The 144,179-nt window shown below is 43.8% G+C and overlaps 1 protein-coding gene across 4 annotated transcripts; it reads left to right on the top strand.

Annotated features, from left to right (window-relative positions):
• Positions 1 to 49,241: 49,241 nt before the first annotated feature.
• CBFA2T2 (CBFA2/RUNX1 partner transcriptional co-repressor 2) lies at positions 49,242 to 98,889 on the top strand. Of its 4 annotated transcripts, none has more exons than XM_088480653.1 (11): positions 49,242 to 49,452; positions 81,695 to 81,838; positions 87,266 to 87,507; positions 88,294 to 88,383; positions 88,473 to 88,651; positions 88,999 to 89,258; positions 89,379 to 89,476; positions 90,190 to 90,382; positions 93,469 to 93,582; positions 94,145 to 94,335; positions 97,022 to 98,889. In XM_088480653.1, the coding sequence occupies exons 1-11, from the start codon at positions 49,425 to 49,427 to the stop codon at positions 97,295 to 97,297; spliced, it is 1,815 nt and encodes a 604-aa protein (XP_088336779.1). In that variant the 5' UTR covers positions 49,242 to 49,424; the 3' UTR covers positions 97,298 to 98,889. The 4 variants fall into 4 exon arrangements, with proteins under 4 accessions (XP_088336779.1, XP_088336781.1, XP_088336780.1 ...); XM_088480655.1 differs by having other exon boundaries at positions 49,243 to 49,452; positions 93,469 to 93,537; XM_088480654.1 differs by lacking the exon at positions 49,242 to 49,452 and adding an exon at positions 72,729 to 73,349.
• The last annotated feature ends 45,290 nt before the right edge of the window (positions 98,890 to 144,179 follow it).

The raw sequence follows: 144,179 nt of genomic DNA, 5'->3' as shown, positions 1-144,179 counted from the left end.
GATCAGTACAACACCAAACACGGTCTGCTTACCATGTAGTAAACCTTAGATATCAAATTACATTTATTTCACAACATTAATAATACTGAATAAACCTTGAATATTACACTTTAATGCTAGGGAAACTTTTATGTAAGTGTGCAGTGTGTAAGTATTGGAGTTTTGGGAAAAGACGCTAGTTAGCGTTGTGCGACTACGTGTTTTGCAGGGTTGATCATTTTATATGCTTTTAGTGACTGTATTTATATGATGAGGACTCTTAACTTCTTTCTATTGCGTGGGATTCTCACGATGCTAAATAATAGCATCGCCGTATGTACTTATAATGGGTGAGATTCACTAAAATGGCGCTGGGTAGCCAGTCGCAAAATGGCGTCTCATTGCCATTCGCAAAATGGCGTTGTGCAGATTTAATTTTAAACCAATCCTGTCTCAGCCAATTATCCGGCTTCGACATAATTCAGAGATCTCAGTTGCATATATTTGCAATGATATGGCTAAGCCTCCAGAGAAGCCGTGACGTGGCCTGGAGGCTTAGCCGTATCTTTGCAAATATATGCAACTGAGATCTCTGAATGATCTACCACCATGTAGTTTATCAAATCTTAAGGCGGATTTCATTCTGGATGCTGGGGGATACCCTTTGCTGTTTCTTGTATAGACTAACTCCTCCATTTCATGCACCTGAATGATATTACTAAAGTGATAAAGTGATTATACTGCTCTGTAGTGTTCTGTGTAAGCTTTGTTCTCTGCTTTCTGATATAGCATAACTGCCTTTCATGTTTCGTTATACTGTAATACAAAAACATATCAGTTATTATTAGTTAGTATTATATTTCCGAGTACATCAGTGAATTGGCATTCCAATATGTCTCTAAATGGGTTAATTCACATAGCCCCGTGACATAAAACACCAGAACTGAGAAAGTCTACACCCAGTTGCTGCACAAGGCATTTGAAAACACTGAGCATTTTTTGGCACAGAGATAATAATGGTCCATTTCTCTCAATTATGGTATTTCTAATCTAAACCAAGAGGGTCATTAGCAGTGAGAAATTACTGAGCAGTTAGTGGTTTGTAAGCAGTGGGAAAAGCTTTTAGCTCCAAGTGGAATCACTGCTCCAAATAATTTACTTCTGTCTGTCTCTGCGCTTGTGCCGTTTTTTCCCCAACATTCTTTTTTGGAAAAAACTTCTCTTATTATGCAACGGTCTCATTCCTTACCCTTATATTCTCTGGAGCTCTCTAATTAATGTTGTAGTATGCAATGTAACAAGTCATTCAAGCTAAAAGGGCCCTGAGTGGTGTTTGGATGTCATATTTTTATGTTAAACTCTACAAATCGCCAAATAGTAACGGTTATATTACCCACCTTTATTCACGGGGACCAAATTGGCTTCATATGGGGTAGACATTCAGGGTCTTATGCAGATTTGAACACAATCTGATGTACACTGCATCCCACAAAAAACAAGCATTTTGCTACCTATGCAATGCTGGCCACAAGCATGAGATGAGAGCAGCTATGCATAAGTAGCTAGATGAGTTTTTATCAAGATTCATTTTACGTCTGTGATTAGTCACAAGTTGCATCTTTTTTAAGGTTGTAGCATACAGGGAAACACACACTGCTTACAGACTGAGAAATACTCCTTTCTACTGCGTGCGCACAGTACAAAATAACAAACAAATGCATTTTTTACATCCAGCTCTTCTTGAGGCACCCAGTCAGCAATACCTGTACATTTATTTCTGTTATGCAGCACCTGTAATCATCTGGGGACCTGGACCCTAAGGAACTTAGAAAGTCACTGTAAGTTGAAAAAGCCTTCAACATGGTAATTTGAGACCATTTTTGAGTCACTTACTTAGTTTGGGTTCTGAGATGTCTTTGTCAGGCTTTTGCAAACATTATATACTAACTTCCATGCTCAGTTTTTATTTTGAATGGCCACACAGCTGACCTATTCGTAATTTGAAGGTTAACAAGGCATGGATGTCCCTTATCCCCACTATTGTTTGTATTGGCCCTGGAACCATTGCTGGTGGTTTTGAGAAACTTTTATGGACTATAATTGTATACTTTTAGGCCATGAGAAATGTGAGCTTAACTTATTTTCAAAACAAGAAAAAAGCCAATGGCGCTGCAAAAAGGACACGTGCAATCACAGTTAAATTTAAATAAAAATAAAAACTGGTGTGTCACGCTGCTGTTAGGGTTGCCAACCGTATACATAATAAAACAAGAAGAAATAACAGCGCTGTGAGACACCTGTAACCAATGAATAAAATGTAACCAGCTATGTCAAAAAGATAATTTAATGTACTCATAAATTAAAATAAATACATCATTGGCCAATGAGACACATACACAATATACAATAATTTTAAACCGATCCTGTCCGACAATATGATGAACACTTTGAGATGTTCATATGAGGTCCGACAATTTGATATGTAAATATCGTATATGATGAATTAGTATTAATAATTATAAAATGCCTTACAGAAAAGTTTAAAACACTTGAGTCTAGAGTTGTATTCTTCTTATTTAATTTATTAATTAAATAATGCAATAGAATCCAGATAAGCCTTGCTATATAATAATTTCTAGATATATGAAAAATTTTAGAATCTTATTTTTATTTTTATATTGCATATATTCATATATGTGTATGGATAAATTAGTTTTATATGTGGGTTTGTTGTTGTATATGTGCATTCAGTGTATATTATTAAGTTAATGTTTAACACTCAATACACATGCAGTGGTTATACAATCGGAGCACTATATGTAGGAACAAATAATTAAACCAATATGCATGATATAAAACTGTTTTTAATTGTTTTACAGAGAGGTTTTACATCCCATTGCAATAATTATAGCTATGTCAACATTACCATTTAGTTGATTGATTAAACTATATGCAGGTGTCTGCAATTTGAACTCGGTATTTAAAGAGTGAACAGAGATCACTCTAGACACACCCCCTCTGAGGAAATCCCGATGGGAAGAAACGCGTCAGGGCATTACATCAGCGGCCATCATCACCACTAAATGTGAGAGACTTGCCATCTACCAACCCCAAATACTGGGATACATAGACAATCTTTGAGCCTGAGGCAGCTGCACGCCAGTGATTTCTTTCTATCAGCGGCTGGTGTCGGCTGTGGCAACAACCTCCGACACCACACTGAAGGGAAGCGATTGCCGCGCACACACAGACTGAGGCAGGGTCTGGAGAGTACACGCGGCTACAAGGTAGACGGAGTCCGGAATCCGCCACCGATCATCTGCAATATATGCGAGGTACCTTTCAGCTCATTGTGGTGTCTATTTATATCCCCGCAATACGGGCTCACATGAGCCGGGAAGAGTGAGAGGCTCATGCTGTAAAGCTATTGGAATTCGGCATCCCTGCATGATACGGAACATTATGATACCAATTTCTTGCTCAGGACTTTTGAGTCTATAAAACAAGATAATAGATTTGTAGTCTTGTGCATACGAAGAACTTAATCTCTCTCACATACGTAAAGTGAATGATTAATGAGCCACTTGAAGTTAACATCACTGCTTTCTAAATATTAGCAGATTGTTGCTAATTGATACATTTAGATATGGTGTTTCTATAAGTTGTGACTGTTCATCACAGTGTTACACATTTTTATTTTTTATTGTGTATGTGTCTCATTGGCCAATGATGTATTTATTTTAATTTATGAGTACATTAAATTATCTTTTTGACATAGCTGGTTACATTTTATTCATTGGTTACAGGTGTCTCACAGCGCTGTTATTTCTTCTTGTTTCAACTTATTTTCAGATTACATGCTGCTGCTGATCTCCAACAAGACATCCTTTATACCCATAATCCTCCCCCTCGCTGGGTTGCATCCAGATGTTTTTGGAAACATCTCAAATCCAGGTGATTTCGCAGAAACTTAAGTACTTTGGTATCTTCCTTCCGTCCACATTATCAGACTTAAATAGGCTTATAATTAACTTCTATAAGTAAGACAGTATCCATTCTAGACAATTGGAAGCAGAGGAAATGTATCATTACTGGGTAGAAATTAGGTAATTAAAACTGTGGTTTACTCCATAATGACTTATGCTGTGCAAATGCTCCTGCTCCGTCTAACACTGTGTAATTAAATGTACAGCATTGTTTTTTGAATTTCTATATCTCAGGGCAAAAACTAAAAAGCCAAGGATATATCACTCCAAATTGAAGAGAGACAAATATAGTAGAGGGATAGGGTTCCCTAATATAATGGCCTTTGTTCATTCCATTTTCAGTTATATCTCCAGATGGCTTATAGACCTAGATTATCATATCAATTTGGAATTAGAATTGGAACTTTTTCATCCACACCATCCAGCCACCCTACTACATTTGTCTGGGACTGCCTTCACCAGACTGTGTAAGCAAAATATTATTTTTACAGATATTTACACTCTGGTATCCGAATGGAAGCTCCACAATGTAAAGATTGAATGTCAATAGGTCGACACCAAATAGTCGACATGCAATAGGTCAAAAGGTCGACAAGGTTGACATGTTCAAATGGTCGCAATAAACAGTCAACACAATTTTTTGTGGTTACTCAACATTTTTAAGGTTAGGGTTAGGTTCAAGCACTTGGGGGAGGGTTAGGGTTAGGCTGCTGGAAAAGACTTTTAGGATTAGGGTTAGCCTAGGGTTAGGTTTAGGCACCAGGGGAATGGTTAGGTTTAGGCACCAGGGGAAGGGTGAGGGTTAGCCACTAGGGGGAGGGTTAGATTACAAAAAAAAGTGCCAACATTATTTTTGTGCCGACCATTTGTACTTAATCAACCCTGTCAACCTTCTGCACTGTCAACCATTTGTCAGTCGATCTTTTGTCCTTGTCGACCTTTGACCATGTCAACATATTGTATGTTGACCATCTGATGTTAATCTTAACATTGGCAATCTATTATGCCACACTCTTACAATCCATGCATCACTGTTAATAAAAATTTGAAGAGAACCAGGAATGAATATTTATATCAGACTTTAGGGTAAACCCGCTTATGCTTTAGGACTTGATAGTTTGAAAATCTTATGCTGGGTACACATTAAACGATGTTTACCAAACATTATCTCATTAGGGACCAGACCAGCGAGGGTCCTGGCATCAGCAAGTGCATATACACTTGCTGATGTCGGGAGCGACATCGCGACGACGGAGGTCATTCGGCAGCATGGCCCCCGCTAACGATGTCGCCAATCTGACCTGCATGCAGGTCCGACAGGCAATATCGCTGATGATGCATGGGAGGGCGCATTGTCAGTGACATTGAGTGTTCACACTGGACGATGTTGCTGCCAAAAGAATAATGGAATGGAGAGATGAAGGTATTGCCTTCATCAGGAACCTTATGAACCCAGTGTGCTCCATTTATTATTTTTCAACAACTTCAGGATACATTTTCTCTATTGCCTTCTCACATTTTTATGGATTAGCAAACCTATCATTACGTTTACATAAAATAATGTGACCCTGCCAGTCCTCAGTGTACACTTCCATTCATGTACATACACCCAGGCAAAACACTTATGCTGCATGGATGCAATGTGTCCCCTCTATTGACTATTGAGTTTTAAATATTTACACTCCGCCAACAGGGAGTGCATATACAAGTTATCAATAGAGCATATATTTCCCAATCACAAAGAAAATACTTTGCTGATGATGAAACCGGATGAAATAATGCAAAAAAGGTGTCTTGAAAAAGTGACCAATCGGAGATGAAACACATTGGTGCACCGCAACCTACCTGTCATTATTACTCCTAAGTGATTTGAGCTGTTGGAGATTGTGTATTGCTGTCACTGGGTGTCAACCACTGGATTACTATTCAAACACAGTTTGTCACCTGACTGCTCCAGTCCCCCTTAATTTATGGAGTTCTGAACCTACTGTACAACCCTTTCATCTGCAGTTGGTGACTATACCTGATTATACATTACTGATTGAGATTTGCTTTATTATCTCTCACAGCCCATTCACCATTATATTGATATATTGGCAGTGTAACTTTCCTTATAAGTAACATTTTATTTAACTTGTTTCTTATTTATATTTTCGTTCATTTATATTGGTACAAATAATAAATGTTATATTTTCAGCTGAGAATCTTCATGTGTTGATTCTGAATGCAGATATATTGTACTTTACAAAAATGAGTTACCATTAAGCATAGTGGATTGCTTCTTTCTGTTTTTCTGTTTAGTATTTGGTACATGCTTTTTCCACTAGCAGCACAGTTGGGATGCAATCGGGAAACCGGCTGACGTGATACTGACAGCCGGCTTCCCGATTGCTTTATCCCAGCGTGAGTTACATGACAGGCATCTATATCTAGATGCCTGTCATTTTCCCAATGCCAGGAGACAGGCGCCCGGCATCCCGATCGAAGGGATGCCGGGCGCAGCCAGCCAACAGCCGTGGGGGGGCGAGGTTAGGTTTAGGGCTCCCGGGGGGGGACGTAGGGATAGGCACCCTCCCGGGAGGGTTAGGGTCAGGCTAGGGGGAGGGAGGGTTAGGGTTAGGCACTTAGAGGGGGGATTAGGTTTAGGCACTTGGAGGGGAGGTTAGGGTTGGGCATCCCTAAGGAGGGTTAGGGTTAGGGGGTTAGGTTAGTTTTTACTTCGGGATTTCCAGCGCTGTCGGGCTTCCGCTGCCGGGAACTATGCTTCTGTCAGCCTTCCACTGCCAGGATGCAAACTGCCGGCCAGAGGGCCGGCAGTATTTCATACCGATCCCGCACAGTTAGGTCAGGTACACATTAGACAATATATTGGATGATTTGCCATTTTGAGGTGAATTGGAATGGCATATTGTTCATATCATCTCACGTGCATGCACAATTGCGCTTTCACGTGCGTCTTTCATTGCATCTTATTATCTTAAGTGCTGCACATCAGATGATCAGTGTGTATGCCCAACCGGCAGACCACAAGATATATTGGTCCAATCATTCCTCTAAGATATCACCTGACCTACCAGTGATCTAAACGATGATTGCATTGTGTACACAGGAGAAAAGCTTTGATTGAATACAATACTCCGACATGATAGATCGTGCTGTTGTTTGGAAGATTGCATTGTGTGTACGCTCTCTATCGTGTGTTCTGGGATTGAAGAGAAAACGGAATGACCATCTCATCTTTTGCACGTCATACTGATGTGTACCCAGCCATAGTGTATTGTGATATGATCGGGGTCCCTCTCCTGGGGTAGATGGACAGTCCATTTACCCCAGTCCAGGGTTTTTGTGCAAGCTGGTTGGAACCTGTTTTTATTGTGCAATATAAACGAAACATAAAAATAAATCCTGTATGTGCACTAACTAAACAAATTACTCCCTCTCTCAAAGTGGCAGGGCCTACTGCCTTGCCACAAAATGTAGGCACAAACACAGCACTTCCAAGTATATCACAGTCAGTGTGTCTGAACAAACCTCACTGTCTGTTCTCCCCAGGTGTATGAGACAATGAGCCATACCTTGACACAGCTTAAATGAGCCACTTCCAGGTGCAATTATTAATCAGCCTGCTCTCAGGCTGAAAGGCCCAACACCTGGTATGGCCTGTGGATGGAGCCCTCCCTTCTCTTCTCACATCCACACCCCCAGGACCTATTATCCGGCTCTTACCAAAAGCCAACACTCTAATCTGTTTGGCAGAACAAACTTTTCCTGGGGGTTTAAAACACATATGATGAGAATCTGGGACACACATATATGCCATCCATAACTTTTCCAGTGCTTATATCACAGTATTTACTGTATATCCCTGAGTGCTAGGGCTAACAGAAGGATCAATCCACTATGTATCTTATTTTCTTCTATACATGCAAAAGCAGCCAGTAGTTACCCTGCATGCAAAAAATAAATATACTTGCACCCCTTGCATTGCAACATGGTTTGTTCCAGATACAAAGTTACTTGCTTCTTTTGCTTTGTTCCCAACAGAATCGGTCCCATTCTTAGCAATTTAAGATTTAACCTATCAAACTGCTAAATAATAAATCCAATGGCTTGGGGGCAATGTCGCCATCAATGTATGCCAATGTGCAAAAATGTTCGCCAATGTGTGATGATGCGCAACCCATTCAAAATAGGCCACTTGATACACTTACATGTTCATGTTTTGTGGGTCAATAGATTTTTAGAATATTGACTAGTAAATCCGTGGTTTTGTTGCTGATGAAGACATAAGTGAGTAGATGGCTAGACAATATGCGTCCCAACTAGGTCCTACTAAAGTAGGCAGGATGGGAAGATAATTACTAGTAATTGCAAATTTGTATGGAGGGGGCAGGGAGAAAAAAATACACGAATCATGGAAATTTAACCCCACCCCCTCCACACGGACCCGCAAATCATGGGGCGTGGCCTACTGATGTGAGTGCCCCACCCCAAGAGTGGTCAGCTACATCTCCTGTCCGGGCTTCTCCTCTCCCAGAGAGGAGCACTTAGCAAGTATGATTGATTTAGACTTTAGGAAGTTATGTAAGGTGGAATAGTATTATATGAATTTTGATGGGGTCATACAGTGTATGCAGTTGTATTGTTTTGATCAAGTTAATTACATTCAATGTTCACTTATTTTGTAGGTTACATGCCTTTAGCATGTAATTTTTTGTTATTTTTATCCATGAATTTTTGTTGTTGTCCTTTTCAAACAGCTGTCTCTACTACTAATATTGTATTGAGCTGACAATTGGGAAATAATCTTTCTAAACTGATTCAGGCAAGAATGTAACTCATGTGGTACAAGGAGGGAGTTGGTTTGGTCTTCTAGGTTTTCTGTTACTTTGGATTTTCCTGTTTTTTTACTTGCTATGCTGATAATATTCCCTCTAATTGTTACCATATGGGTAAAATGTGGGGGCGGGGGGAATATCTGATCCTGGGTTAGGGACTCAGGATTGAAAAAAATCTGAATCCTGGGATTGTGTTGATCAATGAAAATACTATTATTCTGTACCCCTCCCCCCACAGGAAAAAAGTACAACTTTCATGGCCCCCACCCCAGGCCCCACCCCACAGGATTCAGGAATAAAATAACATACATCGTGGGCTGGCCAAGCACTCCAGAAATATTATATAACTTTCATGCTCCCCACAGGAATAAAATAACTTTCATCTCATGCCCCCGCCAGCCAGCCCAGCACCATTCTCACTTGTAGCTTTCTCTTCTTTGATCATCTGCATCTCCTGGTCACCCCTATCTCCTCTGTGGCTGACTCCTACTCAATGTGGCCACCTCCCCAAGCACCGTCCGTCACATCATCCTTTATTTTACGCACACATTTTAAAATGCTGTCATACCCGGCACTCAGACCCACTCAGGGGTGTATATATAATGGGTGCAGGGTGTGCGGTGCACATGAGCCCCTGGGTCCAGGGGGGCCTGCACACCTTGCACCCATACTTTGTAATACTTACCTCTTTGAAGTACTGTGTTGGGTCTCCCAGCGTTGTTCAAACACCGGAAAATGGCCATTGTGTCCATTTTGGCATCGATTTGCACATGCGCTGTGAGGAGATCTCCCCGGTGATCTGCGCATGCGCAATAGACCCTGGGCACACTCTAGTGCCCAGAGTCTATTGACTCTGTGGTGGCCGGCCAGCCGCGTCAGTCGGCTGCCGACCACCGGAGTGAGAGGAGGGGGCCCATGATGGGTGATGCACATGGGCCTCCTCCTCCCTAATGACGCCCCTGGATCTGCTGCTGATATTTACTGCATATACACTACAAGTAGCACTCTTTCTATACCTTCAGCTGGTGATCTACAGTGCCGGCTCCAGGCCTGTGCACGGCTGTTCTGATGGACAAATCCTGCTGCAGGTGCAGCTTCACAAGCATTCTTCTACATCTAGAGCTGGTGAGCTATACTGCATAATTATTGTGTATCATCACTGGCATTAACCCGGGGATGGGGGGTTAGGTTTAAGGACCCCCGAGGGGGAAATTAGGGTTAGGCACCCTCAGGGGAGTGTTAGGGTTAGGCTGCGGTGAGGGGTGTGTTAGGGTTAGGCACCCCCTGGGAGAGTTAGGTTTAGGGTGCGGGAAGGGGGGGTACTAGGGTTAGGCACCACTGGGGGGAGGTTAGGGTTAGGCACACCCAGGGAGGTTAGGGTTAGGCACCACTAAGGGAGGGTTAGGGGGGGAGAGGGGAGGAATAGGGTACTTATGTGCCCCTGTCGGAATGTTTACTCATCGAGCTTCCGGTGTCGGCAGCTTCACCAGGGCTCTCCTACATCTAAAGCTGGTGAGCTATTGCATAATTATTGTGTATCATCACTGGCATGTAGTTAATATGCATCTGCTAGAACAATCTCCTGAAAGTATTGTGTCACCGTACATACGCTTGTCAAATTGAACAGAAAACAGAATTTCACTCAAAATCGAATATAGGCAAAACATCAATGTTTTCCCATAGTCAAATATGACTCTCTTCATTTACTAACATTTGATTTGCAAATCGAACGTAAATCGAACTTAAAATCGAACTTCAAATTCCCAAATGAATAGAATAGTGAGAGACAGACGATTTGAGCTTCTCAACGCCATTCTTTTGGCTGGAAATTGATTGTGATGCCAACAGTTCCCAAAAGCATGTGGGGCAGTCTGGCTGTAGGAATAATGGCTGCTCAAAGCTATGCTATGCTGTGCAACTACCTGCGGTATCAGGGGCATAACTAGCTTCTTGGGGGCTATTATATTTATGAAGAAATTATAATTCACTTTCACTTTTCTAGAGTGTTTCCAATTTTCCCCCCTGTTAATTAGTGTGCATGTGATACATTTGGCCCAATAGGAAGTAATGAGAAAGTTGAGTTTGATATTAATGGTGATTTGAGGTTCGATTTTGGAAGGGATTTCATAAACTGAATACAAATTCGATTTGAAAATCTAATGCAAAAGCGAATATTAGTAAATGAGGGATCTGTTAAGGGATTTTGCAGCTCGATTTAAAGTCGATTTCAGTCTATTTTATAGATTCATAAAATCAAATACCAAATCGAACTTTAGTAAATTTACCCCCTGGACACAGATTCAATACCCAATATATGCCTCCACACCTGTCCAATGCTGCTGCAGATCTTAAGATCTGCATCTCCTCGGACAATCTCATGAAAATTTTTTGTCACTGCACACACTCTTCCAATCTGTGGCAGACCAGTTTCCTCCCACAAACAAAAGCGTAGCTACAGAAGGTGCAGATAATGGGGCTGCTATGAGTCCCAGGCCACCTTTGGGGCCCAGCCTTCTACATGCACCAAGTTACACAGCCATCTCCTGAGCCCTGGCTTTTCTATTCTGACCAGAGTGCTGCTACAGGGCATCTGGGCCCAGAGCTTATCTAAGCTACAGCCATCTCTAGCTGCTGCCTGCATGCATTGTGATGTCACAATGCAGGTCACAGCCCTATATAAAGGATTCCCAGTTACTGGCAGCCATTTTGTGGTGACATTTTGTCCTACATTGATACTCTCTGAGTAGTTCCTGCCTTATTTAAGTGACTTTGGATAACAACTGCTGATATGGATCTTGGATTACATCTTCCCATAAGGTCCTGCTCAGTAACATCTTCAGAAAAAGAATCTGAATAACAACTTCAGGTAAGGACTATAACAAATTTGGCCTGTCACCCTTACCCCTTTAGACAATTCCCTCCATTTCATCTGCAGTTTTTAATTGTTAAACAATGGATAAAGCAAATTATTTATCCGATATGACACTGCATGAGTTAAGATGGATACACACTTGTCCAATCCTCTAGGGATCCAACTCCAGTCTAGACTGCTGACACAATCCTACTGAAGACCTGGACACAGATTCAACACCTAGTATAAGCCTACACACCTGTCCAATTCTACAGCAGATCTTAAATCTTCATCTCCTAAAACAATCTACTGAAAGGATTGTGTCACCGCACACACTCTTCCAATCTGTTGCAGACCAGCTGCCGCTCACAGGCAATAGCGTAGCTACAGTAGGTGCAGAGAATGGGGTTGCTAACGGGCAGAGAATGGGGTTGCTACATTTTGTCCTACATTGATACTTTCTAACAGGATCGTAACTACGGTGGTGTGACATATTCCATGGCACAGGGCACTGGAGGACAGGGGCGCTGTTCGGCCATGCTTGTCAATTTTCTGTTTATAAGTATTCTCACTTGTAGTTTCCTCTTCTTTGATCCTTGGGATCTCCTGGCCACCCCTATCTCCTCTGTGGCTGACTCCTCGTCAATGTGACCACCCCCCCAAGCACCTTCAGTCACATCATCCTTTATTTAACACACACATTTTAAAATACTGTCATACCCAGGACTCGGACCCGCTGCTGATATTTGCTGCATATACACTATAAGCAACACTCTTTCTATACCTTCAGCCGGTGATCTACACTTCTGGCTCCAGGCTTGTGCACAGCTGTTCTAATAGACAAATCCTGTTGCAGGTGCAGCTTCACCAGCGCATAATTATTGTTGATCATCACTGCAGCCATTGGATTCACACTGTGGGCCTCATTTACTAACGAGTTTTATCACCAGAACAAGTGATACATTTCACGGTGTATGATTAATGGTGCTCCAGCCAATCAGCAACCAACTGTCAACTGTTAGAAAAATGACAGTTGGGAGCCGATTGGCTGGAACACCATTTATCATACACAGTGAAATGTATCACTCGTTTTGGTGATAAAACTCGTTAATAAAATTAGGCCCGAGGGGCCTTATTTATCAACAAGTTTCATCATTCACAACGAGGGATAAAATTTGTTGCGTATCATAATGGTGCTCCAGCCACTCAGCTCCCAACTGTCATCTGATTCAAAAATTATAGTTGGAAGCTGATTGGCTGAGGCACCATTTATCATACGCAACGAGTTTTATCACTCGTTGTGAATGATAAAAGTCGTTGATAAATAAGGCCCCTAATCATACACAATAAGAGCACAATAGAGAAAATCTGTCGTTTCCAATGTCCATTGGAAATAACCACAGTTCAAATTTAACAAAGAGGTGACTAAGGCTAGTGTCCGATCATGATGAGAGGGATGAGGAACATAGCAGTAAGGCTGTTTTTACTATGGGAAAGGAAATGCAGGCATGGGGGTGTAGGGATTTTACAGTAGGAATTCAGGGCCTGATTCAGAGCCGGACGCTATTTGCGGACGGCCGTTCGAAAAAAGGGGCCGGCTATTTAAATTGAGCGCTCACTCTTTGCGGTTTGTTGACGCCTCTATGTCTGAGCGAGTGAACAAAAAATGTGCTCGCTATTTTGTAAAGACGCCCCTTTGCCGTTCGCATCACACGTCATCTCCGGTATTTATTAGATTAATCGGGTACATCGAAAGGCATCTGAACTGCTCGCAGTGCTTGTGGTAGGTTTTTCTTCCCGCTATCACTGCGAGCAGTTCAGGCTAAAAGACAACCAAGTGACGTGGTCGATGACGCTCCTTTACTAATTAATTATGCACTCCCTATAAACACCCTTTTTACCGTTTGGCACGCCTGCGTTCGGATCTCCACTCCCCCGTTTTCAAGCACCTTCCCCTGTTACCACCCACAAACGGTACATTCTGTCACTCAAATTAGCAGCCCCTCGCTGTTTTGCGAGCGCACAATTTCCGACCGCAATAACTGGTTTGCGCATGCGCATTACGACCCATACGCATGTGCAGTTGTGCGAACATCGCTCAGATCGAACGAGCGGCCGCTTACGAGCGGCTCTGAATCAGGTCCTCAGATCCCTGCTTGGCTGGTTTTTGTTGGCTTTGTTCTGGGATTTTTAGCACACAGTGGGCATGATTCAGTGAATATTTGGAGCTGGCAGAGGAAGTCAGTTTATACTTGTATTTGTGTTATCCCAGGTTTCTGGTGACATCTTGCCAGTCTCACCTTTTTTGTAATGTGACCGGATTAATTATTGAATAGCAATATATACAGTAGATTTCCAGATATTACCAGTTATGGTCTCAAAGCCATGACTTTCTTTTATATAGTAGAATTACATCAGGAGTACATCTAAGCAGGGCCATACCTAGGGTAGTGCGACCTGTGCCATGGCACAGGGCACCGCAGGGCAGGGGGCGCTGTTTGGGCCTGTCAATTTTTTGTTTATTATCATTCTCACTTGTAGCTTCCTCTTATTTTATCCCCAGCATCTCCTGTCCTCCCCTATCTCTTCCCTGGCCCTTACCCATGAGGCCATGGCCCTTTTTTGGGTGCATTATGTCCCCATTTGAAAAATAGGGGGGGTGCCAATGCTCTTTTTAGCACAGGGCACCAAAAAGTCTAGTTATGGCTCTACGTTTAAGGGATTTGTTCTAATGCTGCTCAAGGTCTGAGCAAAAGGGGATCTCTAGCTCTGACGAACCTTGGTAGAGGCATAGCTGATTTTTCTTCACTTCCAGCGTATCATTTGTAATGCACACTGCAGTGAGTATGGACTTAGTAGCTCATTCAGACCCACTCGCTAGATGCATTCGCTCGCACCCTGCGTATGCAAATCCAGCGCACACCCAGAAAGGCAGGCGATCGCACGCAAGGCATTAGCACGCCCACTATGTCCGTGCGATCAATTAGTGTCTCTAGATGCCCATCAGCCATTCATAAGATGCCCACTTGTGCACATCATCTCCTGGAAGTGCATGAAACCATTGGTACATCGAGCACCATCGGATGCGATCACAGCGCTTGAGGTTGACTATACGCTGCCGCAAGCACTGCGATCACTTCAGTGTGATTTTCAACCAAGTGACGTGTACTATGATGCTGCCTTTTAATTATGCACGCCTCTGAAATGGCATTGAAGCACTCAGGCATGCCTGCATTCGCACCGCCACTCCCCCGTTTCTGGTGGCCTGCCCGTGTTAACACCCACAAATAGCCTCTCCTGTCACTCACTCTGCTGGGCTGTCTATGCACAGCGAGCGATTGCTTCCCGAGCATTCGCACACGAGCATTGCGATGCATGCGCAGATTGCAACTATCGGCCAGCTACGAGCGATCGCATCCTAGTGGTCTGAATCAGCTCCTTAATACATTCCACTTCTTTATACAATTATTGTTGAAATGTCTGATTTATGTCATAAAAAAAGAGTGCAAAAATCAACTTTTTTTTGCCCCTGGATCCAGTTCCTCCTCTGCCAATGTCATGGACTTGGAGAGCCTCTTGGGCTCAATGGTGGTGGCTGTATAGTAAGGACCATTTTTTCTTTCTGGGCATTTTTTGTGCTCTTGTGGTTTTTTTTTTTTTTAGATATTTACAATTCTACTATACATAGGTGTTGGAATGGGGGATGGGGGCAGGGCGTTGGTTCGCTCCCCCCCCAAAAAAAACATATGAAAGGTGTGGCGGCCACGGAAGGTCAGGGGCTGTTAATTAAAGCAATAGGCTTCACAACCCCTGCACTGTATGGAGGAGGACGTGTAATGTGCATTCTTTAAGTAAAAATACAGCACATACCACCTCCTTCTCCATGCTGTGCAGCCTATTGCTATAAAGCACAGCTCCTGACAGTCAGCGGCCACCGCTCCTGTCCCTGCGTGCATCAACTGGTAAGAGGGGGAGGTGGGGGTGCAGGGGCGTCAGAATGATTTTATTTTGCCCCCCCAACATAAAGTCGCTCAGACACCCCTGTAACTGTAGCAATGGTATCTATTCTTTACTACTATTTGTGCTTTGTACAGGAACTAAATCATAGTCACAGATATATTTGGCTTGTCTTACTTTCTTAGAAGGAGATGTGTCAAACCTCTTAAAGCAGACAAGTGGAGAAGTTGGCCATAGCAATCAATAAGTTTTTAGCTATCATTTATCAAGCCCATTCTATAAGATGTTAGCTAGAAGCTAATTGGTTGCTATGGGCAACTTCTCCACCTGTCCTCTTCAGAAAGTTTGATACATCTATAATATAAATTCTAAAGTTACAGTACTGTCACACTCGTGTGGTTTGTTTGTGGACCTGAGCTCTGGTAGATGAAGGTTTAGGAGTACAGACAGGGAAGCTGGAAGGTTTGATATAATTCCGACTCATGGAATGTATACTGATTGTCAAAACCGGATAATTGGCGAAGACAGAATCTGTTTGCAATTGGAATCTGCGCAATGCTGTCTTGTAAAGGGGCAAGACTCCATCTTAGAAATAAAATCTCACAGCACTATTTTGTAAACAAAAGGTACATAGTCAGCCTTCCTCAAACACAGGCAGACTAGACAGGGAGGCTCCGACAGCACAGCTGGAAGCCACCTTCATGTATGAGAATTAAATTAACTGTATAAACACATTTTTGCAATTGCAGTTTAAAAACATCAGAAAAATACATGTGTGCTTGTATATATATATATATATATATATATATATATATATATGTGTGTGTGTATATGTGGCCCATTTATAATATCACACAGACTTATATTTGAAAAGTAGCAAAATTCCCTGCAACTCATACACACAATGTTAAACAGAATACAGTCAGTTTTTTAGTGATCCTTCCCAAAATCATACTGGCATGGCCACACACACACATAGATGCCCTTCCAGCTTAGTGCTGCTCGCTGAGTGCCCCACCGACCCTCAGACGCACAACGCAATTCAGTGGTGTTTTCCCCGCATACATACATTTAAAAGCAATGGTCCCGTAACGCAAAAAGGATAATTAAGAAATTAATGTTTCTGTAACTATGGCTTAGTAAATGACAATTGAACTGTGTGTGGAACCGTACTGACCTACTCTGTTTCCGCAGCATTCCGGTGACATCAATATGAAGATCAGAACATGCGGGTATGAAATATGAATGTTAGAGAGAATATCTATTTGAAATGTTGTTTTCCATAGCAGCTTAGATTTGCGTGTTGGGGGATACAAAAGGAGGTTGGAGACCTTTTGTATCCATTTGGAATTGTCCAATAAATGCCCTGTAACAGATTTCTTCAAAGGACTGGTTATTCCAGTCTAATCAATAGAGCTAGCTAGCTGAGAGTAGAAACAGTAGTCTCAGGTAACCAAAAAGGATACTCCCTTTCTGATGACCTCACAGGTAAAAGGGGGCGGGAACATAGCATGCACATCCTGAGAAAACACAGTTTAGCAGACACACTTGCAGATTTTAGAAGGAAGAGAGAGGTACACTCCCTGACCAGACAACGGAAGAATGGGTCTCAGTTCCTCTGGGTTGTTATAGCTGAGTATAAAATGTGCAATATTTAGCCTATTTGGGTGTCTGTAGCTATGTGGTGTTAATCTGTTATTAGCTTAGCATGGTGTGTGGTTTGTAGTTTTCTAAGGATATTCATGGGTCTGTGTTGGCATGCAGTGGATGATGTGTTGTCTGGTCTGTGCTTTTCATCTGCACTGTAGGATACAGTGGTCTGTTGTCAGCATGCAGGAAAGGGATTGATTGTGGAGTTGTCGTGATATTTGTGGATGATTGATGCTGGTTGATTGAGATCCTCTGATGTGTTCTGTGTTGGGGCCTGCCATGTGTTCTGTGTTGGGCCCTGCCATGTGTTCTGTGTTGGGGCCCTGCCATGTGTTCTGTGTTTGCCTTCCCATTTGTGAATGATTGATGCTGGTTGGAGAGATGAGCTTTGTGTGTGCTGTATACTCATGAATGTGATCATAGGGTGGTGTCAGTGTTGTATCGTGGAGGTTGAATTGATGGCAGCTTTGAATGGTCGTGGGTGGTTGCCGTGTGGTGTTGTGTGAGTCAGATGGGTATGTTGTCTGCGGTTTGTTGGAGATGGCTTGCCTCCATGTGGGGTGAACAAGGGAAATGGTGATTCTGCCCAGTTGTGGTGTTGTGTGGGTCAGATAGGTATATTGTCTTTGTTGTGGTTGTGGTCATTGATGGATGATTTGCGGAGTTGCAGCTTGGTGCAGGATGGAGTTTGCCTAGGGATCATGAGGCTTGCAAACAAAGGAAAAACATGTGCTTCGGCCCAACCCCCCCCTCACACACAAACACACACACACACACTCCATCACCAGCCATCTTGAACATGTGCTCTCAGCAGACATTGATATATCTCTCATTGTATTTTAATATGTCTCTTTCTCTCTCTCTCTCTCTCTCTCTCTCTCTTTCTCATATTGCTCATTGTATTTTGATCTTTAATAACCGTTTCATGTATTTTAACTGTACCTTATGACCTAATGTTTGTACAATTTATTTGCGCTCATTATTAGATCATAGTGTTGTAACATCTGTACTTTTACCTGAATAATAATCTTTAGCGCTTCGGACCGCTATTCAACTGTCTTGGTATTTCATTAATGGTATATTCAAAATAGCGACATCTTGTGGTTTTAGAAGGTACAGGCAGGTTTTGTCTTAGAGGTTCTAGGCAGGTGAATCTTAGAGGTTTATAGGCAGGTTTTGTCTTAGAGGTTCTAGGCAGGTGAATCTTAGAGGTTTATAGGCAGGAATGTATTAAAAGGTATTTACAAATTTAACAGATTAATGGAGATTGACCAGTATTAGAGAAGTTGGCTGAGACCCAAGTCAGAGGTGTGGAGTCTAACACGCCGGAGGTTTTCACCAGTGACCCCCACTAGGGGATTTGGGTTTAGCTGCGCCCGATGTGCAGATTGCGATACCTTGCTTGTGTTTCCCTGTGCTGGCAGCTGGTAACACAATGAGGAACACTGTATAGGGATGACAGATCCGGAATAGGATGCACCGGGATGGGACTGTACAGGATTCACTGGAATAGGACCAGATAGGATTCACCAGAATAGGACCGGATAGGATTTACTGGAATGGGACTGGTAGGATACTCCGGAATGGGACCGGACATGATTCACCGGGATGGAACCAGACAGCAATGGGAGCCAGCGGTGCAGTGAGATGGGAAACTACACTGAGGTAAACAGAAGATACTGCAGGAGCTCAAATGATATCTGACAGCTAGGCTGAAGACAACATTGCACTGGCAAATTTCTCAGTGTTGGGGACTTCCTTAAATACCCCTGGCTAGCCAGGGATTGGGTACTGGAGTCATATCTATGGCAAATAGGGAATCCATTGGCTGTGAGTTAGTCATCTGATTAGAGACAACATGGCCATACCCAGCAAATTAAAGCCTGTGGGAATGAACATATGTGGGATTCTGATGAGACTGTGACATGGCAGCCCGTAGAGAGTCACTGGGAGAGCAGTAAACAGCGCAATGTCCTGCTACCACACTCGCTGGTGACCGCTATTGAGTCAGATCATCGGAACCCGCTGTGGCTGCAGATGAATGAGGACTGGAGATCCCCCAGCATGTCAGTACATCCTCCTGACAGGCAAGTGGCAGGGTCTGATACTGGCTCTACCAGGTTGTGACAAGTACCCAGTTCATATACATTATAGTATTATAGAATGAAGAAGTGGAGAAGCAGAGAAGTAACCATAGCAACCAGTCAGCTTATAACTATCATTTTAAAGAATGTACTTGGTAAATGCTAGCTAGAAGCTGATTGGTTGCTATAGGCAACTTCTCCACTTGTTCTCTTCTGCACTCCTTAGAAAGTTTTCCAGATGCCCTCCACCATGGTAGCTTGATTTCACTAGGGCTTCGACCACAACGTATAGAATAAGGGACATGCACAGTGGCAACAGCTTCTCCTGAATCTGAACGTTCATTCAGAGCACCAGACCAGAGAGCAGCTGCCAGTAAGAAGAGATAGGCATCTTAACATGAGATGAGAGAATGTGTGCTTAGAAACTAAAGGTGAAGATTTATCAAAACTTGGACAAAGATAAAGTGGAAAGACATAAAGTACCAACCAATCTGCTTCTGTCATTTTTCAAACACATACTGTAAAATAGCAACTAGAAGCTGGTTGGTTAGTTCTTTATTTCTCTCCAAGTTTTGATAAATAAGTTCTGTTCCTAATGGTATATTATATATGTATTTTTAATTATAGGATGTTTATCAATTTCCTAGCCAATTATGTTATTTATATGAGCTCAATATGTTTGGTATAGAAAGTCTCCCTTATACTATAGACCAGTGTTTTCCAACTTTGGTCTTCAGGGCATCATAAGAGTTGGTACACATCAGACTATATGTCATCCGATCCTGCGCATTGGAGGGACATATCGTATACATCGTCTCATGTGGATGCACTAGTGCGCGCTCCAGCCCGCTGACATCGGGGTCATCCCATCTGCTGTGGTGCACGACACATGGGACGACCCGGTGGCTGACAGCATACAGCTGAATGTGGCCATGATCAATATAGCGCGTGATAGTGCGCTACATAATTCACTATGTATGGCCGACATCTCATCCTGTTAGTTATGCCGTCAGCCAAGATACACATCGTTCTGATGTGTACCCAGCCTAGCAGTGCAGGTGTTACAGATCTCCTCAGTATCACAATTGAAATAATTAGCACCACCTGGGAATATTTTAAAATATGTCAGCCAGTAATGAATACACCAGTGCACCAACTAGAAAGGTCTACCTTCAGCGCCAAAAATTGGCCGATGTGTTTATAAAAGAAATCTTCAGGCTACATGGTGTTCCCAAGAATATTGTTTCAGACCGTGGGGTGCAATTTACCTCTAAGTTCTGGAGGTCATTATGTAAGTGCTTTGGGATCAACCTAAGTTTCTCATCTGCTTACCACCCTCAGAGTAATGGTCAGACGAAATGCGTAAACCAAGATCTATTGAAGTTTATTCGGATGCATGTCTCAGCAAATCAAGATGACTTGATCTCCCAGTTGCCATGGGCCGAATTTGCCCACAATAATTTGTACCATGAGGCATCGGGGTACTCTCCTTTCTTCATTCAGTATGGACTACATCCTGTGATACCAGAGTTGCCAGCCCTTCAGTCGGTATCACTTCCAGCTGTCCATGGTATAGTGAGTTGATTCCTCAAGATCTGGAGGAAGGTAAAACATAATCTGTGTAAAGTCTCTACTAGGTATAAACTGGTGGCAGACAGAAAGATGAGGAAGGGTCCTGTACCGAACCCTGGTGACAAAGTTTGGTTGTCCACTAAGCACTTGAAATTAAAAGTTCCCACCATGAAGTTTGCTCCCAGACTCATTGGTCCCTTTCAGATCCTCCAGTTAATTAATCCGGTGGTGGTTCGCCTGAATATTCCTGGTACTCTGAGGATTCCCAACATATTTTATATCTCTCTCATTTAACCCTTGGTGCTCAATCGATATTCACACATTACAATCTTCCCTTTGCGATGCCAGTGGACAATCAAGAGTAGTATGAAGTGAAACAGCTTCTGGACTCCAGAATGTCCCAAGGTACAGTTCAGTTCTTGGAGAATTGGAAAGGATATGGTCCAGAAGAACGCTGTTGGGTGAAGGCCTCGGAAATTCATGCACCTCAACTCCTCCGAAAATTTAATCAGAAGTTCCCTGGCAAGCCCACCCCTAGAGGTAATGTCACTTCACAGCCGAACCTGATGTCACTTACCGGATCCGGCAGCCTTGGGGTCCCGGCTGGCAAAGCACAGCAGGCAGGAAGTCCCTGGCACCCACTGTCAGCGTCTCTCCCTCCTCTCCTCCGGTGGCTACTGCATACAGGTGGCCGTGGCTCCCATAGGGGTGCACGCTGCTCTGTTTAAGATTTGAAGGGCCAAGCGCTGTAATAGGGGAATGCGATTGGTGCCACAACTGAACTTTGACCTATATAAGAAAGTTCCTGGGAGCATTCCAGTATAGTATAGGCTCATACCTAGCACCAGCGTACATTGACCATATGCTGTTGTCAGTCCTGGCGACAGGGAGGTGCGGAGGGAACACTTGTACTGGGCCCCGAGATTCTGAGGGGCCCCAAATCCTCAGGATTTAACGGAGCCCAGTTCACGTGTCCCCCTTGCCTCTGCCACCTGCTTTGTAAGCAGGGCACCCGGCACAACAATTTTGGCTAGATCCTCCAGAGTCCCGGCAGTGACAGGGAGGCTGGGCTGGTGCAGTGCGCATGATGTCATGACATTGCGCCGCCTGCCAGGGAAGACTGAGGAACTCAGACAGTGCAGCAGGTAAGTGTTGGCTGGGGACAGGCTGGGCTAGAGAGTCACAGGGCGAGTGGTGGGTAACTGCAGATGAATAGGGTGGCAGACACGGGCTGGGGAAGAAGGGGAGGTGTGACAGACACAAGGGTTAGGGAAGAGAGGGAGAGTGTGACAGGCACAGGGGCTGGGGTAGAGGGGTGTGTGACAGACACAGGGGCTGGGGTAGAGGGGTGTGTGACAGACATGGGCTAGGAAGATAGGTGTGTGACAGACACAGGGACCAGGGAAGAGGGGTGTGTGACAGACACAGGGGCCGGGGAAGAGGGGTGTGTGACAGACACAGGGGCTGGGGAAGAGGGGTGTGTGACAGACATGGGCTGGGGAAGAGAGGTGTGTGACAGACACTGGGGCTGGAGGAGAGTGTGACAGACACAGGGGCTTGGGAAGAGGAGTGTGCGACAGACAGGCTGGGGAAGAGGGGGAGGTGTGATAGACACAGGGGCTGGGAAAGAGGGGTGTGTGATAGACACAGGGGCTGGGGTAAAAGGGTGTGTGACAGGGGGGCTGGAGAAGAGGGGGTGACAGACACAGGGGCTGGGGAAGAGGGATTTTGTGACAGACATGGAGGCTGGGAAAGAGGGGGTTTTGTGACAGACACAGGGGCAGGGAAAGAGAGTTGTGTGACAGACACAGGGGCTGGGGAAGAGGAGTGTGTGACAGACATGGGCTGGCAAAGAGGGGTGTATGTGACAAACACAGGGCTAGGGGAAGAGAGGTGTGTGACAGACACAGGGACTGGGGAAGAGGAGTGTGTGACAGACATGGGCTGGCAAAGAGGGGTGTATGTGACAGACACAGGGCTAGGGGAAGAGAGGTGTGTGACAGACACGGGCTGGTGAAGAGGAGTGTGTGAAAGACACGGGCTGGCAAAGAGGGGTGTATGACAAAAATGGGCTTGGGAAGAGGGATGTGTGACAGACACGGGCTGGGGAAAAGGGGGAGAGTGTGACAGACACAGGGACTGGAGAAGAGGGGTGTGTGACAGACACGGGCTGGCAAAGCGGGGTGTATGACAAAAATGGGCTTGGGAAGAGGGGTGTATGACAAAAACGGGCTTGGGAAGAGGGGTGTGTGAGAGACACAGGGGTAGGGGAAGAGAGGTGTGTGACAGACACAGGGACTGGAGAAGAGGAGTGTGTGAAAGACACGGGCTGGCAAAGAGGGGTGTATGACAAAAATGGGCTTGGGAAGAGAGGGTGTGTGACGGACACAGGGATGGGGAAAAGGGGGAGAGTGTGACAGGCACAGGGGCTGGGGAAGAGGGGTGTGTGATCAGGAGCTGGCTGGCAACTTTTAGCCTGGGGGTAAATGCATGCAGGCGGCCCTGGCAGAGTAGTAGCGTGTAGCCAGGGTGCCTGAAGAACGTGCATGCTATGGCACCCCTCCCCCCCTCAAGTGTTCCAGGGAGGAGGTTGGTCCATATGGGATTAATGTAAAGTAAAAATAGAGATTAGGGGCAGTCCCCTGTCGTAGTGCCAATATGCAGTGCCCCCCTGTGCCCCAGGAGAGAACCCCCTTATGCAGGTCTCCTGTAATGCCCCCCATAGTGATTCCCCCTATGCAGTGCCCCTTATACAGTGCCCCCAGTAGTGGTCCCCCCTGTGCAGAGCCCCTTATATAGTGCCCCCAGTAGCAGCCCACCCCCCCATGCAGTGCCCCCAATAGTGGTAACCCTTATGCAGTGCCCCTTAAATAGTGGCCCCAGTTGTAGTCTCCCCCCTATGCAGTAGCCCCAGTATTGCTCTTTATAAAGTGCCCCAAGCAGTGGTCCCTCGATGCAGTGCCCCTAGTGGTAGCCCCCTCCCCCCTATGCAGTGCCCCTAGTATCCCTTCCCCCTAGGCAGTGCCCCTAGTAGTAGTCCTCTCCCCCCTATGCAGTGCCCCTAGTAGTAGTCCCCTCCCCTTGTAGTCCCCCTAGTAGTAGTCCCCTCCCCTTGTAGTGCCCCCAGTGGTAATAGTCCCCCCCTTGTAGTGCCCCCAGTAGTAGTAGCCCCCACTTGTAGTGCTCCCAGTAGTAGTAGTCCCCAGTAGTAGTAGTCTCCCCCCTTGTAGTGTCCCCAGTAGTAGTAGTCCCCCCCTTTTAGTGCCCCCAGTAGTAGTCTCCCCCTTGTAGTGCCCCCAGTAGTAGTAGCCCCCCTTGTAGTGCCCCCAGTAGTGGTCTCCCCCTTGTAGTGCCAGCCCCCCCCCCTAGCACCAGCGTACATTGACCATATGCTGTTGTCAGTCCTGGCGACAGGGAGGTGCGGAGGGAACACTTGTACTGGGCCCCGAGATTCTGAGGGGCCCCAAATCTTCAGGATTTAACGGAGCCCAGTTCACGTGTCCCCCTTGCCTCTGCCACCTGCTTTGTAAGCAGGGCACCCGGCACAACAATTTTGGCTAGATCCTCCAGAGTCCCGGCAGTGACAGGGAGGCTGGGCTGGTGCAGTGCGCATGATGTCATGACATTGCGCCGCCTGCCAGGGAAGACTGAGGAACACAGACAGTGCAGCAGGTAAGTGTTGGCTGGGGACAGGCTGGGCTAGAGAGTCACAGGGCGAGTGGTGGGTAACTGCAGATGAAGAGGGTGGCAGACACGGGCTGGGGAAGAAGGGGAGGTGTGACAGACACAAGGGTTAGGGAAGAGAGGGAGAGTGTGACAGGCACAGGGGCTGGGGTAGAGGGGTGTGTGACAGACACAGGGGCTGGGGTAGAGGGGTGTGTGACAGACATGGGCTAGGAAGATAGGTGTGTGACAGACACAGGGGCCGGGGAAGAGGGGTGTGTGACAGACACAGGGGCTGGGGAAGAGGGGTGTGTGACAGACATGGGCTGGGGAAGAGAGGTGTGTGACAGACACTGGGGCTGGAGGAGAGTGTGACAGACACAGGGACTTGGGAAGAGGAGTGTGCGACAGACAGGCTGGGGAAGAGGGGTGTGTGAAAGACACGGGCTGGCAAAGAGGGGTGTATGACAAAAATGGGCTTGGGGCTGGGGAAGAGGGGTGTGTGACAGACACAGGGGCTGGACTTGGCAAAGAGGGGTGTATGACAAAAATGGGCTTGGGGCTGGGGAAGAGGGGTGTGTGACAGACACAGGGGCTGGACTTGGGAAGAGGAGTGTGCGACAGACAGGCTGGGGAAGAGGGGTGTGTGAAAGACACGGGCTGGCAAAGAGGGGTGTATGACAAAAATGGGCTTGGGGCTGGGGAAGAGGGGTGTGTGACAGACACAGGGGCTGGGGGAGACGGGTGTGTGACAGACACAGGGGCTGGGGGAGACGGGTGTGTGACAGACACAGGGGCTGGGGGAGACGGGTGTGTGACAGACACAGGGGCTGGGGGAGATGGGTGTGTGTGATAGACAGTGGCTAGGGAAGAGGGGGGGGTGACGGGCTAGGTTAAGGGCTAGGAGAGGAGATAGGAGCCCCAAAAACATGAGTGTACCAGGCCCCAAGATTTCTGTTGCCGGCCCTGGCTATTGTCTACCTGTTCCTGACCTTGTCTACTCCTTGTGACCCGTTCCCGTCTGTTTCCACGTTACTGCGTTTGGTGATTCCTGGTTTGACTTCTGCTTCCGTGTGACCTGATTGTGCCTTCTCCCTGGTACTTTGCTGTCCATTTGTCAGCGCCTCTTCCTCCTCTCCACTGGCGGCTACTGCATACAGGTGGCTCCTATAGGGGCGCATGCGCCGCTCTGCTTAAGATTTAAAGGGCCAGGCACTGTAATAAGGGAATCTGATTGGCACCAGAACTGAACTTTGACCTATATAAGGAAGTTCCTGGGAGCATTTCAGTACCAGAATATAGGCTCATACCTTGCTCCAGTTTACCTGACCTTGTGCTATTGTCTACCTGTTCCTGACCTTGGAGCCGTTCCTGTCTGATTCCCTGGTACTGCATTTGGTGATTCCTGGTTTGACTTCGACTTCCGTGTGACCTGATTCTGCCTTCTCTCTTGTACTTCGCTGTCTGTTTGGTTCTGATCTGGCTGTTGACTACGCCTCATATGCCGGATTGCATACTTCTAGCTCCACTTCTGAGCATGCCAGCACCTATACAAGGGAACCTGGGCAGAAGTGCAGCAAAGTCTATATCTCCTTGTGAAGGTCTCTGGTGAATACCACCCGCAGGTTAGACTCCGCGCCTCTGCTCTGGGTCTTTGCCAATCCCGAGTATGGGCCAACATCCATTACCCATCCGTGAGTTGTGACACAAAAATTGTGGATTGATTATTCGGTCTGCCACAGTCTGAATAGTTTGAGTGCCTAGCTGCTCATGAGCCTGCGAGAGTGTGACAGTGTGTGTATGAAGCCAGCCCTACAGCCCAAAGAACCTGTGTAATTTAAGAGTGTCCCGGTTTTATAGGATTGTGTGACAGTGTGTGGCCCTGACGAAGTTCATACCTAGACAAGAACATAATCCTGGTCAAACTACCCCACCATGCCAAATTTGGTGGAGCTAGGTACAAAACTTTGGCCGTGCATAAAGGACAAATAAACACACACACTTTTTCACTTATTATATACAAGTAGATGTATCATGTGTGACTTGTGTGGTGATTTGTGTTGTCACTATGAGACCTATTTACTAAGCCTTGGATGGAGATTAAGTGAATGGAGATAAAGTACCAGCCAATCAGCTCCTGACTGCCATGTCACAGGCTGTGTTTGAAAAATAACAGTTAGGAGCTGGTTGGCTAGTACTTTATCTCCATCCACTTTATCGCCATCCGAGGCTTAGTAAATAGCTCCCTAGTTCTCTCTCACCTCAGTTGAACTTTTTCCCCTTGGATACAAATCTACAAATTTTACGCTTCTTCTGGCGCCTATCTGATAATATGTATTACATTTTTCAGTACAATAATGAGTCACTTTATAGCCACATAGGTCTGTTTCATTGAAAGGCGACATGGGTCATGCTGGGAAATGTGATTTAACAACAGCCGATAAGGAAAAGGCCCTCATTCCCTAACTCAGTATTCAATTACAAATGTTGATATGTCCTCTCATGAATATCTATTTATGAACGGTCTCCAATTCATTCCCACCTACATACGCTCTCTGTCATTTTCCATTTTCCTCTCTGACAGTCCGTGGTTGTCTTTTTCCAGTCACTCTCTCTCCGCCCTCATCCTCTCGCTCTCGCTTCCAGCCAGCTGCTTTCATTTACCCTGCGCAGCACCCTCCTATGCCATTCACTGCTAATTTATTATTTTCTCCTAATCACTGTAATTAGTTTATTATGCTGATATTAATGGAGCTTGTGGAGTGCGCGGGAGCTAATTGAAATGTTTGTGATTCCTGATGGCTGTTGATTTGTGTGGAGAAGAAATTTCTTTTTATTTTGTGTGTTGTAGGGGAAAATGTAAAATAATGTACTGTGAGGGCTTTGAGAAGTAACAGGCTGCAAGTTAGAGCACCGCAGAGTATGCAGCAGGCCCCCTTACAGCTTAGCTAATCAGTCATAATCCCCTTTCTTCCCACCCCAGTATCCAATTTCTTCTGCACCCCCTCTCACCCATTCTCTGTTGTACTAGTATTTGTCTTCCCCCACTCTGTGCATATTTGGAAACATTTTTAAATATTTTCCAGGGACACTTAACAGCTGAGCTGATGCGTTCAGGTAGGTTACCCGCAATACTGTCTTGGTGTAATTTGATGATATTGAACTTTTTTGCTTTATATACATATATATGTTCATTTTCAATAAATATGAACCCATACTTACCAACTCTCCCTGATTGTCAGGGAGACTCCCTGAAATAGTAGCAATCTCCCTGACTCCCTGATTAGTCTAGCAATCTCCCTGATTGCACCTTGCCCCCATTATGAAACTGTTATATATAAAAAAACAGAGATATATACATTTAAATGGGATCATTAGTATCATTGGTTATAAGGCACAATGATCCCTACGGCTACATGCATTTTCTGAAAAGTATCAGTATGTTTTCATCAACAAGTAGATCTTACTAACTGCTTTGGGGCTCATTTACATTTGGTTGTAAGTCAGTTTTATGATACACCTCCCAGATGTATCAGTACACGTGCAGTTTACCACCGCACTAATCGGTGTTTCTTTCACAATCTCCCTGAAATGCTATTTCAAAAGTAGGCAAGTATGTATTAACCTCTAAAGTCTACGTAATAAGAATTGCTACTTACAATCAGAACAGGGGAATTTTATTCTGCAGGTGGTCAATACTAAAATAAAGGGACCTGTTTATGGTCACAACTTGTAAACTTGGGCCTCTCCTTACAAATACTGCTGAATTTATAAGTTATGGAATAAAAACCCCACAGTAAACTAAATTGACAAAAGACCATGTATCTTTGCAGTGAGCACAGGCAGTTTTCATAATATAAATATCTATTATATATAAATATCTATTATTGGTGTTATCTTTAAATCACTTGTCATTTATAGGTCTAAAAATACAAAAAGTAAAACAAGTATGCTAACCAGCTGTCACTTTTCATTTTGCATTATTAAATATGTTAAATAGCTATACAGAATGGCCTCAGGCTGACTAAAGCCCTATCTTCCTCCACCCTGGCTGTTCAGCAGTCAGATGGTAAATATCCCGTGCTTAGAGACAATAGGTCACTCTGCTGCTTGTCCCATTGTACTACCTGCCACGTGCCCCCAACGCTCTCACAAGGCCAGCTGCTGGTACAATCCTATTATACAGAGGATTCAGGCGGGACATACCCAGGACTGTGACCATCTGTTCCTCCATCATTCTCAGTCTGGACTACAACGGTCATCTGTTTCAAAGCTGTTAAGGCCTGGGGGAAAGGGACTGCACCCTTTCAGCACCAAATAAGTACTGAGTTCAGTTTGCTTTTATATAAGAGAAGGAGGTATAACAACACATGGCATATGCAGTAATAATAGGCTTTGTATATAACAGATAAATAAAATAATAATTATCTTCTTACATCTTAAACATAGCTCAGTATAACTAAATAACCCAAACTGTCAGAAAATATGTAAAAATACTCTATGTAATGCTAGCTGAAAGAGTGACTTACTAAAGTAACCAGGGATGTATTTATAATGGGTGCACACTGCACACGGACCCCTGGGCTCAGGGGCGGAGGCACCCATATGCCCTGCACCCATAGTTTTTTTCATACTTACCTCTCTGATGTCCCACGGAGTAGCGTTTCAGAAAACACCTGTAAAATGGCTGCTGTGGCAATTTTCCCGGTGTTTTGCACATGTGCAGTAGGAAATCACCGGGAAAATGGCTGCCGCGCCATTTTCCCGGTGAACTGCGCATGCGCAGTAGACTCCGGGCACACTGTAGTGTCTGGTGTCTACTGCTGCTGTCAATTTGCTTACGGCAGCCAGGGAGAGTGGAGGGGGCCCCGGACGTGGAGTGAACACGGCCCCCTCCTCTCTTAATACGCCCCTGAAAGTAACATATGATTTTTTTTTCTCAAAGTTTATTTTTATTTTCTTCTATTAATTTGATGTATGATTTCTGTTGTAGTTGGACAGTTTGGAAACATAAGCTGGCTACACATGAGCCAATACTGCCACATGGAGCTAGCACCTAATGACGGTATCAATGTCAAAACTGGTGGAGTTCCAGACAAAATGACGGATCTCTTCCAGCATGCAATTCTCTTGCATTTACTAACATACACCGTAATGATTCAATCATTTTGATTAGTTTATTATTGGCATCACACTTTTTTTTTCAAGAAGCTACACATCCTACTATAAAGGTCAATATCACTGGGGCTAATATTATTTCATAGGACACCAGTCTACAGTTTACAGTACAGAGGACTCTGTTCTGAGGGCCTGATTCAGAGCCGGACGCTCTGACCAGAGCGCTCGCTCTAAATCTTCTACAATTCCTATTCTACTATATTATGTATCACATTTTCCCTAAATCTCCTAGAGTGCCAGCTCACTGGGGCAGCACCATCTTTAGTAGCTTCATGCTATTGTACTTAATTTTCACCATGATCCTCAATACAAAGTGCTGCCTAATATGTTGGTTCTTTATAATAATAAAGGATAATAATGATAGCACCTATTTTTTATGTTATTTGTTGTCTTATGGTGCATACACATGGTCAGATTTTCCTTCAGATTTGTACAATAACGATTTTAAAAATCGTTCAATCATTCATATCTGAAAGAAAATCTGACATGTGTGCCTGCAACGATGAACGGTGCGCGTTCCCGTTTGTCACATAACAGTATCTGACATCTGATGTGTTTGCAGTCAGATTTGGTCGATTTTCATTAATTTTAATACTGTCAAAAATCGTTCGTAGTTCATAGTTCATGAAATCGTTGGTAACATTTTTCAAATCATTCATTGTTTATCATTCGTAGTTCATCGTTCATCTTTTGTCTGACAGATTTGACTGTGGACCTCATTCAGAGCCACTTGCTCTGAATGAGGGCGGACGCTTTTTTTTTTTTAACCGGCCTCCTGGCCGCTCGCTAAGCTGACCACCCAAGCTTTTGCGAGCGGCCAGGTGATGGTTGCGATGGTCGCCACCATCGGGCTTGCGACGAGACCCTTGTGGTAGGGTCTCGTCTGCCGCAAGCCCCAGTGTGCTTCCTGCTCTAATAGAGCAGGAAGCTCACTACTGACATCACGAGTGATGTCAGTAGGGCCGCCCACAAACGACAGGCAGCCACCCCCCCCCTCCCCGCCTACAAAACGGGGCGAGCTGTCGATCAACATCTACAGCCGCCCCGCTGGTAGCGAGCCCCGGAGCGCGTGAATTTCTCTCTCGCTCCGGGGCTTGCGCAACATCGACCCGGGTGCGCTTGCGACCGAGTCTGAATGAGACCCTGAGTTCCCAGGGACCCCTAAAAGCTCCATGTTTTCCAGATCTGCTAGCTGGTGCACAGGTGCAGTCAGTGCTAACTAACAAATTTAAAAAGATCCACAAGTGGTTTATGCGCAGTGCCCCACCATCAACCCGCTTGCGAGCACATAGCGCTTGCGAACGGGTCTGAATGAGGGCCTGTGTGTATGCACCATTACACTTAAAGGTTTAACTCGCAGGGAAAGGCATGTCCTATAATACTGGGAATACTACAAGCCATACCTCCCAACATTTGGGAGTTTGGCATCAGGACAGGGAAGGTGCTATGTGATGGTGACAAATGAAAAACATTTTGTTGCCACATGTGTATCCAGTACCTGCGGCAGGGTAATACCTACCGCCCACCACAAATATTACATTACATTACACTTGGTACTTGCTCTCTTTACGGTTTTAATAAGTGTCTCCTTACAGAATATTTGCAGAATTATTTGCAGGATTGTATGGAAAATTGGAATTCACATGCTGGCAGAAGTTAAAATATCTCTTAATGGTCCTGCTTACCATCAGTTTTGGGGGTTGGGTACCAGATGCCTTCACACTCTGGATCCTGGCATTCAGAATCCCGACGCCTGCACCTTGACAGGGTTAGGATACCGACACCTGTCGGCAGAGGCGTAACTAAGGTATTCTGCGCCCATGGCAACATAAAAAATGTCTTGCCCGCCAACTGTGCGTGTGTGCCTACTGGAAATTGGGGGCATGTCAACGTGACACACCACCGTTTCTCGTCACTCTTGGGAACATACCTTTAATTCCAGGTTTGACTGTATTTTAGATTATGGAGAATGTAAAGTAGCTTGATATAGTTTGAATTCACAGGCTTTCACTGTATTACAGATGGCTCCATTGGTAAGGTGACTGACTGCAAAGCATGAGGTGCTAAATTCGTAATCTTTCAGTAGATATGACTGTGTTTTAGATTAATAAGAATCTGAAGTAGCTTGATATAGTTAGAATTTACAGTCTTCCCTTCTAATAACAGATCGCTCATTGGTAAAATAAAAAATAAGGGAGCGCACATAGAATAAAACTAATTTTGTTTAATATAACATGAAAAAAAATCACTATTAACTAATAAAACAATAAAAGAAATAGAAACAATGTCTATAGACAATAAATGCCACTGATTGGTCTCAAGTTTCCAGTATAGAATTGACACTTAGATAGTGAGATGTTCCAATTAGTATTATATTGTGTCAAAAATGCCAAATAGTTCACGTGCTCACTCTCCAAGAACTTGATCTCACCACCAATGTTGATGCCCAGCAATGTTTATCACAAAAATGCTGCGGTGGGAGAATGGCCTCTGTGTATTACACTCCCCGGCTAAATACAATGTAGCAGCGGTCCTGGAAGAAACACATCCACGGCCTAATGTAATGTGGAGGGAGACTCAGCTCATGCTGTGAGCAGACATGCACAGTTCAGCGTCCAAGGTATCTCACCAATGACAGGTTTAATGTCCAAAACAGATCTTAATGCATTTCTCCATTATGTATATCCAACGATTTCATCAGACGGTGTATACATAACATAACGGAGAAATGCATTAAGATCTGGTTAATTAACCATATTTTAATTGTGTTCACTTCGCGCCTGATATATACATAGGTTACCTTGTATTTGTTTTTTAGCTCATTGGTAAGCTGTCTGACTGCAAAGCATCAAGTGACAGGTTTGAGTCCCAACTATGACTGTATTTTGAAATGTGAATATGATTGAAGGGGAGGAGATGTGATCAGACACAGAGAGGAGATGCCGAGACTCACAGATTGGGAAGCTACATTGCCGATGGACATTTCTTCTATAACTCCTGGATACGCTGACCTGGCCGTTGGCGCCCCCTTCTGCTGGGCTTGCCACGGTGCCCAGGGCATGTGCCCTGCTCAACCCCCCTAGTTACGCCACTGCCTGTTGATAAGTATTCTAACCCTACCCCTAACCCTCCCTCCCTGCAGCCTAAACCTAACCTACCCCCTGTAGCCTAAATCTAACCACCCCCCCTAGTGCCTAACCCTTATCATCTAACCCTCCCCCTAACCAAACTAATTATCATCAGGATGCTGGCACCGGAATTCTGACTATGTAGGGATTCTGGCACCGGCATCCTGAGCGCCAGCATCCCGACAGCCAGGATTAAAACTACATCCCCACTTTTGGATCACTCCCTTAATTAACTGCATGATGAATTTTTATTTCTATCTTAAATAAGTCATAACAGTAATAGCAATATTGCATCCTTCATATGTAACATATTTTCACATCAAATGTGAAAGGTTTCTTCTTACCAGGATAGTTCTCCCAATAGGACGCTTTCCCAGTAAAGCACTTTCCCCACTATGAAGTCATTCAGCAAAGGATTCACCTCCTAGATGGCCACAGGTAGAGGAAAGGTCACATCTGTGATATCTCTTATGTTCAATATTTGTTACATTTGCTAGTTACTTAATGCATGTGTAGGGAAGAAATTGGTGAAATGTGAATGAGAATAGATGGTAGAACGTACACAAGCCTCTGTATTTTGTACCAGCCTTTACCCCATTTTGGATCACCCGCAAACTGGAAATTCCCAAGGACTGACAGAACTGTATTTGAGATGTTCTATTTTCCCTTTATATAGTACTATTATTTTGGAACCATCACTTGCTTTGTCACTAGCTATTATTCCTGGTGTTACAGTTTTCTTTGTTCACTTTCTCTTCCCCCACTTTCTCATCTTCCTCCCCATCTCTCTCTCTCTTCCCGCCTCCCTTTTTTCCTCATATCTTTCTTTCTCCTCCTCTTCCTCCCGTCTTCCCCTCTCTCTCCCTCTTTATCATCTCTCTGCCCCTCTTCCTCCCATCTCTCACTCTCCCCTCTTCCATCTCTCTCACTATCACTTGATCCCATTTCTTCTCTCTCCCCCTCTTCATCCATCTCTCTCTTCCTCACATCTCTCCTTTCTCTCTCCCATCTCCCTGTATGCCTCCCTTATCTCTTACTCCATATTCACTCTCCCACCTCCCTAATCTCTCTCCCTCTGCCCTCTCCCTAGGGTCTCTCTCTCTCGTTGGGGACCGTTTATTCCTCTTTCCTGGTTCAGGTCCATACTTCTGATGGGAAATGCGGTCAGCCCATTATTTCTACTTTTCTGTAACATTTAATGCATAATAAAAAAAAATCACTGCAAGCAAATTAATGGGATTCAGTAGAGTGTCCTCCTTTGACTCCCGACTGCAAGTGCTGGTTACCAATGGGATTGTGCTTGACATGCGGTGTCTCTGGCATTTTTCTACAAGATATTAGAGTTTGCTGTAAACAAGAAAAAAAATCAGGCTTTAAAATTCTGACTCAACAGTTTGAAGCTGTGAGATATCTAGTCTAGAATTCCATAGGTAGTTATGGTAGTTGTGAGTCTAGAACCTGTTGCCAACCTCTGATATCTCCCTTCCCCTTGTGATAATAAACAGACTTGTCCTTTAGCCAAGTTTTACAATACCTGGCACTTGAGTGAAGCTGATTCTGTGCTGGGAGCAAAGCAAAGCAATAAATAAGTACATTTGCACCTGAACAAACCAATTTGTGATGCAAGGGGAGCAAATATTTTAATTTTTTTTGCATGCGGGGTAAATACTAGCTGCTTTTGTATGTAGCCCACAAAAATCCTGGACAGCTTTATTATTACCCTGCAATTAATAATTCAATTAGGACATCCCTCTCTCAAATCTAAATCTGCACATTTTAAATCTGCCCCACCTGCAGTGCAGCATGGCTTCTTCTGCTTCCTTCCCAGCTCGGAAATATACCAATAGGGCCTGATTCAGAGATGGACGCAAACCCAATATTTCCACAGTTGTCTGATGTTTTAATTACTGTGTATGTGTCCCAATGCAGTGAGGATTCATTTGCAGATTGATGGACAGACAAGGACCATTTGAGGGTGGTAGCAGGGAGCTGGCGACCCAAAAGCAGGCGTGTCTAGACCGTTTTTAGGGCGTGTCCCATTCTGCTACTGCAATCCCATACGCCATAGCAAAGGCTCTGGCGTCTGATTTCCAAGTGCCAATCTGAGTAAACATAGGATTACTCAGAAGTTCCATAATGGACCCGCACCACACACCCAGCACCCATCCTTTCTTTTTTTTCATACTTACCTTTCCGAAATCCCACAGAGTAGCATTACACAAAACGCTGAAAATGTCCGCCGCAGCCATTTTCCTGGCGTTTTGCGCATACATAGTAGGAAATCACCGGGAAAATGCCTGCTGCACCATTTTCTCGGTGACCCACAGACTAGTGCCCGAAGTCTACTGCTGCTCTCAGTTCGCTGACTGTAGCCAGGGAGAGAGGAGGGGGCCCTGGACAGGGAATGAAAACGGGCCCCCTCCTCTCTTTATATGCCCCTGGATAGTATGTCTTTGTGGGTGTCTCAATACAAATCTAGGCGGCTGATAAAGACACCTGTCATTTAACCCACGCCGGGATAAAGCAGTCTGGAAGCCGGCTGTCGGGATCACGTCAGCCGGTTTCCCGATTGCATCCCATTAGGACATTATGAAATAACTTGGACCATGGAAGCTGTAAGTTATTTTTATGACGTGGTGTATTTATTAAGATTCCTTTGAAAAAAAATATATTCTATCGCTATTCATAACAGCGATGAAAATATTAGTTGCCACAATATATTTACTTAAAAAAAGTCACTGGGGCAGTTGAGCGATACAACTCCCCAACAATACTGGCAATAAGTGGCAAGAATAGTCTTATCGCCTGACAGTCCAATTATGTTTCAAGGAGCACAATCGTGAGCCAGCTTATTGCTCCTCGCTCACTCGTCCAGAAAATAGGGGTGGATATTCAAATGAACCGTTTGCTGTTTGCGGTCTGTTCACGCCTCTAGGTCTGAACGAGCGAACAAAACTTGTGGTCGTTTTTTGGGAAACTACGCCCCCTGACCGCTCGCATCCTACGTCATGTCCGCTATTTATTAGATTAATAGAGTACTTCGACCAGGGTATGAGCTGCTCGCTATTCTTGTGGTTGGTTTTTGCTATCACAATTTTGCGAGCAGTTCTGGCTATAAAATAACCCAGTGACGTGGTCAATGACGCTGCTGTTTAAATTATGCACACCCATAAAACGCCCGTTTTGACCTTTAAGCACGCCTGCGATCGGACCTCCACTCCCCGTTTTCAAGCACCTTCCCCTGTTACCACCCACATACGCCTTTCTGTCACTCAAATTATCAGGCATTCGCTATTTTGCGAGCACATGAATTTCGGCCGCACTGACTGGTTCGCGCATGCGTATAACGATCCGTACGCATGCGCAGTTGGGCAAACATCGCTCGGAACAAACGAGCGGCCGCTTACGAGTGGCTCTGAATCAGGCCCTTAGTCCAGAGTCGACAAAAACAGCATTAGCTATTGGATGACTGCTGTGGTACTTATACTAAATAGGCTTTACATGGGGAAACATGCTTGCAATAACAGACAATAGCCCCCCCTTTGATACAGAGTCAAAAGTTATAAACCTTGTAAATAATTTCCACTTTTGCAGGTATTTAGGATTTAAGAGCAGGCCAAACTTAAGCCCTCATTCAGAGGCGCTCTCAAGAAGCAAGCGCTCGTTCTGAATGAGGGCGGTCGCTTCTGTTTTTAAGTACGGCCACCTGGTCGCTAGCTAAGCTGTGGGTTACCACCCACAGCTTTAGCGACCGACCAGGTTGATGGTCGTGATGGTCAAGACCATCGCGACCATTGGGGCTTGCGACGAGACCCTAAGGTTGGGTCTCGGCAACCACAAGCCCCAGGGAGCTTCCTGCCCTGATCGAGCAGGAAGCTCCCCACTGACATCACTGCTGATGTCAGTGCGGCCGCCCACAAAACGGCAGGCGTTCTGTTAGGAACGCCTCCGTTTGTGTAGCCACCCCCCTGCCCCGCCTACAAAACGGGGCGAGCTGTTGAACAACATCGACAGCCGCCCCTTTTGTAGTGAGCTCCCGAGCGAGAGAATTTCTCTCTCGCTCCGGGGCTTGCGCAACATCGACCCGGTTGCGCTTGCGACCGAGTCTGAATGAGACCCTGAGTTCTCAGGGACCCCTAACAGCTCCATGTTTTCCAAATCTGCTAGCTGGTGCACAGGTGCAGTCAGTGCTAACTAACAAATTTAAAAAGATCCACAAGTGGTTTAGAAAATACGAACTGTGGGCCTGATTCAGAGCCGGACGCTATTTGCGCTCGTTCGTTCAGAAAAAGGGGCCGGCTATTTAAATTGAGCGCTCACTCTTTGAGGTCTGTTGACACCTCTATGTCTGAGCGAGCAAACGAAACATGCGCTCGCTATTTTGTAAAGACGCCCCCTGGCTGCTCGCATCCTACGTCATCTCCGCTATTTATTTGATTAATTGAGTACATCGAAAAGCATCTGAACTGCTCGCAGTGCTTGTGGTAGGTTTATCCTACCGCAATCATGCGAACAGTTCAGGCTAAGAAACAACCAAGTGACGTGGTCGATGACGCTGCTTTGTTAATTATGCACACCCTTAAAACGCCCATTTTGACCATTTGGCACGCCTGCGTTCGGATCACCACTCCCCTTTTACCACCCACAAACGCCTCATCCTGTCACTCAAATTAGCAGGCACTCGCTATTTTGCGAGCGCTCCATTTCCGACCGCACTGACTGGTTGGCGCATGCGCATTACGACGCATGCGCAGATGTGCGAACATCGCTCGGAGTGAACGAGCGGCCGCTTACGAGCGGCTCTGAATCAGGCTCTGTGAGGGGTCCCTGAAGGTTCAGCCTCCACCACCTTAGTGTGTCACCTAGTATGTCACCTTCTATCAGGCAAACATAAGCCAGTTAAAGCCTACCTCCCAACATGACCCATTCCAGGAGGAACAAAATGCTCTGTCCCTGGACTTCCCTCTTAATTTATACCTTTCTTATGAATTATTAGTTCAACACAGGTAATGGCAATTAAGAGAGAAGTCCAGGAACAGAACATTTTGTCCCACCTGGAATGGGTCATGTTGGGAGGTATGGTTGAAGCCATAAACACAAGTGCAAGCACAGACAAAATGGACACAGAGCAATGTATTTCCTTGCTGTTTTTTCTCTACATATGTATTGTTTTGTGTGATAAATTTTGACAATCTTTCAAATGCTGCATTTAATCCAAAAGCAATTTAAACTATAATTTTTGCATACCACCAAATAAGCCTAATACTAGCACAAGAGGTGTTGGTGTATATAGACATGGCTTTGCAAACATGTATGTGGGGTTTGTCAGAAAGCATTTGGTCAGATCAAATGTGTGGGCGTGATCAGTGTCGGACTGGTGCATGAGGGGCCCACCGGGATAATTAGTGGTAAGGGCCCATGCTTAAGGGGAGTGGTCATTCACCAGAGGGGGTGTGGCCTGCCACCACAGACAGTTGGCTAACCATTAGGCAAATCTTGGTGTAGATTCTATAGAAGTGAACCAAGCCCCCTTGTTAATCAGTGGTCCTGCTCCACCAGGTAACTGACTGTCTAATAGTGTAACAATTTATAATTTGGGGTCTGAAACCTTACACCTAGAGGGGGTGGGCCCACAGGCAGTGGAGCCCACCGGGAATTCCCCCTATACCCCTGTGGGCCAGTCCAACCCTGGGCGTGATATATTTTCCTAATATTGCTTTTTGATATGATGGGAGGTATGTGATTAGGCTGTCATTTTGTCTGAATGTGTTGACCCTATAGCACCCCTGCTATTATGATAGTTATGTTTTTGCCCCTTGCCTTCCCTTCTACTACACTTGTTATTCTAAAAAATGTGTTGTTTATAACCTAGTTTGAGCACCAGAATAGTGGAAACCATCCCTTTTACACACTGGGAAAGAATATGCTGAATTATTTAGTTTTACTCTATTACAATTCATATTTAACAGCAATCAATATTTTATGAACATACTGTATAAAGATCCAAGTGATATGTTGAATTGCCCAAGGGATACATATATTTAGTTACAATCTCTTCCATTGTTATTATTCTTTTATGTTTTGACATAAACTAAGACTAAAAAATCTGATGGTTGTTATAACCTACACAATACATTTGTGCTTTGTAGTATTATTTGCTAATGCATTGTCTCATAGATAAATTCTGCAAGTTTACATTTCATATATTGCTGTCACCTAGCATGCCGACTTTTTAACAAATCGCATTATTTGATATTACAGAAATATGTAACTGTGTAATGGAGGTGGCTACTCGCTCTATATCTCTGGTAGCTCTTTTTTGTTGTATTAGGGATGCCGGTCTGGAGCTGCCATGCCGGCTATCCCAAAGCCATGAAAGGGGACAGCACCATCCTCAGGTGAGATGCTCTTATGATGTCACTGATTAGTGGGAATGGGAGCTGTGAGCGGGGGGCCATCTTCAGCCTACTGATACCCACTCCTTCCTATAGGTAGGTGATCCAGATTGCAAAAAGGGCTTCATCCAGATCCCTCTGACTCCTGCCGACCTCACATTGTGAATGTGTGACCCAAAATAACACTGCCGGAATAGAACCCAGAACTGTGAACTTTTGCCCCTTCTAATAGCACTGAAATTGTTAATGTTAGGGATTGCTGGGCAAATGCTTTTCAGAGCAGCTGTCCTGACACCGGAGCAATACTGAATTCCACTGGTAGATTTGGATTTGCCATCGGCAATTGTGTCAAATCAGATGCTTCATTGGTGCCTTCTGGATTATTAATGAATAGGACCCTGCTGTAAAATATGTGTAACTATAATAATAATGATTGGTATAATGACAAAAATAATATACATAAGAATAATCACATGATCTGTCAGACACGTCATGATAGACGATTACTAGGAAGCGACTCATTCTACCATGCCTGTAGAGCTTTGTCGGGGCATTTATAAAAACTAGTGCAATCAAAAGTTGTGTTGCCTATAACAACCAATCACCTTTAATTTCTAACCGAATACATACAATTATTGCTCTTACAGCGCTGTGGATGATGATCTCTTCTTCTCTCGTAATGCAAAGAAAACGTAGATAATCATCCCCAACACTGTAAAAGGAATATTTGTATGCATTCAATTACTCATTATGGTGTCTCTATTGTAGTAGTGATATTATCTCATTCTTCATATAGTTTAGTTTTTAACTGTCTAGCATGTTTTAGAAAAATCATTTACACTACATTTTTTTCCCTTTGTACCAGTTTTCAGAATTGGTCCTGTAGTGCTTGGTTATATTTTACTTGGATGCTGTATGTGGTGCCATGTTTTTTTAATCTTTTATGAAAATATTTTAGTAGTGGAAACCATTGTTGCAAATATAATTTTGGCTCATATTCAATGCCAGATATCTGAGACACAACAAAAGGGACAGCATGAACAAACCCAAAGGGTATACCTTCATTTGGACACAGTGTACTGTCATGTAAATCAGCTGCTTGTTAATAAAAGACACACTCCTCTTACAAACAGTAAAGTGGCCTTCAGCCTGCCACCTGCCATTCTGACACCAGATAATGATAAACATGCAATGTGACAGCCAGCAAAGAGCATTTCTCCGGCAAGTAAAACCCACGTGTGCAAACACAGACTTGGAATGGATGTTTACACTGCAGAGAAAACATCACTGTCATTGGACAGTCATGCCCTACATTGCAGATGTTACTTAGGGGCCCATTTATCAATAATCGCATACTCGATGCGATCTGCGGGTGATATTGGCACCCAAAATCACATTACAGTATGTGCTAAAACTTCCAGAATGTATTAAATAGCACATGCAGGGACATGGGCTCCAAAAGGAGCCCAACATTGCGATGTGCTCGGAGTGAAGTGACCGCTACAGCGATCTCTTCACCCCTCTACCCGGACTGTTGCGCATGAGTGATCTACTGATAACGCATGTGCGGCGGCCATTGCTGAGGAACCCTCTCCTGGTAAATTTTGCAAAGTGTATCCTGAAGCCTATCTCCAGATGGCGTTAGCTGTGGGGGCTAAAGTCTGTAATGCGAAGGTAAACCTGACAGTTTCACAACCCCCATAAAAACCGAAGGGGGTCGCGGCTGCTGTCGGAAATTGAGGGACTGCAATAGATACATCTGGAGGATAATGAATATTTGCTGGTATACCTTGAAAACTTTTTTTTTCCTTCTTTTTGGGTAGTGGTGGTGGTGGGGGGGATGTGCCACAAATGTTTCATGATAAGTAGGCCCCTTAGCGCTTGGAATTGTCAATGGAAAATAGAATAATAACACTTGTTATATCTCTTATAAGGGGTGAACCAAGGGGCACTTTAATGAAAGGGCAAAGGGAGGCATTTGCTCTGTGTCCACATTTATAGAGAGCCCAACATCACAGGTAATATAATTAAGAGTGCCCCTAACATAGGCCTGATTCAGAGATGGAAGCAATGCCAATGTTTAAGCAGTTTGAGCGATTATCCATAATCTGCACAAGCGCCTGAGTCGCACTTTGCATGCATCAAGTTTCATTATCAGAGTCGCTCGCAGTGAGGATTTATTCACAAGGTGATTGACAGGCAGGGACCGATTATGGGCGGCAGCGGGGAGATGGCAACTCAAATGATGGCATGTCTCTACCTGCGACTGAGATCCCATACGCAGCCAAAATGGCTCTGGTGTCTCAGTTCTGGCTACCATTCTGCGCTACCATACTGTCACTCAGAAGTTCGATTGTCACCGATGCTGCGTCTTTGTACGCAGTCACTTGGATTTGCAAAGTCGCCAGTGGGCGTATCAATACAAATCCTGGTGGCTGCGACATTTGCATATTTTCACACAGCGCTGTGTACAAATTTGCAGCTGCGAGGGCAATAGCGTACAGCTCTGAATCAGGCCCATATTTTCTTTCTCAGCCCCCAGACAACAAGCCCCTTATTTTGAAGAGCAGTAACAACTCTTTCAAATGAGTTTCTGTTTATTGCAATATTGGGGTTTATGTATCAAGCAGTGAAGAGCATGGGGAAGTGGCCCATTTCATTTATTGTATTAAAAGGTACTGTGTCCTGTTAATGTCAAATATTAGACTCTGCACTTATGCTAATTGTTTTGGGGCAATGGACAATTTTTTGCCGACCCACTTCAGTGGCCAGCACCATACGACTCTTGCTAGGATGCGATTTGCAGTGATAGAACTTTCTGGATGCCTGGCATTCTGCGCATTGGTCCGATGAGCAGGAGCTGGCAGGTGCAGCAGAGAGGACAGTTGAACTGCCACAGACTCCCTAACTGTAGTGCTGACTGAGGAGAGAGTGAGGAGAGTGGTGAGACGCAGCACACTTACCTGAGACAGAGCGGTGTTCCCGGTGACTGAAGATCATCGGGGTGAGACTGAGGCTGTTAGAGTGACCAGAGATCGGCAGAGCAGCTCTCAGACAGCAGCAGTGTTCGGCAAGCAGCTTCTTCACTCCCAGTTGAGGTGGGCAGAGAGGTACTCCCTTCTTCAGTACAGCCGCTGGTGAGCACTGAGCAATACCTAGCAAGGGCACATTTTACCATATAATCAGCTCCGAGAGGGAGGAACAATTGGGCAGGTCCTGCCAGCTTAAGGGGCAAAGCAAACACCTTCATGGAGGTTAGTAAGATCCAGTTAACTGACTACACCTTCCTGCATCATTAACAGTGAGAGCCCCAGCGATTACTGTGTAACCCAACAGACTGCGCTACAGACGTCTGAGTGCAAGTGCCTAACCCCAACCTCCCCCCAGGGGCGCCTAACCCTAATCCCCCCTTACCGATCCCTAAACCTAACCCTCCTGGGGGGGGTACCTAACCCTAACCTCTCCCTGGGGGTTCCTAACACTAACCCCGCTAGCTATCCTAGACCTAACCCTCCCCCCCCTCGCGGCTAACAGGACTTATGCCCCGGACTTACCTCACATCGTCCTGGATTCCTGCGTCGGGATTGTGCTAGGCATCGGCATTTACGCCTATCATAAATCCCTAGGCGGCATTCTGCTGTCGGGATTGTCACATAACTACATCCCCTTTCATTGCCCTTGTGAAGGTATAAGAGGTGTATGAGAGGCCAAATACCATTACTGTCCACTTATATAGATGACCTTTCCATCCAAACCTTCGTAGCCTTCTGTGGTTTGGAAGGATTGATATAGAAAGTAAAGCACCTTTTTGATCATTTCTCACACAATAACCATTCTGCTGAAGTAGAAATGGTACTTGTTGCAAGCCTTCCATGTGGAACCTTTTGGGTTTCAGGAACCGATTTAAAGCTTTTACATTTAACGAAGGACCCATCTTGTTTCCTTATGGGAAAAATGTGACTGGTCCAATCTTTCTGCAAGGGGCTTGAGCATTGTAGTTTGCCTCCTGTCAGGGCTATGTATAAAGTGTTGTCTAACTTGCAACTTCAATATCTGAGTGGTACGCATTTTTGGTAAGGAAATCATTTTAATGGTAAACTGAGGCCAAATTGTACAGTTAAGAGCTGATAGGTTGGTACTTTGGTCCTGATTCAGACCCTCTCGCTAGAGGCGCTCGCTCGCATGCAAAAAGGGGCCAGCCAGGTAAAATCCCTGATCGCAATGCAAGGCTCAAGGACGCCCTTTTTGTATTTGCGAGCGGCGACGAAGCGATCGCAAACTAGCTTAATACCGCCCCCTCTACTCTCGCAGAACACGTCAACTCCAGGAAGTGTATAAGACCATCGATAACATTGAGAGCCATTGGAAGCCCTCGCAAGGCTTAAGGTAGCCCTAGGCGCCCACAAGTTCTGCGAGTACTTCAGTCAAAAATCAAGCTAGGTGACGTGTACAATGACGCGTCTTTGTAATTATGGACGCCCATTAAATGCCGTTTTGACACACCTGTGTCCACACCACCACTCCCCCGTTTACAAACACCTTCCCTGTTACCACCCACAAACGGCACATTCTGTCAATCAAATTTCAGAAGTCACTTCCTGCTCGAGGTCCATTCAAGCAATCGAAAAGTGATTGCAAAGATACGGCCGCATATGCGCATAACGGACCGGATGCATGCGCGGTAGCAAAACATCGACATTATACGAGTGAACGGATGCTTACGTCCGGGTCTGAATCAGGCCATTTATCTTTTTCCACGTAATCTTTCTCCAAGCTTTAATAAATCTTCCCTTAACCACTTAATTGGCTAATATTTTTTCGAAAAAAGGCTCAGAAATTGTCGTTTATGTTAGGATTGAATTCGGTTAAGAAGATCTATTTAAACGTATCCAACACGATTTTATAAAAAAAATATTTAAACAGTATGCCATAAAAATAGAAAATTTGTGGTTTACTGTATTGATGGCCATTGATGGCTATACATTAGATGGCCAATGGTTTTGAACCATCATTAGAAAAGCATTAAAGACTGCAGTCATCTATGGTTGGGCTTTGCACATGTGCAGAGCGTGACCATCGGGTTTGCACCACCAATGTTTTGTTAACATCAGGTGCTGCCACTGATGGGTTGGCATCAGTGCTTGCCATCAGGCATAGGCAATCAATGGTTGTCATCAAAGGGTCCATCAGTGATTACTATCGATGGCACAAAAATCATCTATGGTGAACCATTGATGGTTTGCTCCCCTCAGTGGCCATCGCTGCTGGTGGCATGACGGGCTGCAAGCCATCAAAAATGGGGGCGGGGCTTAGTGGGCGCCGGTGGTTGGGTGGTGCTAAGCTCTGTCCCGTAAAGGAAAAAAAAATAGACATCGGCTCCCACTCGTCAATTGATGGTGGAGAACCATTGGCTCTCTGCCATCAATGGTAAAACCATCAACCATCGTCAGTTAACCATTGATGATTGCTAACTATCGATGGTCAATGGCCATCCCTAGTATACTGTGATTCCAGAGAAATGGGTAGGGATGGCCATTGGTGGTTTTCTATCAGTGGGCACCATCGATGGTGCCATCAGTGTTAACCATCTATAGTGTAACATCGATGGCTTGTACCACTCGATGGTCACCATGGCCGGGTGCATGGCGGGCCGTGGCCCAATAAAACCAGGGGCGGAGCTTAGTGGTCCGGGAACAGTAAAAACAAACAAACATTGGGTTCCACTTTTCCATTGATGGTAAAACCATTGGCAAAACCATTGCAAAATAAACTTTAGTTAACCTGCGGCTCTCCATTGACTGCAATGGAGGGAGCCGTTCATTGGCTGAGAGAGGCGGGGGCTGACCTCTCATAGCCAATGAATGCTCAGATACGGCTCTACAATGGGTAGAGCCACGTCTGAGCTCTTTATGCGGGAGATAACAACCACTGTGGTTGTTATCTGTTGCGTGGCTCGGTTTTATTCGTTTTTTTATTTTAAGAAGACCATGGATCCCTACTTTGGACTGAAGAGGGTCGAGCCACTCATAGGAGAAGGTGAGTGTTTTTTTTTTCCACAGGTACCCTATGGATAATTTACTGGTCAAGGGGACCAATGCTACAGGGATACATAGGTGAGTATGAGTACATGTGAGTGTACATGTGTAAGTGCATGTATGATTAAGAAACTTATACTGTGTACGGTGTGTGTGTCCTGTGTTTTTTTAATATTGCTTTTGCAGTGGAACTACAGCTACCTCGAATAATGGTACTCGAATGCTGGTCCAAGTACCAGCATGCGGGGGAAGCTTGCCGGGACCTGCAGTTCTACTGTAAAGACAATGGGCAAAATTTACTAAGCGGCGGGTTCTAATCCCCGGCGGTTTGATGGCGGTTTGGCGGCAGTTTTGCTATCCGCAGATTTAAAAAGGCCAAAACCCCTGCAAAACCATTGTCAAAACAAATTTTAGAATAGAATAGAACAGGGCTGTCATTTAGAAACCGCTGCCAAACCCCGGGGTTTAGAACTGGCCGTCAAACCGCCACCAAACCGCCGAGGTTTAGAACCCGACAATTTTTCCCAATGTTTTTAATCTGCTTTTTTATACACTACACCTACACTATCAACCCACCACCGACCGCCCAGGGGTGGCGGGGATAGCCCCAGGCTATCAGCCTAGGCTAGGGGTGTCCTGGAGAGGGGGACCCCTTTATTTAAGGATGACTAGCTGACATGGCTGATGCTGCGGCTGGAGGGCCCGGTGATAGGGCTCCCCTGGCTGTGGAATCAGCCCCCCGCTAGGAAGGGTCCAGTGCTGGTTCTGGAGATTACAGGGGGACCCTACGCAATTTTTTTCCCTTGTAATTCCAGAACCAGGACTGGGTCAGAGCCCAGTGCTGGTTGTGCTAAGTACAGGGGAACCCTCACAATTTTCCCCCTGTACTTAGACAACCAGGACTGGCTATGAAAAGTCCGGGGCTGGTTCTGTTTTAGGGGGGGACCCCACGTAATTTTTTCTAAAAAGTTAACTGTTTCTAATCCCGTTACAGTCAGATACATGCATGCATCTCACTGATGTGTGCATGTATCTGTGTGAAAACGAATTGCTCATGCTGAAAGTGAAAGCATGAAGCAGTTCTGTTCAGTCGAGGACTTGCAGTTCATTTTGAAGTGGGATTTGCGTTCGATTTGTACATGAACATGCCAAATCGAACAGCAAATCACTGTTCAAAACCAAACTAAATCAAATTCGATTTAAAAAATGCTTCTAAAATCGAATGTTAGTAAATGAGGGTTTTGAAGAGGGATTTGAACTTTCGATTTGATTCGGTTTTAGGTGAGCTAAATCGCACATCAAAATGAAAGTAAAATCGAATTTTGATAAATATACCCCTAGATATACTTTCTGCCTCCAGTCAACACGATCAGGGGATATGTAGAACACTGTGCTGGCTGGAGTCTCTGACCCTCGCTCTGGCTGGCTGTTTGTGCGCCAGGTCTATCACTCCGCCTCCGGTCACCAAGAGTGGGGAGGTGTGTGTAGCATGCTGTGCTAGCTGGAGTCTCTGGTTGGTTACCTTTGCACCAGATCCGTCTCCATAAAGATTGTAAAGGAGCACAATACAATTGGGAGCTTCCGTATCTGATCTGTTGTTCTGTATACAGCAAGAGGATGATGGACAATATTCCTGATCAACACGTTTCGCTCTTGTCCATGAGTTTTTTCAAGATAGAGGATATCCCTTCCTGGTCTTCTTTTAAAGCCATACCATCATTCATTAATTAATGTCCCACAGTTGTTTATAGAAACTTTCCTACAACTAAAGGAAGCCTTTTAGATGAATCATATAAAACATTTAATAAATCAGTTTGAACACTTATATATAACTTTACAAGAACTAGTACGGATCTGGATTTTCTGGGAGTGTGTGCTAATCTAGTGTGGATCAGGCTTCTCTGAGTGTGTGCTAATTTAGTGTGGATCCGGCTTTTCTCTGTGTGTTTGCCAAGTGTGGATGCTGCTTTTCTGGGTGTGTGTGCTAATTTAGTGTGGATCAGGCTTCTCTGGGAGTGTGTGCTAATTTAGTGTGGATCCGGCTTTTCTGGGTGTGTGCGCTAATTTAGTGTGAATGCAGCTTTTCTGGGTGTGTGTCATACATGCCTACCCTCCCAGTTTTCGCGGGAGGCTCCCGATTTTTCGGGTAACCCCCCGCACCCCCGGAAGGGTAGGCATTTCTCCCGCATTCTGCCCACTTCCTGGTGAAGTGGGCAGAATGAGGAGAATACCCGTGGCGATCGTGGGTCTCCGTGTAGGGGGCAGGGCTTAAAACATGATTCTACATGAATCATGTCAGTTGGCCCTGCCCCTATGCAAATTCTAGCCTATCGCGGCAGTTTTACCGCGAGGGGGCGGGGCTTAATGACGCGAATCATCAGGCCCCGCCCCCATCACCCCCCTCCTGCTTCTCTTACCCAGGTTTCTCCCGGGAAGAGATCTGAAAAGGTAGGCAACTCTGGTGTGTGTTCAACCCTCCAACATGACCCCTTCCATTAGGTACCAAACACTCTACTCCTGGACTTCCCACCTAATTTATGAATGCAGTCACCTGTGTTGAGCTAGGTAATTGATGAGATGGGTATTTCCCCACAGGTGGCTGCAATCATACATTAAGGGAAGTCCAGGAGCAGTTCATTTTGTACCTAATGGAACGGGTCATGTTGGAGAGTCTGGTGTGTGCTAATTTATACCGCTTTTACACCAGAGTCCCGGGTCTGACCTGGGATTTGGAACACGTCTCCAACCCGGATCAGACCCGGGACAGCCCCCCTTTTACATTGTGGCACGCCGTGTCGGCACTGTTCACACCGGACCCGAGTCAGCACTGACCTGGCTCTCCGGCGCAGGTAAGTGGCGCTTCTTCCCCTCCCTCCACCTCCGAGACCTACTTACCTTACTCCGCAGCGGTCCGGAGGCAGGAAGGGCGGGTGGGGTGCGCTGCTCCGCTATGGTCGGCCCGGCAGTGGACGCTTGGAGATGATGTCATCTCCAAGCGCCACTGAAGCCGGCCAATCAGGCGGCATGTGGCGCGACCCGGGTCATCGTGACCTGGGCCGCGCCGTTTACACTGCAGGGTGACACGGGAATGACCCTTGCTCAACCCTGCAAGCTAGCCGGGTCGGATCCCCGGGTCACTGGACCCGGGTTGATCCATTTACACCTACTAAAATCCCGGCTTGATGTGCGTTCACGTGCATCAACCCGGTATTTTTCAGTCGCTGTAAAAGGGGTATTAGTGTGGATGAAGCTTTTCTGGGAGTGTATGCTAAGTTAGTGTGGATGTGGCTTTTCTGGGAGTGTGTGTGTGCTCTTTTAGTGTGGATCAAGCTTTTCTGAGTGTGTTTGCTAATTTAGTGTGGATACTTGTCTAGTGTGTATGTGGCATTACTCTTGGCACATCAGAATATATATATAGGCAAGAGCTAGACACAAGCTTAAGCTGCAATGTAACTCCAAGGCTTATTTTACACAAAATCAGAGTCGGCCATACACGGTGCGATATGCACCAGCCGACACGACGGGGGATCCAACATATCAGGCGGTCCTGTGATAGGATGGCCTACCAATCAATAGCCTGGCTCCCCCCACCCCCATAGCGCTGCATAGGATCACACATCGCATCCCCTGATTGACTGAACCTGCAGTAAAATCTGGGGGTGCGATGTACATCCACACGTGTGCGCGCCCTGTCCGATATCATGCCCATACACGGTGCGATATAGCAGCCAAATCGTACCAATCCGTCGGATCGGCTGCTTTATCGCACCGTGTATGGGCCGCTTAAGCTATACTATCTGTTTATATGTCAGTATTTATTTTGCTACTATTATATATTCGTACTGCTTCTGTGTAGTGTATATGGGCTGCACTAGGTTTGTAATAGAATGAGATTGCATCTATGAGAGGGGAGGGGGAGGGGGAGGAGGACGGAGGCCTGGGCTTCTCCTCCTTCACTCCCTCCTGTCTCCTTCCCTGCCCCCTCTCCCAGTCTCCTCCGGCTTCTCCACTCCAAAGGCCTTTTAAGTAAAACAGAGCAACAGCGAGGCGAGGCAGCAGCATTGTACGGACTTATTACAGCGTGCTACCACAGACAGTATCATACAGGATGGTTGGGATACCGGGATCTTTTCACTGTAAGTATTTTTATTTCTTGATCTCCTTTATTTATTTTTACTTGTGGGAGGGGAGGTCATGGCCACCCCTTCATTGCTGATAATGTCTTCTTGCGCGATGTTACTGGATGGGCCTTTACACTACAGCAGTAAGCTGGTAACAGTTATTAGATCTGTGTTTTTGTTTGTGTGGTGGTTGATGGGTTAACACATTGGTCTTCAGCCCACAGTCAGCACATCATCAGTACCAGTTGTAAAAGTTTTCTGTAGCTGTTAGTGCTATAAGCCTGTCTGTTGTGTGATTATTATTGTTTATGTGTCACTGTGTAATACATGGATTTTCTGATTCTGGTAATGTTCTGCATACTCATACATGTCCTGCTGCTGGCCTACTACCGAGATCTGACCATTATGTCCTCAGTCTGTGCTGGTTCCAGGCTGTGGTCAGTGGCCAGCTGATGACATTTGATGATTGATCAAGAGTTCCTGGGTGATTAGTTGCTTTATAGTAATAACGGGTAGTGTGTGAAACCTGGCTGCAAGGAGGTGCGGATTGCTGCAGAAGTTCTGGCAGTAACAATATGTACATAATCAAAGCGCCTAATGTACTTCCCATGGGGCCTTGGGCAATATACTTGTTTGGATGGACCCACTCCATCATAAATTGCCACAGGTCCATACGTGGGAATCTAGGTTGTGCAGAATTTATAATCTGGTTATATTTTCGTACTTGTGTACTTTATGGACTCATTGCAGAGAGAACCCAATGAATGTTTTAATTGGTACTTGTGTACTTTACGTACACAAGTACCGAAAGTTGTCCCCACCTAAAGAAGAAAGTTGTCCCCTCGCGGGCTCGCTGCTCTCACCACGCTTCGGGCTCGGTGGCTCGCTGCGCTCACCACGCTTCAGGTTCGGTGGCTCGCTACGCTTGCCACAAGGTTATGTTCCCCCTCTATACCCACTTGGATGGTAGGGAATGACGCTGGACACTGGCTAATGACGTCAAGGTCCTCACTCATTATTATTATTATTATTATTATTATTATTATTATTAATCATGGTAATGTTTAAATCCCCTTCACGGAGAGGACCCTGACATCCTCAGCCAGTGTCCAGCGTTATTCTCTACCATCCAAGTGGTCATAGAGGGGGAATATAATATAACCTTGTGGCGAGCGTAGCGAGTTACCGAGCCCGAAGTGGGGCGAGTGGACAACTTTCTTCTTTAGGTGGGGACAACTTTTGGTACTTGTGTATGTAAAGTACACGTACCATTTAAAACATTCATTGGGTTCTCTTTGCAATGAGAGTCTGTAAAGTACACATGTACCTATATTTTTTTATTAATAGTCCACCCTCTACTCTGTAAATATTATGTCTCCACATGGTGGTCTGTTTATTTCCATATATTATGTATGCGCTTAGTGTATACAATCCAGCACAAACTATCCTTTTTTGGTAGTTCAGGATGTGTACTGTATGTTTCAGATCGTGGCTTCCATGCTGCACTGTATAAACTTTTCATCAGCAACTGATTCAACACTGCCTCAGAGCACAGAGTAATTATTATCACACTTTGAGACGTGTATTAAGCATAAAATCCTCAGAAATCAGCCGTTTTCTGATGATTTCTTTATTAATAGTATCCCCTCAATGTATTAAGATGGCACCACAACAGATATCTTATATTTTTTTTTTTATTGCAAAATCAGTCCCCATAGATTATATAGAGACAGCAAAATTGTGACATGTACCAGACAGGTTTAGCCCGATAGCTGACACCCTCTTGAGTATTCTTCGGATCCCTCTCTGGTGCGCTGTATAATGAATGCGTATTCAGAAAGATAGGTCTGAGTCAGAAGTAAAATTCTAGTGGTAGCTTTCGCTTATTTTTTTCTTTTATTGTAGGCATGTACTGTTATTGGAGCCTTTGTCCCTGAAAGAGATTATTAATACATGCACCCAATAAATCATTTTTTATTGCCGTAGTATACGGGCAATAATCTATAGGCCCCTTTATCATCTCCCTTCGTTAGATATAATTCATTAAATGTATCATATAAATTGATGTTTGTGTGGTATACTTTCTGAAGTCACTTTACATAGGGCAAAAGGTACTGTACCTTTTATAGCATATTTTGCTCCTCCTAGGTAGCTGTATGTATTACCTGCAGCCTTATTTATCCATTTACACTTGGGTCATCAGGTAAAAAATAAAATAATAATAGTAAAACACTTTGCTACTGAATTTAGTTTACAAAACTTTCTCCACCATTCATACTTTCTAACTCGGACTAAGTTAAAGGGTTAATAAAATCCACCTATAAGTGTTTCAGAGTTTACTTTTACAGTAGTTAAATCACAACGAAATATCTTGAAAAAATTATGGTGTCTCCAATGGGTCGGGTATGGGATACCGGCACTCGAGATCCTGGCGGTCAAAATCCCGACGCCGGCTTTCCAACGGGGTTAGAATAGCTCCGCCTCCCAGTGCCTAACCCTAACCCTCCATCTTCCCCCTAACTTACCTTTGGGATGGTAGCATCGGTAATCTGACAGGTGTTACGTTTTCAGCGCTGGCATCCCGCATGCCGGTATATAGACCGCATCCCTCTCCAATTAATGTCTGCACTTCCATTTTGGAATGAGTCCATTTTCAAACCAGTATAAAGCTCGCAAAACTGTCATTTTTTGAATACAGCCTGTAAAATGACAGGAACTGGTTGGTAGGTACTTTGGGGTCCATTCTCCCTATAGATTGTAAGCTTGCGAGCAGGGCCTTCCTACCTGTATATCTGTGTGTTATTACCCAGTTTTGTTCTATTAGGCCGGGATGTACTAAGGTTGCGGTGACCTTTAGGCCAGTCACCGCAACCTTACTAATCGCATATGTACTAACATATGCGATTAGTATCGCAAAGGACAGCTCTTGTGATAAGAGCTGCCCTTTGCGAAGTACCAGATGCGGGTGATGGGGTCTTCGTGGGACCCCGCCCCCTACGAGCCCCGGGAGCTTTCTGCTGGTAACCTGTGCAGGAAGCCCCGGGCTCCTCCTCCTCCCTGCACCCGGAAGAAGCTTAGGAGAAGGATGATACGGAGGACCCAGGAGGAACGCAGGCTGGCGACCCTGGACAGCAGATGAGTGGGAGCTAGCGTTGGGCGACGGCGGGGCGGCAAGGCAGCGGCGAACCGGCGGGAGCAAGCTGTGGTTAGAAGACCATAGGCTTCTATAGGGTAACGCCAGGTTTTTCTGGCTTTACCCTATGCACCGATAAAAGTGTGTCCGGGCCTTAGTACATATGGAAATGCGGTAAACGCCCTGTTTTCGGGGTTTTTACGGCATTTTCCCTTTAGTACATCCCGGCCTTAATGTTTACAATTGTAAAGCGCAACGGAATATGCTGCGCTATATAAGAAACTGTTAATAAATAAATTAAATTCATCATGGCCATTCATCTTCAGGGGTTCAGTAAAGTTTTCGGAGTTTGCCTGCGAGAACAAATGCCATCTTCATATGTCGCTTGTTCTCGGAGCCCCGCTTCCTCCTCACTGCGTGACCAGTGGCGCTGCGAATGCGTGAGCTCAGGTCACACACGTGCAGAAGCCATTCACGGGTTACTGATCACAGGGACGGCTGCTTTTCAGACTAGTTGTCTCCGCACAGAAGAGGTGGATATCTGCAGCGAGGTGGATACCATCCGGCGCACATGATGAATAGGCCCCTTTATCTCTCTCCAAGCTTTAATACAATTCCCCCTGTCCTCAGTGCACCCTTAAGTTATCCATGCTTGAGCCAGTGGTGGATCTAAGGGGGGGTGGAACGACACTTCCCTCCTGCCTACTATCTCTGTTGGCACTAGCAGCTGAGCATGGTGGGCAGCACATCAAGACAGGGAGAGAGCTGAGACTGCTGCTGCTCAACAGCAAACCCTGCCCGAGACCAGCTTACATCAGTGTGCCATCCACTGGCTTGAGCACAGGTGACTTAGGGCCTGATTCAGACCTGCTAGTGATGTCAGTGGGAGTGCTTTTGGCTCTGATAGAGCCAAAAGCACTCCTGGGCTTGCGGCAGCGAGACCCTACCGCAGGGTCTCGTCGCAAGCCCAATGGTCTTGACCATCGCGACCATCTTTTTGGCTACTCGCATAAGCTGTGGGTGGTCACCCACAGCTATGAGAGCGGCCAGGAGGCCGCTCCAATTTTAGGTAGGAGGGCACTGATTCAGAGCGAGCGCTCTTGTCAGAGCATCCGGCTCTGAATCAGGCCCTTAATTAGTACCTTATTAATTTTGACTTAACCGTCTGTGCTCAGTAATGAATATCCTTAAACTTGGACTATTAGGGGTATATTTACTAAAGTGCAAGTTTTTAGAAGTGAGTTTTAAAGGTGATGTTGTCCATAGCAACCAATCAGATTCTACCTATTATCTTCTAGAAGGTGCTAGTTAAATGTTAAGTAGAATCTGATTGGTTGCTATGGGCAATATCACCTTTAAAACTCACTTCTAAAAACTCTCACTTTAGTAAATTTACCCCTTAGGGCTCGATTCTATTCTGCGCGAAGTGAATAGCTCCGGGAATCAGCTCCCGGAGCTATTCAATACACCGCGCAGCTAACACTGAGTAAGGATTTCTTCTTGCACCCCTCCGGGGATGCGAGCTGAAATCCGACAAAAATCCCGGCGCGAGGCTGTTTTCTGCCCATCGCGCCTGGAAAACAGCATCGTGCCGGGAAGTTAGGTCGGGGAATGCCCGTACTCTTGCCTTAAACAGGGTGTTTTGTCGCGAGAACGGGCATTCTCTGACTAAACACCGCGCAGAATAGAATAGCTATTTACATCGCGGGCAATTGAATCGAGCCCATAGTGTCCCTTGAGGACAGAGTTTGTGAGCCACTGCTTTAAGTGTTATTTTTGTGGGTAAAAACAAGTGTGTGTGTGTGTGTGTGTGTGTGTGTGATTCTGCTGTGAGTAGATATGTTTGTGCAACATAGAATGCACAATTTTTAATTTTCTTATTGGAAGTGTATTGCTTCCTTTTATATATCCCCACCATATTGCACAGCGCTTTACAGAGAACACTTCATTGTTCACTTTAGTCCCTACCCTACTGGAGCCCCAGCGCTGTGTGGCAGCAATGACAGCCAATGTGCCATCTTATGTTGGCCATATAGACTGGATAGATCTCCCTATCAGACAGACCTCAGACACTCCCATACACTGTCAGATAATTGTTCTGTCTGTGGAGTGAGTATATCCACTGTGAGATCTGAACAACAATTATTGCATCTTTCGGGCATGAGGAAAGATTTCTCATGCCCAACAGTGATAGTTGGTGCTCAGTCACAGCCATACACTGTACAGTTATCTGCCCGCTCAGCCAATATCGGGTGAGCGGGTTGATAATTGCAGTGTATAGCTGTCTCTAGTTGAGCACTGATACCGCTGCCTATGCTGTCAGTATTTACTTGGTTTCTACAAGCTACACCTGTTTCTAATATGTCGGCCTGCATCAGAACACATCTGTATTAGATTAGAGATCTGCTTTATATAGTAAAGCTGGGTACACACTACTCAATGTGTACCCAGCACGACATCGCCGGAGACGGGACGCTGCATGCGGAAAGTGCATACACACTTGCCAGGTCCAACAGGGGGGAGCTACGTGTCATGCTGCTTTTTGCAGCATAGCATCGTTAGCGACATCCTCCGTCGGCCCTACTGCAGGGATGACGGGCGATGTGGTTAGCAGCCCTCGGGACAGTGCATATTATGGGTACACTCTAGACGATATACCTGATATGTCGCTCCATATGCGGGATCGGACGACCTATCGTCTAGTGTGTACCCAGCTTACGGCTACAATGGGTACATCAGATGGGGCGTCGTCGTCCCATCTGACGTGCGCATATCAGATGGGAGGACGTCGCTGATGATGCAGGTGAGCGCGCAATTGAGGGTACACACTGAGCGTTATGGAAGATATATTGCCCCAAACTGAGTTGGAACAATATATCGTCCAATATATCACCTGATGTGTACTCGGCCTAAAACAGGATTGGGTAGAGTAGGGTTGTCATCTTGTCTCTGGATTTAGGATGTATTTACATTTCTTTTGTCTTTTATGTATGTATGTCTTTTACAGCCCAGTATAATGTTAATGTTGATTCAAGTTGTAAAGCGCAACGGAATTTGCTGCGCTATATAAGAAACTGCTAATAAATAATTTCTCACCAGTTTATATCAAATAGTTAACAGTTGTGTAAATGGTGGAATACAGTGACAATAATGCTCTTAATCTTCTGTAGCTTCAGTTATACTATTTTCATGATAACACTTATGAATTCTAATGTGCATGTGACAAAGTAGATTAAATAAGACATAGCGAATCAGATTAGATCATCCTTTTTAGTAGTCTACTGAATAAAAACATTTCTTTTTCTAAATAGATAGTTGAGCGCTAGACTTCTAGTGAATGTTATGGTGAAGTAAAAATGTATGTAATCTGCTCCCTATTAAATGTAAAAACTTTTTATGTCAATCTGGTCATTTCTGTGATGAACTTTTGGGGCCATAATTTATGCATCAAATTTCCATCTCTGCTTTTCTTCTAGGAAAGCATACAAACTATACACTGTTGTTTAAGCAGAAGCATTTGCCTTAAGCCACCGTTCTATATTCTAGTGATTGAAGATGAGATGTACTAAGGATCTCATCGTGGATGCAATACATCCCGCCACTTATCCTGCAAATACCGGTGTTAATAATTATCGGAAATGTGGCTAAATTTCGAAAACTGCAGTTTTTGGATTTTGGGACGCATTTTCCTTTAACTACATCTCGCCCTGTGACCGTAACCGGGAATCCTGACTCATATTGGGGATTAAAAAGACTGGCATTTTACACTGATATTGTGATCGTAAACTTGAACCACTTTTTGACACCTTTTGGCTTTCGGATACCATCCCATATGATGACAAAGTAATTTATATATGAAAATTGACAACATTTCTACAATATTGCAGGTGGGATTGTAAACTGCAAAATCTGACTGGCATATATCTAACCGAACTAAAAGCCAGGCTTTGCCTTTAGTAAAAGTGTTGTTTTAAATCCCTGCTTGATAAATAAAACCCTTAAGTGGCTTAGTTAAAATGTAACAGTAACGGGAATCATTTTGTGGTGTGAACCAATATTCATAATATTTGAGACTATCTGTTTTCCAACAACTAGTGACTTGTTTAAATGCAAAAAATGTCTGTCTGACTTCTATGTAGGTGACTGGTAGACTTAACCAAAATGGTGCATCTACACAAATGTGATGTACTCTATAGTAGCCAATCAGACTTTTGCTCTTATTGTCTAACAGGCACTAGAAAGCGGACAAAAAGGATCTGATTGGCCACACTTTGGCTTAACCACGCATGTGAGCACAGCACATCCATTTTATGGAATAAGCCCTTTTAAAGTTTCTATAACACTCACCAAAGTTAAATAAATATACATGGCGCAGAAAATGTAACATTGTGTGAAGGCAAAGTAAGTTCCTGTTTCTCTGTGTACTTATCACGTGTAAGGCCTGCCTTGCAGGAAAAATCTAAGTTATGGTGTGTGAGGTTTCACAGAGCCAGCCAGTCTCCAAAAGCAGCTGCTATAGATTAAAGTCTGAGACTCCATTGATTAGATGCTGCTTTTAAAACAGACAAAACGTGTATGCATATAAATAGATTGTTCTTGAAGCAACATTTTTTTTTTTTTTTTTACAGGCAAATGAAACTGTTTTGTGTTTGAGAGCATCTGCACATATGGTTATAGTTAATGCTATACACATGTGTAATGCATATGTGTGCAGGTACGAATGTATGGTAGAGCAGATTCATATTAGCAATGCATCTCTGGAGCCAGACAGTCTAGCTTCCAAGTTTTAACTCTGGCACCAAAGTTTCAAGACTTTTATTTATACAAAAATGTCTTCACCCATGAGATCTTTAGTTTCTTCTAAAAATTCTAGCCCTGCTACCTTGGGGTGTATGTATGTGTGTGTGTGTGTGTGTGTATAATATATATATATATATATATATATATATATATATATATAATTATTTCTACTCTATTTGATTTCTGCATAGTTCACACAAGGACACTTAGGGGTAAATTTACTAAAGTGAGAGTTTGTAGGAGTGAGTTTTAGAAGAGATGTTGCCCATAGCAACCAGTTAGATTCTAGCTATTGTTTTCTAGAAGGTGCTAGTTAAATGTTAAGTAGAATCTGATTGGTTCATAAGAGCAACATCTATTCTAAAGGCCCCCATACATCAGCAATCGTGCAATTTGCAATCGATTGTGTATAAAGAGCTTTCCCTTTTTCAATTGATTGTGGCAATCAAAAAGGGAAAGATTTTTTATACACAATCGATTGCAAATTGCACGATTGCTGCAATCACTTGCTGATGTATGGGGGCTTTATAACTGAAACTCAATTGTGAGTGAGCCCACTCCCTAGACTGAGAAGCAATCCCAGCACATGAATGGTCTCAGAATGCTTTACTGTTGGCTATGACACAGGGGAAGACTTGTAGATTCCCTGTGCAGAAGCACAAGAGCCTTTTCCTCCAGATGCAAAACAATCTGACGGGACAGATTTCATCAGAGAAAATAATTTTACCCCAGTCCTCAGCACAATCCCTGTACCTTTTGAAGAAAATCTGTCCGTCCCTGATGTTTTTCCTGGAGCGAAATGGCTCTTTGCTGCCCTTCTTGACACCAGGCCATCCTCCAAAAGTCTTCACCCTGTGTCATGCCAACAGTAAAGCATCCTGAGACCATTCATGTGTGGGGTTGTTTCTCAGTCTAGGGAGTGGGCTCACTCACAATTTTGCCTAAGAACATAACCATGAATAAAGAATGGTACCAAAACATCCTCCAAGAGCAACTTCTCCCAACCATCCAAGAACAGTTTGGTGATGAACAATGCCTTTTCCAGCCTGATGTGGCTTGGGGAACAAAACACCAACATTTTGAGGCCATGGCTAGGAAACTCCCCAGACCTTAATCCCATTGAGAACTTGTGGTCAATCCTCAAGAGGTGGGTGGACAAACACAAACCCACAAATTCTGACAAACTCCAAGCATTGATTAGGCAAGAATGGGCGGCCATCAGTCAGTATGTGGCCCAGACGTTGATTGACAGCATGCCAGGGCGAATTGCAGAGGTCTTGAAAAAGTAGGGTCAACACTGCAAATATTGACTCTTTGCATAAACTTAATGTAATTGTCAATAAAAGCCTTTGACACTTATGAAATGCTTGTAATTTTACTTCAGTTATACCATAGTAACATCTGACAAAAAGGTCTAAAAACACTGAAGCAGCAAACTTTGTGAAAACCAATACTTGTGTAATTCTCAAAAGTTTAGCCACGGCTGTACACAAAGCATAGTAAAATAGTATTGATTACTTTTAACACAAGATTAATTTCTAATAATTACTGAAATAAACAAAACTAACAAGGTATTAGTAATGATTTGGGTGTTTGTTCAGCTATTTTTTTGGCACCTAATAAATAATGTATAAATCTAATGTATTATTTGTTTAACATGAGAGCGAGCTGCTGACAGGCTGTCATTCCATGAAGTAGTGGCTTCAGTATGCAGAGCCCGTGGGTATGGGAGCTGCCAGGTGTGTATTGTGACCTAGCAGATGTTTAGTAGTTGTGTTACACCTGGGATTCACTTTGTCCCTTCCCACCAGGTGCACAGGTCTCCGTGTACCGCAGACTGGGGATGTGTGGCTGGCCGTTAACCCCTTTATACCTCCAACGTCGGTGTAATCTAAATCACATTTGTTTTTGTATCATGGTAGTTTCTTATTGTAATTGTTTGCCTAGCACATAAATCTAAATATTTACCATGAAATCCCAGGTATTTTACTTTTTAATATTATGCTTAGTACATTACTATATCATGTTTAGATTAAATTAACAAGTGTATCTCCGAAGCACCATGGGGTATGTGTGTCACAGGTTGAGAAACTCTGATCTGGGAGATATTCTGATGTTAACTTCATCTATCACTCTTATCATGTTTCTGCAAATAGTGCAGTTAAGTATCTTTATATATCCTTTACTTTTCCTATTTCTAACCTTCTGTTCCATGTGCCTTATATTTAACTGTAGTTCCTTTTAGTTTACGTGTAGTTTTTAAGTCTTTTTCAAGTGTAGAGAGGCTTTAATGCTTGAGGTGTGGTTATATTTTGGGTGAGGGCAGTGCTTTATTTTAGTACAATGCAGAGTTTTCTTATAGAAACCAGCCCTGTATTAATATGTTAATAGTCCAGTCAGTTGTGTGAAAAAAAACGTTTCCTTCTGGAAACTAGCAGCTTTTGTGCTGCTAATAACCCCTCCCACAGTCCTTTGCAGCATGCCGCCTATTAGCAGGCTGACTTATTCTCTTCATACAAATCACTTGAATATTTGTTCAGCTACTTAAACTGCCTAACATATAAGCATTTAGGGGCATGTAAGCAGTGGATTAAAAAAAACTCCTTTTTTTTTAACAGATTTTGCCTGCCACATTTAAAAGGGCAATGATGCTTAATGCAAAGCAAGCCTGATTTAGCATTTACTATTATTGCCCTTTTAAATATGGCAGGCAAAATGGTGTAAAAAAAAAAAAAAAAAGAGGGCTTTGTAAATGCACTGCTTAGAAAATATTCCCCTTAGATTTATGTTTCCAAGTATTATCACTAGGGAATTTCCATCTTTTTTATTTCACCAATCTATAAATATTCATGCCCTTACACGGCCTCCTTCAGTAGCTGAAGCCCTGGTAAAACAACAACAAAAATATATGTTTACAAAAATAAACGCTAAATGTATGTATTTATGTGTCCGGTAACTACCCTCCATCCTGTCTAATGCTGGGCACACAGTATTCAATATGTTGTTCAATCGGCCAACAAACGACATATTGCATTGTGCATCGGTGGGTGTGTACAGACGATCTGTCTGAGAACAGACATGTTGCATCTGCCCGGCAGCTCAGCTGATGCAACTTGAGATATATCTCCATGTTTGGCTGTGTGTACTGGCTACCCGCCTGTACACTTGTTGCAGGGACCCGCTTACACTGACATTTCAACTGGGCAGGCGAATTTAAATGACTGCCAGTTGTGATGTCTGCGCAGATACATCGAGCGGCAGATTGGTAAGTGTGTGTTGGCTTATCAATCGGCTGCTCGGTCTGCTGGTCCCTGGGTCGACAAATATGTGCATGACTATACTATTGTATGGTCAAACATTCATATTTTCAAGGTACTCGGCCCTTTATCTAGGAAACTGGTGCACAAAATTGGCTCTGACCATTCAGAAAAAGTTTCAGAAAAAGAAGAATATATAAACAAGCTATACGTCCATGCTGACACCATGTACCGAACACGTATAGTAGGATTCCACCCCCAGCCCCTGCGGCTGTGCAGTAATGAAACGATGTGTAATAGAGGTGGGTGGCTGACTTCCTTGTGAAATGAATAGCTCCAAGCAGCACAATCTCCATCAGACATCCTGGAGCCGCAGGCTGGTTCTGTGGAATGCAAGCAAAGCCTCACTTTTTTTTCTCCTTTCTGTGGGGGGGACAATTAGGGGTCATAGGTATGCTGGGCATGGGAACCTTTAGCAGGATACTGTACATATGAAATGCTGAATTTTAATTCAATCTGTGTTTTGTCAGTAGCTTAAAGTGGTAAAAATAAAGTATAACTAAGAAGAAAAACTGTTGTACACTTTTGGAACTTTATAACGTAACACTGAAGATATCTAACAGTAGCATGAGACACCTTTTGTTACAGAAATTTGTTAGTGCCATAGATGTTGTTAGTGCCATAGATGTTCCTTTTTAAGGAGTACATTGGTCTTTTATAAGCATCATATTTACATCCTTTTAATGTCATGGGGAAAAAATATATAATGTATGCCTGTGTATTCTGTATGTGTGTGCTGGGACTGACTGACCTGACCATCTGGCACTTTTGGAAAATGCCAGAAGGGTCAATTGTCTGATGGGTCGGCAGTTAGAGGTAGAGCTGTTTGGAGGCCTGGCCGGACAGATCTGCCTCCTAGCACTCTGTGATGTAATGGAAGTAAGGTGTGATGTGACATCATGACATACATCATGCTGCGCATACTAGGAGACGCTGGGAGCCACTTGACTAACCAAGAGGAGACACCATCACAGAGGTGGGGTTGTTTGCTTTAAATGCCCTTGGCTGATTCCTAGTCTCAGTGCAGCCCTGTGTGCGTAACCTCATTTTGTGGCATACTACACTCCCATTGTAACTCTTTTGGCCCATACCTTGGAAATCTCTTAAGGGCGTGGGCAATAAATGAGGTGTGAGTAAATGAAGCAACAGTACCTGGCTGAATAAATTGGACACAAGACCAATTCTTTCCTATAAAGATAAACTTTCTTTATTTCTCCTCCAACTCAATATGGGTATGGCTATGTTACATTTGAATTAGCATTTAGGGCTGATGTATCAAAAAGTGAAAAGAGTAGAGACGTTGCTATAGCAACCCAATAAGTTTGAGGTACCATTTATCAAGTTAATTTTATAAAATGATAGGTAGAAGCTGATTGGCTACTTTGTAACTTCTCCACTCGTTTCACTGCTTAATATATAAAACTTCTATCTGGTTTCAGTCTTATGCCGCACATCCACTACCCGACACAGGGAAGACAGTACGATTACAACATCGTAATCGTACCGTCGTTCCCCATCCCCTGCAGTGCCTACACTGAACGATCAGCCGTTCAGGGTAGGCACCCCATCATCCCCGAATATGGTCAATCTGTCGTTCTAGGCAGATTAACCGGCATGTTCGGGCGATGATTGATGTTGGAAACGACCAGTGAGAGCGCGCATCGCTTGTCGCTTCCGACATTTGCTTGCCCGATTTGTGCCCTATTAACGAGCGATTGAACAATGTCGTTATCATTTAATCGGGTAGTGGATACCCGCCTTTACAGCCACTCCTCAGCATCTCTCGCCTGACTCTCACTTGTAGTTCCACAATGTATTTCCTACACACTCCAAAAATATACTAGTAGGTTAATTGGCTCCAAACATAAAAATTAACCCTAGTGTGTATGTGTGTGAGAATGTGATAGTAAGCTCCACTGGGGCAGGGACTGATGTGAATGGCCAAATATTCTCTGTAAAGCGCTGCGGAATACGTGTGCGCTATATAAATAACTGGTAGTAATAATAATACATGCAGCCTTGTCACCAATGCAGCTGACACTTCTCTAACTTTAGCTGCCATCTAACTCTTCACAAGTGTTATTACTCTTCAAAGGGATCTTCTTGTACTCTACCTTTCTTTGCTCCTCAGCAGATTTTGTGCAGCTTCCTTATCCCCCAGGTCTGTGTCTCTGTGTATTTCATATTTTCTTTATATGGTGTCTGCATAGTGCATTTACACAGCCTCTTCCTTGTCTCACTATGGGGATCTCTACTGTGTCTATAACACAAGGTTCTCTATAGCCAATATACAATGCTTCTTCTGCAGCTGCTCCCCTGTAAAGGATACTGGGATCTTTAGTTTTAAATAAGGACCCCCTGTTGACTTGCAGCTACAGAACACACTCCTTTCATGGGCGCTGCATGGTAAAACATCACTTGCCTGGTCACACTGCCTAATTCTGGGTGTGACTCCTGCCATGCAATGGGCTCTCTTCCCTGGGTATTGTAGTGGTTGCCATGGCCCTGTCTTTCTCTCTGGCCAGGGGAGCACAGGAGCTCACTACTGGATATCCAGCTCTGATAGAACTACTACTCCCAACTGTCACCTACTGGTTATCCTGGATCTTAGTGATTATTATTATTATTATTATTATTATTATTATTATCCTTTAATTATATGGCGCCACAAAGGTTCTGCAGTGCCTTACACAGTACATAAATGAGCACACAAGAAAAACAGTTAATAGAAATACAAAACAATGTAGGACAAGGACATGGTTTATAACCATAGCTGCAGGACATGAGCAACCAGGTGTTAGGTGCCGTTGTGGGGAGTTAGGAGTAAATGATACTATAAGTAGGGGGAGAAGCACGTGAGGGACGAGGGCCCTGCTCGTGAGCGTTTACATTCTAAAGTTTTCTTATAACGAGCTTGACCATTGCCGCTGGTGATTCTCATCCCATGTAAACAATGAGCCCAACCACGCACTCAAAATTTTAAATACATATATATTCTATTCTATTTAATATCTAGACCTATTTGAACAAATTGTACTATGAAGGGCCAGCATGTGACAGGATACTTGTGTGCCTTGACCATAACATTGATTTATATATTTAAGTGCATCAAACAAATTTACATAGATGATACAAAGTGAAAGGGGGCAGAAAGTTGCAGATACAGAGGATGATCCTAACATGGAGGGAAAATAGAATCGGGTGTGCAGGAAACAAAATGTGAAATGACGGTGGATGGGTTGGATTTATATTACGGTTCAATGGAGAAAGTGGGGGTAGAGGAGAATAATACCCCTTTTACACCAGAGCTAAAACCCGGATTATTGCAGGGTTAACCCGGTAGCTCCTTGGTGTAAAAGGGAACCTAGTTGGATTCCTGGGTCGAGTGACCCGGCAATCCAACCCAGGTAACTTGCAGGGTTTAACATGGGAATGACTCGTGAAAGCCTGCAGTGTAAATGGCGCGATCCAGTTCACTATGGCCGATTGGCCGTCTTCAGTGGCACTTGGAGATGGCGTCATCTCCAAGCTTCCACTTCCACGCCGGAAGAGCTGGGTCACTGCAGACCCGGCTCCGGTGTGAACGACGCCAACACGGGAATATCCTGTGTCTGCGCCGGCTAAATTCCAGGTCTGATACGGCTTGGAACCGTGTTCCAACCTCTGGGTCAGACCCGGAATTTAAAAGCAGTATAAGGGAAGTAGAGGTGGGGCGGACTGGGAACGCTCACAAAGCAGTAGCCTATGCACACGATGAAAGCCTCCTTAGAGGTGGGTTAGTGGCAAGTACATCCCCTTTCATCCTGCTCTGCTGTCGAATAACGTGGCCGTGACTGCTCCTGAATCAGTCTACCAGTAAATCATAGGCAGACAGTGAATCAAAAGCAGTTTGCATCAGGAGCACTGGCACAGCCAGTAACCCTGTCTGGACAGGTCTGTACAAATGTACCTCCCTGATGCCAGCCCTGGCAGAATAAAATTTTTCCACAGTCCATATCTACAGAAGCAGTTATTTTGTAGGTTTTACCAATAATTAGAAGATTGTGATCTATCAACACATCATTGGTAAATTGGCAATCACTACCAAGTGTAATGCATACTTGCCAACAGTCCCTGATTATCAGCGAGGCTCCCTGAAATAGTAGCAATCTCCCTGATTGCACCTTACCCCCATTATGAAGCTACATAAAAATAACAGAGATATTTACATTCAAATGGGATAATTAGTATCATTTACCTGCCTTGGTTATAAGACACAATGATCCCTATGGCTACATGCATTTTCTGAAAAGTATCAGTGTATTGTTATCAACAAATAGATCTTATGCTGGGCATACACAGCCAGATAAAATGTCTGTCAGACCGACAGACGTTTTATCTGGCCGGCTGCCAGCCGCAGATGTCGCCGGCATACACTGTGAGAGAAATCTCACAGTGTATAGCCCGACATCCGCGCTCCGCCCCCGGGGGAGGAGACATTTCCCTGTTCCTTCTATAGGAAGGAACACAAGAAATGTTTGTCTGTCGGCCGCGCTGGGCATACACTGCCCGATGCGGCCGACAGTTACCGGGTAAATATCGCATCGGACGGGCATGCTGGACAATCCTGCATGCCCGACCGAGCAATATTTAACCCTCGGTCGCCCGCACACGCTACAATTATCGGGGCGATCCGCTGATATCAGGCGGATCGCCCTGATAATTGTAGCGTGTATGGCCAGCATAACTGATTTGGGGGCTCAGTTAGATATGGATGTAAGTCCATTTTATGACATGCCTATCAGATGTAGCAGTACACGTCCACTTAACCGCCGCGCTCATAGGTGTTGTTTTCACAATCTCCCTGAATTGCTTTCTCAAAAGTAGGCAAGTATGGTGTAATGTCTTGAGATATTTTCTAATACCTATAGGTAACCTAAAATTTCATGGAGTTGATGTTTAAAGCAGTGAGAAGAGTGAAGAGGTTGCCCATAGCATTGTAGCATTCATCAAGTACATTCTATAAAATGATAGGTATGAGCTGATTGGTTGCTAGGGGCAACTTCTCCACCTGTCCACACTGTTTTGATGCATCACCCCCTATGTCCTGTTCAGTAAACCAAACTTTTTTCCTGAGACATCAGTACTGCTCTTTGTTTGCATTCTATATAAAAGAAGCAAGACCAGACTGCATGACATGTTTTTTTTTTTTTTTTCAGGTCTCTGCAAATATGTTTTTTGTTTCGTAGGCCCTCATTTACCAACGAAGGCAAATATCAGCGACATTTTTCGTTTAGGATAACTGTGATACTAACGAAAAATTCACAGGTATTTACCAATACTTACCCCCCTGGCGAAGTCCATGGAGAGGTCCTCTGCTCGGTTGCTAGCAGGCTAAAGCTGCCAGCGGCAGGCTCCGGTGTTATGCGCATGCACGAAGGTCCGTTTGCGCATGTGCATGACACGGGGACCCGGCAGTGCCTGGAAGGCTTCGCTGAAGCCGGAAAGACACCTCCGGGTCTCCATTGCCGGCAATAGGGACCGCATTGCTCGCGATGCTGTGACAAACGGTGGTAGTCTTAGATTACTGCTGTTTGTTAAATGCAGAAACAAGGATATAACCACTTTAGCGAGTGCTAAAAGGGTTATGCTTCGTTGGTAAATGGGGGCCAGAGTTTCTTTTCCAAACTGGCTGCTAGATGTTCTTGAGGTTCTAAAATGTGCAAAATAGATAAGCTTTTTCTGGAGCCTCATTTGGTAATTGGACTCCTAGTCCACCATGTAAGAATTTATTATGTATTGTGAAATCACAGAACCAGTGCGTGGTACCAAACAGCAATGCATGGCCGGTAACAGAATAAGAAGACCTCTTTATAAACTGGTATACAGTCATAATCCCGACATTCAGAATGTTGACACCATAATTTCACATGGTCTGAAGGGGCAAATTGCTGTTGCATTGGCATAGAAACGCTGGCAACGGTGCAGCAGGTCACCCCCTTCCCAGCTCGATCTCACCCCGGACTTGCACATTGTTGCTCGCAGCCCTATGGGGCCTCGAACAGAAGTGTACAAGTCGGGAGGCACCACAAGTGCGGCATACAGCGGGTGTGAAATAATCGTACCTAATTGGTCGTACCCTAAGTGCTGACATTCACAATGTCGACAAGTTCAGAATGTTGACATTAACCATGTCGACATTGTCGGACTGTTGACATGGTGAATGTCAACACATAAATTTAGGGTTTGGATGAGGGTTGGAGATAAGCCAGGTACACACTAGACGATATGTCGTCCAATCTGGCTAATCGGACGACATATCGTCCACATCGGGCAGTGTGTACCGGCTATGTTGCTGACTATGTATGCTCCCGCATGTCTTCAACGACATCACCCGTCAGATCTGTACACCGGTCTGACAGACGATCTTGTCAGCGGGGGCCTTGCTGCCGAATGGAGCATGGCCCCTGCTGTCGCTCCATCGCTGCCGGCATTGGCAAATGTGTATGCACTTGCCGATGTTGGCACCCTGCCGGATCCCGCCGCTAACGAGGCTGGTACACACTAGACATAGTCTAGTGTGTACTGGCCTTTAGGGTAACCATAAAATTGCATTGTCTGCATTCAGTCAGTCTCGCCATGTTAAATGTCAACATGCAAACAATGTCGACATGTTTTCCACAAATTCTACCACCCCTATCAACCATAGGATAGTCTGCTACATACAATGTGGCAAAACTCAGTGGGGGGGGGGGGGCGTCATCCCAGACTCATTAGAAATAAGTTCTGAAGGGGATGTGGGGTGTATTTGCATGCAGCCTTGGCCCACGTACTGCATATCACTGAACTACAGCGCTTTCTCTCTGTATAGCCATTTCATGATCAGTGATCAGTGTTATGTCGTCATATGGAGGCTGATAATTTGGGATGTAGCAATCTGTAGACATTTACAATATTAAAATGTCGACATTGAACATGTCAGCATGTTGACATGTTCACAATTCTGACATTCTGCACGGACTGGCAGTGGAGGGTTAGGGTTAGGCACTAGGGGGAAGGTTAGCATTAGCGATACTGCCGGAAGTATCACTGGATCCGCTGGAAGTCCTAATCAGTTGATTGCTGGACCCGGAAGACCTCACTGGAGCCGTTGGACCTGCAAAACCAGGTAAGTCACCATTAGACCACCAGGGACCTTTTTGTCTACATTCTAATCCTGTTGACATTTTTTCAGTGTTGACATAATGTACATCGAAGGTCGACATTACAACTATGTCGACATGGTGGATATCGATAAAATATACCACACCCAATAATTCTATGTCTTCTACTCAAGCTGGGAGATGAACACATGAGTAATACTCCAAATGAATGCAGCCTGTACTCCTTTCTCTACTCTGGAGGAAAATTGCTATGCCTTCCATTAGTTTGTACGCCAAAAGAATAAATATTCCATCTGTTAGCTAAGCAAGTAGACTGCCCTTGTTTGGTTGATATAGTTTTAGTTACTGTATTTTTTCTTTTGTACCCTGTAACCAGGTATAAGGAGTTTTTTGTTTTCTTTTTTAGGGCTGCTAGACATAAAAATGCTAGTCTGTGTCATCGAAATCTTGTACTGTGACAGACTGTAGTACCCCTTTCAGACATAGCGAGATTCCCAGGTTTTTGCCGGGCCTCGGCCAAACTACACAGGTCTCGCTTATGTCTGAAAGGCACACCCCTACCCGGGTTAAGTCTGAATGGTACGACCCAGGATCTTACTCCCTGGTTATACCTAGAGGCCTCTGGTTGGCTGTTCTGGGCTGTCTGGAGGGGTTGCGCTGCCTGGAGGGGGCAGGGCGTCCTCCTGCAACATGAAAAAAAAACTGTCAGTGCTGGATCTGGGGAGAGAATCAGTGGTTTCACAATCCTTATAACAAGAGGTGAAGACCAAGTGCTGCAGTGTGTAGAAGCAGCCGGTGCACACTAGCTACAGAGATACTGCCTGTTGTTGCGAGGTCTGGTAGCTGGAGAAGGGGTGTGTGATAGCAATAGGGGGTATGAGTGTAACGTTTGTGTGTATGTGTGTTTATGTATGAGCATGACATGAGAGCAACATGGAAGCCCTGGCTGTTAGAATGCCAGGGCAGACCCGGCTTATGGCTAAATGGGGTTGACCTGGGAATTTCCTGAGTCTCAGGTGTAGTGTGATAGGGTGTCTAGAGGAATGAGCAAGGAAATTCCCGGGTCGTATGTCTGAAATTGGTATTGGCAGCATGTTCATCAATGCATATCAAGGTTTACCTACAGCATGATGTTCTATGTGTTATTGAAAGTGCATTCCTATAACAAGAATCGGTATGAAATGCCAGCGGCTGAATAGCTGCCGGTTCGAATACCGACAATGAAAGGCTGAATGGTGAAGATCCTGACTAGAGGTGGTAAGTACCCTAACCCTTCCTTACTGGTGCCTAACCCTAATCTCCCGGGGGGGATGCCTAACCCCTAACTTCCCCCCCGATGGTGCCTAACCCCTTTCCGTATATGACAGCATTTTACTATATGCTCTGAGCCTTAAACAGATTTTAACATAGTTCATAATTATTGTATGTTCATACTTGCCAACTTTTTACCCAGGCCGCCCGGGTAATGCTGTAGGAGGAGGCCCAGGTGGGAGATGTGGAGTAGTGGCGCAGTTAATCACATCATACTGGCCCCACTTCTGCTGTACTATGCAATATACAGCATTGTGCGTTAGGGAATGGCACCATAATGTCGCGATTCACTGTGAAGTGGGTGGATCCGAGAGGTCTGGCTACTTTCTGTGCTGTGGGAGAGCTACCCAAAATACGGGAGTCTCCCGGAGACCAGACAAGTATGTATATACCTGGTGGTAATTCAGAGCATCTCAGTGAGTAGACTGAATTTCCCACACCATGCAGAACAGTAAGTTGTTAGGTAGCACAGTTCTTTAATATATTCAATAATTTTATCAATTAAAAACTGTCAGTTCAAAGCACTATAAATGTCGTCTTCTTTATGGATATTACACAGCAGCCCTGCATGATAGGAAGGGTTAATCGTTGCTATACACACTCTCCTGTTCTATTAGGAAGAGGAAGGGCGCCTCAGCTTTCCTTTCCCTAACACCAGACACACACACACTCATGCAGGAGAGTGCTGCAGTTTCCTTCTACCAACAGTAGCTGCCAGTTTCCAGCAGTTGCTATGTTAGCTCTGTGTGTGGACAAATCACTTTTAAGGGGATGATGCAATACTGTATGTGCTATACTGCATGCTATCTATTAGAACAGTGTTTGGCAGAAGATGTGGGTACAAGTTTCTTTTGTTTCTATACATTTTTTTTCTAACTATTAGTGACAACGTGCATTAAATAGACCATATACCATACACAGTCGTATGACAAAATACCCACTTCCCAAAAATTTTTTACACATAATTAAGATTGTCTAGTCCTCATCAAATACTAAAGTTTGATAAATAAAATTTCATGTGACAAATGAAGCATTATATCGTTTTTGTGTATATTTATGCAAAAACACAAGGAAGATCACAAAGGTGATCATTTGACTAAGGTGCTACTGATTAAGTGCCAGGCATTATTTGATCATAGCAGCTATTGTTGCTGCTCCTCAGCCTGGAAACGCCATTGTAACTACATTTGAAGGTCACCATTATACAGTGAGAACCATTTATAGAGCGAACATAAAGAATGGTTGCCAGTTTTGCCAGGAGTGGGTGTTCAGCAAATTCACTTCAAGAGAAGAGTTTTGCAACCACAGCACCTGGTTTCCTCACAATGATTGAGTGCACCATATCTGATACCCCTGGCTTCCTATTGAAGCCTATGGACCCTGCAATACCGGAGGCCAACACTTTGTGATGCTGTGTAGCACAAGGAACACATCAAGGCAAGTGAAAGACTTCTTGTCTGGAAATGTGCAGTGTGAAGTGAGAACTCTGAGGGGCAGGTCTGGCGAGCAGGGGGGGGGGGGGGAGTACCACTGGTCTGACAAAGGAGACTAGGCAAGAGACGTCGCTGAAGTGGCGCTGGGAGACAGGGCTACTGAGTACCTGCTTTGTGGAGCACTGAGGACCGCAGCTGAGTCCTGGCAGTGTCAAGCAGGGACACTTTGTAGACCGCATTGCAGTCCTGGTGACCATAGATGATCTGTGCAGGCTGACAGGTTACTGAGCCTAGAAGGAAAACGTCCCTTTGTAAGTCTAAGCCACAACTTACTGAGTTTTGCTAATCACTGGAAAGAGACATAGGGCCTGATTTAGCAGAGGACGCTAACGTGATTGAAGCTGCGATTTGGCTTGGAACACAGCTATGCCTGTCAAAGCTCAGGCGGCATAAGAATGCCCCTGCTGCTTTCTCATATCCGTCCAGTGTCGCTCTTCTGCGTAAATATCTGTACCATCGAAGCACATGGGCCAGTCACGCAGCATTTACAAGTATTGATGAAAATAATGCATATTATTTTCCCATCTGTGTCACATTGCATGTCATTTTCATAGTGGTAATTATATTCTACTTGTTTGTTGCTTTTTCTTAGTGTGAAGTCCCATGTCATTTGTATGCTGATCGTAATTTGCTGTATACCTTATTATGCTGCTTTTTAAGGTTGTCATGGTAAATCATTTTAAAGTGTATGGGCCTTCCCTCTCTGCTACAGTCTGAGAAGGACAAGCCGGTCGAGTTGTTGCCAGGAGAAAGATTGTTTCACTGGAACTGCCATCTCTACTGTAAGATACCATCTATACTTATCTGTGCATACTCGTCCACCCCGGCGTACCACATATGAACTTGTCACAATAACATAGTATTTAAAAGGAATGTGTGAGACTGCCTGCCAACAGCTGAAACCTGTCTGTAATTAGATCATACAATGGGACAGTAGGCCCCACCAGCAAATATACAACTGAATGGGTGAAAAAGTAAAGGACTAAGATTTTGAAATGGCCAAGTATTTTCTGATGTTGATCTTTAAGCGAGGGGTGTATAAAGTTATACGAATGCCCTCAAACATTAATGTAGTGTTCATTCTAGCACCCTGCACCTGTCACAACCCATGCAGATCCTCTATCCTGCCTGGGTTATCACTCTCTGCTCTGGTGCTTCTAGCACACTCTGGTCTGTAGCTCGACACCCCAGGCAGGGAAGAGGAACTGCACGGGTTATGACAGCTGCAGGGTGCTAGAATGAACACTACAAATGGTAGCATTCTAAAGAGGGAGTGGGTTAAATTTCCTTACACATGATGCAAAAGAATCTCTAAAGGTAATTTTTACAAGCTACTAATTGTGCAGTGTATTCACTTTTTTACACATTTCATATTGTTAAATAAATACATAGTAACTATAGACATGACTGCTGTAATTGGGTTAGGGTGAACGTGTGTGTGTGTGTGTGTGTCCGTGTGGTAGCATATCTCCCAGCTGTCCTTATTTAGGGTCTTTGCTCTGATGTGCAGGACGTTTATTTATTATTTATTTATTAACAGTTTTTCTTATATAGCGCAGGAAATTCCGTTGCGCTTTACAATTTGAATCAACATTATACTGGGTTGTATAAGACATACATACATACATACATACATACATACATACATACATACATACAGGTAAGAGGGCCCTGCTCGCAAGCTTACAATCTATAGGGAAATAGGTGTTGATACACAAGGATAGGTGCTACATATTGCAAATTGGTCCAGCCCGATTGCAGATGTTCTTGGTGGGCTGTATAATCCAATCACATTGGAAAGTTGGCCTAGGGTTAGGAGGATGTTAAATTGAAGAAAGAGAAGATGTGATAGGTGTTTACTATAAGAAGAGAGTTAGATAGGGAGCTATAAAGGTTAGGTGGGTGGTCCTGGAATCTGATAAGCTTGTTTTGAAGAGGTGAGTTCTCAGAGACCGCTTGAATGTTTGCAAACTAGTGGAAAGTCTTATTGTGCCTGGGAGGGCATTCCACAGGGTGGGTGCAGCCCGAAAAAAGTCCTGTAAACGTGCATGGGAACAAGTAATGCGCAGGGATGAGAGATGCAGATCTTGTGCAGAGCGGAGATGTCGGGTTGGAAGATATTTTGAGATAAGTAAAGAGATGTATGTTGGTGTGGTTTGGTTAATAGCTTTATGTGTGAGTGTAAGTATTTTAAATTGAATACGGTAGAAGTCCGTCAGCCAATGGAGGGACTGACAGAGTGGATCAGCAGACACTGAACGTTTGGTGAGAAAGATCAACCTCGCAGCTGCATTGAAAATGGATTGTAGTGGGGAGAGCCTGTTTTTGGGAAGACCAATAAGGAGACTATTGCAATAGTCAATGCGGGAAATTATGAGTGCATGTATTAGAGTTTTTGCACTGTCTTGTGTAAGATATGGTCGAATTTTGCCTATGTTTTTTAGATGTATGTAACAGGATTTAGAGACAGTTTGAATGTGGGGAACAAAAGACAGTTCAGAGTCAAGGATGACACCTAGGCAGCGAGCTGGTGGGGTGGGGTGGGGTTGATTGTCAAGATGTCAGGTTGGTAACTGCTATTGGCCGGTGGAAATATAATTAATTCTGTTTTAGAAATATTAAGTTTGAGGTGGCGAGATGACATCCAAGATGAAATGACAGAGAGACATTCAGTGACACGGACCAGCACAGATGGTGACAAATCTGGGGAGGATAGGTAAATTTGAGTATCGTCCGCGTACAGATGATACTGAAAACCAAAAGAGCTGATTAGTTTGCCAAGAGAGGTGGTATGTATTGAGAAAAGCAGTGGACCTAATTCGGAACCTTGTGGTACTCCAACTGATAGAAGTAGCGAAGTGGAGGTAGAATCAGAAAAGTGAACAGTGAACGTTTGGGAGGTATATCCTATGTACCACTGCTCACTGTGTCAGAAGTCCTGCTCATAACCCAATTCCCTAATTTGAGAACGCGGGAATTATGTGGTAGGGAATATAGGTTCTAAACCACCTGGGACAGAGACCGATGTGAATGCTTAAATATTCTCTGCAAAGCGATTTAACTAGCCAAAAGGGCTTTAATTTGGAAAGAATCATGGGCCATAGATAAATATAGACAAATCAATTTTTCCCTTGCTCTGCAATATACTGCTGGGCTTAGTGACAGAAGACAGTTCTAACCTTCTCTCACCCACCCCTCTGTTTGATGCTCTTGGCTAGGAGACATCCCTGCTGGTGCACCCAGCCATGAAAGCCCTACATGTATTAAGGACTTTACAGCCCTATTGGCTCTGAGCCAGCGGTAGGTGTATATCTTGTGACATGGAAATGCAGTCAGCCCTAGTAACAGAGCTAGAGAGAGTGAGCGCGCCAGGCAGATATAGACAGGAGGGGGTGTCTCTCTTTGGCAGAAGAAACGAGGGGGGGGGGAATAATTCAGTTTGACAACACATCTGCAGTCCATCTGCGCCAACACAGTCCTGCTTTTTCCAACACACTGAGGAATCACAGATGTGTTAAACACACGCAGGGGCGGAGGGGTATCCCACTCCACTACACCCAAGAAAAAATCCTATTTAAAATTCCACGCCTGCAGATACCAGACGGTAAGTTGCTTGCATTTCAACGCACTCCTCTGCTACCTTCCTATGTCCTTGAATGTGTATTGATAATCTTTTCTGTATTGCAGATACCTTTTAGACTCTTCTCACAGAAAGGGTTAATGGCAATTTTTAGGCTGAACATAATGATAAAAATAATAAACTGTTTACAGTTATGCTTTGTCACCAGTCTTGATTAATGTTTTGAAATTCACCTTTTAACCATAGGGATGATTTTTAATTGTTTATGAATGTACATAAGTATGTATGTATGTATGTGCATACGCCTGCGTGTGTGTGTATATACAATGTGTGTGTATACACACACACACGCACAGTATTGCTTTTCAGTTTTCAGACATCTGTTTCCTATCTGTAAAGCACTATTGGCTATGTTTTTATACCTGCAGTATGTAACTAATTGGTATGTTACTGGTGAGTGTGGATATAGGTTAGGACCTCCCCCATATGCAAGGACAAAGAAAATTCAAAATACACACCTTCAAAATATTGCCACACTAGAAGGGCCCAGCAATTCTTATCTGCCATCATGTATCTAAGACTAAGTAGATTTAAAGGAATCTTGTGGATTTTGAGTGATATTTCAACTGGTTCAGTTATTAGAGTTTCCCGTATTTAGGAATTATATGTGCATGAGCTGCCTAATGTTTTGCTGACTCTCATGTCGATAAATAATGGTAGCTTTGTAAGCATAAAACACATTAAAAATATAGGAGGCACATAGGTATTCACTTTTTGTTTTATATTATTTAGAATTTTTTAACTCAGAGAATTCTGGGAGGAATGTGTTATGGAATTTGTAAGAAATCACTATAGTATCTTCACATTTATTTACTTTGTTAAATTATATTACTAACATTCTTAATGTGTTTTAAGCTTAAAGTAAGCAAGAGCAATGACCTAGAGACTGTCACAAAAAATTGGTTGGTTCAATATTAAAGTGGTCTAGAAAATATAATGCGGAAGGTGGTCATGGACAAAATAAACATCAATGATTTTTTATTTTGTCATGGGAAGGCTAGGTCTACATGTACATGTGTCTATGATTTAGCGTTACTCTTCATAGATAGATAATGTGAGAGACATACTGTCCTTCCAGGCTCTATGGACACCTGATGTATCTGCATACTTCCAGACATAAGTCAACATAAAAAGAAAACAAACACAGCTTGCAATGCAATAACTAAAGATATTGCGAAGTTCTAACCCATAAGGGGCATACACACTTTTATGAGCGATAACGTTATCGTTCATATCGTCCAGTGTGTATGCACTGAACGACCAACGATGCGTGCTCCCGTGGGTCTTTAACGATATCCCCAGTCGGCTGAATATGCAGCTCAATCTGGGGATATCATTAACGATGCCATGCTGCCGAATGCAGCATGACCCTGCCCCCCACCTCCTGCAGACGTTAGTCGTGGCCGATGTCGGTACCCCCGCCGGGTCCCGCCACACACTATATCGCCGCATACACACATCGTCTAGTGTGTATGAGGCATTACAAATAATACATAATACGGTATTGTTTCATTTAGGTATCCACCCTATAAAGAAATATCAGTCAAAAATAAAACAAGTAAAATAATAAAACAAAAATTTTCTCTTGTCATATTATCCTTTCAGTAACAGTCAGTATATGTATGTATGTATGTATGTATGTATATGCCAGGACTGTCCCAAGTGGTGGCCATCCAAAGTTGTGGGGTTGTTGTAGTTTCTTGTTTGCCTTCTTGCTCAGTATTTGAATTTTTAGATGGTATCTGGATAGTGATTACTTTTTACAATATAAATCCAGCCCTCTTCATAGTAATACTTGGACAGAGCACTGACATGAGCTCTGAAATGTCAGAGGCTAATTTTTTAGTACAGTGAATAATAGATGCTCTTTTCCCCAGTGGGTGTTTGGTATGGTAATACAAACATTATCTAGTTTGAAGGAATAAAAAAAAAATCCAACCAGTTGCATCTCTATACCAAATGAGACCCATATAAAAAAGCCTATGTTGATTGCAGGAGGCAGGGAAATAAGCCCTTTGCTGTAGTATAGTGACAGATGTGCACACCGTGCCTCCCAGCAAGTTGCCCCCCTTCTGCTACTGACACCAGGTGCAGCCTGTATTACCCATAATCCCAGTCACCCATGCTCATCTGTTTCCATTGTCTCTTAAGCGAATTAGCATTGCATTCTGGCCTCCCCTTTGCCTGCAGGTGACTGTCATAGCATCAGCTGTTGTCCTTGACTCCTGTGTGTGACATATGGGGGGAAGGGAGAGTACGCTTTTGTGTTTTCAATTAGTCCTTCCCAAGCAAAACCCTGCAACTAAATGCATGTTTCCAGTCTCAACACTGGTAGTCTGTAAGAAGAGCTAATTTTTCCCCTGGCCCTTTTGTCAGTAACTTAAAGATCACCTAATACTTTCCTGGTAAGACTGGTTATATTATATCTTAAACTAAAAAATGTCTTTTTATGTATCTGTTCTCACTCTCTTTGGAAATCCTAGTGTTAACGTAGGCTATCTTATAGTTATATCTGAACTGTTTGCAGGCTGTTTTATGTCATGTCCACCATTTTCCTTACCTGCTGGGATAGTTTAGTGCTTTAGGTTTAGATTTGTTTTATCTATATAGGTGTAATTTGTAAACCCACAGGTTTCAACGTCCTTCAGTATGAGCAATAATATCTGCACCACCTCTGATATTTCATACAGGTGTTTCCATAGTGCCCCAAACTACTCCCATTAATCCTATTTTTTGGGGGCATTAAAAGTATTTTAAAGGGTAACCTCAATTCCTAATGTTTCCATAATTATGGTTATACTGGTTCCTGGAATAACACCCGATTAGTAAAAAAAAATAGGACTTGCCTGAAAAACTCAAACACACTGTTACAGTTTGTGAAAACTATACTTCCTAAGCATAATCGGTAACCATGGAAACAAACGCTATACTATAAAAGGTGTTATTAGACTCAAGTACCCATCTTGGTGATTTTAATTAGTCATAGCCATTTTTGTGTGGGGTTGGCTTTTTAAAAGAACTAAAAGCAAATTAGTACAAACTTCTCCATTTATGTGTAGAGCGCTATGGTGGTGACTGATAGAAGTGGAAGCCATAATGTAGAAATAAATAGTGATAAGGTAGGTGTTTGTTTTGTTTTTTAACTAGATAAGGGGCTGAGGGAGATTTATAAAATTTTGGAGAGCCATCCAGCTTCTGTCATTTACAGGCTGAGCTAGAAAAATGACAGAAGCAGACTGGTTGCTATGAGCAGCTTCTTCACTATGGGGTCTATTCATAAAGCAGTGAAAAGTCCTGTTTAGCTGTCGGCGATGCATACAGGGGGTTACCGTGGAGAAGGTTCTTCCTTCCCCAGCAGGACCCCCGCTTTGTATAAGAGTCGCATCACTATACTATTCATAAAGGAACGGAAAACTCAGCTTTCTCAGTTGCCGGCGCATGCGCAGTGAGAATACAGACATATCGGGTTCCCGATATATATGCAGGTGCCAGCAGCTGTTGTGCCCAAACGGAGCAACAATTACTTGCTCTGTTGGACGCCCATTAGTCACAGCCACAGGTGCTAACAATTGAATCACCCCAAAAAAGTGGCGGTAATGGTTAATATCCGCAAAGGAGAAACCTAGGTAGACACCAGATGTTAGACAGACAATAGGTCGACAAGGACAAATTGTCGACACACTGAAGGTAGACATGTAAGAAGGTCGACAGGTACAAATAGTTGACATTGTCAAAAGGTCGACACATATTTTTTGTTGGTAAGAGTTTAGGCACCTACCCCGACGTTTAGGGTTAGGCACCAGGAGGGAGGGTTAGGGTGAAGATTAGGGTTAGAGAAAGGGGGAAAAAAAAAGCGCCGATTGTCATTTGCTCCCATATATTACCGGATTTTCATTCCAACCAACCAACTAGTTCGATGGTTGGAGGAAAGTTGGTCTGGTGTATGGCCAGCTTTAGCGTTGTTGCCTGTACAGCAGTTTTCGCATATATCCTGATTTTATCTTCTGTTTTTATAAGCTTGTAGAGCCGTAACTAGACTTTTTGTGCCCTGGACCAGAAAGAGCATTGGGGCTCCCCCCACATTTTTCAAATAGGGACATAAGATGTACGCCCAAAAAAGGGTCTTGGCCATGGGGAAGGGGCATGACAAATCTGATTTCTCCTGGTGTTGATGCCAAATACAGTGTAAATCCAGTGGCTGCAGTGATGATACACAATAATTATGCAGTAGAACTCACCGGCTCTAGACGAAGGAGAGCACTGATAAAGCTGCACCTACAGCAGGATTTGTCCATCAGAATAGCTGTGCACAAGCCTGGAGCTGGCAGTGTAGATCACCGGCTAAAGGTATAGAAAGAGTGCTACTTGTAGTGTACATGCAGCAAATATCAGCAGTGGACTTGAGTCCCAGGTATTACAGTATTTTAGAATGTGTGTGTGTTAAATACAGGATGATGTCAAGGACGGTGCTTGCGGAGTTGGCCACATGGAGGGATAATCGGCCAAATAGGTGATAGGGGCTGTCTGGAGATGCCGAGGATCAAGGAAGAGGAAGTTAAAGTGAGATTGATTATAAACAAAAAATTGACAATCGCCCCCTGCCCTCCGGTACCCTGTGCCATGGCACATGTTTCACCACACCCTAGTTACGGCCAAGCTTCCTTCTATATGCGACTTATCACACAACAGGGCAGGCTTACAACGTGCAGCCCGATGGCAAGGACAGTGAGCCCAGTGTGCAAATCTCGCGGTATGATTGGTTGGAGAGGCGTCTGGCATAATTTCTGACCCAAGGAGGTTCTCTCTCTGACAATGAAGAGAGAGTAGACGTGAACCGGAGTCACCCATAGACAGAATTAGACGATGAGTTGAAGGAAAAGAGAATGGGGGTGGTCTTGATGACCGTGAAAAATTGCTGTGTGTGTGACTGTCTAGTGAAGTATGAACAATTTATGTACAAATGTTTATAGTAGGTTATATAAGGGATGAGAAGGGCGCTGTTCTATATATCGCAGTAGAATAATTAGGCATACCTTTGAAATGTTGCAGTTCCAGAATTTGAGGGAAATGTTGCTACATTTTCTAAACTCATTTACCCCTTATACACTTCACCCTAATAGACTGTATAACAACACTGCAAATGTCATTTTATGTTTCTGTTACTTATTTTATGTACTGACCAACAATAAGTACTTAATAGAAGTATACTAAAAATAGGGTAGCCTCTAGAGGAATTTTCATGTCGTGTCAAGGCCAGCCGGGTACCATAGCGTTATAGGGTGTCATTAACAAGTCGTACAGACAGTTTTTTGATGCGTAAATGATAGAGCCAATGAGATGTATAGAAAATGCCTAAAGAGGCTGGTGATCTACAGTAGCTGTAAATCTGCAGTGCAGTGGTGATTGCTTTTGTTACACTACTATTGGATAAAGCATTGTCTTTCACTTTGGCACTTTAAAGGTTAATGTCATAGAGGAAAACCTCAGCTTGGCAGAAATGGGAAACAGATGGAAAGTGGTTATACCACAGCGCTTGGGGAAAAACACAGGGAGGATTCTGGGAAGTTTGGAGTCAGATACTTTTATTTCAAATCTTTTTAATGGAGCGTTCTGTGTGCATATACTTAGGCATGTATATAACTGTGTGTGTGTGTGTGTGTGTGTGTGTGTGTGTGTATATAGGTGTTATATATATATTTATATGTGTGTCTGTCATAAGTCCTTTCTGGAACATGTTGGAATGCATTGCTGTCATTCTTTCCGATCGGCAAGTCATGGCAAATTCGGTCACGTCTCTGACCTAACCAAGCCCTGATATGCCCATACGCACATGTTATATGCATAGCCACACCCTGTTTCTGGTAGCTCATATCGAAAGGGACTATTTCATAATAATTCCATTTGAATATTTTTTTTTACATTTTGCACTTAATTGGGACAGAAGTTTTGTAAAGCTAGCATGGGTCACTCTTAGATTCAAAGATATTTCATATTTAATGAGCGGCTGGGGATATTTGAGAAAGTCTGAGGAGGATGTTTGCAAATGGAGCACTTAGTATAGCAGGCACTCTGTGTTTACAGAGCCCAGCTATATTTTTCCAAACATCATGCAATTGCTTCTTAACTGTAGGATTTAATACTGTACTGTGACTGCATGTTTGTGTTGTGAACCCACTAACACACAGATTAGTCTAACCATGGCTGCTACACACTAATGCTGGCCATACACGCTACAATTATCGGGACGATCCATCCGATATCCGCGGATCGCCCCAATAATTGTAGCATGTGCGGGCGACCGAGGGTTAAATATCGCTCAGTCGGTCATGTCGGATTGTCCAGCATGCCCGTCCGATGCAATATTTATGAGTACAATGTCGGCCGCATTGTGCAGTGTATGCCCAGCCGTGGCTGACAGACAAACATTTCCTGTGTTCCTTCCCATGGAAGGAACAGGGAAATGTCTCCTCCCCTGGGGGCGGAGTGCAGATGTCGGGCTAATACACTGAGAAATCGGAGGAGCCTGCGGCTTCCTGCACAGGTCACCAGCAGGAAGCTCCCGGGGCTCGGAGGGGGCGGGGTCAAACGGAGACCCCCCTCACACGGCGTTGGCTGCTTCGCAAAGGGCAGCTCTTATCGCAAGAGCTGTCCTTTGTGATACTAATCGCATATGTTAGTACACATGCGATTAGTAACGTTGAGATGACTGGCGGAAGGGTCACGCAAGCTTAGTACATCCCGGCCAAAATATCTGTCGGTCTGACAGGCATTTTATCTGGATGTGTATGCCCAGCTTTACTCGCATACAGTCAGACACTGAGGAATATAATATACTAAACGTTCAATGGGACACTGTACTAATGCGCAATTAAGTTATGTGATAAATTTAATTGTATATTACTTCAGACATTTTTTTAATATATGTTGTTTTTCTCACTCCCCCATATCTTTTTGAGATATTGGCATGTAGTCTCCGTATAGTAGCTACAAAATTGTTAATGTCCACCTTAGATTGTACGCTCACTCATGCAGGGCCATCTTTACCTGTTTCCTGTCATTGTATGCATAATATGGTGCTGCTTCAGAAGAAAAGCATTGTATTAATTTTTATATTTGAGTGCCTGGTAATGGAGATGGTAATCTGGGTCAGGTGTCCCTGTGGTGGTGACAGCTGGTACACATACGTATTAACATCACATGTGTATCCTGGCTGATAGTACAACGATACCCTGTGCCTTTGTAAGATAGTGATGTGCATAATTATATTCTGTATGTATGGTATAGTTTAGAATAGTAAATAGCAATTGTTTGTATATGCGTGCTATATAATTATATATATTCGCAATATCACACACACTATATTTACTTGTGCCTTAAGGAATCTCTGTTTTCTTACTCTGCCCTGTTCTGCTAATTTGTAGTTGCCGGTGACAGGAGGGTGCCAGCAATGCCCGGGTCCCCCATGGAAGTGAAAATTCATTCTAGGTCTTCTCCTCCTACCATGGCACCTTTGCCACCTGTGAACCCAAGTGGGCCACGGCCAGTATCTTTCCCGCCCTCATCACGTATGTATAGTGTTATCATCTTGCTAAAGTAGTCAAAGCTCATGTTAAGTATTCAGATTTTTTTTTCATTTTTATAGTTTTCTAAACTCTCTTTACTATTTGGCTTGTCTTCTAAACTACACATGGTGCTTGATATTGCCTTTTTAATGTGTGGATAAATACGGCTTGCATGCCATTTGGACCATAGTACAAGATGTCTGGGCATCATTACACAGACAATGGGGTATACACAGGCCCGGCAACAGGGGGGGACTAGGGGCACAGCCGTACCGGGCCGCAAGATTCTAGGGACCCCCAGACAAACCTAATGGAACTGCTACCTGCTCTGCTACTGCAGTGATGCAGGGTGCACTGCAGTGCAGGCATGTTCGGGCCCCGTCACTGCATGTTCCATCACAGGCAGACGGGGCTGGAACATGCCTGCAGTGCTCACTATGTCAGTGGTGGAATGTCCGTCGGTAGTACACTGCTGTGGGCCGTAACACAGAATGAGGAGGCGGTCTGATCGCTCTCCTCCTCTCTTTTCCCCTCCTGTCTTCTCCGTCCCCTCCTCTTACCTACTCTCTCACACTGCTGTTGCCGGGGGCCTGACGTCAAACTCTAGTGACCGGGCGGCCCCGGCTTAAATATCAGTGTTCCACTTCCTGCTGCGTCGGCCAGGAGAAGTTCCCTTCAGCATCTTTGCAGAAGAACAGTAAGAGTCTCTCTCTCTCCCAATTACCCTCTATTTGTCACCCTTTCCCTGTCATCCAATGCTTCTCCCCTTCACCCTATAGGTGCATACACACGGAACGATGGAACTGGGGATGGGGGGCCCATAAAAAAAGTGTGTACAGGGCCCCATGATTTCTGTTGCCGGCCCTGGGTATACCTGAGCTCAGCCTGGATCCTTCTCTGATGCATGATAGAAACAGATTCCCTTATTAAAAATACTTTATGGTATTATCTTTAACGTAAAAATGCTAGAATGACATTAACATTACCTCAGTAATGCAGCAACATGTTGCATCGATAATCTAGTTATTCTACAATTTGTCTTCAAAAGTGATATTTCTGTGTTACGTCTTGTACTATCTACACAGTAACCGTGAGTGTGATTCACAATATATGTTCAGTGGTAAAATATGATCCTTTCTATAGACAAACTCTGACTATACCAAACACAATTATAATAACCTCAGCATATTCCTATAGAGACACTTGTACAATCCTGCCTTAAGATTAATAACAATTGGTCGGTCTCTTATGCAGAATGCACCTCAAAATCTTACTCGGGGCATAACAGGCGGTGTAATGGTTAGCATTACTGCCTCACAGCGCTGAGGTCATGGGTTCGATTCCCACCACGGCCCTACCTGTGTGGAGTTTGTATACTCTCCCTGTGCTTGCCTGGGTTTCCTCCGGGTGCTCTGGTTTCCTCCCACACTCCAAAAAATTTACTGGTAGGTTAATTGGCTCCCCACACAAATTTAACCCTAGTGTGTATGTGTGTGCATGTTGTAGGGAACATAGATTGTAAGCTCCACTGGGACAGGGACTGATGTGAATGAGCAAATACTCTCTGTAAAGCGCTGCGGAATATGTGTGCGCTATATAAATAACTGGTAATAATAATACACTGCTAAGTTGAAAAATATTATTGGTCATGCACGTAAACTGTTTTATATATGCTCTTCCCCCAAAGCAGATATTCTACATTGGGACTGTCCCCGAGTACAGGTACTCTGGGATGAGCTTACACACTCACTCACTCACTCACTCACTCACTCACTCACTCACTCACTCTCTTACTTAAAGGGGTTGACAAAAGGGAATGTGCTGGCTACTTCTGACCAAACTGGCCGCAGCAACAACAAAAAACATACAATCACAGTGGATTGACCCTAAGCCACCCACTTACATTATTACACTATTGTTTACAATGGACGGGACAGAGATGTCCACACCAATAAGGAAGGGCTCACTGAAAAGTTTTTTGGCACCTGGTTGCCTTGCGTTCATACTCTACCCCTGCACTTAAAGACTCCCTGCAGAGATGCTTCCAAATTACTTCATAGTTTAACTTGGAAGTTCTTGGCAATGGCCCTCCCTTCTGACCCCCACCCTAACTTTAACCAGGCCCCCTAGTTATATATGCTTAATTCCTTTGTGTACAATTGTTACCTAAATTGATTTATTTACTGCCATCATATGTGTATATCTTGCTATATTGCTTATACTTGTCTGTTTTATTGTGCTTTTGATGACTCTCAAAGCCGAGGTGAAGAGCCCTACAACATCAATTATTCTTTCTTCAAGATACTAAGGGGTACATTTAATAGAGAGTTTTTAGAAGTGAGTTTTAGAAGAGATGTTGCCCATAGCAGGGCCTGAACTAGGGGGGGCTGGAGGTGCACGTGCACCGGGTGCGCCGCTGCACCCGGCATCAGTGACCTCCAGCCCGGCGCCGCAGGGAGACTCTAAGGTGGGCGCCCGTTGAGATTTTATTACCAGCGGGTGCCCGGCTCTTCTCTGCAGTGCCGTGCTAGCCGGAGGCTGGAGTTCCCTCCTGAACTCCAGCTTCTGGCTCTCCCCACAGGCACTATGGGAGAGGTGTGCCGAGAAGCAGCCGGGCGGACCCAACGGCGACGGTCACAGGAGCGAGGTTTAAGGTAAGTATTTTTTTTTTGTGTGTTTGTAAGCGTCACTACGGGGGCATTACCAGGGGGCACTATGGGGGCATTACTAGGGTGCACTATGGGCACTCAGGGCCCTTCTGCTCCACGGGAGATTTCTGTCCTCCCTGAGCTCGCCTTAGGACACCTGCGTTAAGGTTTGACAGGTGTACCGCCCCAGTCAAACTCCCCACCTGGGCACATTACCAGGGGGCTCTACATGGGCATTAGCAGGGGCATAACTAGGGGTAAGCCCAACATGGGCACTACAGGGGCATTACCAGGAGGCTCTACAGGGGCATTGCTAAATGGGCACTACATGGGGCATTACTAGAGGCATTACTATATGGTGACTACAGGGACATTACTATTTGGGCACTACAGGGGCATTACTATGGGGGCATTACCATATGGGCATTACTATGGGAACATTACCGTATGGCCACTAGTACAGGGGCATTACTATAGTTGCACTACTGAAGAGGCATTACTAGGGGGGCACTGCTGCAGGGGAATTACCAGGGGGAAGGGGGCGCCAAATTACTGTCTTGCCCCAGGTGACAAACACACTAGTTTCGGCCCTGCCCATAGCACTAATCAGATTCTAGCTATTATCTTCTAGAATGTGCCAGTTACATGTTAAGTAGATTCTGATTGGTTGCTATGTGCAGCATCTCTTCTAAAACTCACTTCTAAAAACTCTCACTTTAGTAAATTTACCCCTAACACTATGGCCCGAAAGTAATAGCCTGTGCTTTGCGGACAATGGTGCTATTTTGGTGATATAGCAACTAGATTTGTATTTTTCAAGCTTACAGTGAGAATAAAGCCTTCATGTCTGCAGTAAATATGTGTCATTGTATTTAATAGTACAGTAGATGTCCTTGACAAGAGGCTGCCAGATATTCTGTAGAAATAGGTACAACAGGTTCTGCTATACATTTATACCATACAAATAATCATATAATCTTGGATACACATAAAGCATACCTCCCAAAATGGCAAAATCCTAAATAGGGTCATAGCCAAAAAAAAGCATGTGGCCCCCTCCCTTTTGGGGGCATGACCATTTTATAGTGGGTGTAGTAATTATCCCAGAGGGCATGCTTAGCACTTGGATGGAATGGATGGTAGTCCCCCTATTCCTTGCTCTAAAAACATTTCTTCAATGCCGTTGTAGTGTGTGTGTGACATTGAAAGTGCATCAAACAGTTGGGGACAATGTTTTTTGTTACAATTCCTTTTTAGGGAGTTTAGTTTGGAGCCATTCCTTATTTCCAGGCAGAACACTGTTCACCTTTATACTTTGATTACATTTTAGTATAACAGGATACAGATTTGTACATAACTAGTTTTATGTTATATGTGTGTGTGTAATATTTGTATTATGTCTATTAAAGTTTATGTAGCCCTATTAACTGGCTGATTGTTATCTCATTGTCCCAAGTACACATTTGCCATATTTACAAAACCATAAACAAAATGGTTTTCTTGGCACTTTTTAATACAGGTCATTTGATTTTTTTTACACTTGCCTGAGTGTGTTCTTTTCGTCCTTTTTCTGGTTAGCCGTCACAGGAAATTTTTCTATTCCCTCACAATTACAGGTTTTCTCTGTTTGACGCTTAAGCACCTACTGCTTGTATATTAGCTGTATACAAATTTTTGATTTGGAGATTTGTGTACAGCGATTGGGAAGCCAGAAGCTGGACTAACCTGTTTCTGGCTCCCTGTGACAGCCATGGTAAATGGAGGTACGCACCTAACAGCTGGGACTTATTGAAGTGAAACCTCCAAGTGCTGCAATTTGCAAATTTACACAAAATACTACCTAGAGAAAACTGTAGTTGAATTTTTGTATTCAGTGCTCATGTGGTGCAACAGTGTGTTGTAATGTAAAGCACAGCTTGTAGCTTATAGTATCTCTGTCACCAGCTGGTTAAAATTTGATGGCGAATTGCTGCTGTGCCATGAAGCTATCATTACGGAGATTGCACAGGAAATTCTGGCTGTTCCTTTATGAATGTGATAATCCCCATCCAAATCAGACAGGTTGTAATGGCAGGAAAAATATAGTATTTTATCCGTAAAGGAACATTTAATCAGCAATGTCTGTCTAGTTGTTTAGAACGGAAGAAGCATCACTATAATGGTATGTACACACAGGTTGTCCTTGTGCAGCTTTTTAGAAGTAGAGTTGTTGTTCATAGCAACCAATGGGTATATAAAGCTGTTGCGTGACTATTTGTAGTACTCACAGTAACTTGTTGTGCTACTGTAGTTTCCTCTAGGGAAGGTGTGTTGAGAACCCAGTGTCTGGAGTACAGAGACATTCACTAACTGCTGGACCAACAGGAGCCATGCCACTTTACTGTGTAACTAGGTGGACTTGTCACGTAAAATGTGTAACCATTTCAAAATACATGATGCATTTTATCAATAAATAGTATGTACATGTAAGTCCTTTACCTGGCAAAGATATGTATGGACTTTCTACTGGCAACTTCCTCTTTTTTGCTGCTAATCTGACACATTTTGTCTCCATTGCGCTTTTATTTCTCTGGCATTTTTGCATATTCGCTGCTGTGACCGTGTGCATTATTGTATTCTTCTATCTTTGTACTTTGCTAGACACACAATCTTCTCGTCAGGGTTTGTCCTTCTAATGTAATACTCTATGTTATACATGCTCCATACATTATAAATACTTTTCAGATTTCTGAATATTTCTTATATAGAGCACTGCATTAATGCCACTTTCATTTTTCCTTAGTTTCAAATGGCATGAACCATTCTCCTCCCTCACTGAACGGAGCACCTTCTCCACCCCAGCGTTCCAGCAATGGTCCTTCATCTTCCTCTTCCTCATCTCTAGCCAATCAGCAGCTTCCAGCCACTTGTGGAGTTAGGCAGCTTAGCAAACTGAAGAGATTTCTCACTACATTGCAGCAATTTGGCAATGATATCTCCCCAGAGATTGGGGAGAAGGTCCGTACCCTGGTTCTTGCTCTGGTGGTAAGTTCAAGACATCAACTGAAGATGGGGGAGACAAGGGATGACAGGGAAAGATTGTAGAAATTAAATAGGAAATCAATGTATCATGTTTATATTATGAACTGGGTCTCATTCAGACCCGCTCGTGAGCGCTGTACGCTCGCAAGCGAGTCGATGTTACCCAAATGCGCATGACGGAGGCGCCTCCGTCCTCATGCGCGAGACCCGGCGAGCGATGGGGAAGCCATCGCTGGGGGTCTTGCACTAAAGGGGGCGTGCTGTCGATGGTGAGTGACAGCACGCCCCCTTTGGTGGGCGTGCTGGGGGCGTGGCTGCCCAGACAGAGGCGTTCCCACTAGTGATGTCAGTGGGAGTGTTTTTAGCTCTGATAGAGCCAAAAGCACTCCTGGGCTTGTGGCAGCGAGACCCTACCGCAGGGTCTCGTCGCAAGCCCGATGGTCTTGACCATCGCGACCATCTTTTTGGCCGCTCGCATAAGCTGTGGGTGGTCACCCACAGCTATGCGAGCGGCCAGGGGGCCGCTCCATTTTAGGCTAGGCCGACCCTGATTCAGAGCGAGCGCTCTGGTCAGAGCGTCCGGCTCTGAATCAGGCCCTCTGTACCATCTATAAACGGTAAGAATAATAGGTTAAAAAATATAAATAAAACCCAAAACAGTGACTTGAACTTAGTTTATCACTATTTTTTTAATATCTTCAATTTAACATTATTGTAAATCTTGTGGGCATATTAACAGATAATGGGAAGTAAGAGCCTGAGCTGAGTTGAATTGTGTTTATTCTACAGAACTCTACTATAACCATAGAGGAATTTCACTGCAAGCTCCAGGAAGCCACCAACTTCCCCCTCCGACCTTTTGTGATCCCCTTTCTCAAGGTGAGGAATATTAAGGGCTGAATAAATTAGAAGCTGAAAGGCGTTGTGGTTCCTGGATTATGTTAACATGAACCCTGGTTTATTTTTAGGCCAATTTGCCACTTTTGCAGAGGGAGTTGCTGCACTGTGCCCGTGCTGCCAAGCAAACACCTTCACAGTACTTGGCACAGCATGAACACCTCCTCCTCAATACCAGCACTTCTCCATCTGACTCCTCTGAATTGCTTATGGAGGTCAATGGGCATGGAAAGAGGCACAGCCCAGACAGGTAAATATAGGGAAGTATGCACATGAGTGGTCTGTATGGTTTAATATTCTGTAAGCTATAATCTTGTATGTGGACAGTAGTGAAGTAATCCTGTGCAGTAACTGCTGAAGACGGCAATTAAGTCCTCATTAGAACAGTGTAGAAATTCTTGAATGATGAGGAATGAAGTACTGTGTACCCTAAATAAGAAAATAAAACACTGCATGCAGCGTTTTACTGTAAGGACTTGTTATCATCCTATGTGGTCACAGAACTCCATTCTTTTGTATGGAAGTATGTTCATTTACATAAATAGCACACGTATTGCCTTTGTCACCACTGCTCAAATGGCGTTCTATGGTCTGCAGGAGAGAAGAGAATGGCTTTGAAAGAGAACCAATGGCTCCCGAGCCACCTGTCAAGAGAGTCTGCACCATAAGTCCGGCCCCCCGACACAGTCCAGCACTTTCCTTGCCCCTTTTGAACCCTGGCAACCAGTTTCACCCCACCCCTCCTCCTCTGCAGCATTATTCGTTGGATGATATTCCAGGATCACAGATATACAGGGATCCTCTGGGCAAAATTGGGGAGTGCAGGGAAGGTCGAGAGCGCCACCATCCTGTGGGGGGTAAGTTGAGTACCTTTTTTTTTGTTTGTTTTCCCAAAATGCGTGATGTGAAATGGCAATATAGTATGGTCCTGATTTTCTGCAATCTGTTATCTCACAAGCCAATTTGTCTGATCACAGGAGTAAATGGCAACATAAACAATGGCTACCAAGAAGAACTTGTGGACCATAGGCTGACCGAGAGAGAATGGGCAGAAGAATGGAAGCATCTAGATCATGTAAGACCACTTAGTCTGAAAATTGTCCGTCACTGGGATAGTGACACATAAGTATCATAGGAAATTCAATTAAGTGTGAGGACTCATAGGAACCTCTTGCAATGTGTCTCCATGGTTTATTACTTGTGTGTTATCTAAATTAGCATTACTTGGTGTGTTCTTGCTATAGGTTTAGAGCTGGTATTAGCTAACCCTTGCTTATGGTACAGTAATCTAGATTTGGCTAGATATCATGACTAATGGTGCATACACACGGTCAGATTTTTCTTCAGATCTGAACGATAACTATTTAAAAAATCGTTCATATCTGAAGGAAAATCTGACATATCTGACATATTTGAACGATGCGCGTTCCCGATGGTCAGGTAACGATATCTGATGTGTTTGCAGTCAGATTTGGGCGATTCCATTAATTTTAATGCAGTCAGAAATCGTTCAAATCTTTTGTAAAATCGTTCAATCGTTTATCTGATACATCTGACAAATCTGACCGTGTGTATGCACCATTACTAGCGGAGCTTATTATTGATGTGCATTTTAAAAACCAGTTACAGCAGTTCTAAAAGTTAAACTCTATTTGACTTTATATTAAATATATGCATTTTTAAATAATAAGGGCTGAATTTTTGTTAAATAGTAAACTGCTGACCATTGGGCGCCCCCTTGTGTTCAGAAGGCACTATACCTAGACTTGCTGATCTGATTTCTCACAGGCCTTGAACTGTATCATGGAAATGGTGGAAAAGACAAAGCGCTCAATGTCAGTGCTGCGCAGGTGTCAAGAGGTGGACAGGGATGAGCTAAACTACTGGAAAAGACGCTATAGTGAGTCCTCGGAGATTAGGAAAGGAAGTGAGCTCTTGAGCAGACAGCACAGTCCAACCAGTACAGACTCGGGCACAAATGGTGAGAAAATACATAATAAAAAATGTCACACAATTATTTAGTTTGAGCAAATACAATAAACACAAATACTTAAATATATGAAGTATTATGTCTATTGGTCAGTCTAAATATTTAAAGTCTACCTTTTTAGCTGCACACAAGCAGCCGTATTTTGGCAGGAGTGATCAGAATGCAGCCTATTCATTTATGAAAAACTGTTGACATCACAAAGTGCCTTCTGCCACAACGATGTCACTAGTTTATAGGTTGCAGTTGGCCCACAAAAGGCCGCCTTTACTATCTGTGCATATGTTTTCCCTGCACTTTTTTATTTTATTTTTTAACCTTTTACAAAATTTTTATTTAATGTTGTTACAAAGCAAAACAGAGATTCTCTGATATGGAGCAATGTGTAAAAGTGAGCTATTTATCAGGAGACTATACAGTATAGATGTATTTTTTTTTCCTACTTTAGTTATCAGTACATTCATGTTACAGCATCTTGAAATCACACTGCCTCCCATTTTGCGATAAAGGCTAACTTTGTAGGTTTTGGTAGGTTGTCTCTTAAATCTAAATGCCCCTACTCAGTACACGATATATTTAATGATTTGGCCGAATCCGAAGCATCGGAACGAGAAATCATTAAAATGTGTAGTGTGTATGTGCTACATCGTGTAGTGTGCGCTCCCGTGGGGTCGTCAGCCTCATCGTCTGATCTTATGTACTTCATGTAAGATCAGGCGATGCGGCTGACCATTCCATGCAGCGATACGCGGGGAGGGGCAGCATATCGGGTGGTCAGGCACCAGATCGCCCTGTGTGTACGGACCGTCCGATATGTCAGCAGCCGGGTCATGTGACGCATGGCTGGGCACACACATCGTTTAGTGTGTACCCAGCTTTACAGTCTGTCATGATTTTTTTGTGACCATTGAGAAGGGCCTGTTAACTTCCAAGAATGATGATTGGCAACAATGTTTCAGACTAGAGATGTGCGCCGATTCTCGTGTTTTGGATCTGGATCTCCCCTGGTTTTGGATCTGAATCTGGTTTTGGATTTTTTTTCGGTTTTGGATCTGGATTTTTTTATTAAAATATCATAAAAACAGCTAAAATCACATAAAATTGGCCTTTTTTTGTTCCTACAGTATTATTAATTTCAATAAGATTTATTTCCAGTAATTTCCAATCAATTTTGACCACCTCACAATATTATTTTTTCATCTAGCTAAGGCCAAAAGGTTGCATCCAGCTAGCTGGCTGACTAAGTGGGTGGCACTAACATGTGGCAGTTCAGCTTCCAATTTCCAACACGGATACAGTGTGTTATACAGTGTGGGTTGGATACACCAATAGTGCACTAACTGTGACAGCAGTGTCGGCAGAGCGGGGTTGCTTACGGTGTCCTCAGTACATGGAATGGCAGTGCTACGGTGCTGGCAGTGCCCTCAGTGCAGGGTATTGGCGATGTCAGCAGAGCGGGGGTGCCAGCGGTGTCTTCAGTGCAGGTTTGCTGTCTGTGTCGGCAGTGCAGGGGTTGCTGACGGTGTCCTCAGTACATGGAATGGCGGTGCTGGCAGTGTCCTCAGTGAAGGGTACCAGCGGTGTCTTTAGTGCAGGTTTGCTAGCTGTGTCGGCAGTGCGGGGGTTGCTGACGGTGTCCTCAGTACATGGAATGGCAGTGCTGCGGTGCTCGCAGTGTCCTCAGTGAATGGTACCGGCGATGTCGGCAGTGCCAGCTGTGTTTAGTGCAGGTTTGATGGCTGTGTCGGCAGTGCAGGGGTGTTCTCTATGCAGGGTGCCGGCGGTGTCAGCAGAGCGGGGGTGCCAGCGTTGTCCTCAGTGCATGTGTGCTGAGAGTGTCGGTAGTGCAGGGGTGCTGGTGGTGTTCTCAGTGTGGTGCTGGTGGTGTCCTCAGTGTGGGAGTGTCGGCAGTGTGGGGGCCGCTGATGATGTCCTCAGCACGTGGGGCAGCAGTGCAGGGGTGTCGAAAGCGGAGGATGCTGCCAGTGGGGGTGCCAGCAGTGGGGGGTGCAGGTGGTGTCATGGAGCGGGGGATGGCTCACCTCGGATCCCCGAAATTCGGGTGGGTTCGGTTCTCTGAGAACCGAACCCGCTCATCCCTATTTCAGACCTGAAGTAAGAGGCAAGGATCATGACCTTACGTTGCAGGATGACTCTGATAGTCCTGCAGTGTTTAATGACAGCCTCACGCTGGGCCTGATTCAGAAATGGCTGCTAATGCCGTCGCTGCAGAGCCTGTGATGCAGATGTTGCAGACTCATAAATATGTATTGAAGCGCCCACCAGCAGCTTCACAAGTCCAAGTGTCTGCATACAAAGCTGCTGCATTGGTCGCAGATCCTTTGATAATCTGCCTTCTGAGTTGCGTAGAATATCTATGGGAAATGAGATGCCGGAGTCATGTTTTCCATGTACGAGATCGCAGTTGCAATCTCCGGCACAACCCAAAACTAGTAGCAACACATCTGCGCTTTTGCCCCCAGTCCCCCAACCGCTCCCTGACTGTCAGTCACACTGCGGGCATATAATCACTGTGACCACCAACAGTAATGTGACTTGATGCATGCGCAGATCACCAGTAATCACTCAACTGCGTATACATTGGCATTGCGTCCATCTCTGAATCAGACCCACTATACGCAGAGTGTTCAGCATATTGCAGTCATTACAAGCTGTGTGATTGTATCAGGGGAGTCCTGAACTGAGGGCTGCAATCCTCACAGCTAGGTCTAATGTGTGTCACTGAGGCCCTGCAGAACTGGGAAAAGGTGGCAGGGGTTGTTTTTAGGGTGGAGTTGAATAAAATAATTTTAGGCAATCTACTGGTCATTTTACCCTTAGCTGAAGCTGTACACACTCGCATGAACCAAAACAATACAATATATATTAAGAAAACCTTATATTTTCGTTTAAGCAAAATAAGTAGCAAAGTCTATGAATATTTTATTACTTTCCAGCTTCATAGCTTGTGAAGCTTGAAAAGTAAAGTAAAACTAACTGTCTCTTTAGTTTTTTTAAGTCTTTAACATCCCTTCCTTGTCTAGATAAAGCAATAATTTACTATATTTTTCCTCTTGCAGAATCTCAGAGGGATTTTGGGAGCCGTACAGGAGGAGGCTATGTTACTGATGAGATCTGGCGGAAAGCAGGTACAGGATGCCACCTACTACCATCTGGGGACAGAACACCTCGAGGTGTGACATGGCTGAGCACTGTAAGGCAGGGCATAGACGCCTATCCATTAAATGATACATTTGTGCTGATAGATTATAGATTTTTCATACCATATGTAAAGCTTGTTAAAGGCATGTTTTATACAGATTTTACATTTGTAGGCATAAGAAAACTGTAGCTGTAAGACTGAGTAGAGGTTAGGTTCTCAACCTGTTGAGATAGATTAACGATTTGTTAAATAAGTCAGAATAGAGATTAAATGTATTGCTGAAAAATAAGGTCAGAATTCAAAAGTCAGGAAATGTATTTTTAAGGCCTTTTTAAATGTATAAGTTATATCTGGGTAAAAATAACTCAGATTAGAGGATACTTTTGAAGAAATATATGCACGTCTGTGTTTATGTAAGCGTACTTTAGGGAACTTGGGGTACATGTTAAAAATCCCATTGAGAAAACATAGCAGTGATTGTGTGGGGTAAAGACTAGAAACAGGGAATTGTAAATGCTGACAAGTTGCATATTTTATCTAGGACCTTAGTCCTAATGCATCTGTACATACTGTAACTTCCTTGTCTTTCACAGAAGAAGCTGTTAATGAGGTGAAACGTCAGGCCATGTCCGAGGTGCAGAAGGCTGTATCTGAGGCTGAGCAGAAGGCGTTTGAGATGATTGCATCTGAGAGAGCCAGGATGGAACAGACTATTGCAGATGCCAAGCGGAGAGCAACTGAGGATGCATTCCTTGTAATAAATGAGCAGGAGGAATCAACTGAGGTAGGAAGTGGGTTTTAAACACCCATAAAAGTGCTCCTAGGGGTATATTTACTAAAGAGAGAGTTTTTAGAAGTGGAGATGTTGCCCATAGCAACCAATAAGATTCTAGCTATTATATTTTAGAAGATGCTACTTGAATGTTTAGGAGAATCTGATTGTTTGCTATGAGCAACATCTCCATTTCTAAAAACTCTCACTTTAGTAAATATACCCCCTAGACCAGGGGTCTTCAACCTTGGCCCGTCAGCTGCTGTGGAACTACACATCCCAGCATGCACTGCCACAGTTTTAGCATGCTGTTATATCAAAAAGGTGGCAGTGCATGCTGGGATGTGTAGTTCCACAGCAGCTGGAGGGCCAAGGTTGAAGACCCCTGCCCTAGACTGTACAGGTAACATTCCAGCTTTGTTTTAGAAACCTTAATATATTTGATACAAAAAAGAAACCTTGCACGCATTGCTGTCTGGTCTTGTGTAACCCAGCTAACTGGGCTTCCAATGAAACCAATGTCTGAAATTCGGCACTCCTAGTTAAATGTTCAATCCATTCCGATCTCTCCCACTCCCCCCGCGGCACGTGCTTCACAGAAGGATGCCAGAGGGACTTCTGGATCATAAACCTGGCAGTCCCTCCATCACAAAGGGAAGCTTTTACCAGGAGAGCTGACCTTTGCTCATTTCTAGGTTCATATCGGTGACATCACCGGTATGTAACCGATAATTGGCACAATATATGACATTGCTGATGAGATGCTTAGTACATCCCGTCCTTAATGTCTTAGGCCCTGATTCAGACCCACTCGCGAGCGGCTGTCCGCTCGCAACTGGGTCGATGGTCTGCACTGCGCATGCGCACGACGGAGGGAGCTCCGTCGTGCGCATGCGTGAGACGCGACGAGCGAAGGACTTTCCTTAGCTCGTAGTGTCTGATCAAAGGGGGCGTGCTGTCGATGTTGATTGATTCCCAAGGGAATGCCTACCGTCAGAAGCCGGCCCCACTGACATCACTAGTGATGTCAGTGGGAGTGATTTTGGCTCTGATAGAGCCAAAATCACTCCTGGCCTTGCGGTTGAGAAACTCAACCGCAGGCTTCTGCTCGCCGTGGTGATGGTCAAGACCATCGCGACCATCATCCTGCACGCTCGTATATGCTGTGGGTGGTGACCCACAGCTATACGAGCGTCCAGGAGGACGCTCCATATTTATGGAGGTGGGCCCTGATTCAGAGCGAGCGCTCTGGTCAGAGCGTCCGGCTCTGAATCAGGGCCTTAGTCTATAAAATCCATCGCCACCACTGCATCCCCTTATTGGCTGGTCGTATCACTATTGATGTGTTGTCTTGTAACAATTTGATAGCTGCCCTCTGAGATTTATTGAGATTATAATAGTTGTTGTGTGTTGGGATAGGGATATTGAGTTCACCATAAGTAATTCTTAAAAAGGTCTTAATGTTAGAATTGATGGTAGATGTTCAAAAGAACTAGTTTTGCGGAAAATCCTTTCTGAATCGGCTGTATTATAAGCATCTGAGTCCGCAAAATGATCCCTCCAACGTAATTTGTTGCCCAATTTAGAGTGATCAATGTTGATATCAAAAGGATCTCTGGTGAATGCTGGTACACAAACTTTAACCCCATCTCTAAAAGAGATTATTCACTAGATGTTAAATTGTGGGATGACAAAGTGAACACTGTGCTGGCTGTCAGCAGTTTCTGATGCATCTTGTGGCCACCCTCCTCTTGTGGGATCTTTTGCAGGATTGGGGAAGTGATTCTCTGATACCCTAAAAAAAGCACTGATAGGTGGCATTGGTCCTGACCTTCCACCTCAGATGAAGAATATGAGGAATACGAATCAACCGTATAGGCTGGTCTCCTCCTATAGTTGGAGAAATTCCCCCTCCGGTTTTGGGAGTTATCCCCAGTGAGCCACCTATAGACAGTGTGTTGCTTATAATCTAAGTGTACTCTCTCCAATTTGTTGCATTTAAATTAGAGATGTGCGGTTCTGATTTCAGAACGAAGCAAAACGTCATCTTTCACAGACAAAAAGATGACGTTTTGTCCATGGCAGTTGACTTTTTGCCTCATTCAGAGACTCGAACTTGAAGGTCAGAGCAAAAACCAAACCGTACATCTCTAATTTAAACGCAATCAATTCTTTCTTGTAGTGATCCAGTGATGTGTTCAACTTGTCAAACAACTTATCTGATGTGTCACTGACTAAAACAGGTGTGACAATTCTTTTGAGATCATAAAGTTCTTTTCAACAACTAACAGCACTAAATCTAATGAACATTTGTTTAGTACTCCACAAATACTGAAAGATGTATTTGTCCTACTAATTGTAAGCACATTAGATATTCATTCTATTATAAAAGATGTATGGTTCGGTTTTGGCTTGGATCTTCCCACCAAGTTCAGTTCTCAGAACCGTCATCTTTCAGCAACATGTCGGCGCAGATGTCTGTGAAAGATGGTGTTTTGCCTCCTTCTAAGATCCGAACTTGGCGGGAAGATTCGAGTCCAAACCGGAACCACTCATCTGTAGTTAAGAGGCAGAATAGAGGAATATCGATATTAGGGAATATGTGTTCACATGTTATAAACTCTGTAATCTGTTACCATGTACAGCATTTACAGAATAAAGTTTTATGAACTTAATGTAAAATAATTTTCTTTTGCAGAGCTGTTGGAACTGCGGCCGTAAAGCAAGTGAGACATGCAGCGGGTGTAACATTGCTCGATACTGTGGATCTTTTTGCCAGCACAAAGACTGGGAAAAGCACCATCGTATCTGTGGCCAGACCCTACATGGCCCTACTAAGGCATTGAATCCAGTTCGCTCTCTACTACCCAAAACCGTGGACCCCATTTTGCTGAGTCCTGCTGTTGAAAGATCATCTACTGCTACTTCACGCTCCTCCACTCCTGCATCTGTCACTGCTGTTGAAAGCCTGTGAAGTGGGACCTTTGTAGTCTGTCCAATATCTTCTATAATGCCCAGCTCTTTAAGGAGTTCAGATTAAAAATGAATATAGAGACTACTCGCTGATCCCGGTGAGAGATGGATTTTGTATATCCTTTTGAAAATAAAGACTTGATGGACCAAAATATACAATTTTAGCCAGTTAGCCTACCATACACAGCGCTCTGGCCTGTAAACACATTTCAGTTTCACAAGGCGTAATAAGAACTTCTGTAGGACTGCTGTCACAACCAAACAACGTCCATCTTGCTGCAAATAATTTCTGGACTGTACAGACCTGTTAGCCATCCCAACCTTAGTTCTGGAGATGAGTAGCTTTGTATATCAAATAACATATTTGTCATGGTTAAGGCTCTAAGCTTTGCACCAAAATGACATCATAAGCAGTCACAATGTAATTCTGCATGTACTACTTTCTTTTCTGTCTATAAATGGCTTCCCTTTTATTGTACATATGTCTTCACCTTTTTGTAGTTGACTTTTTAACTGTGTCTTTTTAAATTTAAAATGGCTGCTATGATCCTTTTATTTAGAAATTGTTAAACCTAAATAGTTTATCTGATAAAAGAAATGAAAAACAACCTCAGGATACAGTTACTTTAAATGGTTCAAAGGTGAGCGCAAGTTGCGTTGCGGAGAACGTACCTCTGGTTACCAGATGCCAACAAATAGTCGTTATCGTGTTGTATGGCTGCTGTATGTAACTTCTGTAACTGTCCTCACTTGTTAACTACATCAAATATTAATCTAAATTAAAGATCACACATTTATGTCCCAATATGAAACCTGTACTAAAGCAATGCATGGAAAGTGATGGTGTTACCCATTACAACTAATCAGAAGGGCTTCATTTTCCAAACTGAACTAGAAAAACAATCTGTTTATTTAAGAGAAGAACATATAATTTTGTCTTCTTCCTTTAAAACTATTCTTCATTAATGCCCTCCCCCCTCTCCCGATCTTTATATGGGTTTTAGCTCATGATAACCATTTTGTTTGTGTAGGAAAATACCACGATTTCTTTTAAAATTATAAAAGTTACTTAAGTTGTATTTTTTTAAGAATCATTTCCCTTTTTAAATTATCTTTAAAATAAGCATTTAAGAACAACTGGATTTTAGTCTAGCCTCAAAGTTTACATTTTTAATGTGTAGAAATAGCCAAAAAACAATTGGCTTTGTGACACCAGAGTCTTAAGTTGTTTGTTCTCCTTTTCTCTACCCTTGGCATGGAATTGTGCATCAGGTATCCACTACCACTGCTCCTTGTTCTCTGCCAGTCACATATAGATCACATATAATAGAGAAACTCACCCTTTGTATCCAAAGACAACGCATCACCAAATACAAACCTCATTCTGTCTGTCTCTTGAGTTGTTATTTTTTGGAAGTAAAATGATGTTGACTCAAGTTTCATTTTCATCCTCACAGCTGCATCCTGGATGAAAACTTTAATTTTGATATATTATCAGATAATTCAAGAATAAGCTACATAAAATATATGTGTAACCTGTATGAATAAGCTAGGCCTCTACTACCAAGTTTATTCAATAAAATCTGATTTGCTAACCTCCATGGATTACTGTTTGTTTATACCTGCCCAAGGCTTTTTTTTGTTTTTTAACGCCTGTCTTCCCCAACCAGCGCCTAGCACTATCCTCTCATTAAACTATTTAGCATAGCTCTTCAGAGTCTATAAAGAAAACACTCTGTGATCGTGACTGTTTGACTTCTTAGCAGTGGTAATTAAATAGCAGTGGTAATTACTTATTTCTGTTTGTCTGGAGTATATAATACATGCATGGTGGCTATAAAAATATTAATTTCCTTTTTAACTTTTTAGTGCCTTACATCATGTAATCAATTGGATTCATTTAGATGTTTTTACTTACAAAACAAACCCAGACAATATAACTAGTATTTAACCCCCACACCTTTTGTTAAAGTTGGTGCACAGCAACTTTTATTCCAGTCTCTGGGGAGATGTATTTATAGCGCCACTTATCGTGCCGCTATAACACTTCCTGCTTCACCTCTTTACCGAGGAGAAGAAGGAAGCCCTAAAGATGAGATGCATAAACATCTCATCTGCCGGAGCAGGGGGAGTGAAAACTCCCCCCTCCGGCTATCCCCGTTAGAGCCCACAGTGCATCAGCCTAGTGCTGATGCTCTGTGTCTCACTCCCGGCCGGCTCCACTGAGCATGCGCGGGATCTCGCAAGCATCGCAAGATCCCGTGTGCAGCCACCGCAGCGCCGATTAATGACGAGTGCATAGCGCCCCTGTCATTTACCTCCCAGGCCCCCAATAATACATGTGGGGTAAGCGTTATCAGCGCACATAACGTGCATATATCATACATCTCCCCCTTTTGTTCCCTAGCACACACAGGTTATTTTGTTACAACTTAATTAACCTACCGGTATATTTTTGGATTGTGAGTGGAAAGAGAATCGTCTGGAGGATGTTGGCAGAGTTTGACTAATGTGCTGAGTGCAGTAAGTGTGCAGCAGGTGTGCATATGGAGAGAAGTCCACAAAGCAGATTGACTTCACCAGGGAGTCTGTTTATTAACCTAGTAGAAACGAGTAGCATAAGACACAGTGTTAATTAGGTGCAGTGATATTGCAATGTCTGCAACTTTATTTTTGCTAGTCACCTTTACCAGTTCGGTAATGAAATGGTGTCTGATAGTAATATGCTTGGACCTACCATAATGCTCAGCACTGGAAGACTAATCTATTGCTCCTCTATTGTCACATGCAATGTTGGTGGTCTCCTCTAAACTATAAATACCTAACTCACACACCATCTCTTACAGCCATAATGCCTCTTTGGCTGTTGAAAGTAATGTACTCTGCAGTGGTGGTAGATAAAGTACAAGGCTGGGTCTTTAAGTAGGGTAACAAGACCTCTCACGTGTGTAATGTTCTCTATTACGTAAAATTTCCTGCCAGGCCAGAGCAGGTGCTGTAAACTACTGCTTCCCCTCACTGCCATTAGACTGTGCCTCATATCAGTCATACTGACCCAGTATCCGTTGTAAGATGGCGGGGCTGGCGGAGACATGGTCACACATTGAGGTGCATAGTGTGATCAGATTTCTGCATCTAAAGGACACATCAGCAGAAATTCATCGCCAACTTGTCGAGGGGACGCGGTGATAACGTCATGTCACGGAAACAGGTTTAGGCCTTTGATAACGGCAGGACAGACGTTTAAGATGAGCTGCAATCCGGCCGGCCAAGCATGTCCACCGCACATAACAATCTGTGCCGCATTGAAGGTTTTGATTCAGGAGGACAGACGCATTCCAGTTAGTGATATTGCTGACGAACTGAACATCTCAGTGGGTGCTGTGCACAACATCTTTCATGAGCAACTGAGGTACAGGAAAAAATGTTCACGCTGGGCACTAGCGCACGCAGGGGGGGTTTCTGAGTACCTAGAAACCCCCCCTGACAGACCAATTTTTTTTCAGACATGGAGACAGCCTTGTCTCCATCTCTGCATCAGCCGCGGGCCACCCTCCACGATCGGAGCTGCTCGGGCACTGCCTACAGTTCTCCCAGAGCAGGGAGTGTGGGAGAAGGAGGATCACCCAGCAGCCCGGCAGTAATACAGGCAGCCTGCATTCCTCACCTTTCACTTCTCCAGAGTCCCGTTCAGCCCGGCTAGCTGACCGAGTCGTGAATGATTACCTCCTTGGATGAAGCTGTGGGGGACACGGTGTGTGCTGCTGCTGTATGTGACAAGGGAATGAATGAATGGGGAATATAATTGCTTATTTGTTTGTGTTGTCCTGGTCGGAGTCTGAGATAGACACTATCTCTGTTTATGTGCAGCTGGGGTTAAAATATGACCTGTGTACCAGCATGCAGCTTGGAGTCTCCACTGTGTGAAGTGCAACAGTGGAAGTTCCTATCCACATAACATTATCTCCTTCTCCCTGTCCAAAAAAACAATCTGCTTCTTGGTCATGATAGTCTATGCATGGAAAATATATATATATATATATATATATATATATATATATTAGTTTTTTTTTCTTTCAACCGTTTGGAAACCCCCCTTTAAAATTCCTGCGTTTGCCCCTGCTGGGTACCGAAGCAACTCACAGAAGTTCATAAAACCAGTAAGATGGGATTGTCTCTCATGTCCTTGATGCGGTACCATGAGGAGGGAGTGCAGTTCTTGCAGCGCATTGTTGCATGTGATGAAACATGGATGCATTATATGACACTGGAGATGAAGCAAGCATCCATGACATGGAAATACGCTTCCTCACCACCTTCAAAGAAATTCAAACCACTCGGTCAGCAAAGAAGATCATGGTTAGCTTACCAAGGGAGATACTGTGAATGCTGACCGCTATTGAGACACATTGAGCTGGCTACGGAGGGCAATTCGTCGAAAACAACCTGGGTTGCTGCATACAGACATCGTATTTCTGCATGATAATGCCAGGCCACACTCAGCCAACCGCACTCTTGAGTTGTTACGCCACTACCAATGGGAGGTACAGGATCATCCTCACTACAGCCCTGATCTGGTACTGCGTGATTTCCATCTGTAGAATTATACAGGGCACACTTAGATACACAGGGCAACCTGCTATTTTCAGATCGCCGCACATGAAGGGAGTAATAAATGTTGGATCAATAAGTAAGGTAAAAAATGAGGTTGTGAGAACCTGCACTCACTTTAGTGATGATAAGCTGCTGGTATCCAGGGGTCTATCCCAGTTCCCTTAATTTTACAATATGGATAATATATCACGAATACCTGCACTAGATGTATTAATTAATCTAAAGAGTGTATGATTGAACAAAGACCTTGCCCATAATTAAATATGCACTAGTACCATTGTGATACAAAAGGTATTTATTATAAATATAAATTGGGTATATGTTATGGAGCAGATAAAAATAGGTTCTCAGGATAGTCACAGTGCTAACCTTATCCCTAATGTACCTGCAGTGGTGTGGGGTATTGCGAAAGGGAATGAGGGGGGAGGGGAAAAAAAAGTATGGAAATATATGGGATTAAGCTTTAACTTCCTGAACGGAAGGTGGTGAAATTGTCTAGGAGTAGTGTGTTGAGGCACTAATGATATACGTTAATAAAATGGAAATCGCTTTCAATCACTGTATGTGCACCAATTCCTAATCAGAGGTGACTGTCTCAAATCGATGTGAAGATCTCGTTAAATACAAATGTTTCGGGTGTTGCGCTCTGGAGGGGCGGCGTCCCGTGCCCTCCGATCCGACAACTTACCCTATCCTCCTGATGCTTGCTTCTCTCTGTTGCGCGGCTCCCGATTGATGGACGAGGTGCTCTCTGCTGCTGGACGGAATCACCCTCAGCGGCGGGACAGCTCGAGTTCGTGTATAGATGGTTGTAAGGTGCGTGCCTAGTTACGCCCTCTGTGTGGACACTCAGTATGAGCCGGGAGCGGTGAGCTGCGTGTGACGAGAGCAGATGCGGAAGTCATGGGTATGCTGGGTCATGTAGTCTCTTCCAAAGTGAGTAGAGCTGCCTAACAGTTCCAAGGTGACCTCACGGAAGCGTGGGACTTGAACTGTCCCGCCACTGAGGGTGATTCCAGCCAGCAGCAGAGAGCACCTCATCCATCAATTGGGAGCCGCGCAACAGAGAGAGAAGGAAGCATCATTAGGATAGGGTAAGTTGTCAGACTGGAGGGCACGGGACGCCGCCCCTCCAGAGCACAACACCTGGTACATTTGTATTTGTACTTAACGAGATCTTCACATCGATTTGAGACAGTCACCTCTGATTAGGAATTGGAGCACATACAGTGATGACAGCTATTTTCATTTTATTAACGTATATCATTAGTGCCTCAACGCACTACCCCTAGACAATTTCCCCACCTTCCGTTCAGGAAGTTAAAGCTTAATCCCTTATATTTCCATACTTTTTTTTCCATCCCCCCTCATTCCCTTTCGCATTACCCCACACCACTGCAGGTACATTAGGGATAAGGTTAGCACTGTGACTATCCTGAGAACCTATTTTTATCTGCTCCATAACATATATACCCAATTTATATTTACAATAAATACCTTTTGTATCACCTTGGTACTAGTGCATATTTCATTATGGGCAAGGTCTTTGTTCAATCATACACTCTTTAGATTAATTAATACATGTGCAGGTATTCGTAATATATTATCCATAAAGTAAGGTAAAAAGACCTCGTGCGTAATGTTCTCTAATGCATTCTAATTTCCCACCAGTAAAAGAAAGATATTTTCCCCAGCGCCAGTGATGGTGTGTGATTAACTCCCCTCCTTGTGTAAAATGGCAGCACACCTACTGGAAGTATTGCCAAACTTCCAAAGGAAACCGAGATTAAAAACAAAAATAATAGGCGGCGCCCATGAACACAATTCAAGGATTGTAATATTAATTATCCTTTAATATAAGCTCATATACCTGAGTTTAAATAAACATGCAAAAACATGAATAAAACTCCTGGGAGTATAAAAATCTATACACAGTATCTATTAGGATCAAATGTATCTAATCTTACAATGTAAAAATAATGAACAAATGCAATAAAACAATTAATTCTCCAATATTTCTCAGCTGGTGAATAGAGATCTCAGTTCCAATACATCCACATAAGCAAATATTGAGCCTGGTGTTGAAAATGCCCAATTAGCAACAGTGTGTCTGAAAGCTGAGAGAAAGCTACTATTGCAGCAATAGATGGTTTTGGTGAACGGCCCAGATAACTAAAGGGCTGGCAGTGTTCCACAATGTGCTTTGGTATATGATTCCGATACAGAGCTGTGTTAAGATGCGCTGTGAGGAACATTCAATGCTTTACTGTACTCACTCCCCCTTGTGTCCGTCCCGCCGCTCCAGCGGCATTCAATTGCTGATACGGGCAGCTCCGGCAAGGTTAGCTTGCGTAACTATTCACTCCCCTAAAGTCAGTACTTTTTCGAGCCACCTTTTGCGGCAATTAAAGCTGCAAGTCGCTTTGGATAAGTCTCTATGAGCTTACCACATCTTGCCCCTGGGATTTTTGCCCATTCCTCAAGGAAAACTGCTCCAGCTCCTTCATGTTGGATGGTTTCAGCTTGTAAACAGCAATCTTCAAGTCTGACCACAGATTCTCAATTGGATTGAGATCTGGGTTTTGACTAGGCCATGCCAACACATTAAAGTGTTGCTTTAGCAGTATGCTTCGGGTCATTGTCCTGCTGGAAGGTGAACTTCCGTCCCAGTCTCAAATCACAGGTAGAATGAAACAGGTTTTGCTAAAGAATATTCCTGTACCATCCATCTTTCCCTCGACTCGAATCAGTTTCCCAGTCCCTGCTGCTGAAAAACATCCCCACAGCATGATGCTGTTCTTAGGATGTGTTGGGTTTGCGCCAGACATAGCGTTTTCCTTGGTTGCCGAAAAATAAAATTTTAGTCTCATCTGACCAGAGCACCTTCCTCCATACATTTGGGGAGTCGCCCACATGCCTTTTGGCAAACTCAAATCGTGTCTTCTTATTTCTATCACTAAGTAATGGCTTTTTTCTGGCCACTCTTCCATAAAGCCCAGCTCTATGGAGTGTAAGGCTTATTGTGGTCACATGCACAGATACACCAGTTCCTGCTTGGAGAGAGATGTAACAAATCTTGGAGAGGGATAAAGTGGATCAAGATTTAGGGGTCTATGTACTAAGCAGTGATAAGTGCTGCTGTGGAACTCTGCAGCTCCTTCAGGGTTACCTCTGGTCTCTGTGCTGCCTCTCTGATTAATGCCCTCCTTGCCTGGTCTGTGAGTTTTGGTGGGCAGCCCTCTTTTGGCAGGTTTGTTGTGGTACCATGTTCTTTCCATTTGATGATGATGGATTTGATGGTGCTCCGGCGGATCATCAAAGATTTGGATATTTTTTTATAACCCAACCCTGACTTGTACTTCTCAACAACTTTGTCCCCGACTTGTTTGGAGAGCTCCTTGGTCTTCATGGCGTGATGCCTCTTGCTTAGTGGTGTTGCAGCCTCTGGGGCCTTTCAGAAAAGGTGTGTTTATACTGACAGATCATGTGACACTTAGATTTCACACAGGTGGACTTCATTTCACTAATTATGTGACTTCTGAAGGTAATTGGTTGCACCAGAACTTTTGAGGGACTATATAGCAAAGGGGGTGATTACATATGCACATGCCAATTTTCAGAATTTTATTTATAAATATTACTTTTATATATATTTTTCTCATTTCACGTCACCAAATTAGACTATTTTGTGCAGATCCATCACATAAAATTCAGATAAAAAAAAAGGTTTTACTGTAATAAAAAAGGTAAACAGCCAAGCGGGGGGGGGGGGGGGGTGAAAACTTTTGCAAGGCACTGTATATATAAATGGATGTGTATACAGCTGCACAACTGTACATATGTCATGTTCTTGAATATATTATTTCTATGTATTTTTCTTTATTGGAAAACCAATAAAATACATTTGATTTAAAAAGGAAAGCAGCACGTGGGAGGTTGGCAATTCGCAACAGACAGTGAAGTTCAGCAAGCTGTCATGTCTTGACTTCAGGCGACTGACACTGATTTCTTCTATGCTGGGATAGATTAATACAGTCAGTTTATAAAGTCAATTAGCGCAGGTGTTTAATTTGCCGTATATAGATGTATCACATATAAACATTGTGAAAGCAGCATGGATAATTTATATGAGGCAGTTATTACCAGGATTCACGGCTTTTTCATTGTCCCACTGCCGATGAGTGCTGCTGTGTATCGCGTTCGGCTATTACCATGGAAACCACAAAATTTTCCACTGAAGGCACTTGGAGGGAGATGTAACAAATCTTGGAGAGGGATAAAGTGGATCAAGATTTAGGGGTCTATGTACTAAGCAGTGATAAGTGCCAGCCAATCAGCTTCCAACTGTCATCTCACAGGCTGTGTTTGAAAAATTACAGTTGGGAGCTGATTGGCTGGCACTTATCACAGACATCACTTTTCACTCTGTCACTTATCACTGCTTAGTACATAGACCCCTTAATATACCACTTGATTCAATTAAACCGCAGCCAACGAATGCAACTGTGCGCTGCAATGAGCCACTAGAAACTTCTACAGCAAAGAGGTTCTGGTCTCAGGCTGTCAGACAAATTCCACACGTATCCTATACAATTCTAGTCAAAATAAAAATATGTGGTTGACACAAGATATAAAAGGTAGTTTCAGATGTAGTAAATCTATTTGTTTTACATGCAAACATATGGAGCACAGGTGGAGTAAAGATGTAGTTCCTGTTTTACAGGTGAAAATGTCCCTTTTGTCAGTTTATTAATTGTGACAGCTCATTTGTCATATACTGTATGTCCCTCAGTGTCCTTGTCGCCACTAACATGTGGGTAGAACGACAAAGACCCTGAAGGCACATTTTAGGGAACACAGAAGAAATATTCTCACTTAACAGTGTTTCATGTCATTTTTTGTAATGTCATGGAGGAGTCTGGTAGCCAAGGGAGTAGAAACTATTCTGGTTACTACTAGTGGAGAGACAGATTCCATAAGATGTGTGTGGCAGAAACTCAATGGATATATAAACTCCATACTATGGCTACAGAAGAACTAAGGGGTGTATTTACTAAGCAGATGTTTTTCAAAACCCTCAATTTTTACAGATTTTGAATGCCTGATTTAAAATGGCAATAATACTTAATGCAAAACAAGCCTGATTTTGCAGTTACTGTTCTTACCCATTTACTTCTGACAGACAAAATATGTAAAAATAGAAGGTTTTGAAAATCCACTGCTAAGTAAATAAGTCCCTAAAGGAGACATTAGAGTTAAATAAGATTGATTAGTATCTTCTATGTATAATTCAGCTACATTAATAGTTTAAATATGTATGAGTGTGGTAGATTCATATACTTTGTAGGTAATGTGCAACTAATGTACAAATTAATAGGTATATTAATTACACTCTAATGTATGATTAATCCATATAGCTTTCTGTATCACAGCTATAATTGCAACAACTCCTTGTTTTTCTATTACATTTTTTTCTTTGAAACGGGTTTCTATATATTTTTTTCATTTATATGTACAGTATGTTTGTGTGTATATCTGTGTATATATATATATATATATATATATATATATATATGTATATATATATATAATGTGTGTGTGCGTGTGCAAAAGATTTAGGCAGGTGTGGAAAAATTGCTGCAAAGTAATAATGCTTTCAAAAATAGAAGTGTTATAGTTTATTTTGATCAATTAACAAAATGCAAAGTGAATGAACAGAAGAGAAATCTAAGTCAAATCAATGTTTGGTATGACCACCCTTTGCCTTCAAAACAGCGTAAATTCTTCTAGATACACTTGCACACAGTTTTTGAAGGAACTCGGCAGGAAGGTTGTTCCAAACATCTTGGAGAACTAACCACATATCTTCTCTGGATGTAGGCTTGCTCAAATCCTTTTGTCTCTTCATGTAATCCCAGACAGACTCAATGCGAATATCACGGCAGCGGATTTGAGGGATCCTGTCTATCAACATTTTCGTGTTACAGCCTCCCATTTCAAATACTTAGGTATTAATATTCCTGTGGTTACCTCCTCCCTATATCGTCTTAATTATACTCCTATTATTGCCCAACTGACTAAATTGCTGCATACCTGGAAGATGCTACCCCTGGCCCTACTTGGTAGAATCGCATTACTTAAAAGTGTAGCTTTTCCTAAATTATCTTACTCCATACAAATGCTCCCGATTAGCATGTCACTAGCAGGTCTCATGGAGGGCTGGGTCTCCCCGATATTCTCACATTTACTAGGGCGGTGCATTTTAGGTATATTGGTGATTGGTTGTTGAACAGGGAAACATATACCCATGTGCCTACTGAGGTAGCTATGTTTTCACCTTACTCAGCTGCTGCTTTGTTGCATACGCCTAGAAAATCTACCCCAACTCACATATTTCATGTCTTATTTCATGATACCTATTTGGCCTGGAGAGCTATTTGCACCAAACTATCTAGACCCTATACCGCCTCGAAGTATATCCCTTTTACTGGTAACCCTATGTTCCCACCAGGACTAGATAACTCTGGCTTTTGCCAGTGGAAACAGAAGGGTATTGCCTTAATTAAGGACATTTTCGACCCAGGTGGAGTTATTCTCCCTTTCTCTACCCTCCATACCGATGCCCATATTCCACACAGACAATTCTATATGTACCTTCAAGCCACTCATTATGCTCGTTCTCTTCAATTCCCGGTTCATTCCTCTAATTCGCCTGACCCTCTGCACAGTCTCCTGTCCTTTCTCGTGCTACACCCCTATAAGACTAAGTATCTTACCACAGATCTGGTGGGGAGTTCGCATGACAAGGTATGGAAACATACATTTCTATCATGGAGCAGAGACCTGGCTACTGTCACTTCCATGGACTGCTTGTTGCATACTTATGATGCAACTCTTACATTTTTGCGCTGTTCCTGGCTACAAGAGGTTCACATCAAAACTATTAATAGAGCATATATTTTGCAGGCTCGCAGGAGCTTTATGGTGCAAGGGGAGACGGGTGATTGCTTAAAATGCACGCGCCCGAATGCTACGTTTTTTCATAATTTCTGGACATGCCCTAAGATCGCAAAGTTCTGGGGTAAGGTAATGATCTTTATTAACTCTATTTTTCACCTAAAACTTTATAGTGATCCGCTGGCCTTATTATGTGCTAATTTCACAAACTGGGATTTGGGCCCTGATAAATCTCGCATAGTCCCATTACTGACTGTCATTGTCACCGTAGCTACAAAAAGTCATTTTATGTGCTTGGACCTCCCCTTCCCCTCCCTTTTTGGGAACGGTTAAGTCTATTATGCTCCAGACCCTGTATTATGATAGACAAGCAGTTTTCCCTGCGCTGGAAGGAGGGGTTACATCCTTTTATAAAAAATGGAGCGCATATATTGAATCACTCGACTCCCCTACACATATTGAAGGTGTTTGAGACTACCTCATGGTATTTACTAAGACAGTTATCTTGAATGAAAAGGAAATAAGCATGATGTGTCATCTCATGCACTAAGGGCCTGATTCAAACCCGCTAGCGAGCACTGAGCGCTCGCAAGCGGGTCGATGTTGCCCAAGTGCGCATGCGCACGACGGAGGCTGCTCCGACATGCGCATGCGCAAGACCCGAATAACGACGGCCAAGCCGTCATTATGGGTCTCGCACCAAAGGGGGCGCGCTGTCGATGGTGATTGACAGCACGCGCCCTTTGGTGGGCGTGCCGGGGGCGTGGCTGCCCAGACGGAGGCGTTCCCATGGGAACGCCTACCATCTGGGGCCGGCCCCACTGACATCACTAGTGATATCAGTGGGAGTGCTTTTGGCTCTGATAGAGCCAAAAGCACTCCAGGGCTTGCGGCAGCGAGACCCTACCGCAAGGGTCTCGTCGCAAGCCCGATGGTCACGATGGTCTTGACCATCGCGACCATCATTTTGGCCGCTCGCTATAGCTGTGGGTGGTCACCCACAGCTATGCGAACGGCCAGGAGGCCGCTCCAAAAAGTAGGAGGGACGGCCCTGATTCAGAGCGGGCGCTCTGTCAGAGCGTCCGGCTCTGAATCAGGGCCTAAGTGTCCACGGCTGACCACTGCTTCTACGGTCCTCGACGTTGCCCGTTTCTTTGTGCTTCTTCAAAAGAGCTTGAAAAGCACATCTTTATACCCCAGTCTGCTTTGAAATCTTTGCCTGGGAGAGACCTTGCTGATGCGGTAGAACTACCTTGTGTCTTGTTGCTGTGCTCGGTATTGCCATGGTGTAATACCTGTGACATGAAATGCTCTTCTACAACCTCACCTTTGTAGCAGAGTTTGGCTGTTCCTCACCTAGTTTTAAGCCTCCTATACAGCTGTTTCTGTTTGTTAATGACTGTGTTTCAACCTACATATGGAAATGATTATCATTATCACCTTTTTGGTATGATTGGCTAATCATACACCAGACTATAATACTACAAAATCCCTGACTTTCTGCAAGTGTACCTAGAAGAATTGATGCTGTTTTGAAGGGGCTGGAAAGTGGTACAATAATGAGTGTCTGCAGACAACAGTGAAGCATGGTGGAGGTTCCTTGCAAGTTTGGGGCTGCATTTCAGCAAATGGAGTTGGGGATTTGGTCAGTATTTATGGTGTCCTCAATGCTGAGAAATACAGGCAGGTACTTATCCATCATGGAATACCATCAGGGAGGCGTCTGATTGGCTCAAAATGTGTTGTGCAGCATGGCAATGACCCCAAACATACAGCCAATGTCATTAAGTACTATCTTCAGCTTAAAGAAGAACAAGGAGTCCTGGAAGCGATGATATGGCCCCTCAGAGCCCTGATCTCAACACCATTGAGTCTGTCTGGGATTACATGAAGAGACAAAAGGATTTGAGCAAGCCTACATCCAGAGAAGATCTGTGGTTAGTTCTCCAAGATGTTTGGAACAACCTTCCTGCCGAGTTCCTTCAAAAACTGTGTGCAAGTGTATCTAGAAGAATTGACGCTGTTTTGAAGGCAGAGGGTGATCACACCAAATATTGATTTGGTTTAGATTTCTCTTCTGTTCATTCACATTGCACTTTGTTAATTGAAACAAATAAACTATAACACTTCTATTTTTGAAAGCATTCTTACTTTGCAGCATTTTTTCCACACCTGCCTAAAACTTTTAGACAGTATTCCATAATATTCAGACAGTGTCTACAGCCATTGCCAAAAGTTTTGAGAATGACACAAGTATTGGTTTTCACAAAGTCTGCTGCTTCAGTTTTTATAATGGCAATTTGCATATACTCCAGAATGTCATGAAGAGTGATCAGATGAATTGCAATTATTTGCAAAGTCCTTCTTTGCCATGACAATGAACTTAGGCCCTGATTCAGAGCCGGACGCTTTTTTAGAGTGTTCGCTCTGAATCAGGGCGTAATTTTTTTTTTTGTACCGGCCTCCTGGCTGCTCGCTAAGCTGTGGGTGACCACCCACAGCTTTTGCGAGCGGCCAGGTGATGGTTGCGATCATCGGGCTTGTGACAAGACCCTTGTGGCAGGGTCTCATCCATCACAAGCCCCAGTGGAGTTTCTGTTCTATTAGAGTCACTAGTCGGGAACGCCTCCATTTGTCCAGCCACCCCTGCCCATCTCCAAAATGGGGCAAGCTGTCTATCACAATCGACAGCCGCAATGTTTTGGTGCGAGACCCATAGCAATGGAGCGCCTATCGCTGGGTGGGTCTCGCGCACGCCGGAGGCAGCGTATGCGCAGGGGGTAAACATCGACCCACTTGCGAGCGGGTCTGAATCAGCCCCTTAATCCCAAGAAAAACATTTTCACTGCATTTAAGCCCTGCCACAAAAGGACCAGCTGACATCATGTCAGTGATTCTCTCGTTAACACAGGTGAGAGTGTTGACAAGGACAAGGCTGGAGATCACTCTGTCATGCTGATTGAGTTAGAATAACAGTCTGAAAGCTTTAAAAGGAGGGTGGAACTTTAAATCATTGTTCTTCCTCTGTTAGCCATGGTTACCTGCAGCAATATTGGCAAAAATACTTGAAACCTACATGATAATAGAAATTCAGAGGTATTAGTTGCATACATTTGCAAATATATGATTAAGAGCCGGGCCAACATCAAGGCTCCTCTGTACCGCATCCCTAACATTAAGGGGTTCACGTCCGAGGCACAAGGTACCCCAAAAGAATCCAGCCAAGGACCATTGCCAGGGCATAACACGAAAAATGGAAGAAAGGTGATAATGAAGTGTAAAGTATAGACGTGTAAAAGATAATCAATAAGTGTTAATATAATAAGAATGAATTAAAATTACATAAATAATTTTGTGTGATACCCTGGCAATGGTCCTTAGCTGGATTCTTTTGGGGTGCCTTGCACCTCGGACGTGAACCCCTTAATGTTAGGGACGCCGGTACAGAGGAGCCTTGACAGTGGCTCAGAACTTAATCATATATTTGCAAATTTATGCAACTAATACCTCTGAATTTCTATTATCATATAGGATTCAAGTATCTTTGCCAATATTGCTGCAGTGTGCTGGAGGGGATATCCCTTTTTTTCTCTCTGGTTCAGTGTAAACTTTACAAGCACCTGGGCAATATCATTAAGCTGATTTGAGCGACCATCATACTTTCTATTTATAGCCATGGACGGAAACACATGCAGTCATCATTGCTTTGCACAATAAGGGCTTCACAAGCAAGGATATTGCTGATAGTAAGATTACACCTAAATCAACCATTTATTGGATCATCAAGAACATCAAGGAGAGAGGTTCAATAGTTGTGAAGAAGCAACACAGACAGGGCAGCACAGACGGTGTAATGGTTAGCATTACTGCCTCACAGCACTGAGGTCATGGGTTTGATTCCCACCACGTCCATAACTGGAGTTTGTATATTCTTCCTGTGCTTGCGTGGGTTTCCTCCGGGTGCTCTGGTTTCCTCCCACACTCCAAAAATATTCTGGTAGGTTAATTGGCTCCCAACAAAATTAACCCTTGTGTGTGAACATGTAGTAGGGAATATAGATTGTAAGCTCCACTGGGGCAGGGACTGATGTGAATGGCCAAATATTCTCTGTAAAGCACTGCGGAATATGTGTGCGATATATAAGTAACTGGTAATAATAAGAAGACTTCAGGGCACCCAAGAGCATCCAGCAAGCGCCAGGACCATCTCCTAAAGTTGATTCAGCTGCGGGATCCGGGCGCCACCGGTGCATCTTCACGCACAGTGAGGCAAAGCCTTTTGAAGGATGGCCTGGTGCCGGATATACAGCAATTAAATAAGGGCTCTAAAGGGCTTTAAGAAGGCTTTAATGGCGACTGTCCTGACAATATGTTTGCACATTGTTCCACCCACCATGTTTATGTTGATGGATGGTCTATGTTTATGCATATGGGTGGTCTGCTCAGATTTAACTGCAGCTTCCTGGAGCCTTATTCACTGTTCTCCTATTTGTGTTTACTGATATATTCCATATATACACCGGGAAGTCCTGATTTCTGGCCTGATAGCTTGCAAGGACTCATGTTCCTTGCCTTGGTTTGTTTTATTTTATTTATTTTTTTCTCCATGTATGTTTTTTTTTTTTTCTCTTTTCTTTTCATTATTACTTTGTACTCCATTTCCCTATCCCAGCAGCATCGCAGAGTCTCTAGAGCTTTTACTATTTCCAAGTGGTTATCTTATCAGCAATATGTCATGTTTCATAACCTGTAGCTGTATGAACCTTGGGTACATATTTATATATTTTCATGTATTATTTGCATTGTCCCTGGTCTTTTTCTATGCTTAAAATTGCATTATGACTAATCTCAAATTTTGTTCCTGGAATGTGGAGGGGGGCATTAACTCCCCCATAAAACGTAAACGTCTCTTGGCATATATTCATAAATTGCATATTGATGTGGTTATGTTACAATAAACTCATTTACTGCCTCCTGAAAATCCATGGGATTTTCTGTATTAGCCTAAGCCTCTTATAACTCTAAGAAACGTGGTGTGGTTACCCTGATTAGGAAACAATTGGCTCCACAAATTTACTTCTCCTACTCACACCCATCGGGGAGATATACAATCACGTTAGTATAGCAGGTGAGAGGTTTGCAATATGTAATTTGTACGCTCCCTATCAGTACTCCAGACGTTTTTTCAGGTTCTACTGGGTAAATTATGCCCTTATATGGACTCCTCACTTATTTTTAGTGGAGACTTTAACATGGTTTTCTCCCCTTACATGGATAGACAGCAGCCTCCTTCCAGACACCGTGCTGCCCCGTCCCTAGGCCTCCCTTCCCTGGCATCGGAATTATGTCTGATAGACGTGTGGCGAGTACTCCACCCTACCGATAGAGAATTCACTTGTTTGTCCACTGCCAACGCCACACTGTCCCGTATAGACTACACATTACTTTCAGACTCTTTGCTTTGCAGAGTGGATGACGCAGGTATAGAGCCCATCGGATTATCCGATCATGCACTGATTTGGTTCACGTTGACTCCTTTGGTAGATACGGGATCCTATAAACCTTGGAGATTTCCGTCTTACCTAGCCAACTCAGTTACATTTCGTAATATGCTGGAAGCAAAATGGTGTGAGTATGCAACGAATAATGCCGAACATATAGATAACCCGGCTTTATACTGGCAAACCGCCAAATCTGTTCTTAGGGGAGAAATAATCACCTACATGTCTAAATATAGGAAAGAATATTCCAAATTGTACTTAAAGGCCCAGGCAGAACTGACTGAATCATTCAGAGTATTCAAACTTGATTCTAACCCCACCACTCGTGAGGCTTACACACAGGCTAGGGTGCACTTCAGTGGGGTTCTGGATCAGGCTGCTGCTCGCCAGACCTTTCGGAATCGCTGCCACTTTTATAAACATGGCAATAAATCAGGGAGGCTGCTGTCTAATCTGCTGCGTACCCATTCCACCCCCTCTTCTATTACCTCACTCATGACACCTTCTGGCACTGTGTCCTGAAAGGGGAAGGACATTGTTAATTCCTTTGGGGTATTTTAAACTGATTTATATTCTGATCCTGTCATAGATCATGCTCAGAAACAGGACTTCTGGGATAAACTGGTCTTGCCGACCCTCTCTCCTGAGCAAGCAGAATCCCTAACTGTTCCCATCAGCCAGGATGAGGTTTCCAATGGTATTAAGGGTTTAAAAGTACTTAAAGCTCCCGGTCCAGATGGTTACTCAGGGGAATTCTTTAAAATCCTTTCCTCCCATGTATGCTCTCCCTTGGTATCATTTTATAATGCTATTCTTTCTGAAGCCTCTATACCTTTACATTTTAACTCTGCTATACTTAGGGTTCTGCCCAAGCCCGGTAGAGATGTCACACTGCCTGCTTCCTATAGGCCTATATCCTTGCTAGATGTGGACTATAAACTATTCATGAAAATGATCTCTAATAGGATGAAAGTTTTATTACCTGATGTTATTGGTTCATATCAGACCGGATTTATCTGGGGTCGCCACTCCACTGTAAATATTCGCAAAGTGGTTTCTGTGCTGCAGTCGACTGTGGTCTCGTCTTGCCCACAGGTTATTATTTCCATGGATGCGGAGAAAGCATTTGACTTAGTCACATGGGATCACCTGTACTATACTTTGATGAAATTTGGTTTTTCTCCTAAATTTATTTCCTTATTGAAAGCTTTAAACACTGCCCCTTCCACCCAGGTATCCAGCAATGGCTTCCTATCTGCTCCCTTCTATGTACAAAGAGGCACTCGTCAGGGTTGTCCTATGTCTCCCCTTTTATTTGCGATAGCCCTGGAACCCTTGGCTGTAGAGCTACGTCAGTCACATAGCTTTACAGGTATACGTATTGGTTCGGCCGAGCTTAAATTGTCACTATTTGCAGACGACATGCTCCTGTTTGTTTCTAACTCTGTTTCATCTATACCAAGTATTATTTCTCTGTTAGCCCAGTTTGGATCATTTGCAGGGTATAAAATCAATTTACACACATCAGAATTGATGCCTCTTGCGAATATCACGGCAGCGGATTTGAGGGATCCTGTCTATCAACATTTTCGTGTTACAGCCTCCCATTTCAAATACTTAGGTATTAATATTCCTGTGGTTACCTCCTCCCTATATCGTCTTAATTATACTCCTATTATTGCCCAACTGACTAAATTGCTGGATACCTGGAAGATGCTACCCCTGGCCCTACTTGGTAGAATCGCATTACTTAAAAGTGTAGCTTTTCCTAAATTATCTTACTCCATACAAATGCTCCCGATTAGCATGTCACTAGCAGGTCTCATGGAGGGCTGGGTCTCCCCGATATTCTCACATTTACTAGGGCGGTGCATTTTAGGTATATTGGTGATTGGTTGTTGAACAGGGAAACATATACCCATGTGCCTACTGAGGTAGCTATGTTTTCACCTTACTCAGCTGCTGCTTTGTTGCATACGCCTAGAAAATCTACCCCAACTCACATATTTCATAATGTCTTATTTCATGATACCTATTTGGCCTGGAGAGCTATTTGCACCAAACTATCTAGACCCTATACCGCCTCGAAGTATATCCCTTTTACTGGTAACCCTATGTTCCCACCAGGACTAGATAACTCTGGCTTTTGCCAGTGGAAACAGAAGGGTATTGCCTTAATTAAGGACATTTTCGACCCAGGTGGAGTTATTCTCCCTTTCTCTACCCTCCATACCGATGCCCATATTCCACACAGACAATTCTATATGTACCTTCAAGCCACTCATTATGCTCGTTCTCTTCAATTCCCGGTTCATTCCTCTAATTCGCCTGACCCTCTGCACAGTCTCCTGTCCTTTCTCGTGCTACACCCCTATAAGACTAAGTATCTTACCACAGATCTGGTGGGGAGTTCACATGACAAGGTATGGAAACATACATTTCTATCATGGAGCAGAGACCTGGCTACTGTCACTTCCATGGACTGCTTGTTGCATACTTATGATGCAACTCTTACATTTTTGCGCTGTTCCTGGCTACAAGAGGTTCACATCAAAACTATTAATAGAGCATATATTTTGCAGGCTCGCAGGAGCTTTATGGTGCAAGGGGAGACGGGTGATTGCTTAAAATGCACGTGCCCGAATGCTACGTTTTTTCATAATTTCTGGACATGCCCTAAGATCGCAAAGTTCTGGGGTAAGGTAATGATCTTTATTAACTCTATTTTTCACCTAAAACTTTATAGTGATCCGCTGGCCTTATTATGTGCTAATTTCACAAACTGGGATTTGGGCCCTGATAAATCTTGCATAGTACCATTACTGACTGTCATTGTCACAGTAGCTACAAAAAGTCATTTTATGTGCTTGGACCTCCCCTTCCCCTCCCTTTTTGGGAACGGTTAAGTCTATTATGCTCCAGACCCTGTATTATGATAGACAAGCAGTTTTCCCTGCGCTGGAAGGAGGGGTTACATCCTTTTATAAAAAATGGAGCGCATATATTGAATCACTTGACTCCCCTACACATATTGAAGGTGTTTGAGACTACCTCATGGTATTTACTAAGACAGTTATCTTGAATGAAAAGGAAACTCTTATGTATTGTATTTCCTTTTGATCAATTGTAAACCTGGATGTTCCTATATATAGTACGTATGCTCAGGGGACATACTCTGTACATCACCCTGATATTGACCACGTATTCTCTCTTCATTGATTCTTCTGCAATGCTGCCTTTCTTTCTTCCTCCACCCCCCCTCCTTTTTTCTAATACTTGTATTTTTTGCTGTTATTTTTGTGTTTTTATCCAGATATCCATATGTATTGTTTTACTTTTCTTTGGATATTATAATATTGTTCATGGACTATTTTTGTACTCTTATACAATTATTATTCAAACTGGGACTATATTTCTACTTCCCTAATGTATGTTTAGCGTCTGAATCCACACACCAGTTTGCTTTTCCCATGTTACCTTTGTATAACTATTGCACATTGTTATTTACTGTTATTGATATCTGCCTGTAACATTTTCAATTTTTTCTGTCACTTGATTTTTGAAAATCCAAAATAAACAGATCTTAAAAAAAAAAAAAAAAAAAAAGAAGGCTTTAATTGCCTTATATCATGCAAGCTGCTATATCCCGATTACAGCACAGCGTGCTGAGCAGGGACGCCATCTCATGAGATATACAAGTGGGATACTTACATGACCTGCGAACATCGTGGTTATCACTGCTTAATGACTCTGGATATTACCCTGGAGCATTATTTAGCAGCACTGGTAATCTAAGGTGACATAATCGGGACTTGGTAATTATTTACCTTTAATCCAAAGGCACCCTTTTTTGTATTTTTATATGGGATACTATATTTATACCGTGTACTTAAAAATATATCATCACAAATATGTAATCGCATTTACCTAACTTGTCAAATAAATGTTCTTTATTAATATATGATTATCAATTAATTATAACTAGTTTGCGCAGCCATATAATGTTTACTAAATTTATAAGGACATGTTTTTGTTTTTAAATAGCTAACTTGATCTTCCAAGCAATTAGGGCTTCTACCACAAGATGGAGCTCATGTCTTCCGCAACTGCATATTCTCTTATAACAAATACCATAGACTCCATCTACATTTGTATCTGCCCCCTGTAAATATGAGAATACATTATTTGCATAAGTGTCTGTATTTTTGCCAACAGTTTTGTATAAATAATACAGTTGCTGTAATATAAGCCCTTTGGCATCACAAGATACTACTGCCTGCTTTAAGTGTTATATTTAGCCTAAACAAAGCTTTGTTTCTGAAATATGCAAAGCCTTGTTACCAGTGGCATAACTAGGGCAGGACGAGCTGGGCACGTGCCCTGGGTGCCATGGGACCAGCGACACATCTAAAAAAATGAACGAAAATAGTTTAATAAAATCGTTCATTTACAAAATCGTTGTGTGTGTATGCAGCTTTAGAAATATCCAAGGTTGAGCACAGGTGGTTAGATCAGATTGACTGAGATGCTAATTAAGTCACCTGTGCTCAACCATGGCTATCTCCAATACCTGAACTGTTAGGGAGCTTTGAGGAGTGTGTTTGGGAACCTCTGAAAAACATTTACTGCACAGAGGACTTTTTTAGCTGGGTGTCTTTGCCCTTTATTGTTTGAGCCTCTTGTCTGAAGGATTGCCCTAAATTCTCTTTAAAAAAAAATATATATATACTGGCGGAAGATCTGGTGGAAGATCTGTCATGAGTATATATATACTCATGACAGATCTTCCGCCAGTATGTACTATCATCTTCTTGCTGAGACAACTCTGTGATACCCAGCTGTATCTTCACTTCCGAGTTTATGACTTGGATGAAGTAATGCACATTACATTGGACATTGGACTGCAAATGCACTAGTGACTACTATCGGGAAGGGATCTATCAGATCCCTCTACAGGCCACTTTGCGAAAAGATGCCCATAGGCTGCAATAGGCCACAACATCTATAGATGGCATTGCCTATCGGGTACAAGCTCTGGAATGTTATGCTTTCTGGAACTTTGTGCACATTTCAGCCACATAGCATTCGATGGGGACTGCAGTGTAGACGGGTCACAGCGTATCAGAGATATCCGGTACCTTAAGATGTAAAAAGAAACCTTTCAAATGATTAAGGGAAAGGAGGCTGTACTTATTATTACACATGCCATATATTTATCACATTGGTATAACTGCACCTATAAAAACAGTTTCAAATATATGTGTATAAGATAAACCGAGGATCTGCTGCTGTGAACATACAGGTACAATGCTAATTGTAATGCTCCAAATTCTTTTAGCAAGACATAGAAATGCAATTACATTTTGTTAACCTGTGTTCTTTTACTTGTGGATTATCTTTTTATACATTGCAGTATATTGCATTGGGGCACATTTCCTAAACAGTGGATTTATAAACCCTAGATTTTTACAGATTTTGTGCCAGGTTTAAAAGGGGAATAATACACAATGCAAAACAAGCCTGATTTTGCATTTACTATTATTGCCCTTTTAAATATGACAGGAAAAATCTGTAAAAATGTAGGATTTTGTAAACTCCACTGTAGGGTTTAGTAAATATGCCCCTAATACTTCTTTAAATTGTGATGGCATTTTATATAAAATAGTTATACCACTTACTGATTGGACTGTGACTTGCTCTGTGATGCTAGACTGATATACTCAGAGGGCTTCGCTGGTGACATGCAGGAGTCACTGCTTCAGGTAACACCTCTTTTCCAGCATGGATACTCCACTGTTGTAGGAATTCTCATTACTTCTGGCCATGCCCAGGACTCTAACTATGATCCCTGGGTTGCAGTTGTGTAGCCTCTTCACAGTTAGCTACATGCTAGGTTTACAATTTCCTACAGTTTAATTAATTCTGTTATAGTTCTGCTACTGGAAGTCTATTAATTACCAGCTTCTAACAATGACCTGTCAACATCTGATGCCAGTAACCTCAGTCTCAGGACTATATAAACCAACTTCTTGTCACCAGGGCCGGACTGAGGCATGAAGGGCCCGCCAGGGAAATGCATTGGTAGGTGGCAATGCTTAAGGGGTGTGGCCATCCACCACCGAGACTTGGCCAACCATTAGAAAGGACATATCCTGAAGACATGACCCTTTTATAATTATATAGTAAAGACTGATAGTTCATGCAGTATAATCTACCAGATTATACACTGTAGTGAATATACCTTAGCACTGGGACTGCAGCATAAAGTAATATATATATCATAATAAAGCACATAATGGTGATCCTGTCCGTCTATATATACCACATTAACGCATTGTAAATGAAATAGAGGAACCTCATTCATTAGGTTTAGGAAAGGCCAAATACAGACCATTGTAAAAAAAAAAAAAAAATTAGGTTCAATTATCTAAGTCATTGCCACCAAGATGATGAAGTGTTGGTGACTTTTTTTCTTTTTTTTAACAGCTACATCCTAGTTTGCAATATGATATATTTTAAATGTAATTTTGACACAAGAAAACATTAAGGGGGAGATGTACTAAGTGATAAATTGGAGAGAGATAAACTACCAACCATTCAGCTCCTAACTGTCTTATTATAGGCTGTGTTTGAAAAATGACAGTTAGGAGCTGATTGGTTGTTAGTTTATCACTCTCCAATTTATCACTTTCTACAGCTTAGTACATCGATCTGTTGACCCAACAGCTTTTAATTGGCAAGAGGGCAAACCTTGGTGTATAGCAGTTTCTATAGAAACAAACCGAGCACCCATGTTCATCCATTATTTATTTATTTATTAACAGTTTCTTATATAGCGCAACGGAATTTGTTGCGCTTTACAATTTCAATTAACATTATACTGGGTTGTAAAAGACATACATACATAAAAGACATACATGTTCCTAGTTAAAGGATAACTAACCCTTTAATAGAGTAACAATGTATAAATCAAGTACATGGTCCAGACCCTCCCCCTTTCACCAGGTACAAAATGCTCTGCTCCTGGACTGTCTTAATTTCCGATTGCAGTCATCTGTGCTGAACTGATTAAATTATGTGAAGGGTGTTTCAGCACAGGTGTCAGCAATAATCACAAAGTGAAATAAAGGAGCAGAGAATTTTGTACCTGGTGGAAGGGGTCACGTCGGAGGCTATGATGGTCTGGAACATGACATTAGAGGAAGGAGTAGAGCTCTTAGGCAATGCGGCCCACCAGGGATTTCCCCTGTACTACTGTGGGCCATTTCAACGCTGCCTGTCATATTTTGGCAGTTTAATGAACTTGCTGCTGGGATCAGTTATCCTTGAGCCTCTGAAACCTTACTCTTTGGTTTGCTTCACTGAGTATGACAACCACAACTGTGTATACTTAATTGGCCCTTGACATTCTGACTTTGTTTACCCTACACTACTGCAAATGTTCTAATACGGTACAATGACCTTTCTGCACTTATATATTATTATCATATACTAGTACAGTATTATGGACCAGTCATTCGCCATGTCTCTGTTTCTCTCTGTCTCTCTCTCTCTCCCTCCCCTCTAACCCCATCTTTATTCTCTCTATCTCTCTCCCTTCCCACCCACCATGTTCCACTCACTCTCTTCTCTCTCTCATGTCCCTCTCCCACTTATTTCTTTCTCTTCCTCTTACTGAAGTTGTTGCGCTTATGTCCGATATATTAATCCAGCCATGTTATTGATATATTAGCTTGTATCAGGGGGGTGTTCTATTTGGAGTCAGTGTTTAAAATGTGGTGAGGTCTACAGGGTAGGGCATCTGACGGTTAGCTTTATTCATCCACAGCAATCACATTTATTATGATGTTCCCACCAAAGTTTACGTCAAAATATCAATGTATTCTTTCCTGCCATCCTCCCATAAACACCTCAGGGAGCTTGGTTACACTTTTTTGAATTATAGCTTTATTCATCCACAGCAATCACATTTACTATGAGGTTCCCAGCAAAGTTTTATGCATAGGTTTCGAATACAAAAGTCGCCCTGGAAATGCTGGGCAGGTAGATCCCAGAGGCGCCGGTGTGCCCGTTGCTGAGTGTGGCTCACCCTCCAATCAGCAGATGGGGAATCAGCAGCAGCAGCTCTGGGGACTCATGCTCAGAGGGAAGGAAGGACAGCGCACATGGGTGCGGGCTGGGTGGATGTAGCCCCAGAAGTGTTCCGTAAACATCCAGATGGAAAAGGCTGATGAGGGGGCACAGATCCTGTGTGGCCAGCAGCGGGAAACAAACAAACAGGCAGAAGAGATGCAATAACAATGCTGAGCTTCGGGCGGCCCCTCCTCCGCCTCTCTGGGCACAGAGCACCACACAGCCGGCACCATACAGGGCGTGGGCTCCGAGCCTTGGTGGAGATTGCCACCGGAAAGCGGCTGTGTGCGATCCTCTGCTTGCGGTACACAAACGTCTCCCAGGCTGCTATCATCTCTGCACAATTGGTTACATTAACACATGTTTTTTCACACTCCTCCGGCTAACCAGAGCCCTCGCCCCACTCTGCTAGGCAAGGCGTGCTACAGCCAATCGCCGTGCCATTGTCCCAACGTGGTGTCCTAAGGTTGCTAGATGTAGGAGCCAATCGTCACCCTCCCAATCACCGAAATCGGGCACACATTTTTCCCCACAGTACTGTTATGACCAAGTGAAGATTTTCTACTAGTCATTGTAAAATCTGCCCCAAAACGAACCGGAAGTTGTATACGTGTGGTGTGTGTAGCCAATTAACATGATAGAGAGATGATTTAGAGCCTATGTTACTCGAAGGATTACAGGAAACATTTCAGTGAAAACCCAATCAAAATTGGTTCAATAGTTATATGTAATAAACACATTTTTTTATTTTGTTGATGGACACAGTTAATTCTGTTTTATATTATCTCATCATCACTGTCTGATTATTAGAATTTGGGGCTTATTTTTTTAAGACGAAATCTTTGTTTCTGCATGAATAAGGCACCTTTTAATACACAGATTGCAGCCTTCACCAATTTATCAAACTACAAAATACTTTCCATCTTTTGAATGTTCCCTTCTGAGAGAGTTCTTGGATGGGAAATGCAGCTGCTTACTTTTGGGGGAGAACCTGGGCAATGTAATCATTAAGCCCACCACCCTGTGGCCTAATGTCGCTAATTGCAGGGCTATGAAGTAGACGCAATTCTCTGAGACAGAATCTTATTGGAGCTACTGTGCAGGTATGTGAATATGAAAATAGCCACTCAAAATATTTTCTTATCACTGTGATATGTGGTTCATCTGTATCACAGCAGTCAACATTCATACACACGTCTTTGTGCCATAGGCATTTCCATAATGCTCACTCATTTTTGCTCACTGACTAATGGCTTACACAAACCTATATTAATCACTGTGAGGATTCCTATGTCCCTGATCTGTGCAAACACACAGTATCTGCTGTACTGAAACTTAGAGCAGTTGGAGCAGAAATCTGTCTAGCCTTGGTGAGGTAGATGAGCAGGAAATAATGCTGAAATGAGTCACAAGTTCTGTGGAACAAGCTGAATAACATCCTTCCTCCTCCCTTAGCCAGAACATCAATAAATCATTAAATCCTCAAAAAAGCAAAATGTTTATTGACTCAGAAAGCTTTACAGATCAACCATTTAGTAATAATTAGCAGTATTGGCAGCCAAAAGTGTTCAAATCCTAAATGTTGAAGCTTTAAGGCAAATTCTGATTTTTGAAGGTGATGATGAAATTGATAGAGATGTATAGCAGGAAGGGGAAGATTGTGTTACTTTTGAAAGATAAACATACAGATGTAAGAAGTGGAGATGCAGGTGATAATGAATCAGTTACATAATAGTCTTCTCCCCAGTCATTATCTCCAAAATTGTCACCCTTTCCCATCCCCCAACTTACGTAGTGGTTCAATAAGTAAGGCAACAAGACCTCTCGTTCTAATTTCCCACCGGGCTAGAGCAGGTACACCAAGGGCTACCATCAAGGGGGGACTGCTGGGACTGGAGTCCCGGGCCCGGACCCTGGCTGAACGATGTGGGGCCCGCCTTCTTCTACGGCCACTGCCAAGCCTGCAGCCTGAACTACCCCCTTGAAGAGAAGAAAGGGGGCCTGGCCGCCGCTGCTACTGCCCGTCGACCTGAGCCCCATTAGGAAATGGAAGGAGCTGGGGGAAGCAGCTGGGGCTGCTCCTTCACCAACTTACAGTACATGACAGACTCCAAAGCAATAAAGCTTGTTTTGGAGTCGGCGCACGTGACGCCATGACGTCATGGCGTGCCGCTGGAGGGAGACATCGTCAATGTTGGAGGAGCCGCGGATCAAGTGGAGCAACTTCTGCAGCACTGGTGGAGGAAGCCGGATCCTTCCTTCTTCATGGAAATAAGGTAAGTGGGGAAAAAAAGCCTGGGCAGCAGGGCGGAGACTTAATACCGGGGAGGGGGGGAATGAGGTAGTAAAAACTAAAAAAAGGCTGGGTAGAGATTGGAGTTAATGACTGTGGGGGGGGCTGGTTGGGAGTGAGGTGGTAAATAAAAAAAAAGAAGCTGGGCAAAGACTAGATTTCCTAACTAACCTTGGGGAGTGAGGCGGTTAAACAAAAAAAAAAAAAAAAAAAGGGCATAGACTGGACTTAACTGCTGGAGTGAGGTGTTAAAAAAATGAAAAAAGTCTGGGCAGAGATTGGACTTAATAACTATGGGGGGGTTTGTTTGGCAGTGAGGTTGTAAAAAAAAAGCGGGGCAGAGACTGGATTTAACAACCTGGTGGGGGGGGGGGTGTATGAATAAGTCAGTCCTGGGCCCCACAATTTCTGATGGCAGCCCTGAGTAGACTACTGCTTCCCCTCACAGCCATTGATATGCTCCTCATACAGTATCAATCATACCCAACATCAGTTGTAAGAAGGCGGGGATGGCGGAAACATGGTCAAAAATTGAGGTGCATAGTGTGATCAGATTTCTGCGTCTAAAGGGCACATCAGCAGTTAATATTCATCGCCAACTTGTGGAGGTGTACTGTCATAATGTCATGTCATGGAAACAGGTTGGGTTTGGTGCATTGCCTTTGATAACGACAGGACAGATGTTCTAGATGAGCAGCGATCTGGCCGGCCAAGCACGACCACCACAGATGACAATTTGTGCCACATTTAAGGTCTGATTCCTGAGGACAGATGCATGTGAGTTATACCCCTTTCAGACATACCGAGAATCATGGGAATTTGGCCAGCCTCAGCCAAATTCCCGGGTTGCCGCGTAGGTCTGAAAGGTACCTACCCGGGAACATGTTCCCGGGTAGCCAACCCTTCAATCGACAAGCAGGGTAGTTATCCTGCTTATGTCTGAATGGTGCTACCCAGGAATCTACTACTCCCGGGCTGCACCAAGCAGCTTTTGCATTGAGTTGGCTGCACAGGGCGTCTTATAGGATGCTTAGCGCTGCTGCCTTGAGTTGGCAGCACGGACGTTCAGCGCTGCTGCTTTGAGTTGGCAGCACAGTGTGTCCTATAGGATGTTCAGCACGGCTGCTCACCACCCCCCGCGCCGGTGGCTGTGCACAGAGAACCCCAAGCGGATGCTGGGGACACCCGCCGGCGGATCTCTGTCACAGCGGGCCGCCCACACTCCCGCTGGACAACCAAGGCAGATTTAAATAATTTAATAATAATAAAATAAAATGGTGGTAGTGATTGGTCAGCTGCCTACTGCATGATGATGACATCATCAGTGGCAGCCGGAGAGGGGATAGGCTAGTAAGGGCAGAGGAGAGGCAGGTAATATTAAAAACTAAAAAACCCTGCTCTTGTCTGAAAGGGGTCTACCTGGGAATTTCCCGGGTAGACGCTGTAGTGTGAAAGGTGGGTCTCAAGCAAATACCCGGGAATTTGCACAGGAGAAATACCCGGGTCTGAGCAGGAAATTTCTTGGGTCGTATGTCTGAAAGGGATATTAGTGATATTGCTGACAAACTGAACATCTCAGTGGGTGTTGTGTACAACATAATTCATGAGCAACTAAGGTACAGGAAAAAGTGTTCACGATGGCTACCGAAGCAACTCACAGAAGTTTACAAAACCAATAGGATGGGATTGTCTCTCGTGCACTTGATGCAGTACCATGAGGGAGTGCAGTTCTTGCAGTGTATTGTTACAGGTGATGAAATGTGGGTGCATCATGTGACACCAGAGACAAAGCAAGCATCCATGACATGAAAACAATCATCGTCCCCACCTTCAAGGAACTTCAAAACAACTCCATCAGCAGCAAAGGTCATAGTGACCGTGTTTTGGGACCACAAGGGTGTGCTTTTTGTTGATTTTCTTACCAAGGGAGATACTGTGAATGCTGTCCGCTATTGCTTGGTTGCTGTGAACAGGCATCGTATTCAGGGGGCATAACTAGAACTTTGTGGGCCCCGTACCGCACACTCTGCACCCATAGTATACTCACATCTCCGGAATCCCATGCCGGCGCTCTAAAAACAGCTGAAAAATGGCTGCCACGGCCATTTTCCCGGTGATTTGCACATGCGCTATAGATTCCGGGCACACTCTAGTGCCCAGAGTCTATACGTGCGGCGCTGGCTGCGCACAGCTCAGTGCGCTGCCGGCCGCTGGAGGGAGAGGAGGAGGCCCGTGTTGAAGACTGCACACGGGCCCCCTCCTCCCCTTCGTATACACCCCTGTATATATATAGTCAGGTGCATAAATATTGGGACATTGACAGAATTTTCATATTTTGGCCTCTATTCACCACCACAATGGCTTTGAAATGAAACAAACAAGATGTGCTTTAACTGCAGACTTTCAGATTTAATTTGAGGGTAATTACATCCAAATCAGGTGAATGGTGTAGGAATTACAACGGTTTCTATATGTGCCTCCCACTTTTTAAGGGGCCAAAAGTAATGGGACAAACTAAACAATCCTAAATCTAACTTTCACTTTTTAATACTTTGTTGCAAATCCTTTGCAGGCAATTACAGCCTGAAGTCTGGAACGCATAGACATCACCAGACGCTGGGTTTCATCCCTGGTGATGTTCTGCCAGGCCTCTACTGCAAATGTCTTCAGTTCCTGCTTGTTCTTGGGGCATTTTCCCTTCAGTTTTGTCTTCATCAAGTGAAATGCATGCTCAATCGGATTCAGGTCAGGGGATTGACTTGGCCATTGCATAACATTCCACTTTTTAGCCTTGAATATGAGCATATAATATTGCCTGAAACACTTCAGAATTCATTCTGCTACTTTTGTCAGCAGTCACATCATCAATAAATACAAGGGGACCAGTTCCATTGGGAGCCATACATGCCCACGCCATGACACTACCGCCACCATGCTTCACTGATGAGGTGGTATGTTTTGGATCATGAGCAGTTCCTTTCCTTCTCCATACTCTTCTCTGCCCATCACTCTGGTACAAGTTGATCTTTGTCTCATCTGTCCATAGGATGTTGTTCCAGAACTGTAATGGCTTTTTTAGATGTTGTTTGGCAAACTCTAATCTGGTCTTCCTGTTTTTGAGGCTCACCAATGGTTTATATCTTGTGGTGAACCCTCTATATTCACTCTTGTGAAGTCTTCTCTTGATTATTGACTTTAACACATATACACCTACCTCCTGGAAAGTGTTCTTGATTTGGCCAACTGTTGTGAAGGGGTATTTCTTCACCAGGGAAAAAATTCTTCTGTCATCCACCACAGTTGTTTTCCATGGTCTTCCGGGTCTTTTGGTGTTGCTGAGCTCTCCGATGCGTTCTTTCTTTTTAAGAATGTTCCAAACAGTTGATTGGGCCACACTTAATGTTTTTGCTATCTCTCTGATGGGTTTGTTTTGATTTTTCAGCCTAATGATGGCTTGCTTCACTGATAGTGACAGCTCTTTGGATCTCATATTGAGAGTCGACAGCAACTGATTCCAAATGCAAATGTCACACCTAGAATCAACTCCAGACCTTTTACCTGCTTAATTGATAATGAAATAATGAGGGAATAGCCCACACCTGTCCATGAAATAGCTTTTGAGTTGATAGTCCCATTACTTTTGGCCCCTTAAAAAGTGGGAGGCACATATAGAAACCATTATAATTCCTACACCGTTCACCTGATTTGGATGTAATTACCCTCAAATTAAATCTGAAAGTCTGCAGTTAAAGCACATCTTGTTTGTTTCATTTCAAAGCCATTGTGGTGGTGAATAGAGGCCAAAATATGAAAATTCTGTCAATGTCCCAATATTTATGCACCTGACTGTATATATATAAATATATTGTGATAGGATCACTGGTAAAGTGGTCAGTGGTAGATACATTTGCCCTAGGTTTTTGACCTATGTGTTCTAAAAAGCCCCCAGGAGAAAGTCTGCACTAAAGCAGATTTGAGTTTCGGCTTTTGGAAAAGCCGGTTTGGGACCTGGGGGTGTGGATGTGAGGAGAGGGTGGGCTTCATCCACAACCCACTCCAGGTTTTGGTTTTTGGCCTGTTAGCAGGCTCATTAAGCTCTGCACCTGGAACTGGCTGATATAGGCTGTTTCTAATTGTAAGGGAGTGTCTCATACCTGGGAGAGCAAGCACGCTGGCCTGTTAGCAGGCTCATTAAGCTCTGCACCTGGAACTGGCTGATATAGGCTGTGTCTAATTGTAAGGGAGTGTCTAGGAGAGCAAGCACGCTGGCTGGCTCAGAGACACTTGGTGAAACTACCTGTAAGGTCTGTGCATGCACTTGTGTTGATGGTGGTGGCAGGAGGCCCCACTGTTTCTTTAGAGAGGGAACCTCTTGTTTAGTTAGCGCCCAGACGGGCTAGCATTTACTTTTATGTTTTGTTTTTTCTTTTACTTAGCACAATAAAGACTGGCGCCGACCAGTTAGCACGAGACCCAGACTGGTGTACTATTTTCCGGCTGCTGTGCGTGTGAAGTGGGAGTCCATCTACCCCAGGATAGGGACCCCTAATCCAGTCCTGTTACAATTGGTGGAGAATGCGGGCAAGCACACACTGAAAAGTGCAGCAAGGAAAAATTTGTCCTTTAAAATTTAAAGGGGCAGACACGTGATTGTTGAATCCCTGGAGGTGGCGTCAGCCAATGCTCAGAGAGGCAAGGTTCAGCTTCCAACTAGCACCTGGAGGTAAAATGGAGGACGTAGTAAAAGCCCTGCTTCAGGCTACAGCAGCTCAGCAGGAAACAAACAAAATCCAGCAGGAATCCACCAGGGTGCAGCTATTGGCCTTTCAGACAGCCCAGAGACAACAACAAGTCACCCTCGAGGAAACCCGCCAGGCCTTAGCGGAAAACTGCCAGGCCTTAGCGGTAAACAGCCAGGCCATCAAAGAGATGGTACAACACCTAGTAGCCTGGCCTGGAGATGCTAATACCAGTCCTCCCACCGCCACTCACTCCATACGCGCCAGTCACTTCCTCCAAAAGATGACTTCGGGCGATGATGTGGAGGCATATCTTGCCGCGTTTGAGAGAACGGCCGAAAGGGAGAGTTGGCCCAAGGAGCAATGGGCAAGTCTGGTGGCACCTTTTCTGTTTGGGGAGCCACAAAAGGCCTATTACGATTTGTGCCTGGCCGATGTGAAACTGAAACGGGAGATCCTAACTCGTTTGGGGGTCACAACTTTTGTTCGTGCCCAATGAGTCCACCGCTGGGAGTCCCAAATTGACAGCCCTCCACGCTCGCAGATGCACGACCTCGTCCATCTATCCACCAAGTGGCTACAGCCCAAGACGCTGAGAGGACCACAAATCGTTGAACAAGTCGTAATGGACCGGTATCTGTAATCCCTACCTGCATCCTTGCGCAAGTGATTGAGCCATGCCGACCCTAAGTCCGCCGACCAGTTAGTCGAACTGGTGGAGAGGTACGTAGCAGCTGAGGAGCTGATGAGTCTGCCTCACCAAGCCCCGATGGCACACGAGAGAACTCCCAACAACAATGGTAAGACTGTTCCTGGGGAGAAGGGTGCTGGGCGGTGGAACGTGCCTAAGACTGAGAGTGGGGAACCTGAAGACAGGCTTGCTAGGCCAGAAAGGTTCCTGCCCCGCAAAAGACTAGACATTAATTTGACTCAATGTTTCCGATGTGGTGGCTTCGGCCATATAGCAGCTAATTGTTCACTTAACTCTGAGCCCATGCAATGTGATACTGCTTTGTCAACCGCAGGGGATCTTTCTTTGCGCAGTTAGCCTGTACTGCTGACCGGCAGGCTGAGACTGATAAACACCTGTGTGTACTCACTGTGGAAGGCAGCCGTGTAGAGGGTCTTTTAGACTCTGGTAGCCTGGTTACACTTTTGAGATCTGAGCTGGTGACCCCTTTGAAATATAAGGAAAAACTGTTGGCGTGACATGCATACATGGGGATACTCTGTATTATATTACTGCCGAAGTGAACATCGAGACGCCATGTGGTACCATGGTAGTCTCCGTGGGTTTGGTACCGGGCTTAATGTATGATGTAATATTGGGAAGAGACTTTTGTCACTTCTGGAAATTGTGGGAAAGCCGGTTTTGCACTGTGGTAAATCACCCTGCCTCATCTGAAAGGGTGACTGATGTAGTGGAGGAGTCAGAGATGTTCCCATTTTCTAGCATGATTGGCAAAATAGAGAATGCGGAGCGTGATGGTGGCTCATCAAGTGTTTTAGAAGCCGTTGATCATTTGCCAGATTTAGAGGTCAGAAGAGAGGTCTTTGCCATAGAGCAGTTAAATGGCCCTACTCTGGTGGAAGCCAGGGAGAATGTCAAGGTGGTCAACAGTAAACCCGTAGATCCCGATAGTCCCTTGATGTACCCTCACATGGTAATATGTCAGGACCTGTTGTATCAGATGACTAAGAAAGGGGAGGAGATTGTGGAACAATTAATAGTCCCCAAAGCTTACAGGAGAATGGTGTTAGATCTGGCCCATGGTCATATAATGGCAGGCCACCTAGGGGTAGATAAAACCACTGAGCGGGTCATGCAGAGGTTTTTTTTGGCCTGGTGTCTATAAAGACGTGTCTGACTTTTACGCCTCCTGCCCTGAATGCCAGTATCATGCTCCCAGACCACATTTCAAAAGTCCTCTAGTCCCACTACCAATTATAGAGGTACCATTTGAAAGGATAGCTATGGACTTAGTGGGACACTTGTTGAAGTCTGCACGGGGGCTTCAATATATTCTAGTAATTCAGGACTACGCTACCAGATACCTGGAAGCGATACCGCTACGCAATACATCTACCAAGTCCATTGCTAGAGAGCTGGTCCATGTTTTTAGCAGGTTGGGAATACCAAAAGAGATACTAAATGATCAGGGTACCCCGTTCATGTCAAAAGTTATGAAGATTAACCAGTTGAGGACCTCGGTTTATCACCCCCAAACCGATGGACTGGTCGAGAGGTTTAACAAGACCTTAAAACATATGTTAAAGAAAGTAGTCAACAAAGATGGTAAAGATTGGGATTATTTGTTGCCTTATCTGCTGTTGGCCATAAGAGAGGTTCCCCAATCCTCCACCGGATTTTCACCTTTTGACTTGTTATATGGGAGACATCCAAGAGGGTTACTAGACATTGCCAAGGAGACGTGGGAAGGGCAGTCCAGTCCTTATAAAACAGTGATTGAACATGTTTCCCAGATGCAAGAGAGAATTGCAGCTGTAGTGCTGATAGTTAAGGAGCACTTGGAACAGGCCCAACTAGCACAGCAGAGGGTATATAACCGCAATGCACAGTTAAGAAACTTTGCTCCTGGGGACAGAATGTTGGTTCTCACGGTAGAAAGTAAGCTGTTGGCTAAGTGGCAAGGGCCCTTTGAGATCTTAGAAAAAGTGGGACAGGTAAACTACAAAGTTTACCAGCCGGGGAAAAGAAAAACCGAACAGATATATCATGTGAACCTAATAAAACCCTGGATGGATAGAGCGGCACTGTCAGCCGCCCAAGCCCCTCCAGTAAAACCCGGTTCCCTGGTACCTGAAGTGACCGTGGCAAAAACCCTGTCAGCCAGTCAACAGCAGGAGGTCAAGAAATTTTTGATCCGAAATAGGGTACCGTTTTCTGACCTGCCAGGAAAAACCACGGTCATCAAACATGACATAGTCACTGACCCGGGGGTTAAGGTTAACCTAAAGCCATATATGTTGCCTGAAGCCCAAAGGGAATCTGTGTCAAAGGAAATTAAAAAAATGTTAGAATTAGGGGTAATTGAAGAATCGCATAGTGAGTGGTCCAGTCCCATTGTGTTGATTCCAAAGCCCGATGGGAGTGTGCATTTTTGTTATGACTTCCGAAAGCTGAACAGTGTTTCAAAATTTGATGCCTACCAAATGCCAAGGGTGGATGAACTAATTGAAAGGCTGTGGACAGCAAGGTATTTAACCACTCTGGACCTAACCAAAGGGTATTGCCAAAGAAAAAACATCTTTTTCTGCGCCAGAAGGGTTGTTTCATTATAAGATGTTATCCTTTGGGCTACATAGGGCGCCTGCTACCTTCCAAAGAATGATGGATAGGATTCTAAGACCCCATAGACGATATGCTGCGGCTTATCTGGATGATGTGGTCATACATAGTCCTGATTGGCAGTCTCACTTACCCAGAGTACAAGCAGTGTTAGACTCCATCCTTAAGGCAGGTCTGACGGCCAACCCGAAAAAGTGTTGGGATGGAGGAAGTAAAATATCTGGGGTACACCATTGGCAGAGGTTTGATAAAACCACAGCTCAATAAGATTGAGGCAATACAGAACTGGCCATGACCCCTCAGTAAGAAGCAGATGAGAGCCTTCTTAGGGATCACTGGATACTATCCATACCCAGTTTTGCCACCATTGCGGTCCCACTTACTGACCTTACCAAGGGCAAACAAAAAACCATGGTGGAATGGGGTCCAGAAGCGGAGAAAGCTTTCCAAGAATTAAAAATAGCCTTATGTACCCAACCTGTTCTGATAACCCCTGATTTTGACAAAGAGTTTGTGGTACACATAATGATGCGTCCGGTGTAGGCATCGGAGCCATCCTGTCCCAAAGCAGAGAGGGTGAAGAACACCCTATTTTTTACCTGAGCAGGAAATTGAATACCCATGAGAGAAACTATGCCACAGTGGAAAAGGAAGCTTTAGCCATAAAATGGGCGTTAGAAACTCTCAGATACTATTTGGTGGGAAGAAAGTTCAAAATGATTACTGACCATGCCCTTCTGAAATGGATGTCCGAAAACAAGGACAGTAACGCAAGAATAACGAGGTGGTTCTTGGCGCTACAAACCTTTACGTTTTCAGTAGAGCACAGGCCAGGAAGCCAGCTGGCCAATGCAGACGCGTTGTCATGCGTACATTGCTTGGGGGCTTCAGTTGTTCCGCTCCACAGGTTGAAACAAAGGGGGGGATATGTGATAGGATCACTGGTAAAGTGGTCAGTGGTAGATACATTTGCCCTAGGTTTTTGACCTATGTGTTCTAAAAAGCCCCCAGGAGAAAGTCTGCACTAAAGCAGATTTGAGTTTCGGCTTTTGGAAAAGCCGGTTTGGGACCTGGGGGTGTGGATGTGAGGAGAGAGTGGGCTCCATCCACAACCCACTCCAGGTTTTGGTTTTTGGCCTGTTAGCAGGCTCATTAAGCTCTGCACCTGGAACTGGCTGATATAGGCTGTGTCTAATTGTAAGGGAGTGTCTCATACCTGGGAGAGCAAGCATGCTGGCTGGCTCAGAGACACTTGGTGAAACTACCTGTAAGGTCTGTGCATGCACTTGTGTTGATGGTGGTGGCAGGAGGCCCCACTGTTTCTTTAGAGAGGGAACCTCTTGTTTAGTTAGCGCCCAGACGGGCTAGCGTTTACTTTTATGTTCTGTTTTTCCTTTTACTTGGCACAGTAAAGACTGGCGCCGACCAGTTAGCACGAGACCCAGACTGGTGTACTATTTTCCGGCTGCTGTGTGTGTGAAGTGGGAGTCCGTCTACCCCAGGAGAGGGACCCCTAATCCAGTCCTGTTACAATATATATATATATATATATATATATATATATATATAAAGAGCCAAAATCAGTCCGGCAGGTGTACCTGTGTCACCTGTAGTTTTTTACTTACTGGTGATACTTTTTACCATCCACACTTGGGCAGTGAACTACGTATCATATACCATCTCACAAGTAAATCTGCTTTTGTGGTTTATAAAATTCTATGCCCCTGTGGTCTTGCCTATATAGACCTTGCGTAAATTCAAAGAGAGAATGGGGGTTCATAGATCCTCTATTAGAAAGGCATTGTCCAGTGGCACTAGTGATCAGCCAGTGGCTCGCCACTCTGTTGAGGCTGGACACAACTTAGCAAGTCTTCGCTACAGAATGATTGACCACACTCGGCCTCTTAAAAGAGGTGGTGATAGAAATAGGGTCCTTATAAAATGGGTAGCTTTTTGGATCCATTTTTTGGATGTGATTACCCCTAAAGGTCTAAATGAAGTTCTACCTTTATCATGTTTTGTTGATGGTTGAGCCTCTCTGACTGCAGGTCTTCAGGATAGCATTGTTTTATACTAGCACAAATATACAGTATGTGCTTAGGATTGCATGGTTGTATATTTAACATAGATATCTGCCGTTTTTCATACTCAGAAGTGTGTATAATCATGCTCGTTTGTTATTTATTTATTGTCAGCTTGTATCATATAGGTTTATTTTGTTTAACTCTATCATGCTTTTATGATTACTATACATTATGTATGCTGTATTTGTGATGCATACACTGGTTTGTGTTATCTACAGTGTATTGCTCATCTGTTTTCATGGTGATGGGATACTATCACTGACATGCACTGCATTGATGCGCCGACGACGTCATCACCTTGTGCCCCCTGCTCCCCGTGCACGGCTCGGGTTCTCGCTGGTGTCACTGGTTCACTTGCTGGGTGAGTGTTTAAAAGGTAAGATGCTTCTCTCTTTTTGTATTTCCTGATGACAATCTAACATGGATTGAAACACTGATATTACCGCATCGTGAGTTATTTGTTTGACTAAGCCCTAAGTGCGGCACCTTTTGTTTAGATATATAATATATAGTTCTTGAGGCCAAAAGCACACACCAATCTATCCTTCAAACAGGCAGAGTGCACGGCACATATAAAGTTGCAGATGAAAATAGAATCAGCCAGCACATCATTTTTTTGCAAAAATATCAAAACATTGTTTTATCAATGAATATATAAATAGTTCATCATATCAAATGAAATAGAAAAGGAGGTCGAGGCATACAGGGATACCCATAATCAAATGTGACATATGGGAGTAATACACAATGATCCAAGCATGTATAAGCTCAATGGTATACTCATGATAATGTAGTCATGGGTCCCCGCATCTCCTGTAAGCCCGACAGCAGCTGTTTCGGTGTTACACATACACCTTCCTCATGAGCATATCAATACTACCCCACCACCAAAGAGTATATATACATATGCCAATTGCCAATAGGACTCACCTGTGACAGTACCTGGTGCCCGCCCTAATCACAGCGGAGACATCTGGCCATCAGTAAAACACATACCCGGAAGACTGGATCATAACCAGGCAACCGTCGGAAGCCTAAGGCACGTCACATCCACCCTAAGTGGACCGGAAGTGACGGGCCCGACGTAGGCATGGAAATGGTAACCAAAACAACGGCAACAGCTGAAATGTCAGTGTGTAATGGCATACATAAATCCTCATTGCAGGCGCGTGCATATGTACTCTAATAATATATCTAGATCCTCAGGACCCCAAACAGTGCATGTTTTCCAGGTCTCACAGAATCACAAGTGAAATAATTAGCTTCACCTGTGAATCTTTTAAAATGTGTCAGTGAGTAATGATTACACCTGTGTACCTGCTGGGTTACCTGGAAAACGTGACCTGTGTGGGGTCCTGAGGACCGAGTTTGAGAACCACTGATCTAGATGAATCAAGACTATGCGAACAATACAAGAACATACAGGATCTCAAAAAATATTACATGACAAAAAGCAGACTTTATTTATTTATAAATCAGACCACTGTCAGATAAATACACTGAAGAAGTATCTATTTATAAATAACAGGTAAGTGATAATACCTCATTAAGGCCATTAGGAGCCACCATATTTAAACGACTTATCCATTAACATTCTATCTGGAGCAGCAATTTATTGCGGTCCCCACCCCTCCACAATGGAGGAATGTGGTCAATTGGAAAAAAACAGAAGTCCTTCAAACTATATTTACACAGAACAAAGTGTTTGGCTACCAGGGGGTGTTAGAATCCAAAGTCTGTATTGCCTTTTTGATAGACAAACGGTATTGATCAAATAAATCACATATTGACTCTCAAACGTAAGACTGATCTCATACCTGATGTTATTGGCTGGAATAATAAAATTATCATTCACAAAGAAAACTTAACAATTGACACATCCTTGGCATTTGAAAATCCCATTCTTGGGATACAGCCAAGTATTACACTTGACGGTTCTTATATCGGATTTAGTTATTATATCCTTCAAATTGTTACTCCTCTTATAGCAAAAGAGTGGCTTCTCCTTACAAATGTTGCCAATTATTTTGCCACTTTGAATGATGTGCCAATGTCTAAGTATGGTCTTTCTGATATGTCGGGAAGCAATAGAGTACGTGGATGTGAACACCATACGTTCCTTGTTGCTGATCTTATTTTTGCTGACCAGTGCCTGCGACTGTGTCATACACAAACATTATTGAATTGCTTCATCAATCTCAGAAGTTGGATGACCCTTTCAACAAATCTCTGTCCCATCTCCTGTAGTGTCACATGAACTTCAGTAGTATCTGTCGTGATACGAACGACTCTTAATAATTGTGGTAAAGGCAACCTGTGTTTAAGCGGTAACAGATGAAAACTGTCCGCTGACAATAAGGTATTTTTGTCTGTATCTTTCCTATAAAATCTGGTGGAAAGCACATTACCAGATTTGTAAACACAAGTATAAAAATAATTAATAGATACATTGCTAAATGAAAGTGTAAATCTGATGGTGGTCTTAAGCATGTTAAGATGATCAACAAATTCCATTAGCAGCTCCTCTCCACCAGTCTATACCAAAAACAAATCATCTATATAATGTACGTAAAAAATATATAAACATTGAAAACTTATCATTGGCAATAATGTGTTGCTTCTCATACATGTACATAAATAAATTAGCATACGATGGGGCCATATTTGATCCCATCGTGGTGCCACATAGCTGGCAGAAAGAAAGAATTTTCAAAAAGAAAATAATTTTTATGCAAAACAACATCAATCAACAGAATCAAAAACTCAGCATTAGGGCCTCTATAGTATGGACTGGAGGAGATGAGACTCTGAACGGCATCCAAACCATCTGAATGATTAATATTGGTATACAAACTAGTAATATATAGTGTAACCAATAAACTAGAATCAGGTAACGAGCTAAAGTCTCTCAGTTTGTGGATAAAATCTGTGGTGTCCCTAAGATAATAACTGGTATTTTGTACCACGGGTTGTAACCCAAAATCTATATATTGTGAAAGAGGCTGACACAAAGATCCACAAGATTATATATTGGGCCTCCCAGGGAGCTTAACCAAGGTCTTGTGTATCTTAGGCTGGGTACACACCTAAAGATTTTCTGTCCAACCATCCAACTAGGTGATTGGTTGGAATGAAAATCTGGTAATGTATGGGAGTAAATGATGATCAGCAATTTGCTCCTAAATGCCAGAAAACAGATGAAAATGGTTGTAAGACAAGTTTGTTAAATGTTTGATCTAAATAATTTGTTTAAACAACAGTTTTTGTCCATTTTCCGGAGTTTGGGAGCAAATTGCTGATTGTCATTTGCTTACCAGATTTTCATTCCAACCAATCAACTAGTTGGATGGTTGGACAGAAAATTTGTATGTGTGTATCCAGCCTTAGGCAGTACATAGATTAAAGGAATTCTGGGATGAGTCTGGGTAAGGAAATACATAGTTTGTTAATCTAGCCACCTATTGCAAACTCTATCAAGTAGGACAATGCCCCCTCCCTTGACCATCATCATGGCCGCTCGCTATAGCTGTGGGTTGTCAAAAAAAAAAAGCCTGGCCCTGATTCAGAGCGAGCGCTCTGTCAGAGCGACCGGGTCCGAATCAGGCCTTAAGACCTTTAGAAAGAGTGTAGATGTTAATAGTTATATATTATCAACCAGTGGGCACCACAAAACATGGCTTAACAACATCCCAAAAGGCAAATTCAGGCGCATCTGAAGGAATTGTTCCAGGCTAGAAGACTACACTACACAAGGGGAAGAGCTAAGTCGACAATTCATAGAAAAAGACTACGATCCCACACTTGTGAAACAGGCATTCACAGATACCGCCACATTAAATAGACAAACTCTCTTAGAGAAGAAGGTGAACAATAACAAAGGGGACACAGAGCAGGTATATTTTATAACGCAATATAATAGAACAGCTAATAGAATCAAACAGATACTCCATAAACATTGGGACATCCTCCTACAGGATAATGACCTCAACAAGATTTTGAACACTACACCAGATATTGTATTCAGGAAGGCTCCGGATATCAATAAGAGACTAGTAAGAGGTACATTCTAATGGATTTCATTACTGCAATAGATGTGCAGGATGCAAAAATATACAGAATACTATCACAAAGAAACAGACAGAATTCCATTCCATTACGGTAAACATGACATTTAAAATCAAACACATGACATGTGAGATAAAGGATGTTATCTACATGCTCAGGTGCAATGTGGACTTGAGTATGTAGGTAGGACCATAAGACCTCTCAAAACTAGACTTTACGAACACATAGGCAATATAAAAATTGGATATGACAACCATAGTGTCTCTAGACACTTCAAAGAGACACATAATTCTGACCCATCAGACCTCTACTTCATAGCATTAGAGCAGCCAAGCAGGAATTGGAGAGGCAGGAATCACATGCATCGTTTAGATAAACAGGAGATGAAGTGGATATTCAATTTGAAGACCATGACACCGAATTTCAACAACAGTATACTAATCAGATCATAGACATCATGTTCTTAATAACCATAGGTTTATAGAAATTAAAGTAATAGATCTATTACACAGATAAACCACTTAGGAGTATTAACATATCATGTCCAAGCGGTCAATACCAGCAAGAAACATATGTTAATAATTATATACAATGAATACACAATGACTACACACAAAATAGAGATATTACACATTTATTAAACATTGATGTGTTTTCACACTACCATATTCCCTCAAAAGTCTAACACACAGAAGGTTTAGTAGAGACAGGAGATTCTCTCCTCCTCCCCCCTTCCCTATTACCGTGCTTTCTCTCCCCCCTCTTCATTCCAATACTGTGCCCTCCCCCCCTCCCCCCATTTCCCCTCCCCTCATTCATTTACATCTCCCACACACCATTTGTACATATATACTGCAGTATTCATCTTACCTATCTAAATGTTACAACATACATCCTTTTTCTTTTTCTTTATTTATTCAGTTATTCAATTATGCATTCAGCAAATATATAGCCAGATATACATGGACTAGGGTCTGTGACCCACTAACCATACTACAACACTGTACAGCTGGAATTCCATTTAGCACACAAGTGCGCATCCACAAAATAATTGTTTATCTGGACACTTTAAGGAGGAGGGGCAGAGGTATATGCCCATTGACAACCTGATTGGAGGACTCGCATATATGAACTACAAGGAGAACAACATGTGCAAACCTGAAAAAGGCCGACAGGCTGAAACGCATTGTGTTTTGACACATGACACACTGCATCACGAGACTTGGCATCACTTCAGACCACCCGGGCGGCAGCAGCAGCAGATTGTCGGCGCTTGCACACACTGGGCCTGATTCAGACCCTGTCGCAAGCGCTGTGCACTCGCAACCAGGTCGATGGTGTGCCAGTGCGCATGCACACGACAGAGCCGGCTCCATCGTGCAAATGCGCGAGACCCGGATAGCGACTGGCACTCCGTCGCTCCGGGTCTCGCAACAAAGGGGGAGAGCTGTCGATGTTGAGTGACAGCTCGCCCCCTTTGATGGGTGGGCTGGGGGAGTGGCTGCCCAAACAGAGGCATTCCCATGTGAACGCCTCAGTTTGGGGGCAGCCCCACTGACATCACGTGTGATGTCAGTGGGAGAGATTTCGTCTCTGATAGAGCCGAAATCTCTCTGGGGGCTTGCGGCCACGAGACCCTACCACAAGGGTCTCGTCGCAAGCCCGATGGTCGCGATGGTCTTGACCATGGCGACCATCTTCCTGGCCGCTCGCTATAGCTGTGGGTGGTCACCAAGCCGCGTGTGGAGGTGGGAGACAATCAGAGACACTGCACAAGCAGGAAGGAACACTGCTCACGGTAAGGACAGGAGAGCGGGACGCCGCCCTTGTCTTGCATTGCAACACATACACTACCTTGCAGTGTTATTAAGATCAAGTGAGGGAACGTACAATACTCTCATACGGCAGGTCAGCCCTCATTGAGGGTTTACCCACACCCTACACTTATCCAACATAGGACTTATGCTCCACCAGTGTCTCACTAGAGACGGCAGTTCGCCATCATAATCGAAGGGTTGTCACGTTAGGTGATAATAGGAAAACGTAGGCACTCAGTGTTATACGGAAAGGGACCCTCTTTTTGCACTGCGCATGCGTATCCATCAGGTTATGGTACACAGACTACACGCAGTGTGTTCCAGACCCTTCCAAAATTGATTGACCGGAAGTGCCGTTTGTGGGTGGTGATGAGGGGTGGTCAGTCGAACGCAGGCAGGTCAGGTCATCCAATATTATGCTAATGGGTCCGATGGTTCCCGATGTTACCGATGTTTACGCTATCTTGCGTGCTGATCAGGCTGTGAGTAAATGGAAATGGGCGGCTTAGTGTGGGGCTGGGTGTCTGCATCTTGTGCTGCGGTCTCCGTGTGTATGCATTGATTAGCATATTCTCGCAGCAGACGGGTGCGTGCGTCTGCTAGTGTGCATTCCTTGCTGAATCAGGCCCTATATACATATATACAAACATATATATATATATATATATATATATATATACATACACATCTGAACATTGTTTGATAGATCTTTCCCTTGTGTAATTAATATTCACTATTTTGTAGAATGTTTGGGTAGTTCCTATTGACCATGTATAGTTTTTTGTATTTCTTTATTGTGGGTAACAGATATTTGTCCTGCAGCATGTCTAATGCTATGCTGCTTGGATTTGAGTTTGCCATTCAGTTCCATTTTTTCCTCTGCAGGTTCCGTAGATGCCCTCATGTGGCTGTTCCCTGTCAGACCGCTGGTGGAATGCAGGAAGCCAGCCAGTGGAACGCATTACAGCAGTTCCTATGGTGACGGCGGCCGTGGACCCGGAAGTGCGACAGTGAGTAGCTGCAGTGGGTGGTGTCCAGGAACAGTGGTGAGTAGAACGGGAACTGACGGCAGGTAAAGGGGGTATTTATAGGGGATTTATTCACTAGTATCACTGTATGTAATTTTGTGTGTGGTCCTGATGACGGGGTCTTTACACCTGAAAACGTTTGATCGTTGATCATTATATTGACTTGTGACTATATGTTGTCTCATGTATAGGTATATACATGTTACGGTATATAATATTAATGGGCATATATTTATAAAGAAATTATAAAGTAGCTTCTTGAGCAGGCTGTCAGCAGCTGCAGCAGCACAATTTGTTTCACTCACTGACAGTCACTCCTTTAAACATTGGCGCCACTTCGAAACCGCTGCTTGCTGTGCCACACAACCCTCCCACTACCAGTCCGTGCCTGCAACCCAAACAATAGAGAGACTTGCAAGATGATGATGTCATCATCTTGCAAGACCTGTTGCTCTACGCGCCGGGTGTAAGCCGGACAGTGTCAGTGAGTGGTCAGCAGAGTTTAAATAAACACTGTGGGAAATGAAAAAAAAAGTCTACAGGGTGCAGTGGGATGCTCGCTGTGCAGACGCGCCCCAAAGCCTCCGGGCTCCATAGCAAGCGCACCCCCACCCCCATAGTCACGACACTGATTCTATTGTTGCACGATAACACCAGGCTAACCACACACGTGAGTTGTTATGATGCTACCATTGGGAGGTACCATATCATCCTCCCTACAGCCCTGAGCTGGCACCAAGTGATTTTCATCTCTTTAGACCATTGAAGAAGCACATGGGTGGAAGGCGATTTGCAACCGATGATGAAGTTCAGCAAGCCGTCATGTCCCAATTTCAGGCGTTTGACACTGATTTTGTCTATGCCGGGATAGTTTCCTTGGTGTACCGTTGGAACAAATGCTTAGACAAGTATGGGGACTATGTGGAAAAATGATCTGTACCAAGGCCATACTATTGAGTATTCGTATATGAACTAGTGTATGAGTTGAATAAATTTACGCAATGACAGGTATTGTTACTTTATTTATTGAACCACCCTCGTACAATACTTTGTCATCCCTAAATAAAAAATTCTGCTTGTTTAATGATGATGATATTAATGTTGTTGCATTGTCTGCCAATACCACTTGTCAGACCGTAATGACAATAACTTAAAAATGACTCACTGAATTTCTGGTGGGTGAGATAACTTAGAGTCATGTAATTGTAATGATAATGACATCTCTATTGCTAGGGATCGGGTGGGTGGGATGAGATCAGCAGAGAAAAAGTTGTAGCTGCAAGGAATGCTCTTCAAACAATACAAAATACAATACAAAAACTATGGGGGAAAAAGCAGATATTTCACAAAGTAAGGCAAATATTCCATATTAACAGCAGAGTTGTTCAACAGTAAGATGAAGTACATCACCTTGTGTTGGTACTTGGATACTGTAGGTTGAATTCAGAAATATCAATGGAATTATAAGGCTTTTTTTCCATTACTGTAATTTCACTATAATTTTTGATCCTCTGAAAATTCATTAGTAAAGCAGTTTTATAACAATGTATAGGTTCCCTTACATTTTATATGCAGTATGTATAAAGTATGAACTCCCTGAGAATTTTTTACATTTTAATATGTTACATCTTTATATATAAAAACAAATGTCCTGACTCACAGACTCATCAATGCCCAGCCCAAACCCCTGGACCTAGAAACATGCAATTCAAGGATTATATTCCTTCCATGACCTAAGCACCCATTAAGCAGGGATTTTTTTTAAATTCGACATCCAAGGGGCTGAAAAGGAATAAAATGTTCCTCTCATCCAAGGTGATTGGGTGACAAAGCAACATGGCCTATGTGCTGCAAAACTGTAAACTCATTGTCTGGGGCGAATGGTGGCTCTAGAAGTGGGGCTGCAGTGCAGTCCAGTATTCAAATAGGGGAGCCACACCAACTGCCAGTGATGTTTGGCAGCATTTGGGGTGGCAGTTGGTGTGGCTCCCCTATTTGAATATTGGACTGTGCTGCAGCCACACCTCAAGAGTCAGCACTACAAAGGATTTAACACTGTAAGGATGTAAGCTCACTCTCTGGGACAAGAGTACCATGATGCACAAGGGTTTTTTTGAGGCACTGAGCAGAACTCTCAAAAAACGTCAGAGGCAACTATGGAGTGATGGGGATTGTCACCGTGCTGCTAGTTGGAGACTTTTGGCAGGCTCTGCCAGTATTACCGGGGGGAACTGGAGCTGATGAAGTGAAGGCATTCATCAAGGCATCACATCTGTGGACCCCTCCTTTGAAAACTCTATCTCAGGAAGAACATGAGGGTCCACTTGAGGGGCAATGTCTCC

Source organism: Taudactylus pleione, unplaced genomic scaffold, assembly GCF_031769625.1.
Source record: "Taudactylus pleione unplaced genomic scaffold, aTauple2 ptg000256l, whole genome shotgun sequence".
NCBI classification, from domain to species: Eukaryota; Metazoa; Chordata; class Amphibia; order Anura; family Myobatrachidae; genus Taudactylus; species Taudactylus pleione.
The sequence above is the reverse complement of the archived record's forward strand: the minus strand, read 5'-3'. Positions and strand labels throughout refer to the sequence as shown.

Coding starts and splice junctions, on each gene's coding strand:
- CBFA2T2 (XM_088480653.1), top strand. CDS start 49,425: ATGGTTGGGATACCGGGATCTTTTCACT. Junction 81,839..87,265: donor ATCTTTCCCGCCCTCATCAC/GTATGTATAGTG, acceptor ATTTTTCCTTAG/TTTCAAATGGCATGAACCAT. Junction 90,383..93,468: donor TACAGACTCGGGCACAAATG/GTGAGAAAATAC, acceptor TTCCTCTTGCAG/AATCTCAGAGGGATTTTGGG.